At 49.1% G+C, this 140,717-nt stretch overlaps 3 protein-coding genes and 1 long non-coding RNA gene across 22 annotated transcripts in view; 2 read left to right on the top strand and 2 right to left on the bottom strand.

Moving 5' to 3' along the window:
• The first annotated feature begins 2,065 nt into the window (after positions 1–2,065).
• Positions 2,066–8,314, top strand: RAB17 (RAB17, member RAS oncogene family). The gene is made up of 6 exons (XM_010407870.4): positions 2,066–2,147; positions 5,477–5,636; positions 6,586–6,737; positions 6,987–7,112; positions 7,321–7,414; positions 7,799–8,314. The coding sequence occupies exons 2-6, from the start codon at positions 5,480–5,482 to the stop codon at positions 7,909–7,911; spliced, it is 642 nt and encodes a 213-aa protein (XP_010406172.1). The 5' UTR covers positions 2,066–2,147; positions 5,477–5,479; the 3' UTR covers positions 7,912–8,314.
• Positions 8,315–12,419: 4,105 nt separating this feature from the next.
• On the bottom strand, positions 12,420–39,659 carry MLPH (melanophilin). Of its 7 annotated transcripts, XM_010407871.4 has the most exons (17): positions 39,168–39,657; positions 35,036–35,257; positions 33,746–33,882; positions 32,277–32,315; positions 31,555–31,649; positions 30,725–30,853; positions 28,946–29,132; positions 27,572–27,732; positions 23,844–23,927; positions 21,852–22,043; positions 19,372–19,557; positions 17,370–17,525; positions 17,170–17,262; positions 16,897–16,962; positions 16,682–16,739; positions 15,010–15,107; positions 12,420–14,682 (listed from the first exon to the last, which is right to left on the bottom strand). In XM_010407871.4, the coding sequence occupies exons 1-17, from the start codon at positions 39,275–39,277 to the stop codon at positions 14,656–14,658; spliced, it is 2,040 nt and encodes a 679-aa protein (XP_010406173.3). In that variant the 5' UTR covers positions 39,278–39,657; the 3' UTR covers positions 12,420–14,655. The 7 variants fall into 7 exon arrangements, with proteins under 7 accessions (XP_010406173.3, XP_019146544.3, XP_019146543.3 ...); XM_019290999.3 differs by lacking the exon at positions 30,725–30,853 and having other exon boundaries at positions 39,168–39,658; XM_019290998.3 differs by lacking the exon at positions 23,844–23,927 and having other exon boundaries at positions 39,168–39,658.
• A 15,624-nt stretch (positions 39,660–55,283) lies between these two features.
• On the top strand, positions 55,284–113,554 carry COL6A3 (collagen type VI alpha 3 chain). 13 transcript variants are annotated; one of them, XM_010407874.4, is made up of 46 exons: positions 55,284–55,671; positions 64,227–64,375; positions 65,292–65,909; positions 69,639–70,241; positions 74,252–74,854; positions 77,079–77,678; positions 78,917–79,483; positions 82,162–82,782; positions 83,898–84,497; positions 85,072–85,674; positions 86,069–86,671; positions 88,333–88,679; positions 89,147–89,225; positions 89,576–89,721; positions 90,935–91,027; positions 91,425–91,478; positions 92,407–92,478; positions 93,387–93,413; positions 93,534–93,578; positions 93,685–93,738; positions 93,904–93,966; positions 94,345–94,410; positions 95,107–95,160; positions 95,923–95,958; positions 96,464–96,526; positions 96,808–96,870; positions 97,558–97,620; positions 98,078–98,140; positions 98,327–98,377; positions 98,500–98,535; positions 98,633–98,695; positions 98,831–98,893; positions 99,529–99,561; positions 99,650–99,686; positions 99,795–99,806; positions 99,962–100,455; positions 101,047–101,146; positions 101,638–102,336; positions 103,411–103,519; positions 104,241–104,515; positions 105,825–106,079; positions 107,639–107,713; positions 109,656–109,835; positions 109,951–110,004; positions 112,839–113,009; positions 113,152–113,554. In XM_010407874.4, exons 2-46 carry the CDS (start codon positions 64,288–64,290, stop codon positions 113,190–113,192), a joined length of 9,642 nt encoding a protein of 3,213 aa, XP_010406176.1. In that variant the 5' UTR covers positions 55,284–55,671; positions 64,227–64,287; the 3' UTR covers positions 113,193–113,554. The 13 variants fall into 13 exon arrangements, with proteins under 13 accessions (XP_010406176.1, XP_019146498.1, XP_019146497.1 ...); XM_019290953.3 differs by having other exon boundaries at positions 109,954–110,004; XM_019290952.3 differs by having other exon boundaries at positions 82,165–82,782.
• An 8,608-nt stretch (positions 113,555–122,162) lies between these two features.
• The window catches only part of LOC109145760, a 19,920-nt gene continuing 1,365 nt past the window's right edge, over positions 122,163–140,717 (bottom strand). The window contains exon 3 of the long non-coding RNA XR_002047422.3: positions 122,163–122,377. This is a non-coding gene — a long non-coding RNA (uncharacterized LOC109145760). The remainder of the gene's footprint in view (positions 122,378–140,717) is intronic.

A 140,717-nucleotide genomic window follows, 5' to 3' on the forward strand; every position in this document is an offset into this window, starting at 1 on the left:
AGGCAAGCAGACAGAGATACACGGGAAAAACTTCTGGCTCCCTGGCACTGCAAAGGTGCTTATCAGAGACGTTCTCATTCCAGTTGTTTGGAGAACAAAGAACAAGAGAAGCTTGGCTGTCCAGACACACTTCTGGCAGGAGACCTCGGTCCATCTCTCATGGACTGGTTGTCTGTTTGGCCGCCCAGTTCAGAAATGAGACTGGGCAGCTGCAACCTCGCGGTCGTAAATGGTAGATGAGCTGTGCCCTCTAGTGGGGGGAGCTGCAGAAGAGCCTTCCAGGGGAGGCTGTCCCAGCCCACACAAGGGACACGCTCCCTGGGCTCTCCAGGCCTCCAGGGTATTTACACCAGCCAGGCCAAGGCACTTTGTTTGGGCACCTCACCCCCACCATCTTCTTTCAGAAAAGCCCTTCACAAAGGCCTCTGAGATGTGACACCTGCTCGGGCAGAGGAGGCTGGTATGAAAATAACAGAGCAGCACATCCTGGGAATGCAGCTTCTCTTAGCAGTGACAAAGCCAGCCCTTCATAAGGCTTCAAAGCCTCCCAGGCTTTTTTTCTACTAAAAATTTGGTGCTTAGTTTAGGTGCGTGATGCTACCAGAGCCTGTAGGTCCAAACCAGTGGGTAAAGTCATTGCTGTGGGCAAGGATTCCTGCTGCAGCAACCCCAGCCCAAGGTATCCATGCTCCCAGCCCTTCCAAAATCCTGAAACACCTTCCTACCCCCTTGCTATGCCAGTGCAACTGTGCACAGGGTCACAGAGACTCAAACTGAAGGACTGACTAATCCAAAGTCCTAGAAAAAAAAAAATAAGGCTTTAGATCAGCTCCTTTGGGAAACAAGTTGTAGGAGAAAGGGGTGGGACTACATTAAACTGCTTCTGGGCTGGAAAAATTACATATATTCATAGGATTGTTAGGAACTGTGTTCAAAGGATCCCGAAATCCAGCTCTAGCCTCTGCAGAGCTGATGGGAAGGACCTGGGAAGGTAAACTATGCATGGCTTTTCGTCACTGAAATGGGAAGTAATTGAACTGCAGTGCTTAGGCCTTGGAAGTCACAAGACACATTTTTCATTTCAAAACTAGGATGATATTGTTTTTAAGCTTTCTTGTAGGACTTCTGCTTTTCACCCTGTTCTCTATAACCATTAAGATTAGATTTTGCTAAGTCTGTTTCACTTCCAGATATCTTACTTGAAGGAAAGACACTGACTATGACAAGAAGAGTGACAGAAACACAGAATTATCTTCGTTCAGATGTTTAATTATCAGATCATCCCATTCTCATTCCAGACCCGTTATCCCAATGCAATATAACATGCTGTGATTTCTCTCTCAAGATATTAAAGCTTTAACAAGAGCAGCCTTCCTCAAAACACTGAAGCCCCAGCTGCCTGGGGTAACCAGATATTACCTTAATTAACAGGCAGTAAAATGCTCCGGTTTTGCTCACTTTGTACCTGCCAAGCTCAGGAGCAGCTGTCTTGCAGCTGAAGCATTTTGCCAGACAAGCGGGCACGTCTTCTGCCACAGAAGAAATCCCCTTTGCAATCCCAAGCCCGGGATATCTGAGCCTGTACCTGGCACAAGACCAAAGCCAGGCCTAATGTTCGTCAGCAGAAACCGCCATGTTATAAAAATCCGGAGAAGGACAGATCCCGGATATGCCATGGCCCCGGCCACACCCAGCCCTCCCTGGTCCTCAAACCTTGACGGGTCCGAGGTGCTTTCACCCCCGTTTCCTTGGTAGCTGGGCTGCTCTTGGATCCCAAGACATGGGGAAAGCCCCACCTACCCATTCATCCGTCTGTCTGTCCGCCCATCCATCCACCCACCGCCAAACCCCAGCGTGGGAGGTGGGGAGGGAAGGACGGAGGGAGGGATGGAGGGGTGCTGGGGGCATGGCCACTGTGACAACAGCCTCGCGCCGTCCTGTCTGGCTGCCAGACCTTAGACCTGGTGTCAGGTCTAAGGTTCACTGATCTCGGGCTGCCTCTCACCTTTGACACCGCTCCCGCAGCCGGCGCTTTCGCTTTTAGCTGCTCCCGACACGGAGAGGCTCGAACACACGGATGGGGCCGTCATCCTGTCACCCCTGACACACGGACCGGAACCCTGGGAGGACAGCAAGGCTTCGGGAAGGTAAAGGCATCCTCTGCTCAGGAATTCCTCACCAGGCAGGCCCCCAGCCCCGACCCGCTCTCTCCAAGGTGCCTTTCCCAGGCAAGCTCCGGAAAGACTCATCCTCACGGGAGCAGCCTCACGTCCAAGGCACGAAGGGTGCACGAAGGGTGCACGAAGGGTGGCACGGTCCTCAGTGAATCCCTGCCCAAGAGAAGAGGTTTTAGGAAGCCCTCTGCCCTGCCCCCATCCTCCCAGAGCTGTTGTGAAGGTCTCAGCAGAGCTCCCGGTCTCTCCCACAGCCCAGGGCGGTCCCGTTTATTGCTGCCTTACTTCCCTGCGTGGTTAATGATCCTTATTCCCTTCCCCTCCGCTTTGAGGGGAGCTGTTTGTTCTGAGAAATCATCACAGTGTAAATCTAATATTTACACATTAAGTCCTTGCAGTTGGGATTTTTGCGTCCCGTGGTAACCCTGGCTTAAGTGAACTTTCCGAGTGGCCGTGCTCCTACTTAAGCCGGAGCTTAAGCAGGTAGGAGGAGGCTCCCAAAAACAGAGGAGAGCTTTGAGCTGAATGATAGAAGTTAACTGGGGAGGTAGGTGCATGACAACTACCTCGTGTGTGTGGGGGGGAAATTAAGTATTTAAATCTGAAGGGACCTAAGTATCACGTCCAAAACCTGCAGACTTACACAGTTAGGTGTTGAAGTCCTGTAATTTTTCTGAGGTGGTTATTAATTGTTGTTCTGGATCACTGTTGCACCTCTGTGGAGACTCAGCAAATGCTTTAATGGTTTTAGGACCTAGAAAAGCTTAGACACCAGTTAGACATCATTACACTTAAACAACATTAATTTCCCAGGCAGCTAAACAGAGTTTTAAATAAGACTTGTCATTGACTCCATCCCCAAAGGTATGCATGACTTTTCTTTTTTTACTGCTTTCCTTTGGAAATAAAAGGCTTATCCCCAACGATAAACACACCAAGATCCCTCCAGCCCAGGTTAAAGATGCTGAACACAGTTTCCTGGGTGCAGCAATGTTTAATCCTCTGTTAGGAAGTGAGAAACGATTGGTGGTGTGGCTGTTTGGGAACTCACCTTCAATGTAAGTGTAGAATCAAGCAAGCCTGTCCCTAATATCTGCTGTTAGACACAACTGCCACAAAATATAAGCTGTATCTGGAGACTAAATCTACCAGCAGGATTTTTACAGCTGACTGAAGATAAATTGGTTTATTTTCTCTGACTATACTGGATATGAACAGGTTGAGCTTTCCCTGCCCCTCAGTGTGGCCTCTTGGCACAAGGAGAGGACCTGCATCACCTCAGCTGTTCCCCAGGCTGCTCTCCAAATTGATCACAGGAGATATCTGGATGCTTTTCCCATAGCCCCTTATCTAGCAAGGGGCAGGGTTTTACTTTGTACTCTCCTTTTCCAATAAAAAAAAGAGGGCAACCCCACCACCATTTCCCCCTAAATCCTGTTTTCCATTGAATGGGAACAAAGCCACTTGTTTTGCTTCCTTGCCATCCTCCTCAGGTGGGAAGGGAGACTCACCCTCTGCCTCTTAACATGGGGAAAAAATAGTTTCAAGTGAGCTTTGGCAAAGCTCATTGCAGTAAATCTCAGGTGAGTTTTGTTCCAGCATCAACCCAACTTTCTAAGGTTGAACAGAGAGCAGCAGAGGGAAATGATGAGAATCTGTGTTTAATATAGACAATCCTGGGTGGTTTTCAAGTAGCTTCTTGCTTCCTTAGAGAGTTTTATGGCTTATCACTGACAATAACTGCCCAGAATGGATGGCAGCCTTATTTCCAGCCTACAAAGAGGCAAATGTATGCAATCAATACTGTAAGGAGCACATTTCTGCTGTGCCGCAGGGCTTATCTTTTTCCTGCTTGAAAAATATGTCTAACTAGGTGTTCTGCACAAACTGTGATCCTGCTCTTCATCACAGGGCTGCATGAGCTGGGGGAGGTGATGTTACCTGTGTTTTTTAAGGGGATTAGAGCCCATCTCACCCAGCAGAAAAACTACTTGGATGTAAAGACACAGGCCTGGGTTCAGCCAAGGAACACTCTTAATGGCAGCCTTAATGAAGAGTTAAAGGTCTGGAGCCTGCCAGATTGCAGAGGGAGGACAGGCAAAATAAGGGAGACACGTGGGATGAGCAGCTCACAGGAACAAGGGGCTTTTGTCAGGGCAGGGAGCTGCAGAGAGCAGGGAGCTCCATTGCTGGTGCTGCTGTAGGTGTCTTTGTAAAGGTACTTCTTGCTCGCCAGCCAAGTTCCACAGCCAGATTCCTGAGGTCCTGAGGTAGAAATTGCGCCAAATCTTCCTTATAAATCTTGCAGATCCCTGCTGTCTGCCTGACCAGGGCTTTCTCCCACATGGAGAGAAGCCCCCCATTCCAGCAGTGCTCACCCTGGCATCCTGCTCGGTCCAACACCCCATGAACTTTCCTCTCTCCTTTATAACTGCTCACATGAGCAGAGTGTTTTCGGAGGAGGAGCTCTGCAAGGAGGAACCAGGGCAAAGCAAGGCAGAGTGTTATTTGCTGCCCTGCACTGGCAGTCCCCACCAGCAGCGGGGCAGTGGCACTTCCTTGACCTCAGGGCTGGGAGGAGGGGATGCACGGGCCACCCAGGAGGGCTCCCGCCAACCAGCCTCTGCCCAGGGCACAGCCAAGGCTCTGCAGCAGCTCTCTTCGGGTCAGGTTTGAGGCAATCACTGTCACTGGGTCTGTGTTTCCCTGCCATCCCTGGGCACGGAGTGGCCCCAGCCACACCCTAGGGTGACATGGGGGTGGCACTCCAGGGGCTTGGTTTGCCTGGGGGTCTTTACCCTGGGTGCAGGAGCATTTGCCATCTGATTTGTGTGCTGCTGCTCCTCAGGGCTGCTCAGGCCAGGGCTTCTCACTCCTGAAGCTCTCCTGATAAAACTTCTAACCAGGATAAATGTGAGACATCAGCCTGAGCTCTTCACCGGAACTCTGGGGAAGGAGGTGTGCTGGAGAGCAAAGCACAGCCAGAAGGAGTTTCCCTCTGCCAGGAAATTCCTCCAGCTTGTCCCCTTAAAGGAGATGCACCAGTCTCCTTGCCTTCATCCAAGGAGGCTTCTGGCATCCAGTTTCTTCCTAAACATCTCCACCTTCTGGTCATAACTGACAGTGGCGGATGCTTTGACGCATTAAATTTGCAATTAATGATATTAAGGATTTTTTTCCAGCCTGTTTCGAAGTTAAGCCCCACCTGCCCTGCTGCTGCTGTGCTGGAGCTGCTGCAGGCGGCTCAGCTGATCCTGGGGCCACTTGCGGATGTGCCTTGAACAGAGTTGGTTTCCTTGCAGGACATGGCACTGACGGTGACACCGGGCACGTCCCCGGAGGGGCCTCGTCCCTCCTACATGTACAAGGTGGTCCTGCTGGGCAGCATGTCCGTGGGGAAGTCCAGCCTGGCCTACAGATACGTGAAAAACGACTTCAGGGAGCTGCTGCCAACCGTGGGATGTGAGTGAGCGGCTCCAACAGCTCGAAGGCGCTGGGCCAGAGGCCAGGCCTGATGCACTTCCCTGCAGCAGGGTGGGATGCAGGAGAACTGCTTGGTCTATCTTGCAGTAGCACAGACCCACTCTGGAACATGATGCAGATTTGCCCAAAAGCCAGAACCTCGCTCTTCACATCTCTGCCGCCCCTTTCCTCAGCACCAGGCCACAAGAAAAGCCGCATCACACAAGTCTGGCTTAGTGCTGCTTTTTAGAAGCAGGCGAGCAGCAGAATGAGTGAACCCTGGGATTCAAACTGTGCAGCTCACCTCTTTGCATGCTGTGCTGCCCTCCCAGCTATTCAGGCACCCCAGGAGGGTCTTTTAGAACAGTTTGCATTAAAGATCACCTAGTTTCAATCCCCCCTGCCTAAGTCCTATAGCCCCTAGACATTATATAAGTTAATTTCACGTGACGCACCTGGGTTTTGCCTTAAGAAGGCACAGCAGGCACGGAGGCTCTGATCCCACCTGTACTGAAGAGCCAGCTGGTGGAGCAGAGCAAAGTGGAACTTCTCCTCTTGTCCCTCTGCCTTGTCCCTGGCTGGTCCACAAGCAGCCATCTGCTCCTCAGGAGCAGGGATGGAGGCTCTCCTCCAGTGGGAGCCCTTTCCGTGGATATTCCCATTCAGAGCTCTGGCCCACCAGCCGGGTGGAGCTGTCTCTCTATCTGGGGGCTCTTCTGCAAGGCTCAGAGTTATCCAACATCAAACCTGGTGTCATCCACCCGAATCTGCTGCCAGGAAGGGCCACGTCAGCCCAGTGCCAGTGATCACAAGAAGTACCCCCTCCCCCCCGGATTCTGTGCATTAGAACATCATCACTGACCCTTGGGATGGGTTTGGCCTCAGGTCAGGGGACCTGAGCTCCCTGCTCTTGCTCCAAGTGAACACACACCCTGCATCTTGCCTGCAGGCTCCTTCTTCACACAGACACTCAACCTGGACGAGGCCACTGTCAAGTTTGAGATCTGGGACACGGCAGGCCAGGAGAAGTACCAGAGTGTCTGTCACCTGTACTACCGGGATGCCCATGCTGCCCTCCTCGTTTATGACATTGCTAAGAAGGTAAGGCCCCTGGCAGGACCATGCCACCACCCAGGGCTGATTTCTGCTGCCATGCACCCCATCCAAGGGTGATTTGTCCCTAAATGTGTTTGAGGGCTGGTGATTTGTTTCCCTGAGAAGGGCAATCAGAACCTCCCCACCACATCTCTTTCACCCTCTTTGGTTTAGTGCCACCCAACCAGCTTGGTCTGAAACAAAGGGATTAAATCAAAACCAGATCACTGGGTGGTTTTGTCTCCATCTCTCCAGCAAACATTCAGCAGAGCAAAGGTGTGGCTGGAGGAGCTGGAAAAGAAATTCCTTCCCGATGAAATTGTGATTGCTTTGGTGGGCAACAAGACAGACCTTGCTGCTGAGCGAGAGGTCACCACCGAGGTGAGTGCCTGGGGTTCCCTCATCACTCCTCACAGAAAGCATTGGGATACATCCAAGGAAAATTTCCAAGGAAAGCCAAGAGTTTAAGAGGTTTTCAGACACCTCCAAAGTCCCCATACAATTACTGAGCCACCATCAAACACCACCATGAAACAGAACGAGCAGCCCCAGAGGGGGCAGGGGAATAACTCTGCTTGTCTCCACTTAGGAGGGGGAAGAGTTTGCACGAACAAAAGGCCTCCTGTTCATGGAGACATCTGCAAAATCCAACCATCAAGTGAATGATATCTTCATGTGCGTAGGTGAGTTTTGGGATGGCTCTGGGTGAGACCAGAGGCAGGTGAACCACGGTCCCAAGCCCCTGAAAAGCTCACCCCCTTCATTGCTCCTACTTGTCACTGAGATGTTCCTCCCAGCCAGTCCAGCCTGCACCACCAGCCTGCGCCACCCCTTAAGGCAGAAGGATGGACAGATCCATCCCAGGATATTCCAGTGTCAGAGATGGCTTTCAGGCCTTCTCCCAGAGCCACGATTTTATTTTGCATTGTTATCCAATCGAGGCACAGTGGTGTACCCAGCTCAGCTGCTCTGGGAACTGTGGGATGGTCCCCTGGGGTGGGACACGGGGTGCATCCCAGCCTCTGGCAGGAGAAAAGAGCCCTTACTTGCCTTGTGTTTCCTCCTAGTCCAAGAGCTCCTGAGGAGGGAAAAAGAGAAGGCATCCAAGCCATCCCCACATGGCAGGTCGACCGTCGACCTGAGGGCGAGCGGGGCGAGGACGAGGTGCTGCCGGAGCTGAGGATGGGACACTCCACACTCAGCAGGGCTGGGCTCGGCCTCCACGAGGCGCAGCGACAAAGCACGGGAGGACTCAGAACTGCAGGGACAGCTCAGCCTGACCACCCTCCCTCTCAAAGCCAGTTCAGAGCCCATCCTGGTGCATGGGGCCTCTTCAACCCTTTAGCACCATCTTCAGCCAGGAGATGAAGCACAGGGGTTTCTTCTCCCCAGCTCCCGGTTTCCAGAGAAGAGCACGAGCTGCCAGTAACACTGCCACCAACCCTGACTGGTGACATTCCCCCCACCCCCAGATGTCACCTCCTCCATCTCCCTTTCCATCTGAGAAGGGAGGGTTTGATTTCCCAAGGCAGAGATCCTGGTGGTTTTACATCCAGGCTGCAAATAAAGAGAATATTGCCCTAGAGGTTTGTTGGGTTTTTTCCCTGTCCTGCATGTCCACCTCGGGAACCACAGGGAGCCTGGAGGTGGCAGGGACCAGAGCCAGTGCTCTCCTCACCCCATCCACCCCATTACAGGGGTCACAGCCCATCCTTGGGAGCAGTCACCAAGCCAGAATGGGGCCAAGGCCAACATGTGGCATCACAGTGCCCTGTGTCTTGCTGGGCCTCCCCTTTACACATAATGAGTCCATTGTGGGAACTCACCATGGATGGCAGAGGACAAAATCCCACCTGTGCTCTCTCCAAAGGCAGCACCACTCTCCCTGTCTGCAGGGCAGTAACCTCTGAGTTTTTGGGGCATGGCAGCGTGGTGGATAGAGCATCATGTGCTCCCCAAGAGTTTCTGATCCCAGCTCCATGAAATGGGGTGGCTGTTTCTGGCCCCAGCTCATGGAAACGAAGGTGTTGGAGGCACCCCTGGGAGCTGACACGCTGTGGGACCCCAGGGGATAGACCTGGGAAAAGGGTCCTCTGGGCTTATTTTTGGGGTGTTTTTTGGGGTGTGAGGGGATAAACATGAGAGGGAAGTGCTTCATGCTGCACACACTGCCAGAGCAGGCAGAAAACCATGGCGACCATGCAAATTTGGGGGTGACACGCCCATGCCGCGTTTTGGAACAGAGAGGCTGGGACACGGGTGAGAGGAGAAGGGTTTTTATTGTCAGCTCCAGTTCAGGGGCTCAGCTCCTGCCGGGGCGGGTGGGGGTGCGGGTGGGGGGCTGCGCAGCCTCGCTGCTGCCCGGCCCCGCCGGGGTGGGTGCCCCTGGCCAGGGCTTGTCGCCTCCCAAAGCGCCCCACCGGCCGGATCCCGCGGCCCGTGTACCACGAGGGGTCGATGTCCGGGTCTGCGAGGGAAAAGCCGAGGATCCGTCAGGGGCTTGGAGGATACGGAAGGGGATGGGGCATTGCACCCATGAGTGGGGGGGTGGCGAACACCAGGGGAGCAGGGAAGGGGGATGAGGAGGATCAAAGCTGTTGCAAAGGCTGTTTCAAAGCAGACCTGTGCTCCTGCACAGCGGCAGCACCTCTTCACCCCCCAAATGCAGAGTCTGGGGGTGCAGAGGGGGCTGGAGGCAGGGGGTTGGCTGGGGAGAGTCCCTTACTCATGTTCTCCTTACTCCTGATTTCCATGGAGCGCTCAAGAATCCGGCCGTGGGTGGCAGGCAGGGTCAGGCAGACGAGCAGCAGCCACAGGAGGCAGGTGACCCCTAGCTTCATCCCCAGCACTTTCTGGCCGCTCTGAAGTCCCCTGAGCCCCGCTGCAGACTCCGATGTGGCTGCAGGAGAGAAGGGATTTGGCTGTTGATGTGTGTCCCCACCACAGCATCCCTGGGCCAGCAGCAAAGGGCTTGGGGACAGCTGCGTCAGAACCCGGGGCTGATGCCTCTGGGGAAAATGTCACCTCCAAACATGAGCTGCACAGAGCTCGTGTTCACTAACATAAGTTTTGATCCTAGCCTAGTGCCTTAGGTCAGGCCTGATCTTCTCTGGGACCCCCAGTACACCTGTGGTACCCCACAGCCTGGGAATGGGGTCCATCACCAAAATGCAGGGCTGGCTGCACCAAGCAGAGGTTGCAGAGCTGCAGATAGGTTTTGCTGCTGGATGCTGGATGGATGGATGAATGGGTGGATGGATGGATGGATGGATGGATGATGACCACCTCTGTACCCTTGGAATCCACCCCTGGATGCGGCTGCTGAAATGATAACCTGGGAACCCCCCGTGCCACACTTCACAGCACTGAGGTAGTGAAGCAAGCAGGACTGTGCAGGGCGGGCTGAGTGATGGGCTGGATTTTTGCAGCCTCCTGAAACGAGGGAATGGGGCAAGGGACCAAAGAGAGAGAGCTGGGCGAGGCAGGACACGGCGGGGGTGCTCCATTTCCAGGGACTTTTGCAAAGGAAAAGTTTGCAACATGCTGAGCAGGAGACAGACCAGGCTCCCGGGAGCTCAGGTTTGCTGTGGCCACCAACTTTTGGCACCCCCCCAGCCGGCTGGACAGACGCGAGGACGGACACACGGAGGCAAAGCAGCGCTCGGGAGTTACCCAGCAACAAGAGCATCACGCGAGGGAGGGAGAGAAAAGCGTCGCTCCCGGCCGCGGGGCTGCACTTACCGAGGCGAGACGAGCAGAGGTGCCCGGCTGCCGTCCTGCTGAGCCAGGTGGCGGCTGTCTGAGCCGGAGTCCCCTCCGCTCGCTGCTTTTATGGCCGGTTTCGTGCTGATGTCAGAGGCGAGCATCGGCGAGGACCGAGCCGGGGCATCTCCCCTCCCCGCTGCCCCCTCTCATCAAATCAGCACAGGGATTCTCATGACTCAGAAGGGACCAGCATTTTATCTTACGCTGGCTGCGGGAGATAGTTTGGGAATATGTTAATCCCTGTCCTGGATGCAGGGTTATTTCGGACAAGGGGAAGTTTTCTGCTCCGTCACCCACCCGGCGCCCGCTGCCGGGGTCGGTGTGTGCTGCTGCCCCGAACGCTGGAGAGGACAGTGCAACTCCACCGCAGGATTTACACTGGTACCACCTCCCTTTTCCCTTCAATCCCCACAAAAAAAAACCCAAAAAAACAAAAAAAAAACCAAAACAAAACAAAACCTGCTTTAGGGAAAGCAGAACGTTCAGAGATGAGAGGAAGGCAAGGTGCTGGCGCACACGGGCTGGCAGGCCTGTGGTCCGGGCATGAGGGCTTCAAATCCCCACCCCCCGGTCCGCCCCTCCCATTTCAAATGGATTTTTAAGATTTCTGATGTTTATTCTGCTGGATGTGACACTGGAGGAGCCAGTTTGGGACTCCAGCACGAGGGTCAGGTGATGTCCAAACAGAGACAAAACTGGGACTAGAGACATCCCAAAACAGGGACACCTCTGTGGTGGCAGGTTTGTGAAGACACCGTGACTAACAGGGTGTGGGCAGGGGGAAGGTCTCTGTCTGCCACCCCCATGTGGGGCTGGCTTTGCCCTGGGGCAGAGCTCGATCTCCTGCAGTGCCCAGCTCCAGTGCCTGAGCACAGCCAGTGCTGGGGAGAGGTGGCAGGAACAGGATGTGACACAGGGGGATTGCCACAGACAGGGAAAGGGCTGAAGAGAGGAGAACCTGCCCCACCTTGGGATTCAGCTGTGGAAATCCCCACCCCGGGCTCAGCAGGCCTCTCTCTACCCCAGGGTTGCTGCTAATATTTGATATAGTTTCAAAGCAATGCCTTGATGCTGTGGGCTTGTGTTTCTTGTGGCTTCAGCTGCCAGACCGGATTCAGGGTTTCCATGCAAGCTGGAGCAGTGCATTTATTTCAGGATCCGCCACTCCACCACCCTGTGCATCCCCTTTGCCCACCCGGCTTCCCCACTGGGCACCACTGACCCACAGTCCTCACACCTGTGGCTCTGCGGCCAGTTTCTGACCTGTCATGTGGCCCTCCTGATCTGCACCTTCTGCCCCCATTTGGCTTCAGTGTTGCTGATTCAGCTCCTGTCTGCTCCACCTGGCCAGTTTTAAAGCAAGAAGTGCACAGGTTGGTTAAAGAAATGGATGCACATGGAGCTGCTGGAGCAAGTCCAGAGGAGGCCATGAGGATGCTCTGAGGGCTGGAGTCCCTCTGCTCTGGAGCCAAGCTGGGAAAGCTGGGGGTGTTCACCTGGAGAAGAGAAAGCTCTGGTGACACCTTAGATCCCCTTCCAGTGCCTGTAGGGCCTCCAGGAGAGCTGGAGAGGGACTTTGAACAAGGCCCTGGAGTGACAGGACACAGGGAATGGCTTCCCATTGCCAGAGGGCAGGGTTAGATGGGATATTGGGAAGGAATTCTTCCCTGTGAGGGTGGGCAGGCCCTGGCACAGGGTGCCCAGAGCAGCTGTGGCTGCCCCTGGATCCCTGGGAGTGTCCAAGGCCAGGCTGGATGGGGCTTGGAACAACCTGGCCTAGTGGAAGGCATCCCTGCCCATGGCAGGGAGTGGGAGGAGATGGGCTTTAAGGTCCTTTCCAACCCAAACCATTCTGGGATTCTATGGGAAGAGAAAGGAGCCTTCACTCAAGTGTGCTGAGAAACAGACACTGGGAAAGGGGTGGGCGGTTCTGGACACAAAATTGGCTTTATTGCATGATTTAGTGTACATTTATTATAATCTCTACACAGGCAAATGGGTCAGGAAACCAGCAAAGAACAACGTGGGTGGCTACTGAACAACACCTTGGTCTGCACTGCTGAGGTTCCCCGTGAGGGTCCCTGCACAGGGGCAGGTGTGGAAGGACTTTGAGTCATGGCTGAAACCAGACAAGCAAGAGATGGGGTTGGAGTGAAGGCTGAACCCTGAGAAGGGTGAGTGCAAACCCCTCGGATGATCTGGTGGAGCTCCCTTCTGCCAGCCAAGGAGCTGCCATCCCAGCACAGCCACTAGCTGGATCCAGTGAAGCCACAGTGTCCGGGAGAGTTTCTGCAACAGCAGAGGTTTGCACTTATCCTTTTGAGCTTCAGGCCAGAAGGACTTAATTTTAAATTAAGAAACTGGTTTTGCTTCCAGCTGGGAAGCCCAGACTATGGATTTACAATACTCTCTGGGATGACCACAGGACTAATTCCTAGGCAGTTAGCAGCCTCTACTACTACCAAAGCCAAACGAATGTGCTGCTTGCATGAGAATTCACCCTACTGCTTGTAATTAAAGTGGTTTTAACCCAGATGCACAGGAATTGCCTAAAATGATCCAGCCTGGGTGGCCATGGAGGGAAAACTGTCAGCACAGGTCTGACATCCCTGCTCCAGCTGCGAGTGATCCTCCCCACTTCGCCCACCGGGCAGGGAGGGAAGGAGGGAGGAAAGTGGGGGCTACACAGGACAGGGACTGAGCAAAAAACCTCTTCCAAAGTGACCTGCAAGAGAAAGCAATCCTCTTCCCATCCTGATGCTCTGGTCACAGATATGGGGCCAGTACTGATCCACTGGGCTTAGTGGATGTGGAGAATTGAATGTTGGGGGAAAACAAACATCTTGGGGGATCTGGGGGAGGCTGATGCCAGGGGTCCAGGGCCGCTGCAGCCCCCGAGGGTCATCACAGCCCCTCCAAAGCACGGGATGGGCCTAAGAGGCTCTACAATGCCATCACCAGGGACAGGGGACATGCTCATCCACAAAGTGCACCTTGGCAGGGGCTGACCCCTCTGTGGAGCAGAAGAGCACCTACACTCTGCTTGCTGGGGTTCTGTGTCTTGCTGATACAGCCTCACATGGAGCAGAGACATTGGTCTGCCATGGCAGAGCACCAGGCAGCATGGGGAGAGCTGGGAATGGCTCAGCAAGCCAGGCAGCCCTTCCCAGCACCCAGGGGCAGCAGCAACAGCCCAGGGCAGCACGTACATCTTGGAGCTGGGACCTCACAGCCACCACCCTCTGTGCTCACCTGCACACTCGATTTCCTCTTTGCCTTTTCCACAGACTTCACTGTCAGCCCTGCAGCAGACAGAGCTGCAATTCGGGATTCAATATCCGATATCTTTCAAGAGCTGGAAAAGCAAACCAATCCCCAGCAAGCCCTCCAGCCTTTCCTCCCACTTTTCTTGCCACTGCTTCCCTCAAGCCTTGCCTCACTCCCATCCCCAGATGGCCACAGCTGCTCCAGGCACATGGCAGAAGCCTCAGTGGGTGTTTGCATGGCTTGGGGCAAAGACCAAGTGCTCACTGGAAGGGAACCAGCACTGCTCTCATCCTGCTTTGCCGCTCAGGGAAGGAAAGCAAAGCTCCAAAGGACATGGCAGGGAGCTGGGAGCAGCATCAGGATGCAAATGCCACCACTGGGATTCCTGGGTCCCTCTTCTTCCTGGGGTACCCCAAGGACATTCCACACTCACTGTCAGCTCCTGTCCCTGCTCACCAGCAGCCTGGGAGAGAGCAGGGACAGGCACTGACAGCGTTTGCCAAGTGAGGGCTGTGTCCCTGGCCCGGTCCCTGTGCTCAATGTCACACTGACATCCAGCTCCCTCTGAGGAGCTCCCTCCTGCTCTGCACCTCTCTGGGCCCCTAGGTTGACCCAGTACCAAAGCACTGCCCCAATCCAAGGTCTCATTCCAGCATTGTCCCATGAGAGCCCCTGGCCACGTGTCTACACCCCAGTGCTTTGCTCCTCTTTCCATCAACTCCCAGCAAGGCCTCCTGCCCATGGCCTCTGGCCTCCTTTCTGTCCAGGGTTTCAGGGAGAGAGAGGGTCAGAAGAAGGAGGAGAAAGTGCTGCAGGGAAGGCGGTGAGAGGCTTTGCTTTGCTGAGGTCTTGTATCTTCACTGAAATGCAGCAGCAGGAAGGTCCCCTCTCCTCAGGACAGGTGGGTCATCACAGGCTTCTGCAGGGCATAAGAAGGAGGAATCTCAGCCCACCACCGTGTCTGTGCCACCCTGAGCCACCCCAGCACGCTCCTTGTCCCTTCTAGCTGCTGCTGCTGCTGCAGGGAGCGAGGCCCTGCCCCATCCCACGGACCACGCAGGCAGCGGGAATTCAAAGACGTTCATCTTTTCTGGGGCTCGTCACATCCCAGACCTCAGGGGGTGACGCCCAGGCATTCCTGCCCTCACCAGACAGCATGGTGAGACCAACACTGAGAGCTCCACCAGCTTGGGGAGAGCATGGGAAGGGACAGGTCCCCCTGGAAGCCACTGGGCTGGGTCCGTACCGCAAAGAGCCGCTCCACCCTCCTGTTCTTCCCGTTGGGGTTCCTCTGCGTCAGGGAGCCGCGGTACACGGAGTTGCGGTCAAAGGAGTCGTCAAAGCCTGCAGTGAGGGAAGAGAGATGGGCAGCAGCACCTCACCCACCTCACCAGAGGTTTCAGAGACCCACCAAGTCACTTGGGATTTACTAATCCCCTGCTGGCTGTGGGTTTGGATGCACCCCGGCACTCCCCTCTCTGGGAGGGTGATGGGAAGCACTTTGGTAACATGGAAACAAGAGCTGCTGCTGCTGCTCAGGTTTCCAGAGCACTGCGTGAGCTGGGTCAGCCTGGCAGCAGTCGACTGCCAGGGCCTCTGCTCTGGAAAGCTCCGTGGCACAGAAAAAGCCCAGTCTGGGAGAAGCTCTCACTGCCCCAGCCTACGACACTCTCTTGACCTGTTAAGCCATCTCCTCTCCTCTGCCACCAGCTCCCATCTGCTGCACCTTTTCAGGCCCAACTTTCCAAGTCACTGACCTGCCAGGCAGGCAGTCAGGAGACCAAATCACCCCCTGGCCCAGCCCCGGCACAGGGGATTAGGTTTGCCTGGTGACGTCTGTCCCCACTGCACATCCCTCTATCTCCTGGCAGGGCTGACGTGTCCCACGGGCTGCCTTTATCTGCCTGCCCTTCGCAGGAAGGAGAGCAGATGACTCCTCCTCAGGGTGAGGACAAGGGACCTTGCCACCTACCAGCCCCAGCCCGGGAAACAGCACTGTTAATTGTCTGTGTGATGGGGGAAATGCCGTTCTACCTCTGCATTAAATGATCTTCCCCCCCTTCCTCTTCCATTATCTGGAAGGAGAGCCACTCTTTCTGCCTTCAAGCTTGTGAGGAGAGATAAGAGAGAAACAGAAAAGTAATTTCCTAATGGGTCTCGCTGCTATTGGTCAGGATGAAACATTTCCAGTGATTGTCCCCCTGCCACATGAACTGCTGTGCCAAGTTTCAAGTCACCAGGTGCTTTGAAGCTTTCCCAAGCTGCTGTTTGTCCATAGCTGGGCCCTGGAGGGCTTCTTGCTCCCCAGCAGAGACCAGTGGCAGAGTCAGGTGGGCAGCAGGGTTGAGATTGATAGAGTCATGGAGTGGTTTGGGTCAAAAGGAATTTGAAATCCCCTCTTGTTCCACATGCCTGCCATGGGCAGGGACACCTTCCACTATCCCAAGTTGCTCCAAGCCCCATCCAACCTGGAACGCTTCCAGGGGTGGGGCATGTCATCCAGGGAAAGATACCTTCCCCAAGATGGCCAAGCAAGGGAGAAATTGCTGTCAGGAGAGAGGATGGGCTTAGGTGAGGCTTTGAGACCTAACAGCCCAAGGGATGCCACAGACAAAGGAATGCAGGTGTGTCTCCCTGGGCTCTGGGGTGGCTGCAGAGAAGCCCTGGTTCTTGGAGGACTGAGCCACCTCGGCCTGATCTCTGCTCTCCCATCACTGTCCCCAGTCCTGCCAGTTGCTGCCTCCTTTCCCAGTTATCCACCACAGGTTTCCCTGTGGCTGTCCTACCAGCAGGCCGTAAGCACAGGGAATCCACAGCTGGATGCAGAGAGAGAGAGAGAGAGAGGATCAGCATCCCCCAAAGCCCAGCCCAGCCACGCACAGGTCCCCATCTCCCACAGGCAGGGCTGTGGTCCTTACTGGTGATTTCCAGGGGACTGTTGAACTTCCTCCTGAACCTCTGCAGTCCGGGCATTGCCTGCAAGAGAAGGGGAGCAGCCTGCTGTGGGGAAGGGACACGAGGGCAGAGGTCCCCACTGAGGCCACTGCTTTGAAGGCAGCCCCGTGGAGACCGCGGTTGTCTCCAGGCTTGGCGCTGTGCCACGTGCACAGCCTGTGATTAAACACACACTCACTTTAATGTCATCCACAGACTCCCCAGGACTGCTGCTGGCAGGACCAGGAGAATGGAGACAGGCAGCCTGTGGACAGAGGAAGGCAGAGGTGTCTCTGGGGGTGCAGAAGGAGGCAGACAGCTTGGTCTGCCATGGCAGAGCACCAGGCAGCATGGGGAGAGCTGGGAATGGCTCAGCAAGCCAGGCAGCCCTTCCCAGGGGCAGCAGCAACAGCCCAGGGCAGCACGTACATCTTGGAGCTGGGACCTCACAGCCACCACCCTCTGTGCTCACCTGCACACTCGATTTCCTCTTTGCCTTTTCCACAGACTTCACTGTCAGCCCTGCAGCAGACAGAGCTGCAATTCGGGATTCAATATCCGATATCTTTAGAAGGAGGAGAAAAGACACACAGATGGTGGTTGGAGGGTCTATCAGTGGCTTTGTTTGCCATCACTGGCTGGGCAAAGCATCTCTCAGAGCCAGGGCCTCACCTCGCTCTCTGCCTGCTGCACCTGAGCAGCCGCTGAGGCCACTTTGTCCTCCAGCTCCGACAGCTCCGAGTCTGTAGTGCCGCTGTGCTGAGCCCCTTCCTCAAGCTCCTTCAGGGTCTTCTCAAGCTGGTAGGTCTTTCCAGCAGTCAGGTACACCTGAAATACAGCAAAAGGAAAAACCACATTGAAGAATTAACCTTCCTGGAGTTCTCCTCTCCTGGTGTGACTGCAGCCCCAGATGCAGCAGCTCCTGCCACTCTTTTTTGACTGCCCTCTTGCCTTGCAGTACAGACAGTACCAGTCAGCTGTGACATGGCTTTTCATCTCATTTTGTCCCTTCCCTGGCCTTTTTGAGAGCAATTACCAACAGTGTGAAGTGGTAAGAGGCTCAGTGGGAACACAGGAAGGACCAAAACTCAGTAACCTGCTCGAGAAGCAGCAGAGTCTTGGTGCCGTGTGCTCAGAGGGAGAGAGGTACCCGCAAACCAGCTCACACTGCTGTGTCCTGTGAGGGCAGAGCTGGGAAGGAGACAAACTGACTTTCCAAATCTGCTCAATCTGTTTTAAGGGTGTCTGTGGTGCTGGGAGCAGGGTCAGCCTGCACCACCCTCCCTTTGCTGCCTGGAGAAGAAGGGTAAAAGGATCTATCCCAAAGAAAACTCTGCTTTTACTGCCACTTGTCTCCTCCCAGGTTACTGCAAGGACACAGGTCCAAGCACTGCAGTTTGGGAGACATTAACACATCAGTATGCAATCACATCAGACGTTCAGATGTGGCCACTGTTCTGCTGACCGGTCCCAAAATCTCAGTACTGCTACTGCAATTGCTGCTCCTTCAGCCCTCTCAGCTTTCCCTGGGCTAGGCATTGTGCAAAACTGCCTGGCAGGAGCCCTCTCCGTGCACTGATCTACAGTTCATCCACCCAAATCCCAGCACCACACTCCCAGAGGTCCCACCCATCCCCGTGCAAATCCTAAGGCCATGCACCACCCAACCTGTGAGTCACAGGGATTTGTTGTTGGCCCATCAGACTCTCCCAGTGCCCTCCAAGGTGGGTGGCATGCCTTGGAGAGGAGAACATAGTGGCCAGCCTGCTGTGACTCAGCCAGGATCCCCGAGGGAATGGCAGGATGACACACATCTCCCAGGGCCAGTATCTACCCACCCCTGTCCCGAGCTGACAGCGGCAGCTGCAGCACTAAGCCCAAAGCACACATCCTTCCCAGCCCTTTCACCTCTTCTGGGAGAGGGGGAACCCCAAAACCTTCATGCATCCAACCCTCTTCCCCTGGGATGCTGTATTTGGCCAGAAAGCATCCAGGTGTTGCAGCTCCCTGCTTTTATTTATAAGCTTTCCCCAGTGAGAGATGAGCCACAGAAAAAACCCTGCTCCCCATTGCAGGACGTTTCCTACAGCAAAACCTGACCACCCAGATGGAGATGCAGCTCTTCTTTGAACTGTTTCTTTAGAGCTTGGTCCAGGGCCCTGTGGATGCAATCCATTTCCACAGGGAATCAGTTCCTCTGGGTTTATAGTGCTTTAAAAAGTCGTCAGTGCTCCAGGGTCACACAAACCTTGCAGGGCGTTATGAACTTGTCACCTGCACGAGCCCATCAGCCCCAGGCACAAGCAGCCTTAGTGAAGAGGTGGGTCATGTTTGCAAAGCCCTTGATGAAACACAGTGCTGGGGAGGAACTGAAGGAAGTGGGACACAAGTTTTGCTGGAGCAGGGACTGCTCAAGTCCGGCAAAGTGATGCTACAGCAGGGTGGAGACCACGCTCATCACCCAGGGTAAGCAGGAACCAAGGAAAGGGAAACCACAAGACCGAGCATCTGCTGTTGCTGTTGTACCATCCTCTAAGACCAGACTCTTTAATCCCTCTGCTGACCATCCTTTCAGTGCTGACCTACCCATTAACAAGATATTTTGGGGAGGATTCCTTTGTGTTCCCACCCCCCCCCCCCCCCCCCGCTGCCCAGAAGCTCTGGGGAGCCTTACATTTTCCTCAAGCTCCCGGTAGGCTTCGGCCACCTCTTTCCCATCTGCCAGGCCTGGAAGCTGCCCCGCAGGGAGGGTACAGGCCTGGCTCTCTCCATGCAACGACTCCCACACCGCTTCCTCCGTGGCGTTTATGGCTCTCAGCACTTTGGCCGTGATCTCACTCAAAGCCTGAGCCGACTGCCTCTGCGAGAGCCAAAGCGGAGGGAGGGAGGGAAGGAGGGAGGGGGGAAAAAATATGGATGTTATTTTAATGTGGTGTATAAAGCAACAGAAGCCAGGGGTGAGAGGGACACCAGACCTCCAGGAGCTGTGGAAAGAGGGAGGAGTGGTAATTAACAGGCTTACGCTGCTCCTGGAGGGCTCTCCACCAGAGGATGCGCGGCTACGGCAGAGCTTTGATCTCAGCCCATGCTTTCTGCGGGATGGCTGTGACAAAAGAAGTCATCTCATAAGGCCCGGAAAAGAGGTTATGGGGGGATGCTTCACTCACTGGAAGCACCTGGCCACCTGAGGGCCACTCGGTTACTCAGCAGTTAAGATCTAATTGCAGCATATTGCTTCACACCTCAGCGGGCCTGAGCAGAGATGCAAACAACTCCTCGAGTTTGTGGCAAAAGAATAAAAACAACCGGACCCCATAAAATGATTGTATTGCCACACTGCCAGAACTTGGGGCTAATGTCCTCTCTCCCCACCCCAAGGAGAACTGACTGGCAATAACGCCCCTAAGTGCTACCCTTGGCTTGATGAGGTGCTAAACACATGTAAAAATGGGCTGAAGAAACTCATCATCTCTCTCCCAGCTGATAATTCCCTAGAAACCAAGGAGGTGGGGGTGACATATGTTCTGCTTGTGTTTACAACTGCATGTATTTCCAGGCAAGCTGTCCTGCAGAGAACCAGCTAACTCAATCCAGATGATATTTTTATCATTTTATGGTGCCTTCATGGTACAGCAGTTTTCTCACATTTTCCATTAGGATCGTGTGCTTCCATCACAGTGCTCCCCAAATAGGAAGATTTCTTCCTGACTGGAGGAGCCTCATATTAAAAATCCCTCAGAATCACACAAAATCCAAACCTGGATCTGTTGTAAGTATAAGGAAAGTTGGTGTTAAACGTCATCCACGCTGACAGCCTTTAACCAAGGCTGGTCCAGCTACTGCAGGCATTTCTAACTCAATACTCCTCCCTGCTTCATAGCTGGGTTTGGGGGCAAAGAAAGTAGCAAATCTGGAGGATCCAGGCTTCATTTCATAAGAAACAAGAATCTTACACTGATACCACACGAACCTGTTCAGGGTTTGAGCCTCTGTCTGCTGCAGATCAGCAGCTCACACAGGAATTAAGTCACCTTGGCTCGGTGAGTTGCCACTTATCTGGACTTAATTAGAAATGGTTATTAAGATGATGCAGATTGTTTAATCCACGAGAAGTTGTTAAGTCTGGCTGCAGGAGTCAACTGAAAGCAGCTTTCAGGAAAAAGGAGGCAGTAAAGGATGCTGTGGGTAAGGATATACTGCTGATCCAGTGGCAGTGAGAGCACAGCAAACAGTACCCAAACCCACCAGGTTTTGTGTTGGGAGGCTGAGGAACAAATGAACATTAAAGATTAAAGGGAGACCTCGTGGCACCATGAAAGTCACCAGAACCTTGGATGAATGGAGCTTTGCAGGAGAGGAGAGGGGCAGCGTGGTGCCCGCTTCCTTCCCTTGCCAGCCGTGGATGTGTCGGAGCAATGGCACACATCCCCCTTCCACAGCCAAGGCAGGAGGGAGGGGATGGACAAACCAGCCATCAGAGACCCAGCAGGGAATGCTGACCTCTCCCTTTGTGCTAATGGATCACCTTGAAGGTGCTGCACAACTGGAGACACACTGCAGAGGTGCTGTGATCTGTCCTCCTCCCCCTGATCCCTGTCCCCATGGGTCACCCGCCACTGAGTAGGGACAGGAGCCAACACAGTGCTGGAAGTGCAGGAGATGCTGATCCAGCAGAGTGGGAGTGGGATCAGGGATTTAGGGAATCAGGAGCACTAACAGCTGTGGAAAAGACATTTCAGACTGTAGCAGGTGCCTGACAAATGCTGCCGGCACTAAATCATCACTGAACTCTTCTCCCACCCCAGGACTCTTCTCCATAGTGACTTCCAGATCCTGGGACAACAAGACAAGTAGATGTGGAGGTTGTGCACCTCTCCGTGACAGGCAGTAGCCTGCAAGAACTCTAAGAGGCTTTACTTTTGACTCCTGGGTAAGATTTGGGAGAGCCGACAAGGAGAAAGGTCCTGATCTAACACCCTGGGACTTCCCTATCCCTTGACATTGTTAAAGCAGACACAGCCCTGGGAGGCATCCAGCTGGAGGTGTGGGACAGAAGAAGAGTCACGTTTTCATGGTGTAAAATCATAAACCACTGAGAGCAGAAGGAATCATGGGTGCAGCCTGGAATGGTGTGGCTGGTAGGACACAGATTACCTTTCGAACGTCTCTGGCCATGTCATCACTGGAGGAACTCATCTCTGGTTTCTTTGCTCTCTTCTTTTCTTCACGCTCCTCCTCGTCAGAAGAGACTTCCTTATCGCTGATGTTGCTGGCTAACTCCTCCAGCTTCCTCTTCAACTCCTCCTCCTCAGCATCGGGATCAGTGTGGGACTCTGGGGCCGGAGACTGAAGGAGCAGAAGAAGGGAGTGGTGTGAGAGCCTCCTGTGCTGGACAACAGGACATGCCCGGGTCTGGACACACTCACCAAGCAGAGGAGCTCGAGGAGTGTGACCCCTTTGCAAAGGGGCCTTTGAGCCCCAGCAGCCAAACCACCCCAGGGAACAGCAGAGCCCAGCGAGCTGCACTCCAGCTCCTCACTGAGGAACACAGACCCTTGACCTAAGGAACTTCCATTCCCATTTTCCCCATGCACAGAACTTGGTTGGTTTTCCCTGTGGAAAATTGCCTTTCCCCCATCCTTGAAAAGGGGTGCATGAGGGATTTGGGGGCCAAAAATCACCACATTTTCCTTAGGAACCACGGCGTGGCTGGTGGCTCTGAGGGCAGAGATCACAGCGACCCAGAGACAAGGTCCACCAGGGAGAGGGAAGCAGCCATGGGAATTGCCACTCCCTGAGGTAACTTTTGGAACCTCTGGGTAATCTCATTTGCGATGAGAAACCACACAGCAAATTTCCCTGTAGGATAGATGGCACATTGCCACCCACCCCCTTTGTTAGGTGCAATTCATGGCAGCTGGGGAAGAATCCTATTAAATTCCCAGGCGCTGGAAGAGATCTCCAGAAGTTCCTGAACTCGCTGACCTTTGCATTAAGGTGGGAATACAATTACCTGCGTCATACCTGGTGGGGTTTTGTCTGAGCTGTTTTTAACAGCTTCCAATAGCAGCATCTGCAGCAGGCAATCTTTTTCCCAGACAACCTATCCCAGGGCTCTGCTATCCTTTCTGCTGGAAAGCTTTGTTTCATAGTTAACCTCAGCCTGTCCCACAGCTGTTTAGACCCACTGCCTGTGCTCTGATTTGCCCTGGATATGGGAATAAATTGTGGGAACCTGACACTATGCACACCTCTTACTCCCTTGGTCAGGATTACTGATGGAAACACTGAATGATTACGAATGTGGCCGTCCCCCACTGTGAATTTTAGAAAAAAGAGGAGAAATTGCATTGTTTCATCTGTGCCTGGGGGCCTTCCCTGAAATTATCACTGTCCATTCTACTGAGCCACCAGCTGCCAGAGAGGTGATGGGTTCACATGCAGGAAAAGAGTGCATAGTCTAAAATTAAAAACCCAAAAATCAATGTTAAGCGGTCTAAGTATTCACAGATTCTACACTGATGCTCAGCTCTAACCTAATTTAGCTGTTTTCTTCCAAGTTTGGTGGCATGGCAAAATGAGGGGAGCTCAGAAGAGATACAGAAATGCTCGTTGACTCAGATCTCACAGTCACAATAACCAGTTCCCTTCCTCACAGCTACTAATTGAGTGTCCCATGATTTCAAATGAGCTGTCACAGCTCTGCAGATACAGACACCACCTAACAAAACTCCTGAAATTAGCACTTCATGAAGTATCAGCCTGAAACCCAATTTTCCTTAGGCAGAAGGGGCAAGGAAGGCACTGGTTTGCACAGGGTCTAAATGGGTTAAATTTGCTGCTGTTTCTGTCCTGCCATGCAGTGTTTTCTAAGGTGCTCCATCACCTGGAACTGGAGAACAGCCTGCAAGGCCAAAACAGAGGAGTAAACTCAAACAGCCCAAGTCATTGTGGCGCTTAGGGACAGGGTTTAGTGATGGATTTGGCAGGTGAATGGCTGGACTCAGTGACCTCTTCCAGCCTAAACATTTCTATAGTTTTGCCTATCCCTGCAATGCTGGCTGCTTCAGAGAAGCCTCTCCAGTGGCCAGGGGAAGGGGCCAGCACAGCCCATGCTCCATCCCTGCAGGATTCCTGCCCGGTTACCTCGTCAGAGCGCGTCAGGATTTTTTCCTCCAAGCGGTTCAGCATGCGTTCGATTGCAGACATGCGAGTGTTGAGCTCATGGATCTACAGGAAACGGGAGAGAGAGAGAAAGGGAGAGAGGGAAAAGGAGTAGAGAACAGACCAGCCACCACTGCCAGGACAGTGAGGAAACAGTGCAACCAGCAGAGGAAAGCAAGCAGCAGGACACTGCCACTGTGGGCAGAGTTAAAAGATGCTAAAAAATAATATCTTTTAAGTAATGTCTTTAAAATGTCAGTAAGCTCCAGGAGGTGCAGAGCAACCTCAAATCTGGAAAATTCCAAGCAACACCGAACCCCCAGCACGTGACAATTCCCGCCACAGCATCTGGAGCTTTGATGCAGTGAGTGTAAAACCCCATCACCAATAAAAGCACCAGCCTGTAGTAAAGCTGCCCATCTCACCATCATTCCCCTGCTGCCCCACATTCGAGTCAACATCCATTTTCACTTCCTACTAACGTGCTTTTCAGGCTGTAACCACCCCATCACACTCCTGCCAACACAGTGGTGGAAAGGAAGAGGGAAGAGGGCAAGAATTTCCCATGAAAAACCCAAGTAGCAAAACCAAACCTGAAAGTTTTCCCCACCACTTTGAAATTTTCTGACTTCTCTGTGCACTGATTTACCCAGATGCTTGCCCCTCTCTTCTCCCTCACTCTTCTGACTAAAAATGGGGCATGGAGAGAAGGGCAGAGAAATTAAAGACAGACAAAATCCTGAAAGTCAAAGAGAAATTACTTTCTGTGCTCAAGAACCAAGACAAACCTTTGTGGTGAGGGTGGATTTGGATTAAACACTAGGAAGAAATTCTTCCCTGTGAGGGTGGGGAGGCCCTGGCACAGGTTGTCCAGAGAAGCTGTGGCTGCCCCATCCCTGGAAGTGTCCAAGGCCAGGCTGGACAGGGCTTGGAGCAACCTGGGAAAATGGAAGGTGTCCCTGCCCATGGCAGGGGGGTGGAAGGAGATATTTTTCAGATCCATTTAAACCAAAACATCTCTATGATCTATGGTCACTGAAAGCATTGAAGGAAGCTTTTTTTTTTCCCTTTAGAAATTGAAGTTTTTCTTTCTTTGGAAAAAAAAAGTCTCTCTCCTTTGATCCAAACAAATAAAACACAAATGATGAGAAATATTGCCCGTTTTATGACACTACCAGTGCATCACTGCTGCTCTGAGTGGCTGCTGCCCATTCAAAGGGGAACAAGCAGCAAAAGCAGTAAGCAAAGGTGATAACAAAGAGATGTGAGGGGTGGGCTTTGTTTTGATAACATTTCCATCCTCTCACTTAGTTTTTGTGCTAGCTAGCGTTTGATTAATTAGACCCTCACAACAGCTATGGATGATTGCATCTGCTTAAGGGAAAATGAATATAAAAACCTGGCACTATGGAGAGCAGAGCTGTCACTACCGCCCTGAACTGAAAGCATCTCCAAGCAGCATTAAACCCTCCGGTAGGAAGCACTTCAGTCCATTGCTAAGTGGTTTTTCAGTCCTGTTTTAAGGCCTGGGTCTTGAATGCTCCCAGAGACAATAAGAAGCCTCTGATGGCCCATCAGCCTCAGAGATGGTGACAAACCAGGAGTCACCACTGCCCTATCTCCATAAGGAAAAGGCTGGGAGAGATCAGAGCCTAAAGCACAGGCTGCTGTTGATATTGATGGATATCTACCGGGATAGCAGCTGAAGAGCTTCATTCTCCTTCCCCCCATCAAGACTGGCTTTAATGCAGGGTGGGCACCCCATTAGGGCACATCCCCATCAGGGACTGGATCACCCTGCACCTCTCTCAGTGTGACAAAGGCTGGCAAACCGTGCTCTGCATTAAAACGTTTATGGGGAATAAACTTAAAAGCACAGCCCGTAACATCAGGTAGGGGAAACTACCCTTGCTGCTGTTACTCTATGCAAGCCTCTACCAGAAGCTTTATGTAAAGAAGAGGAGCCAGACAGCATCAAAGCTTTGGGAATCCAGAACCACTGATCTCTCTTGAGGTACAGCAGGATGGCTTCTGGGGAGAAACTTGGTAAATTGGAGCTATTCCCTGTGGCTTGGTCCTGTTCCTACCTGGCTTCTAAAAATCTAAAGACAAAGACATGCACAGGTACCAATTCAGGGCTTCTTTTTGTGTCCCATAGGTATAAGTGCTTTTTTTAATAGATTTTTTTTTTTTTTTGAGTTTTGTTCTAGAACCTTCAGCTCCTGGAGTCACAGGACTCGGAAACAGCCCCTGCTTTTGTAACTGGAGAAACTTATCTTCTTGTGTTTGGGACTGAACACTGTACCCTCTCCAGAGCTAGAGCAAAAGTGGTTTTGACATCACCACATTTTGACAGACTTGCCCCTAAGGTAGTTTTAGGGGAAGAGAGTTTTCATCTGTGTGGTCAAAGAGCTGAGTTCTCCACCTCCTGAAACCTTCAGATGCCAACGAGGTGTCTGCCAGGACAACACTGCAGGCGAAGCTGGGCTATGGGATTCAATATAGGGTTAACAAACAGATTCTGCACCCCTGGGTGAGGAGCAGCCTGGGTGGGAGGATGGTTGCTGGCTGTAAACACATCAGCAGCACAAAGGGCAGGGAGGATGGGGAGCTATTTAAACTAATGAGCAACGCTGCCATAAGAGCAAATGGGGGTAAAGTGGGAGTGGGAAGATGCCTCGTAACCATTAGGGTGACAAGGCTCCACACCAGCCTTCCTACAGGTGTGAGGGAGCAAACCACAGCCTGACGTGGGAGCTTGCCCAGCTCCTGGAGGAAGTCATGGGAGGCGTTGGTAGGAATTGGGGCCCATTTCCCCACTGCAAAGCATGGTGCACATTTCATGCCTAACCTAGCGTGGCCTCATTAAGGACACCCAGTCCAGGGTTCTCCCATTTACTGCTGGCTGAAGAAGGAATGGTATTTACTAATTAAAACATGGGCCCACAGATGTAAATGGCAGAGAGAAGCTTTCCCTACCCAGGCACATGAAGTGTGGTGCTTAGGGATGGTTGTGGTCACAGATCTCACACTGATTACCCAAAGAGGGATCCAGGACATGCAAAATTACCAGCTGTGAGACTGGCAGCTGATTCTGCCCCTGTATCTGTAGCCAAACACCACCCTGCATTTTGCTGCTCAAGAGATCTGAGGAACCAGATCAGCTTTACCATCTCCACCACCCACCACTGGCAAAGGCAGCACTAGGAACAGCAGGTCCTTGCTTGGCAATTAAAACACAAGCTTAGACCCTGACTGACACCTTTTTTTAGGCTGTTCCCTCCATTACCATCACTCAGGAGAGGTATGTGACAGGTCATCCTGACCCAGTCTACTGAGGCAGGAACACACTGCAAAGGAAGAGAAGGATCTTGGTGCTTATTAAGTGTCTGTCTCCAAACCTCCACCTGATTATTAAGCAGTGGCACATTCAATTAAAGAAAGCCTTTTTGGAGACACAAGAACCCACAAGTAACTCAGATTAATAAGGACAAGCTGGAAAATGAGTGGCAATTAAAGCAGGTTTGTTATTGTGATGGCAGCAGGGGCAGAGGGAAGCACCAGCCAATGCCTGATTTTCTTTTTGCTGTGACTGGAAAAGTGCACCCCAGTCGGGCAGTGCTGCTTCTCTTCTCTGAACCACCCTGCACCTCAGAGGCAATGCGGGGGACTTGGCCACGGGCCTGGTGTCCCCAGAGGCTGTTTGATACCTGGTTTGAGGAGTGGCTGATGTTCTCCTGGGAGGAGGCTCTGTTCCGGCGTTTCACGTGCTGGGCTGGGTAGGCAGGGAACTGGGCTCCCTTCAGGTCCTCATCGGAGGTGTCCATATCTGCCGAGTACCGCGCCCGGGGCGGCTCATTCCAGGGCGTGCCTTTGGAGAGAGAAAGGTACAAAGCATTCACACCCGTGAGTTCCTTCCTGGCCATCGGCCCCATCCTTAAGACTAGCAAATAATGAGGCATTTCCCCAGATCAGACGTCTTTCCCTTTGGCAGGAGGTGCTTCTGCAAGCCACACCAAGTTCAAGGACGGCTACACGGACCAGGCTGCAGCTCCACACGCTGTGCCCACACAGCACCAAGCCCACACAGGGCACAAGGAGCACCATCCTTGCTCTCGTGCCCTGAACAGCCAGGCCCCTCACCAAAAACCACTACTGCCTTCCCAGTTTTGTGGGAGCCCAGGTTTGGATGCTGCCCTTTGTGCACTGCCCAGGTGCTGGAAGATGTTTAGGCTCAGGCTAGAGAGGTACCAGCCTAGGATGGAACGTTTAAAAAGAGTGGGAAAATCTCCTGTGTAAAGGAGAGTTTCAAATGAGACAAAAACAACGAGAGAAAATGGAATTAACCTGCCAGGGGACCTTGCTGCTGTGTTGCTCCAGCAGGACTTGGAGTGGGAATTTAAACAGCCATGTAAAGGTCTACCCAGCATTCCCAAATGTCCTGGAAATACAGCCAGGCCACTGGAAACACAGAAGAACATATTCTACATTTGCATATGCACAAGCCAGTAGCCAACCCTCCTGGCTCTGCCATCACTGCAGGGAAAACAGAGGTTGTAAAAGGCAAATTCTGCCTCTTAGAGGGCATTTACAGACTCACAAAACCATGGGTCATTTAGCCTACCCATGCACCCTGCCCAGCTACAAGATGCCACTTAAAACACTCCAGTTCTAGTCCAAGTCCCCCAAAAACTCAAAGCTTTCTGCAGCCACAACATCTTTCACTAAGGAGTTGAACTCAGCTGCCTGCAGCAGGAAACACATCCCATTGTTTCTAGCAGTGTCCATTTGATTGTATCTAGTTTCTACCCTGGAAATCACCAGTAGGCATGAAAAGGATGGACACCTTAGGAAGAACCCCTTTGGCTTTGTTGGGAATGAGATCAGCCCAACTAAATAACATCAGCAGACTCTTTCATAAGAAAAATCACTTTAGCAGATGGATAAATTGTGTTGACCCTCAAGCCTCTTAGTGGCTTTGAGGCTGTTCAGAAAAAAAACCCAAAGATGTTTTCCCTTTGGTGCAATGCTTGCAGCCACTTGTCCCAAGAGGATACAAGAGGAACCTGGACTGAGACACCTACCAGGCTTTGGGTTTCTTTCCAGGCTCCTTCTCCGTGCATTGACAGTGAGCCGAACCTCTGTGCTGAAGTGCTGCTCCGGAGCGCTCACCCCTGGCTCCTGCAGGACATGGTGGAACACCAGGTCTGCATCCGTGATCCTGGACTCCTGGGAGCCATCTTCAGCTGAGTTGGGGAAATCTGGGAACGACTGAGAGTTGAGGATGCTGCTGAGCAGCTGCCCATGGAGATTCCCCTTGTGTGACCCCACCTGCAGTGCTGCCTCCAGCTCAGGAGCCCCCAAAGTAAGAACGATGTGGAGCTGCGGCTGCCCCATCCCTGGAAGTGTCCAAGGCCACGTTGGGTGGGGCTTGGAGCAACCTGGAATAGTGGAAGGTGTCCCTGCTCATGGCAGGGAGTTGGAATGAGATGATCTTTACTCTCCCTCCAATCCAAACTGTTCCACGATTCTGCGACTCCTTGTCTCTCCCGACCTTCAGTAAGATCTCTCTTTATTCTTCAATATATGCATGGATTGACCTTTTAGAATGCCAACTATATTTATATAAAATATAGAAATTCCTAATAATCCCATTTAAAGGCTTTGCCTGGCTGCTGAACCCTGAGCAATACTTCCCATCACTGCCAGGGGGCACTGGTAATTTTTACAACCACAGAGTTCCCTCAGCCTGGCTGCAAAACCCTCTGATCTTCTAAAACACCTCCCCTTCTACTTATTCAAACAACCACCACCTTAAATGATCTGCAATCAGTAAATACAATTTGGATGGTCTTGACAGAGGCCAGCTCTCACACTGAATTCTGCTGCAAAAAGAGGGAAAAAAGAAAGGAAAAAAAAGGGGGATCTAATTATTTCCCCCAAATTCTAATAATTTTCTGCAGAATTGTGCAGCTTTATTTTTTTAATCTGTCGTTACAGACCTCAGCACATCCTATTTCTACCCAAGAATAGACCTTAATCAGAGCATTATTAAAAAGAAGGAGCTGTTCAATGTTTTAAAAGTGCATTTTCACCAGGAAAGGCAAATGAGAGCGACCCAAAAAGCTTGACCTGAAGCCTCCCAGGCTGGAAAACCTTTTGCCACACCCAGGGTCACCCCATCTGTGTTCCTCCCCAGAGCTGGAAGGCGGGGTTGGTCGACCCCTGGCCCTTGGTGGGATCACAGGGCATGGCTCACTGCACTGTCTGGATCTGTCTGAATCTTGCTCCTGGCCACTTCTGGATACTAAGGCACATCTAGTCTCCTATTTAGAAGTAACCAGCATTCCTGCAGTTTTTATCCTCCCTATGTTCCTCCCTCTGACTGGCCCTCACTCACAAGGGCTCTTGTGGGATTCATCTCAACCTCACAAAGGTTGTGCCCCATGGAGCTGCTGGCCACATGGCAAAGCCAGCCACAAACTGGATGGGAACACGGGAGAAGAACCTGATTTCATTTAATCCCTTGAGCACCGAACTTGCTGGAAACCAGGGTGTGTCCCATAGCCTTGGGACAACACAAGAAAACGATTGTCTGCAGAGAGCAAGGAAATCTGCAGGGACACGGCCAGAGGACCTCTTGCTGTCTCATCTTACCACTCATCCTCGCTCCAATCAGGTGTCCTGCTCCTGACTTGGCCTGAGGCAAAGGACTTCGATTGGAAGAAGAGATAGATGGGGAACAGGGATTGGCACCATTGCCTCCCAACACCAGCTGAAGGAGGTTCTGAGGCTGAAGGAGCAGTGGTAGCAAGGAGAAGGAGGAAGAAAGGAAAGGAACCCCCCTGGGAGTCTCCCAGTACCTGGAAAGCATCTGGGCTGCTGGCTGCCGGAGAGAGCTGCATAGACTGGCGGCGAGACTGAGCAGAGTAATCCGAGTCCAGTTCGAAATCAAAGGGATGCACAGACAGCAGCCGCTTTGTCTTGCACATCTTTAGCATAGAAAGTGCAAGAAAGGAAAATCCAGTGTAAGACACAGCTGACCTTGAGGAAAGGGGGAGGGAGGATCTTTCCTTAGTTTGCCTGAGTTTGCTCTGCTTTGTGCAGAGAGAATTTGGGCCTGATGCTGTCCTGCTTGAAGGGAGCCAGGTACAGAGTGTGCTGGTGCTAAAGGCAGGGAAAAGTGGTTTCCTGATTTCCACAGCCCCTGGCTCAGGACTGCTGCCCTAAGCAGAGAGTGAGAACCTCTCTCCTGGTTTATATAGGCACCATGGGAAAGCTGAGCCAGGTTGCAGCTCATGGATTGAGGAGATGCTTTCGAGTCCTGAAGCATCTCCCCATCCTCAGAGAAAGGATGCTGCAGGCAGTTCTCTCTAAATATTTGGGAAGCCATCAGTTAAAAAAAACTAAGACAGGTGGGTTCTCATTATTATACAGGTAGGAGCTGGGAGTTTTATATTAATTGGTGACATCCGTCGTGTTAGGAGTGGGTCTTTCTTCCAGAGCCCAAGTATTTATGATGTTACTGACATGGTTATTTTTACACAAACTGGGAGAGGAGCTTATCTCAGAGAAGAAAAACAGAGAGAAAGGTCCAGGTTTGAAAGTGGCACAGAAGGCCACGACCACCACCTCCCAAAGCAGGCCAGGGACACGAAGTGAGGCAGTGGGACCTCCAGAACCCAACACTTACTCTGCTGTAGCGCTCTGCTTCAGCTCCACGAAGGATGTTGTCTTCCTCATCGCTGTCATCCCCGGGGTCACAGCTGGAGAGCAGCTGGCACTCTCCTGGAGGGGACACAGGCAGCAGGTAAGTCCCCACCCTGGTGGTCACACCAGTGTACCTGCAGGTGAGGCCATGCTTCTTACATGGGGTGAAAAGGCCCAGATTAGAAGTCCCTCCCCGAATTTATTTTTGCAGACACCCACTTTTAGTATTTGCTCTTGCAAAGGCTTGACTGGCCTCTCATTGCTTCCCCTGCCAGATGTGCACCATCATAGATGTGGAAGTGAAGGGGCACCTGCACCTCTGAGGGCACCCCAAGGTCCACCTGGGTGACTCCAGTGCTTGAAGGCTCAGGAGCTGTTCCTGATTCCCATCAGCCAGCTCCTCTATTTATCAGTGACCCATTGCTTTGAGATAACGGGCGCTTGCAAACTTCAAGTTTGACATGTAACCAAAAGTCCTGTTTTATCCAAATCTACCCTTGGAGACCCCAGATGTACCACAATGCAGGAGTTGAGCACTATAGTCCATCTCCACTGCAGTGTAGGAATGTTTTCCCTGGTCTGACCACTCCAACTCTCTCTGGAAGTGCCCACAGCTGGGGGGGGGGGGGGGGGGTGAAGACAAAAAGACATTGGAAACCTTGCTTGAACTGCAAGCCCCCTGCTGCAATCTCCTTTTTTACTTACTGTTAATGTCTGGCAGGCTATAAACTCTGTCATGAAGACCTAAACAAAGAGAAAAATTGTGGGAAAAGTGAATAATCACATTTTCTCCCTGTTCCTGAGCAGAGAGCAAGCTTCAGAGCCATGGCTAACTGGAATTCTCATTCCCTAGCCATCACAAGAAGCAATGGTTAAAAAGGCTCTTTAGAGAGAACAAAATAGGCGTTTGGAGACAGGACTTGACTTTTAAAAGTCAAAGAGCTGCTTGCCACAACTTCCCCAGGCTGATGCAACATGCTTGGGAGCTGCAGGGAAAAGCACAGCCAACTGCAGATGGCCGGAGATACATCCCAGGAGATTCTTTCTTGCTCGAGGGTCAAGCCAATTCACTGGTGTTAATGAAGTAATAAACAACAAAATCATTTCCTTTTGAAAAAGGCATCAGAATCTCAATTTAAAGCAGCTCAAGGCGCTGTTACCCTCATGCTTGGTTGGGTTTTTGTGAGCTCTGATGCATTTTCGGTCCAAACAATGCATGGATTGTCTCTCAGTCCATTAATTTTTTTTTTTTTTTCTGCTATTTCTGCCATGAGTGGCCTGGCTAAAAGAGTGATTGGAGCAGTTGAATCAGGTCATGTCAATGGTATGTGTGCAAACTTTTCTGTGGCTCCTCAAGATGGGAATAAACTCCACATTGGCTTCCAAAGGAAATAGGCCAAGGTGTAGGAGCTCTATGAATGAAAACCAGGAGCTGGTTAGTAAATAATGCTGTATTAACATCATTGTGTATTTATGCACTCTTAGACCAATATCAGAAATATGGAAGGTCCATGAAGCTGTGAAGAAAAAGTTACGGTGATGGGTAGCTCACTAATTTTGGCAAAGTTTTGTCAGTGCCAGGGGATCATCAGGTTGGCTGCAAAAATCATTAGGTCATGGGGAAAAAAATGAGGGCTGGCTTTATCCTGCCGGTTAAACCAGGGTTAATTCCACAAGCTCTGTGATGAAAAGACCAAAATAAAGAAAAACAAGAGCTGCAACTTTTACGTACTTACAAACTGCAGGACATTGGACTTTTAAAATTAAACATGAGGTATTAGGGATTTTTTTCATTAAAAGGGTGGTCAAAGAAGTGGTGCAAGTGTTTGGAAGTGTTCAAAAAACATGGATCTGGCACCTGGGGACACGGTTTAGTGGTGGTCTTGGTAGTACTGGGTTGGACTGGATGATCTAGAGGCGTAATCCAACTTCAGTGATCTTACATTCTCAAGTCTGTGGTAAAAACTTAAGACTTCACAGTAGAAAAGCCATCAAGAACACCTGCTCTGTGTATGAATGAACAACCCTGAACCTCTGCTTCCTCCCCAAGATGTTTTGAACAGTCTTGGTACCCCACGACACTCAGAGCAGCGTCAACACCGCTGGTCCTCCCTTGGTTCATCCCAAGGTGGTGCAACACAGATTCCTCACGTGCAGCAGTGGCCATTCCTCACCCAGAAACGCAGAGTTGAGCCCCTGGCCTGGCTGCAGCCTGCCATAGAGGGACTGCAGCACTTTGGCACTTCCAAACCTCTTGAAGCGGGAGCGCACGTGTTCGTAGTACCACTCCAGGGAGCCGATCTTCACGATCCTGCCCAAAGAGAGGAGGCACACCCAGGTGAGCCACTCCAGCCACGCTCATGGTGAGCAGACCCTCACCCAAAGAACTGTATCTCAACAAAAACACGGCATGCTTTTGTCTAAAAGGATGCTGAGTTTGGGCAAGTCTTGTTGAGCTTCATCCCTGAGGCTTGCCTTTTCCTTCAGCCTCCCTCGAAGCAGACCAGTGAGGAGTGGTGTTCCCAAGAGTTGAAATGGGAACAGGAATTCTTTCACATACGTGTTGGTAACGTGGACAATGGGATTGAGCATTCCCTCAGTTTGCTGACACACCAAGCTGTGTGGTGCTGTCACACAGTGGAGGGAAGGAATGCCACCCAGAGGGGACCCTGACAGCCTGGAGAGGTGGGGCCATGAGAAACTCATGTGGTTCAACAAGGCCAAGTGCAAGGTCGTGCCCCTGGGTTGGGGAAATCCCAAGCAAATAAACAGGTTGGGTGGAGAATGGGTTTGGAACAGATCTGGGGAGGAGGACTTGGGGGTGCTGGTGGGTGAGAATGTTAACAAGAGCCAGAAATAAGCACTGGCACCGAGAAACCCCCTCATGTGCTGGGCTGATCCCACAGCATGGGCAGCAGGGGAGTGGGGGATTCTGCCCCTCTGCCCTGCTCAGGTGAGACCCCACCTCCAGAGCTGCCTCCAGCCCTAGGGTCCCAAACACAAGGACGTGGAGCTGCTGGAGCAAGTCCAGAGGATGCCATGAAGATGCTCTGAGAGCTGGAGCCCCTCTGCTCTGGAGCCAGGCTGGGAGAGCTGGGGGTGTTCATCTGGAGAAGAGAAAGCTCTGGTGACACCTTAGATCCCCTTTCAGTGCCTGAAGAGGCTCCAAGAAAGCTGGGAAAGGGCTTTGGACAAAGGTGTGGGTTGACAGAACAAGAGGGAGTGGCTGCCAAGAGTAAGATGGGATATAGGGAAGGAATTCTTCGCTGTGAGGGTGGTGAGGCCCTGGCACAGGGTGTCCAGGGAAGCTGTGACTGCCCCATCCCTGGAAGTATTCCAGGCCAGGCCAGGCCAGATGGGGCTTGGAGCAAGCTGGGCTAGTGGAAGGGCAGGGGTGTGGAACAAGGTGGACTTCAAGGTCCCTTCCAACCCAAACCATCCTGGGATTCCCTGAGGAGCGGTACCTGGAGAGGCGGCAGGGATCGCAGACCCAGCCCTGCTCCTTCTTGTTGTAGCGGCTGCAGTTCTTGCAGGTGTAGAAGTGGCAGTCCAGGCACTGCCGTTTGCTGTTCAGCAGGAACTTGAAGGGCTGCAGGCAGTGGACACAGTGAGTTTCATTGAGGTGGGACTGATTTGTCAGGAACTCTCTCTTGCTGCTCTCCTGGTCGATCTTGCATTTCAGCTCCCTGCAGAAAACAACCCAAAACGCAGGAACTTGAGCTTGTTACCATCTCACTGCAAACTCTCACATGGCAAAGCCCATCACGCCACAACCATTTCAGGAACGATTTTCCAGGGAACACTGCAAGTCTGCAGCTTGTGGAAACAGCTGTAGGGCAAATCTAATAAATAACATATCACGAGTTAAATAAGCTAACAACAAAGTGGGCTCCAGATTCAGGGCGGGTAACTGGAGTTTAATATTAATTTAATTTAATATTAGAATCTCAGAATATTCTGAGTTGGACAGGACCCACAAGGATCATTAGGAAAAAAAAAAAAGTGATTGTGCCAAAACCTGTCCTGTTTGTTTCACAGGCTGTTGATCATAAATGCCAGGAATCTTGGGAGAGCGGCTCTTCTTGAGCCCTCTGGCTGTATCCCAACCTGACACAATCTTCAAGCATGAAGTTCTGCAGGGAATTAAAATCTTTCTGGAATTCTTAGTTAAAAAAAAAAAAAAGAGAGAGAGAGAAGAAAAGAAATCTGGGATTAAAAAGGATTAAAAGGGGTTTTAATATAGTCCTCCAGTGCTAAAAATTTAGCAGAGAATTTTATTAAGTTATGTGCAACAAGGTTCTGGCTGTTCAGAGGATGCAGCAGGAGGAGATGCTTGTGACAATCCTGTGAAACCTTTTCAAGACCACCTTCTCCTGGCAGTGCATCCCTGCAGGCTTCCTTCACTATCCAGACCTGGCTGCCAGAGCAGCTCCCCATGGAAAACAGTGTCTGCATGAGTCTGAGCCCCCAGGAGCAGCGGGCAACAGCTGAGATGCCTGCCAAGCTGGTGGAGGCCCCTGCACTACCTGAAAGCTCTCTGTTTGCTCCCTGTGCCACGCACCACCTCAGGTATGTTTGCCTTTGGGGCCATGGCTGAGAGGAAAATGTTTGACTTGTAGGGAAGGTCCTAGAAAGTTGTTTTCTCTCTAGACAGGGTTAGGAAGCTGAGTAGAAGTCAGCTTGGGTTAAAACCTTCAGGCAATCAAGTCTGGAGGATGCTTCAGGATCACAATGTGGAGCACAAGGCACCAGTGATGTTCCCAGTGCCTGACTGACGCCAAGGTGACCACAACAGGAGCAGGAGTGACCACAGCAGGAGGCTGGCTGGCCCTGGGAGCAGTGGTGTGACTGGCAGTGGCAAGGACAGGCATGTCAATCAAGCTAATCTCTGTTTAACCTAATCAGTTTGCACATTAGGGCTCAGCTCTTGATTTTTTTTTTCTGAGGAAGAATTTTCTGGCCAGCTGGCTGCCAGCACACCACAAGACACATTTTTTGCTGTCACTCCTCTGTTCGTGGTCACGCAGGAGTGACACCAAGTTGCATTTACATCTGGGAGATGTAAAAAACAGTATAAAGACAGAAAACTGGGCACCTGGTTTGTATAATCAGCCGTTCACCATCATAGCAGTGCTTTGGGCAAATTTGTGCAAATGTCCCTGCAGTAAATTTAAGTCACTTCTGAAAAGAAACCCGCAAATAGAAAACCCTTGGGTTGGACTCAGTACTCCTTTTCCACTCCCGTGCTAAGGCTGCTGCCAGCAGGATCCAATCTTTTTTACTGGAACTGCTTTTTCTGGTTCCCAGAGACCGGTTGGATCCCTTCACCTCTCCTCCCTCACCCACCAGACCTGCCAAAGGAAGGACAAGTCTCAGCCAAACCAGTTTAAAACCCGCAGAAACCGCACGCCTCTTGTCTCCTCTTGCTGGCAGGAGCACCAGCCAGCCCCTTCCCTGTTCTGCTCGCAGCAGAATGAATAAATCTGCGATGCTGGGATGCCAGCTGCAGCAGGGTTGGACCTACAGAGCTCCAGGAGAGATGCAGGGAGCCATCCCCCAAAAATGGAGTTGTGGGCATGGATGTTTCAGGAAAGAATCAGGGAGAGACCCCACAAAATGGCCATTGTTTAATTTTTTGGGCAAAGCATTGCCCTCACATGCCTGTGCAGTTTGTGGCCAGCTGAAGCCTTTGTCCCTTGTTGGTGAATAGCTTCTGCCAGAAACAAAATACAGAGAAGCAGCAAAAAGGGAAGAAAAGGACCAAGCTGGGGAGGGGGTGGATGGGATGTTTCTTCAAGGCTGGCAGGTTGAGACAAGCCCGGTGAATAGAAAAGTAAATGAATAGAAAAGTAAATGAATAGAAAAGTAAATGGGGCTGGTCAGAGCACGGAGTTAATGGCTGCAGGGTCTCCCAGAATGTCACATCATGTCCCAGCTTGTTACAGGCAGAAAATGCTTGTGTAGCTCCATGTCCAGCACGCAGGAATGTGGCAGACTTTCCCACACTAGTGGTCTGGTCTGGAGCAGAAATTATTCAGAAATTACGGACAGGGCAGGATTAAACAAGAAAATCAAAGTAAAAAACCAGGGGAAATGATACTTAAGGGAAAGAGAGCAGCTGGGTAGGAGCATCTCAAGACCTTCCCCCATCCTATATCTCCCAGAGTATGGCACTCAATTTGGAAGCTTCCTGGGCATCAGAGAGGACCCAGATAAGCCAGTCTGGCGCCAAGGTCAAGTAGGGAAGGAATTCACCTCGCCCAATTCTTTGCTGCAGGACACAGCAATGTAGATCTCCACCTCCTCCCTCCAGGCTGAGCTCAGATGCATCACAAGGGAGACAGTCACCCTTTGCAGGGTGATAATTTTTTTAAATACCCCTGTCTGATCTCCTTCCTGCTCTTCAGAGCTACCAGCAGAGGAAGGCCGTAGATGATGATACTGAATTATCTCTGCCTCCCACGCAGGCTGGTTTTTCTTAGGCAAAAAAAAAAGTGATCAGGGGGATGAAAAATGTATGACTGAGAGTTTCTTGTAGCCAGTGGTGTAAACGGAGAGGCTCCCATGATGGTAAGGTTTTGGGAGATGCAGATATCCCAAACCAAGGATGGCTATCACTCCTCATCCATCCTTTTGGATCTGATAGAGGAACTAATGAGCTCCTGGTCTCCAGGCATTGTTGTGGTATCAGCACCGGCCCTGGCTCACAAAATTCAGAGCTAGGAGGGTCTCGGGGCTCAGTGGGAGTGCAGCACTGCCCAACCCAGTCTGAGAGCATGGACCACCCACCTGGGATAATGAGAACTTGGCCAGACCCTGAAGAAGGTCACTGCAGCTTCTTGAAATATGTTGAGACATTACTAAAGTTCAGTGTTTGATATAGTTAGTGAACAAAACCTAAACCCTTGTGATTTCTCATGCTCAAAATTTACTCTGACCTGACAGATCATTTTTTAAACAGCACTTTTGTCCAATGCCCTGTTTACAAAGACTTAGAAGTTCATAGAATTTGCTGCTCCACTGATTTTCAATCTTTTCCCAATCTGTGGATCCCTAAAACCTTCCCAGGACAGCCCAGCCCCCTGTATTCCATATTTAAGGCTACTAAAACAGGTTTACTAGTAGCAGTAGTAAACTACTCCTCTCAGCTATTTTTTCAGGATTCTTTAGGGATCTGTCGACTCCCAGGACCCACTGAACAACTCCTGCCCTAAACACACGAGACCCATCACATGAAGCAAAACCGAGGGAGCCAAATCCCATCCCCTGCTCCCAGGTGAGGTCTCCCCTTGAGAGCCCCGCCAGCCTCAAGCCTCACAGAGGCATTTCCTGGTATTTGTGCCCATAAAGTGCCGCGGTGTCACCGCTCCGCATCGCTGCCGATGGCACGGCGCCAGTTTCCACCTTTGCTGCCCGAATGCGTCACCTTGCCGCTGATAACGTAATCTATTAACCATGTTTGACTTTCACAGCCCGGTCTCCTGCCGTTCCTCCTCGCCCACAGCCTCCGCAGGTTGTTTTATCCCTACAGCCCACGGGGATCAGAAGTTCTGGCTTGCTTGCCCCCAACTCAGGCACCGGAGAGCAGATACTCACTCCAGCCGTTCCTCCTCTTTTTTCCGCAGATCAAAGTCCCGTTGAACCACTTCCCAAACATGCTTGGCTTCTTCATCGGTGAGCTTGGAGAGGTCCAGCTTCCTGCCCATCTCGTCCTGGCGAGAGTTGAAGCCGATCCCGTTACTCGCTACCCCGAGCGCTCGCTGTCCCGCACCCTGGGATGCCGCTGACGGAGAGGGAAGAGCTCAGCCCCACCTCCGCGGCTGCCCATATAACCGGGCAGGGGCAGAGCTGCGGGCAGGCCAGCCGGCTCCTGGCAGCACCACAGCCGCTCTGCCGGGCGAGCCTGCCCGCGGAGCCGACCGCCGAGCAGGGCTGGCACGGTGCCTATCGGCTGCAGGGACTCCTCGGCATCCGGGGAGGGCGGCCCTGCCTTGCCCCGGGGTCCTGCCCGCAGCTGCAGCCGCTCCAGACCTCGCCCGCCTGGCTGGGGCTACGGGAGATGTTTACTCTCTGCCTGCTTGATGCAGGGTGTGCGAATGAAAGGGAGCCTTCAAACGCCTCCCCGGGGAAGGCAGGCCACGGGCTTTGTAGGGAGCTGCGCATCCCCGGGAGGAGCTGTGCCTGCACACCCGGGAGGACCGGCTCCATCGCGGTGGCTCCTGCCCCACCAGGGTGCTCTGCTCCCCAGCTCGCTCTCCTGTGTCCGATCTCATTGCACAAATTTTGCCCCCACCAACGGCTTGTAAGGAAAACTTAAGCGCATCTGGCTTCCCCCCACACCAGAGACTGGCGTCCTGCATTGCTCTCACAGCGATTTGGGCAGCTGAGCTTTGCTCGTGGCGAACGGCTTAATTAAGACGCAGCACTCCTCTCGTTTGCCGTGAGCAAGAAAAGATGGTTTGACAGGATTTTAAGAGAAGCACTAAACACACCACATAGCCAAAGAGATATAAACTGCAGTATGTATCTGACTACCAAGGCTGTTCTCTTGCTCAGTAAAACACTCCCTCTGTGTCTAGGGATATTAAAGTAAGCCCATTTCTCATCTTCATCAGAGCAAATGTTGATGGTACTCACATTTTTTTTTTCCCCTGACAGGAATGTAAACAGGGAGCAAGATGGCAAGGCCGACGAGGAAAACTATTCTGCCTGGTGGGACTAAGATCCCTGCTGCTCACCCAGGGGTACAGGGAATTATCCACCCTGGTAACTCACTTGAAACAAAGATTAGATTAAACTCTATGAACACAGCCAGAAAAGCATTTTGAATCCAAATTTAGATGGATTTTGTGCAGGAAAGGTGATGACTACAGATGCAATGTTCGAGCCTGGATATCGGGAATGCATGATCTTCTCTGGAAGCCAGAAATTGATTTCCAGCTCCTCGTCCAGCAGAGGTCCCGACAAAAGCAATCAGTTTATTGGCAGGAGCCAGATATCAGTCGGGCAGGTCCTTATGTAAGCGTGTTTGAGAGCCCTTGCGCCCCACTGCATCCGAACAGGGAGCGGTCAATAGCTACTAATTAACATCACAACGAGACCCTGTTCCAGGGCCTCCCGCTACAACCACGCCAGGAGCTCCAACCGCCCCAGATCCCAATACATTCTCCTCCAAAAGGATAAAGAGGTTGCGTTGAATCAGGAAGATGTGGCCTGCTATGCAGTGAAAACGTGAAAAATGCGAGTGTTCAGCAGTGCCACTAACCCCCTGAAAAGGGCTGGCTTAGCTCGAAAATCACCTCAAGGGAAATGTCCCGGGTGCAGGAATAAATTCAAAGTATTCCGTTGGCAAAGTATTGCCTGGGAACCGAGTCTCTTTAGAAAAACTCTCCTCCCTCAGCTCACTGGTGTGTATAACAGCAAAGATAGAGTTCTTTTCTCTTTTTTTCCTCTTTCAAAGCAGTTTGTTGGATTTTGTAGCAGGTCAGACCCAGCCATCACCAGCTTCCAGCAATTGTCTGCCTTAAGGAAGACAATTAAACCTGCCGGCCCACAGCTCCCTCCCCTATCATACAACCACGAATAAAGGCTCCCAAATTTTACAAACCCATGCGAAAGAAAAGAAAACCCACACACCCAGAACCACTCAGGCAGACACTACCACATGGAAGTCTTCAAAAAATGTGTGGATGTGGCACTTGGGGAGATGGCTTTGTGGTGGAGCTGGCAGTGTCACGTTAATGGCTGGACTCAGAAGCCTTTTCCATCCTTTATGATTCCAGGCTGTAGGGCCAGATGATGTTATATGTCTGCCTAAGTCCACCAGCCCCTGCAGTGACCACACATGTGTGGGGTGGAAATCAGGAGCAGGGATGTAAAGGAAAAGTTATGTGTTTCCTATTAGCTGGAGGCTCAAATGGACCTGTATTGCAGTTGAATTGGGGACCTGGTGGCAAAATGGGAGAGGGAAGTGTCATAAGCTAAGCCTCTCCCGGGAAACCAGGCATAGATGGATCTCAGGCTCCATTTCTGATTTTCACTGTTGCCAGATGAGAAAAGAATGGGTTTCTGGGGTATCTTTAAGAGAAACATGCACTTCTAGCTGCAGGGCCACTCTTTTAAAAATAACAGTCACATGAGCTGTTATCTTTGCTGTTCTTGGTAATCATTTGTAAGACAACTGTGAACTGATATATTGAACATGTGGCCTGGACCTTCTCCAGCCATTCATTTCACAATGTTTTAACTGATAACTAGAAGTAAATCCATAATCAGAGTCCAACAAAACTGATGCGTGAAGACAGCATCCAGTTTGCTGGATAGTTTGCTTCTGAAGACAGCAAACACCACCTCAGTGAAACCACCCAACACTCTCACTCCCTCATCCTCATTTTCTTCCTGATGAAGGGGTCCCTGTGTCAGGAAAATGAATCCACAAACACCAGAGGTTGATGTCCAAAAAGGAGACAGAGGAGTCCTGTTACTTTATTCGAATCAAGGGAGAGGCTATGGGGCATTTCCCCTGGAGTCTCTCAAATTTTTGGAGGGCGCAGCATCCTATTTATCCTAATTTCCTGACCACATTTCCCTCTCTCTTTCCCCATTGGCTGAGGTACTTGAGAGGTACAGACTTCCCAAAACACCTAATACCTAAGACTCCCTTCTAATATATACTCCCTTTATTTTAATTCTTATGGAATTTGTGGCTCTTCCCATTGTTCCTTTCATCTCTCAATATCCAATTTCATTTATCAGCAGACCTATAGTTCATTTGTAAAGACAAATCTCTTTCTTTCCATTCATCAAGCAGTGGAATAATTCCCATTGTTTTATCTCTCAGTACTAGTTTTATCTACCAGCAGGCCCACAGCTTGTTTGTAAACACAAGTCCCTCATTCCTTTCACCTGCCAAGGGGCAAAACCCCAATAATTTCTCCAGTACCCAATTTTCCAAACAGCTGCCTTAAGCACTGCAGAGGGAAGATGTGCTGAAATAATGTTTGGGGGAGGTCGGTTGATTTACAGTGGCTTCAGCTCCAGCTTTGCTTCTCACTCCACCACCACTGATGGGTGTTTTTGCTCCCATAGACACAGGGCCATCCCAAGCACCTGGATAAGCTACAGGAGTTTCCAAAAGCCAGATGGAGTCACACCAGGAGCATCCATCAGCAGCTCCAGCCCATTTCAAAGCCACAGGCAGAGAGGTCACAGGATCCTTATTCACAGGAGCATAACAAAAGCAGGAGCTGCAACAAACACGTTGCTGCTGACCCCAGGAATTTCCTGGGTGCCTCTGCCTCTTCCCCCACCCTCCTGCAATCATCTCCAAGTCATGAGATCTCTCGCTGGGATGGCGTTCCTTCTCCCTTCAGTTTCTTGGCAGCTTTACAAAGACACCTTATCACCACCATCACACTGGAGAAGAACAAGGAGGACAGGGAAGGAGCGTACAATGCCACTGCTATTTCTGTATGTGACTCACGAGGGATTGCCATGGGTTTCATCTATTAATACAGCAACTAAATTATGTTATGGCATGACCACATCTCATTTGGAATGACCCCAACAGCCTCACTTAGAGAAAATAACCATTCAACTTTAATTATCACGGATAACGATGCTCTTACATCTGTAGCAATTAGGAAACTATCACTGAGAACTTGAAAACAAAGTTTATGGAGTATCATTTATGGGGTGGAAGCTGTAAGGACATTTTTTCTAACCAATGTGAACATTACAGAGCCCTCTCAGCCCCCACAGGCCCCATAGCCATCACAGACCTCACAGATCCCATAGCCCTCACAGCACTGACTGCCCCACAAAGCCCCCACACCCTAGAGAGACATTAGAGCCCTCAAAGCCCACATACCCCAAACAGACCTCAACGATCCGACAGCCCTCACATCCCTAACATATCCCATAACCCACACAGAAACCCCATAACCCTTAACAAATCCCAGAGCTGTCACATCCCTCATATAACTGATAGCCCTTATAGACCCTGTAGCCTACACTGACCCTACAGCCCTTAGTGTCCCCATAGCCCTCACAACCCCATAGCCCCCATACCCAAATGATGGGAAAAAGGGGGTAATATCCCCCAATTTAAACCCTAAAAAGTGAGGGATAATAGGGATTTCCTCTCAATTTAAACCTTAAGATAATGAAAATTGGGAGAGGGGGGGAGGGTTGTCCTCGATTCAAACCCATCACACGGCGTAAAAAAGATTTTTCCCTTCCACTTAAAATGGAAAATGGGGATTCCTGGTCAATTAATCGATACCCCTAAAAACACAGAAAAGGCAGGTTTTCCTTCAATTGATAACCTTAAAATCACAGGTGAATGGGTCTTCCCCTCAATTTAAATACAGACAGCAATGGAAAAGGAGGTTTTGCCCTCAATATAAACCCCTTTCCCCTCCACCCCCTGCCTTTGTTCTGGGGTCACTGGGATGCATTGAGGAGAAACTGGAGAGAAACCTGGGACGTACTGGTGAAGGATAGGGAAGATGAAATCAAAAGGAGAAAGGAAAAAGGTCTTCCCAGCACCCCCACATGCTGCCCCACTCATCACCCTCAGCAGCCACACCTGGGGCTGCCCCACCCCTCAGCACAAAGGGTGGTGGTTTTAAACTGAAGGGTTGAGGTCGATAGAGATATAAACAATGGGAAAAGTTTTTCTACGATAAGGGTGGGGAGGCCCTGGCACAGGGTGCCCAGAGAAGCTGTGGCTGCCCCATCCCTGGGAGTGTCCAAGGCCAGGTTGCACTGGGCTTGGAGCACCCTGGGATAGTGGAACGGGTCCCTACCCATGGCAGGGGGTGGAGTGAGATGAGTTCCGAAGTCCTTTCCACTCAATGTATTATATAAAAACCCCATAGACGCCCATTGGAGGGGTGTGTGGGGGTAAGAACAGACTTTAAATCTCTCTCTTTGAGATCCCCTGCCCGGGGCTGTTGCGGTGGGGCCGGGCGGGCTCTGGGACCCGGGGTGTGACACCACTCGTCCCTTCCCCTTCCAGCCGCGCTCCGGAGCAGGGACTGTCTCCAGGATGCTTTTTTGTTCGGTTGGGTTTTTTTCTTGTGGGCGCACTGAGCTGTCTCTTTTATTTATTTGCTTTTGGCGGGGGAAATAAATAACGACAAAGAATCCCTCTCCAAAGAGAAACCCGAAGGCGCGGACGGGATGAGCGGAGCGGCCGTGGGTGGCACCCAGGCGGGTGTCCTAGCTCCAGCCCTGTTGTCCCACTTCCTCTGCGCCCTCCTGGGAACGCAGGTGAGCACAGGGAGCGGGGAGGGTCCGGCACGGCTGCTTCCAGACTTCTTTCCCTTCTAGCCGCCCTGGTTTGCTGCATTCCCAAGGGCTGGAGCGACACCAAGCTTCGGTGGAAGGTGCTGCACGGCAGCTCGGCTTTGCGAGCCTTCGTCCTGACCGTGCTGGGGCTGCTGGCTGTTTCGCTTTCCCTTTTCTAGCCCTTTTATCCTCATCTCTCCCGCTCTTTTTTCTTTCATTTTCCCACCCTTTTTTCTTTTCATTTTCCCCTCACCATTTCTGCCATTATTCCTCCCCTTTTCCCGCCCTTTTCCTCTCTCGCACTTCCCGCCCTTTTTCACCTCACATTTTCAGTCATTTTCCCCGCCCATTTCATCTACCTTTTCCTGCCCCTTCCCCATCATATTTCCTGCTCTTTTTGGTCTCCCTTCCCCCCTCAACTTTCCCACTCTTTCCCCCTCATCTTCTCCCTCATTTAAATCCTGCGGCTGCCCTGCCCCATGTCACCCTCACTGGCCGCACCTGGGGCTACCCTGCCCCTCATCACTCTTGGCCTCACAGACCGCACAACCTTCCAAACCTCTATAGCCCTCACAGCCCCCCAAACCTCTATAGCCCTTACAACCCCGGTAGACCTCAGAGCACTTATAGCCCCTCTATGGAAGGCTTAAAATTGCCATTTTCTCCTGCCTTTCCCTTCTGTTGATAGAGAAGGAAAATCACAACTGCTGTCCCATGACTCAGGTGGTGGAGCTCAGCCAGGGCTGGCCTCTAACAGAGGGAAAAACCCAAATCTCCTCCTCTCTCTCTCTCTGGTATTCCTTATCCTAGCTGAATACCAAATTGGCTTTTCTATGAGGAGTTTCAGGTCATTTGTGTAAAAATAACTCATGTTGTTAAATCCCAAAGAAGATTTGACCCCCTTTAGCCATAGATCTGCTCCTGGGCTCCACCAAACACAGCTGGGGGAAGCCACTGCCTTCGAGGCACTCCTCGATACAGGACCTCATATCTCTATTGCCACACAGGTCAGTTTAAAGCCACAAAATGAACCCAAAATCTCCCAAAACATCACAAGAAGTCAGCAGGCCTTGGGAGATGCTGGACACAGTGATGGTCCCTGAACATCCCTGAGCTTGTTGCATTCCATGAGGAAGCTTATCCAGCTGCCAGGATGATGCCGTAGGGAAAGCCACTCCCCTGCCACATACCCTGCTCCTGCACTCCCACTGTTAAGGCATCAGGCACATCAGACCTGCAGACATCCCTGCTGCCTGCTCCAAGATTTGAGTCTCAGTGGGAAATTTGTTCCTGTACGGCAGCTTTTCATTCAGCCCACAGGTATCTAATTTGATCCAGGCACTTGCAGAACAGCAAGCTGGTGAAACTCAATGCCCAGATGTTTTCTGAGGAGGCCTGCACTCCTCTGTGGCACGGAGAGGAGGATGTCAGTGGCAGAAGGATGTGGATCAATGCAGAACTCAGTGAGAACGTGCTGCTGTCAGCACGAGCGACGTGCATGCGGTACTCTGGGCGTCACCGCACGCTCCTGCTCCACCAGACCCTCTCTGCTGCAGCACACAGGGGGAGGTCGAATTACAGAGCTCAGGCTTTGCATCCACAAAAATCCTTCAGTGTCAGCTCCACAGCAGGTTGCTTGCTCTTTGCCCCAATACTCTCCCTAGAACTGGGGCACCAGCTGGTGTTTTTATGCCCATTAGGAGGGAGGTGAAGAGGGAGTGGGATGCTCTGTGTTGTGGCACCTTGGTTCACCATGACACAAAGACTGGACACAGCAAGGTCTTCTCTTTGATCTGGGCATCATTTAAGTGCCCTGCCAGAGCTCACCTTCTGGTGTGTGCGCCCAAGTTGAGGGGGGAATGGCAATTTGGAAAAGCTGAGGGATTGCCTAGGGTCTCAGTGCTGCAGCCTGGGCTGTACCTTTGCAGGATGCAGCCTTTTCCATGATGCATTTCAGGTGGATAAAGCTTCCCTAAGAACGAAAAAAGGATCACATTCACCCAATGAATTGCATGAGTATTTTCTGGCTGGTGATAGCCTCACCTGGAATCAGCACAGCAAGGAAGGTTTGGGATAGGCAGAGCAGGAGGCAGAGTGCCTCTTGGAGCCACAGGCAAGGATGTGCTTCTGTTAGAGGCACTTTTCTCGTGTGGTTCTGGGTTTCCATCCCAGGTAGGGTAATGCGTCCCTGGAGCCTTGTGTTTGAGGGCGGTGAACTTGCTTAGCCTCTACCTCCATATCCAGCTCACATTAGGAGTGGTTTTGGGACAGCTGGCGACTTCCTGGCATTTCTCTTTCCCTGAATAGTAGCTCACCGAACACCTCTCCTTGTTGCTGATACCTCTGCCTTTTCCTTGGGAACAAAACAAAAGCAGGGAAGATCCATCCATGGTGTCTGCCACCACCTCCCTGCCAAAACTGCTCCTGTGCTGACGGCAGGTGGCAAGAGAAGACCCATCCTCTGTGCAAGATGCTGCTGGCACAAGACCCCACAAAACAGGTCACTGGTGGCTAGGCTGGATGCAAGTCCTTCTAATTCTAAAGGACAGTAAGTCTGATGGATTGATGAATCAGACCTGCCATGCCAGATAGCAAAACCCCAAATTTCGAAAGAGTTAGATTGCTCTGAAGGCAGAGAGGGAGCCTAATGCAGAGTAACTGTGAAAGAAAAGCTGGTGTCTGTGGATGGTGCTTGTTGGCCACTTGCCATCCCTCTCCTTGCAGCTTGGAGGGCCAGAGACCCCTGAGTGTCAGATAAAACAGGAAAAACTACACACAGATTAGAGCAAGACAATCCAAGCTTTGGGACCCATCCCTACAGAGGAAGAGCAGCTCATGGGTACACTGCCTCTGTTTTCATGCATCCCGTGTGGGTAAATCTGGGCTTTGAGCTGGAGCATTGATGCCTTAGGTTTTAACTTTTATATTTTTCAAATTCTGTACTGCTTGGTGTGTGACTCTGAAGTTTCTTGTAGCCTGTTAACTTCTGCTCTCTCATGCCAGGCAGACATAACAAAGCCTCTCCAGGCCTGCTCTCCAAGGACACTCAGACTGTCCTAGGCCCAAAAGTATAAATCAAAGAGCCACTAAGGAGGGGGAAAGCTGAGGGGAAAACTGAAGCTTTAATTGGAGAATTAACCCTGCTTTGCAAGTGAACCAAACCTATAAAAGAGTGAAGAACTCGTGACCTGTTGTCCATCTTGGGGTCCATTTTGAGAATAGCTTCAGGTTCCCCAGGGGGTACCTTTGAAGGCCTTTCAAATAAATACCTCTTTTAATCCTTTACTCCTGTCTAGTCTCTGTTTCTAGGATGTCTCTTGAGGCATCAGCATCAGTTATCTTGGATACAGGGCCTTGTCCTGGCACGGGGCTGGGGAGCAGCAGTTTGCCAAAGGGACAGGATCGTGGAGGTTCCATGTATTTGGAGGGGGTTGAACTAGACAGCCTACAGCTGGACTTGCTCACAAGAGGATAAAACACTCCCCGTGGAAGCAGATCAGGCTCCATACTCCAAAAACTGGAGTATGAGCTTTGCAGAGCAGGTTCAGATGAAAGGGACACCCTTGGGGTGACAGTGCAGAGTGCCTGGTCACAGTTTGGGAGCAAGGCATTAGGACAGGCCATCACCCGCTGTGAACTCATCCTCTGCATGCACTTCCTCCCTAGGCGTGGTGATGTGCCAACCCAGAGGGAAGGGGACAGCATTCCCCTAAATGTTATTTATGGATCTCAGGGAGCCAGAAATCTCCACCAGGCTTTGCTGGCACTCAGGCTCCTTCTACCTGAGCTTTACTCCCATAGATGCTCAGTCCCATAAAGATCATCCCTGTTCCAGCTTGCTTGTAGGTGACAGGTGACTTGCTGCCACACTGGGATTTTTTAGGGACAAGCGCGCTGCTGTTCCACCTTGGGGAAATGATGTGATTTTTCACGTGTCCCTGCTGGAGAATGAATGAATGAGCCGTTTGAGAGACGATACTCTGTAAGGCTGGCAAGGCCGCTGGCTCCAGGTTTTATATGGAGTGCTGAAGACTATTTTTCCACTCCTTCTGCCATGAGTGGTTGGAAAGGGTGGTAAACAGCAACTGTAACCATGCAAAGCCATCCCCACCTCTTCCTGTTCCAGCACAGGTTGATCTTTCACATCCAGGGACATCCCCAGCCCAGGGGCTGCAGCAGGATCCTGGTACTGTGAGAGCTGCAGGTGCTGGTTGCCAAAAGGGATGCCTAAATGTGGGGAAAAGTTCATTAGAGGTTTCCCATTAACTGGGAGATATATATATTGTATATATATATATATACAATACCAACCTCCCGAGTCCATTTGCTTGCCGAAACTGAGCTACGGGACAAAAAGACTCAACTTCTTTGGCTCTGTAAAACCAGGCTGGCTTCCTTAGCAAAAAAAACCCAAACAAACAACAAATCCGCTTGCCAAGCAAACTGGCAAAACAACATTATTTTCCCCAGGAAAGTAATTTCCTAAGGCTTTTTTTTTTTACCCCTTTTACCCCAATTTTAATCAGGAGGTTACGTCTGGTCACTCGTGCAGCTTTACCAGATTAATTTGGTTTGTTTTTCACATTTGAAAATAACTTCAATACCGTATTAAGGTCTCTCACTTTCTTCCTAGTTTGTATTTGATTGCGTGGGAATAACCTGGCAGTGCCGAGGAACTGATGTTTGCTTTAAGAAAAATTCTCCAGCAGAGCTCTCATGCAGCAAAATCCATCACTCTGAAAATTGCCTAGACCAGCTTCAAGTGAGTTTCTTTCTAGATGGACTCGGGCAAAACCCTTGGCTTTTTAGCTTCCAAAGTTTTTACCGCCTTGCTAGAAACTCGGCATCTCCAGATGTATCAAACGTCTCAAGGCAAACATCTCAAGCACAAGTTGTTCCATATGCTCGGTATAAATTGTGAACAAGCCCCTCAGGAATAAATACTTACCGACCACATACGTGCTGTTTCCTGGGATATTTTGGACATTAACTCCAAACAAAACAGCCACGACGTGGAGATGATGTTTATATAAGCTCCCCCGTCAACCGACGGGAAGTTTATAAGGGAGAGAGCAAGATGATGCGGCCTGGATCCCTGTGCCCACCCAGGGGGACTCCCACGGCTTCAGGGAGACCTTAGAGCACCTTCCAGTGTCTACAGGGGCTCCAAGAGAGCTGGAGGACTTATAATAGAGGCATAGAAGGACTTATAATAGAGCACAGGGTGAGAGGAAATGGGTTTCCACTGCCAGAGGGCAGGGTTAGATGGGATATTGGGAAGAAATTGTTCCCTGTGAGGGTGCCCAGAGAAGCTGTGGCTGCCCCATCCCTGGGAGTGTCCAAGGCCAAGTTGGATGGGGCTTGGAGCAACCTGGGCTGGTGGAAGGTGTCCCTGCCCATGGCAGAATGTGGAACTGGACCAGCTTTAAGGTCCCTTCCAACCCAAACCCTTTAGTGACTGGAAAGAGATGGAGAATGGATTCAACTCTCCTCAAATCCCTGTGCTCACATTGAGCAGAAAGTAGGGATTTTTCGTCCCCTTAATTCAAAGCTCAAGCCAGGAGAGTGGCCCAATTTTCACAGCTGAATTAAGCCTGTTCAACTTAGCCCCAAAGATTAAAAAGAAGCAGCATTTTGGACAGACTCCCTGTCAGGAAATCACAGCCAGGGCTGATTCAGGACCTGGTGCCCCAGGGGAGAAGCAGCAACCCTGGCACAGTTGGGGTGTGGGCCATGGTGCCCACAGGTCATTTCAGACCTGCTGCTCCCCAACTTCCATCTCACCCTACTCACAGGCCAGAAAAGTCATGGAATATTCTATCATGTAAAAAAACACGTAGGCAAGATAAAAAATGTATTTTCTTATTTCTTTAATAGGGAACCCTAACAAGAACATCCCCCCAGGGCCTGGGATGTGTGGCACACCAACACAGAGCTCTGCATTTCCTGGGCTCTCCTCTCCCTTTTGCCATGACACACGATTTTTCCTCTTCACCACAGGTGCACAATGACCACAGGTTTCCAAGGAACTGCTTACAGCAAACCCCCAGGTCTATTTTTCCCCTCTGTATCTTCCCAACTAACACAACACTCATTCATGGGTATGAATAATTCCTTACAATTCCTCTTTGACTACGAATAATTCCCTATAATTCCTCTTCAGCTCGTCTGCCGTTACATCATCCTGTCCGTGTGGGCAGCAAGTATTTCTGGCTTCTCTGTTCTTCTGACTCCAGCTCTTTTCAAGCCACCTCACCTCTCTCCCTGTAATTAGTAACAGGCTTTTCCATCACAAAAGTTGGAAGTTTCATTGAACTGTTGAAATCCAGCCCATTCCAAACAGTTTTTTGTGCTGCACAAGTTGCCACAGGACATTGAGGCCAAGACTTGGAAAGATTTTTTCATCCCCCTGTGCAAGGCATCACCTGGAATGCTCTAAAACAAGAAAACAGGAGTAACCCAAAGCAAAGGCTGGCAAGGTCTGTGTTGGCCAAAACACATCTCATGCTCCCTGAGCTATCTTTTACTCTGAAAAAGAGCTGAGTTATCTTTCCTGGAAGCTGAGCATCACAGTTCACATTACAGTTTACTGATCTACAGGCTGTGCATTGTGTTCGAGGGGAAAATATCCACATTATTTACATACTTGAGAGTAGTTTGTTTCCTGTAATCACAGAAGCAGGAAATCCCTTCAAGCAGAAGGGCTTCTTGCAGGATGTAGTTGGTCAGAGCTCCAAGTTTCACCTTTTGAATTATGATCTCTTTTACAAGGCATGGATTAAGTGTGTATATATACACTCAGATAAGGCACACAGCCTGAGGTGGGCTTGTTTTAGTTGCTGAGATTTTTTTAAGAGAGGGAAAAGCATCACAGAATCATAAAATCACAGAATGGTTTGGGTTGGGAGGGACTTTAAAGTTCAACTCCCTGCCATGGACAGGGACACTTTCCACTAGACCACGTTGCTCCAAGGCCCATCTAATCCAGCCTTGAACACTTCCAGGGATGTAAGATGGGAGATTTTGCAGAGATGTTTTAAATTCTTGGCCGGGGCTGCAGGATGGGAAGGGCAGAGCCAAATGTCTCTTATCTTTTCTTAATTCCCACTCTGACCTGCCCATCTAGAGATGCTCTTGCCCCTTTCCCTGGCTGTTCCAAAGTCATTTGATGAGGCAAAAATACATCAAGAAATATTTGCACAAAGGCAGACAGACAAACAGAAAGCATAGGAGGAAAGCAGAACCAAGAAAACTTCAGGAAAATATTTCCTGGACCACTTCCTAAGCGGGGTGCTGGGGAGGCATTTGGATAAAAGCAATAGCAAATCCTTTGGAACTAATGAAAACCATCTACTGCAGGCAAAATTAAAATGCAATCTGCAGCCCTGCCCTTGTCCCAGCAGAGCTGCTCTTTGCCTTGATTTCCAAGCAGGAAAAAGAGTTTGTTCCCACCCTCTTGTGAGGGGTGGGACCCTGCAGCCCTGATCCGCTGTGCAGATGCTCAGCTGGTGATGGGAAAGTAATGGAGCAACCCTTGGTTTTGGTGGTACTCCCTAACTTCAGAGCAAGAAGCATCTCTGAATTGCAGGAACAGCTTTTATTTGAGGGGAAAAAAATGGCTTTGGGTTTGGCAGATGCCCAAGGAGTCCCTGGAGGAAAAGCCAGCAGATGGTGCTCAAGGATGGAGCCAAGGCGGGATGCTCCTGAGTGTCACCATGTGTCAGGGACCCGGAACCAGCCACCCTGTGCCTTGCCTGAATCACACGGGAGAAATCCACAGAAGTTCCCCAAGTCAGGGTAGAAACGGCCCAGCTGAGGCACATTAGAAAAGAACTGCAAAATTTAACCGCTCTCTGCCAGTTTCACTGGATTTTTTTAAGCTGGGACCCTTATTCTGGGGCTGGGAGGACATCAAAGTCACCTTTTCATCCTGGAAACGATGTAGCACACAGGGCTTTTTATTTTTTGTCGTGGGTAGAAAGAGAATTCCTCAAAACCCTCTTCCTGACTCATAGCATTAATCACGTCTAGTTATTAATGCACCAGGGAGGAAATATTGCTAAACTTAGCCCTAGCTGCCTCTAGAAATTACCAGTGTGATGTGATCCCGTCTTTTACTAATTACCAGAAGGTCTGTTTGGTGTCTGGGGGTGGAAAGTAGTCTGTCCCTGCAGATGTCACCCTCTCCCCAGGGGTGTCACTCAGCCCCAGAATGTCACAGCAGCCTCAGCCCAGGTTCCCGTGATGGATGGGGGTCGCTTTGCTGGGAGCCACCAACACAAACAAGAGGGAACTGCTAAAGGAAGGATTGTAAAAGATTGTGAGTGAAAGAGGGAAAAAGATAACCCCACCCTCAAATGCCCTGAGCATCCTGTCTGGCTGCTCCCCCACTATGTGTCAGTGATAAAACCCCTTTTTGGAAAGGAAAATCTTCCAGCTTGGTTATTACAGCCACAAAGGCAGTCAGATGGGAATTGAAGAGCTCTTGCAGCCTCATTTAATTACTGGAGCACTTGGTAAAAGTCACTTCAATATTAAAACCATGTTAAGACAAAGAAAAAAAAAAAAAGAAGAAATGCTAACAGCAAGAAAAAAATCAATCTAACTCCCAAGTTAAACATGTTCTCAATTGAGCTGTGATAGGCACATAACACAGGTCACACACGTTTTACCAGTGTTGTTACATTATTTATCTGGAATTCTCTGACTTGGCTGTTTTTCACTACTGTTCTGGGGGGTGCATGGAGCTTTCCTGTGGTTTGTTCTTTTGGTTTTTTGGGGTTTTTTTTTCAGTCAATTAAAAGTGTTTCCCTGAACTTCACTGCTGCACAGAAAACTCTGGTTTTCAAGGCGGGTCTGAAGTAAAGGCATCACAGATCCCAGCTGCTGTTGAACTGATATGACCAGACCGTACTGGTGGATATAATTCTTCATTACAAAAGAAACTAGCCTCAAGTTCTTGCTTTACTGAATCTCAGAGTAGCCTGGGCTGGAGGGACCTTGAAGACCACCTTGTTCTATCCCCCTGCCGTGGGCAGGGACACCTTCCACTAGACCTGGTTGCTCCAAGCCCTGTCCAACCTGGCCTGGAACACTTCCAGGGATGGGGCATCCCAGTTGAACTGGAAAGGCCTTTGGTTTGGATGCTTCTGCCCACATTACGTTCCTCCATCATATGTATTTTACCTTTTAGCAGCTGTCCCTCACCCTGCGTGAAAATATAAATAAAAAAATAAATAAAAGCTCTTTGTTGTGGCTTTCCAGCCGTTCCCGTTTCCACCATCCCCTGTTCAGTGTCCACTGACATCCAGCGAGGAGCTGCAGCTCCCTTTTGCCAGGCTCACTTATTATTTGGGAACTCCCTGCCTGTAAGCTCCAGCTTGACAGATTTTGGAGGGAGGACACAGCACCCTGCTTGCTTTTGGGCATGAGGCTGGGGAGTTTCACTCTGGGTCCCACTGTGTCTTCAGTCTCTGCCAGTGCCAAGCCAAGCATGATTTCTAAAAGGAGTTATTGCCTCAGTCCAAGGGCTCAGCACTTTCCTGAAGCATTCCAGCTATTTCTTTATGTGGCTGGTCTTTCAAACAGCACAAACCCAAGAGCAAACATCATTAATCCCCCTTTGAAAAGAAAAGAACTTGACTATTTGATTCCAGGGACACCATCTCCACTCCAGCCTTATATGGAACCAAACAAGAGCAAGAGATAAGAGTTAAAGTTTCCGTACCAGTGTTTATTGCAAAACACAACCCGGTCCAGCCTGAAATGTTTAACTTTGGTCAGTGATCTGCTGTTGCTCAAGGCACAGGAATAAAATTAGCCCCAAATTTATGAGGCTCTGCCTAATAAAAGGTTAAAGTATTCTTTCACTTCACGTATGTTTAAAAAAAATTTAAAAATCACCAGTCAGGAACTTGCAGACTGTATTTGTTGCCTTTTAAACTTTTCCTTTAAGTCTATATGACTTTTTAAATACTTATTCTTATGCTAAGGCGTTAACTTTTATTTATAAGTTACGGATAACATAAATCCCCCACTTCTGCCTCCCCATCTGGGTGGGTATAAAAACCTGCTGTTACATTTTAATGGGAGAGAGCATAGAGAAGAGACTCTCTCCCCCTGCGCTGATGCTGTAACTGTTCAGGGAGAGAGGCTGAGCTTCCCGCAGCCTCGAGCATCTCCGAACGGCGCTGCTCCGGAGCCCTGCGTAACTTGGTATGGCCCTTGGCACATCCCGACTCCTGCAAACATCCAAGACCAACCCTTCCCGACCAAAAGACATAGTTAAATCAGCTTCCTCCAATTCCACACTCTTTCCTTATTTTATTTCATTTTATTTATTTTATTTTATTTTCTGTTTCTCACCAACAAGGGAGCAGCGCTTTGGACGCGGCACGGCCAGCGCGGAGAGGGGAAGCCACACAGCGCGGAGGCGTCCCCCGAGGCGGGGGGGGAACTGCGTGTGATGAGCAGCTCTGACCTCAGCCCCGGGAAACGCCAGCACCAACCATCTGGATCCCATTTGCAACGCCGGCTCTCCCGCCTCCCCGGCATTCCCGAGCCAGCTGCCTCCTCCGGCCTCGCTCAGACCCACGGCGGCCGTGGCGCAGGGACCAGCGCCCCGGCAGTCCCCTCGTCCCACCAGTGCCCCACCATTCCCTCATCCCGCCAGTGCCTGCACCCCGCTGAGCAAGGCAAGAGGGCACTGGGAAGGCTGAGCAGCACTGCACGCCATGAAGCAAGGGTGAGAGGCGCTTTGGAGCAGAAAATCCTGGAATAAGCAACTCTTCTGGAGGTTCACTCAGGGGTAAGTGTTGCTTCCTGTGTGGGAGCCTTCAGCCTAAGCTCTGCAGCTGCTAAGCCGTGGCTGCCCTCCTTGGTGGGGTGGTAGTATTTGGGGGTTTTTCAAGGAATTCTGGACAAAACCCATCCCTAGGTTTGCATTAGTCTTGGAAAAGCAGAGCGATGCTGCCGGCTGGTTCACATCCGGAGCTCCTCCCGGAGCTGATGCACCGCAGGTGTGTGGGAACACTCCTGTCCTCTGCAGGGGCCCTAAACCCTTTCAAAAGCACTGACCAGAGTATTTCCCCTGCTACCTCAGGATGGGTTTTGCGTTTGTTGTCTTGGAATCACTGCAGCAGCAGCTTGGTGGGATAGGAGTAGGATGACACGGGAAGCAATGCCCCAAGAAGGGCATGTGGAGGCTTGGGAAGATGTACCAGCACAAAGAGGTGGGGACACCAATGGGACCCTGCAAGGAGTGTGCTGAGGGGCTGTCTCAGTGCTCCGTTCCTGCTCCCAGGGCTGGGGGGTTTGGATAGCCACCCTCACTCCTCTTGCCCCAAGGTGAGGTAGAATGAACCTGGCAGAGGTGCTTAGCCATGCTCAGGTCCTGCTGCCAGGCACGTCCCCACTGCTCCAGGGTGGGCCAGCATGTGGCTCCAAGGGTAATCCTCATCCTCTTGTGGTCATCCACAGAGAGGGAAATTAGCCAAACAGCAGCTCTTCCCCTGAGGGAAAGGGCTCTCCAGCCGTGCATGGAGCCACCGTCCCTCTCCATGGCTCTCATCTGCTCTCCCTCCTGCCTTCCCGAGCCCTTTCCCCCCAGAGCCCCAGTTGCCCTCAGCCTCTTGGGACTTGCTGAGGGGGCGGCTATGATTAATCTGGAGACACCCTGCCACCATTCCACTGGGCTCAGCAAAGCCCTCGCTTCCCAAGTGGAGATGGGGCGAGAAACGGTTGTGGCCAAACTGGTTTCCTGACCAAGCAAAAGGGCCAAAACTGGCTGGAGTGGGGGTAGCCAAAGCTGCTCTGGTTCCAGTGGGTGAAATGGGAAACTCTCAGTTTGTTTCTGGTTGCTGTGAGGATCCATGTGCACTCTTGGGGGAGGAATCCTGCGTTTTTCAAAATTCTGGCTTTACTCTGTTTCTTGCTGGTTTAAGGAAAAAAGAATCAGTATTTGTGGTTGGGTAATTACAGTGCTTATGTAGTGCTGCTTCTGGGGCAAATACCCAGTTTAGGAGGTTTGCAGTGAGATGTCTCCAGACTGAGGCTGTTGTGGGGAGCTGGAGAATTCCTCCAAGGTCATGTAAGAATGCAGTGGCAGAGGAGAGACTCAGCTCCACATCTCCCTGGCACCATACCTTGAGTCAGAGATCAGGGAAACAGGCTTTTCATCCCCAAACTTACTCTGTCTTTGCAGAGAGGCTAACCACGACCAGGGCTGTGACAGTGTTTAAGACAGGAGTGCAGGGCTGCGTGCTTGCTGCCATCGTTCATTCATTCCCTTTCCAGTTTCCAGCACCCACCCCAGTCCCCTTTCTGGTTTTTCAAACATCTCTACGATTTTCCATTCAAACGCAGTAACTTTCCCTGATTGCAGGGTGAGCTAAACCAGCCCCCGCTTTATTCCCACAAGTCAAGGAGGGGGAAAAATTTAAAAAAAAATGATGTTCCTCTCCTACTTTTGCTACGTGCCTGTCCAGGAACAGGAGGGAAGGGAACATCTTATTCCTTCCATCAGTACAAACTGTGGTAACTGCACAGCCTTGCCAGCCTTGGATTGTATTCCCCATTGGATTTCCAGCAAAGGGGTGAGCCTGCCCTGCGCTGGGCGTGCACGGCGCCGGGTGGCATTGCGTGCCTGCTCCCCGCCGTGAATCACAGCCAGCCTTACCTCTCCATATGCCCATCACTTTTTCCACCTTTTTAAGTGATCTGTGTTCCACATTAAGGAGCCGATCTGTTTGGGTGGAGAGGCTGCGGGAGGCTCCGGTTACTATACATAAAGAGTCATTGATCTTTGAGGGAGTTTCCTTTTTTTTTTTTTTTTTTTTTTAGCAAATACTCCCTTTCCTCTTATTAACGACTCTATTTTAGTCTCAGTCTTTGGATGGAGAAAACAACCAGATTTTAAGCCAACAGCATGCTTAGAAGGACAGAAATGAATATGTGATTCATATTGAATTCTAGCACCCAGCGTACTTGCCTGGGTAGGATATGGAAGCACCGTAACTCTGTTGCTTTGCTGAACACTGGTTTTCAAAAATCTGAGCTCCAGTGGTTTGCAAAAGCAGGGAGATTTTTTCCCACCCTTTCAGGCTTGATTTTTTTTAATGTTCAGGTCTGCCTTTATAGGAACAAATGTTTTCAGGGGCAACCCTCAACCCCACAAGCCTCACCTTCCCAGTAGCACTTGACAGCAACATTTACGCTTCAAAAGAGCTGAGAAAAATTTAAATGTCTCCACCTGGAGCCATGAATAAATCCAGGATCTGTCCTATTCAGCTCATCCTGAGTCTCTACAAACAGCTTTGTTTCTCCCGAGGGCTGTGGAGCCAGGAGAGATTCAGTGTTCTGTGATGAGGAGGTGGCCAGGCATGGGACACTAATGTCCCTTGAAAAGGTGACCAAGCTTTTTTTGCATGGAAGAATCATGGCATTCCGCCTCAAAATCACGCCGGGAATGGCTTTTGGCTAACATTTCCCCCCAGCTCAGGGAAATTAAAGGGGGAATTCATCCAGGCGAGAGAGGAGCATGCCTCACCTCCAGAGGGCAATCTGTGCCTCCCTGGCTCCACATCAGGATTTGGGGAGCTGATTCTCCCAGCTGCTCGCTCCACAGCCATGACTGCAATCATATCCCGCTGCTGGGGATGCAAGTAGTTGTTCTGGGTGCCTGGTGTCCACTTCCAAGCCGCTGGCAGAGCTTACAACTGCCGCCTCCCACAGCTGTGGATACAGCAGAGAGCAGCCAAGCCAAGGGAATTTGAGGCTGAGCAGTCTTGTTGGGAAACAGGATGATGATGGACAAGGGAAAATCCCCACAAAGCAAATGCAGGTGAAGGCAGAAGCCTCTTTGTTTTGACTCTGACATCCCCATGAGACAGACTTCTCATGGAGGAGCCTAGAGGATGCTCACAGCACCCTGCACCAGCTATGGGATGATGCTTTGCTCTCCCTGGCCCCCTTTTGGAAAAGGTCCCCCTTTTGGAAAAGGTCCCCCTTTTGGGACCCAGCTGCTAATCCACCTCTTTCTCCCAGTACAACATGATCCACCCCACATGCACAAGGGAATTTAAGGGCTGCAGTTGCTTCTCATGTTTTTAGTCAATGTATTTTTTGAGGATGCTCCATGGCTGGACAGGAAAATTGGACCGACCAGATGTTCTGTGGTCTGGAGCAGCAAGGTATCCCAAAGATCCCTGGTTGTGCCAGCTGGGAAAGCTGCACAAGGCCAAGCCCAAACCCCGGCCAGTTGTCCCCAGAAAATGTGCCAGTCATGGCTCTGCCTACCATGCTTGCCATGCTCTGCTCCTTCCCGGAGGCTGCTCAACTTTCCAGCAGGAGTGTGTCACAGAAACGGGGAGATATGGGAACAAATACCATAAATACAATCACAGAATGGTTTGAGTTGGAAGGGACATTAAAAACCATTTTGTTCCAGCCCCCTACAATACCTCCAGGGATGGGGCAGCCACAGCTTCTCTGGGCACCCTGTGCCAGGGCCTCACCACCCTCACAGGGAAGAATTTCTTCCCATTATCCCATCTATTTTATTTTGACTACACTCTAGTGAAGAAAACCACCCCCAACACACCCAAGCAAACAACTGCTTAGAAAGTGAATTTGAAACATCCACTCAAAGGGAAAAAAAAAAAAAGTAAAATGTCAAATTTTATGCACAGAGAAGTATGCAATATATGCAAAAAATAGCTGCTGGGGAAAATATTTAAGGAAATCACTTCATTGTGTCGGGGTAGAAATGATTGCTTTTTGAGAGCAGTATTGGGAACAGATGTATTTCTTCTGATGAAATACTGTAATATTAAGAGGTCGGCACACACTGTATAAACTCTAGACAGACATAAAACTTTCAGATTATTGAAGGCTACAGGAGTTAATCTTTTAGCACATGAATCATGAAGAAATTGGCTCCCTGGGTTTTGGTGCTAACTTAAGAGTTCAGGAAAACGCTTTCTTTTCCTAAAGGCACTCAGCAGTCAGGTTTTTCAACATAATTTTCCAGCTTGAAGTGGATATAGCAAAAGCTTCACCAGAGCTTTCACTCCACAGGACTGCAAGGAACTTTTCATTTAAAAAATGAAATAAATCCACAGTTAAATTACCTTGTTGAAAATACATTCTTGAAAACCCAGCAATACCAGAGAATAAAGGTGCAAAACAAACACTTACCATAACCAAGTATTAATATTTATTAGCATGAGTTAACATCTCTGGTTTTATCATCCATCCCCTGCAAGCTGGTGCCACCTCCGGCTTCTGTGACCAGTGGTAATTTGGGACACAAAGCAAGAACACATTGAGCAACGGAAATTACTTCTTGTGCCTCACTGAGGCAAGCCAAGCAATAAAAATCACATCATTTACTGTCTTAAACCCACTTTTCGCACGGAGCCAGAGACTTGGCTCAGTCAAAACAGATCTGAGTAGAGTTTTGGGTGAATTCCCCATGCCAAAGAAAAAAAAAATTACCCCCACCCACCCAACCCCCACCACATTACCTTTACAAAATAAGTTGCTGTCCTTGCTGTATCTTCTTCTTCTCAAGGGCCATCTCCTACAGGAAAATCATCTCCTTGCCCACCCCTTTCTGCAAGCACCCTTCCTCATTAGCTAATGAGTGTCATGAAGAGGGGGCTATAAGAGAAAACCCTGCTCCGGAACAGCTCTTGTTAAAGGCTCTTCTTTTCCTTAAATTGTCCATTTCTAAGAGATATCCATCACCATATCCTGCAAGACTTTGCTGCCTTTTTCCTCCTGGTGACTAATCCTGGCTCCTATGACTTTAGGATGGTTTTGTGTGATGCTAAAACTCATCTCTTGTTGATGGACAAGTCCCTCTGCTTGCACAGAACTATAAATACCATGATGGAGGTCACAGAGAAAGCTGGAAATAGATCTGGAGGCCTCCTAAAGGATAAAATGGGGAAGGAGAGGAAATGGGCTGCCCAGGGAGTGGTGGAGTGCCCATCCCTGGGGGTGTCCAAGGAATGACTGGATCTGGCACTCAGTGCTCTGGGCTGGGTGACAAGGTGGGAATCGGTCCCCAGGTTGGACTTGATCTTGGAGGTCTTTTCCAGCAATTCTGTGACTCTGGAAAATCTCAGCTTCCCACTGCTATGGGAGATCATGGGTGATCCTGTGGGTGGGAGAGAGTCCATAGCCACAGGGAGTTTCACTTTTCCCTTCGGCTACATTTTGTGGCTGTAAACAAGCTCTGAGCAGCTGCTCAATGTAAAAACCAAAAAAGCCCCTAAATGTTTGCTTCAGTTCTGTCACTTTTTAGCCAGCAAGACATCAATTTTCACTGGCTTATCTTGATGCTCTGCTCATCCCCAGCTGTTGTGACTGAAGAGGAATTGGCTGCCAGCAGCTCATAAACAGGATGGTAACATAACTTCCTGTGTTTTGGGAAAGAAATATAAGCAGTTTTACAGCACACATTACTTTAGTGGGATGGTTTTCCTTAGCATGCATTTTATTTCACGTTTTTCATTCATTGCTAGCAGCCTTTTCACTCTGTGGCATCCCACCCTTAAGGTGAAGGGGGCTTCCAAAGTTTGTAGATGCTCTTGGTTGAAAGAAAAGACCAAAGTGAAAGGGCCTGCAAAAGCTTACAAAGCTTTGTTAATAAATTATACACTTGGCATGGAATTTGATATGTTAGTCCCTGATCTCCCAGAATAAGCACGTGACAGTGGCTTTTGGTTAAAGGATAGAGTGAAAGGGAAGAGAGAGAGGGTGATGGATTCAAGAGGGAGAGATAGAAAGAAAGGCAGAAAGAGACATCACCATTCCTGACTCCAGCATTGATCCAGCTGATGGCGTGTCCAGGGTCCTGGGGCACACCTGGGTGCACCTGGGTTTTGTGGAGGTACCTTTTATAGATAAATTTTTCCTGCCCTGGAGATAAATTTTCACTTCCTATGCAAATTATTTAATAAGTTTTTTCTAGATTTTTCTGGAAATGGGTCAGAGGGCTCTGAGAGGTTTTGGTCCTCCCCTACAGCACATTCCTGCTTTTCAACATGATCCCTGTGCTGTGCTTATCTCCCCTAGCCAGAATAAGGATGTTTGTCCCATAAAATGCTGCCCTACCTCCACGTGGCTCCTTCTCCAGCCACATCCTGTCCATTCCCTGAGTGTGTTATTGCCAACAATCCTTGCTTGTTATTACCAACAATCCTTGGTTGGCTCCGCAGCTATCGGGGTTTGAGACACACACATCTTGAATCATAGAACCATGGAATATCATGAGCTGGAAGGAAGCCACAAGGATCATCAAAATCCAGCTCCTGGCCCTGCACAGGACACCCCAACAATCCCACCCTTTGCCTGAGAGTGTTTTCCAGTGCTTTAGGCTCTTCTAGGCTTCTATACAATCCCAATGGATGCTGCAAATGAATCCCACTCAAAAACTTGCAGCTCTTCCACAAGCCTCTTCCCAGAGGGAAGACTCTCCCATGGGGTTGGGTGGGTGGTTGTCATGAGCTCTGTGCTTTTTGCAGAGCTCAGCTGTGGGACCTACAGACTTTTCTGTATTTGTGTGCTCAGGGGACGAATCCCCTTCATGTGTCCTTTGGGTAAAACTATTTTTTCTGGGAGCAAGCTGCCCATCAGGGACACGGTCCAACCGAGCAGGTTTGCTCCTGCTGGAGGCACTGGGAGGTTTGGCTTGCACTGGAACAGCCAGGGGGATGGATGGGTGCCAGCTCACAAAGGTGATGGTTTAGTCTCTTTAGGAATGACAGTGATACCTCTGGGCTGCAGCAGCTGCCTCTATAAATGCAGGGGTTGCCAATAAAAGGGAAGACTTTGCCATGTCTTGATTAACATTGTGTGCTAGCTGCTGGCTCTGGCGGCCTGTTCAATGTCTCTCCACCTGGTATTATTATTATTATTATTATTATTCACAAATGTTGTGGGGGGAAAGGCAGAGGAGAGCTTTTGCCAGACTCATGCTATAAGACATTTGTAAATTCCATCTGGAGCACATGGAAGACCAAATGTTGCAAATCTCTTCTCCCAAGAAAGACCAGACCCCAGCCCAGCTTTGACATGCTGGGAGCCCAGAGGAAGTGTCAGGATCGCACTGGGTTTCAGAAAACCAGTTGGAAGTTGTCCCCTTCTTTCCACAGAGCTGCCCTCTGATATCCCTGAGGAATGTCTCTTCAGTGGAACTGGGTTAGCTGCTTATTTCCAAATTTTCCTGTATTCCCAACTCTTGGCTCTGTTTCCAGCCATGCCAGTCATGGCCATCAGGATAATTACCACAGTTTTTCTAAAAAAAAAAAAGAGTTACTCTTCCCCCTAGCCCTCTTAGGTTCTTGTATTGGTCATAACTGTCTGTATTGATGGAATTGGCAAGGATGGTAGTAAGAAAATTGAATTCCTTTTTTTTTTCTTTTATGATGACCTGGTTAACAGTTTGATGTAGTGGAGTCACTTTTGGCTGATTTGAGTAATCGAGCTCCTTTGGGGAATGAAAGGTATTAAATCACTGTGTTCCCTTTTGGAGGATATTTTCCCAGTTAAGCAAGCCTTGCTGGTTTCTGCTATTTAGGCTTGGAAATGAAGATTAAATAATAAATTGGTCATCTCTACGACAACAGAAACACAGCCTTCGTGGCGGAGGTGTTTTTTCAGAAGGCTTGCCAGGTGGATCATAGATAAGAAACTTGCTTAATTTAGATTTTTGGCTCCAACAGATAAAATATTATTCTTGGTGCCTTTCCAAAATATGATCAGCCAGCGCAGGCTATTCTACAACTGGGGCTCTGAGCTTGGGGGAGTCCAAGGGCTTTTTGCTGCGCAGCCAGATCATGTGGCTCACTTGGGTCTGGAGTGCTTAAATTTCCATTTGTGTATTTGGGATAGCTGAAAAGGTGAGCTGAGGCAAAGGGTGAAGTTCAGGGCAATTATTGTGATGTTTGGAAGAAATAAAGTGAGAAGAGGCAACAGCAAGAGGAACGATGTTGGCCAAGATGTATCAGCTGGTCATCCATGGGTGGGGAGGGCAGGTGAGAGGCCACAGTGTGTCTTGGTAGTAGAAACCTAAGCATTTTCCTATCTATTACGTATTGCCTGGGACAGCACAGGCAAAACAAAATCATCCAATTCCACAGAGGTGATTAAAGGTCAATTATGTGAATGAGGATTCCTCTTCCAAAGGGATGGCTGTATGAAGCAGACTCTGCCCAGCAGCAAAGAATTTTTTTTCCTGCCAAAGTGCCACAAAAGCCTTGTAAACCCACACAGTTTGACTTTTCCACCTCATGCCTCATCTGTGCCTGGCCAGCACTGCCGCTATTTCTCACTCTCCCTGTTTTTCTCCCTTAGGTCTCACTTCAGGTGCTTTGAAACAAAGAGAATTAAAGGAAAACTCAGATAAAAGAGCAAAATGAGGAAACATCGACATTTGCCCCTCGTGGCAATGTTTTGCCTCCTGCTCTCAGGCTTTGGCTCGGTTGGTGCCCAGCAGCAAGCAGGTAAGCCCGGGTTGCTTCACCTGCCTTTGGCCCTGTACAACCACTCATTCTCACTGTTTGGTGTTTAACATGCATGTCTGTGGATGTTGTGGATGGATGACCCTCTGCTCCTCAGCTCCCACCTTGCTGAGGGTCCTTGGGACGCAGGCCTTGGCCAACACTCACGGTGCCTCCCCGAGCACGTCACTGGCCAGTGCCGTGCCTTGGAGGATGCTCTGCAGGGCACTGGGGTGTGGGACCTTCACTCAGGGTGGTCCTGAGACGGTCTTCTCCTGGGCAGAGCTGTTCTGCCCTCCCTGCATGTGTAGGAGGGCTTCTAGCAGTGAGAAGAGCACTGCCACTGACCTGCAGAAAGGCTTTTTAAAAAGTGGTGCTGGCGCCTTTGGGACCAGAGCTGGTGGGTCACTAAGTGGGTATTAACAGCAGGAAAAATAGGGAAAACTCAAGACAGCACCCAGGCTGCTTAAACCAAGCTGTCCTTCCTTCCCTGAGCACTGCCATGGAGTCCGCAAAGCCCTGAGCCAGCAAAAACCATGCAAGAGGCATGGGCAGCTGGAAACAGCAAGCCTGAATTCACAGGTGAAGCTGCCGGTGTCTCTCTCTGGCTCAGGGCTGGTGTCCAAACCACGGGTGAGGGTGTAGGAGGGGAGAAGCACCTCGGCTCCCCCTCTCTGGGCAGGGAAGGTGGCATGCTGTCTCCTCCTATCCCCCAGCACCACGGTGCCAGGGCTCTGGTGGCTGCCTGGTTGTTCACCAGTTCCTCTCGTTTTGCTGCGGGCCACAAGGGGAAGCTGAGCTTCACTTTCACCATGCCAAGGAGGCTGTTGGTTGTTTGGGTGAGGAGGAGGAGGAGAAGAAGGAGGCATGCTTGTGCTGACTGATAAAAAATCCTAAACCCCCATCTGTTTTTTTAAAGCTGTCAAAACCGTTGCCGTGGCTGATATAATATTTCTAGTGGATTCCTCCTGGAGCGTTGGGAAGGAACACTTCCAACTCGTTCGAGAGTTTCTGTATGATGTTGTAAAAGCTTTAGATGTGGGAGGAAATGATTTTCGCTTTGCCCTGGTCCAGTTCAGCGGAAACCCGCACACAGAGTTCCAGTTAAATACCTACCTCTCCACCCGGGACGTCCTGTCCCATATTGCCAACATGACTTACGTGGGGGGAGGCATCGAGCCTGGAAAAGGATTAGAGTACCTAATCGAGAAGCACCTCACTAAAGCTGCTGGAAGCAGAGCCAGTGAAGGCGTGCCCCAGGTTATTATAGTGCTAACAGACGGACGGCCCCGGGATGATGTGGCTCTGCCCTCATCTGTCCTTAACTCGGCCCGTATAAACCTGTTTGCGGTCAGCGTTCAGGACCCAGTGGAAGGGGAGTTACAGGAAGTAGCAAGCGAACCCCTCGATACGCACCGCTTCAACCTAGAGAATTTTACCACTCTCCACGGCATAGTTGGAGACTTAGTGGCGAGTGTCCGCTCCTCCATGACTCCAGAAAGGGCTGGAGCCAAAGGACTGGTTAAAGACATCACAGGTAATGGCTGACTGGTGGTATCTGCTGGCGTTGTGCTGTTTGGCATTGCCACTCTGTAGGGGCAAGACTGAGATGGACGTTCAGAGGTTTAAAAACAAAGGTTTGAAGCACGTGGCCCCGTGTTTGCAGCTGCTGAGGTGCTGTTGTTTGCAGACTGAGCCAGGGCTGACAGGAGTCAGGGCAGGAATCCTTGAATGGGCAAGTGGCACCTTGTGGCCATCCTTTGGCACATATGGCATGGAAATTTAAGGTTAGGGAGCTCGGCAGAGTTAGTAAATTGCCCTGTCCTGTTCACTCCCAAGGTGGGGAAACAGGGGATGAACACACCAGACCTGATGGTGACCCTGACCAAAAATCCTCTGGAGACCAAGAAGGTGGCTGCTGGTTGCGGAGACACCGTGATGGATGTCCCCTTAGAACCAGGTTGGGGGACAGGGAGATAGGCAGTGTGCCGTTCCAGAAAGTCACATTCTTCACTGAAAACAAGCAAAACGGGCTGGGTGGGGGATTTCTCTGCTGAAAGCTCACCCCTGAGCTGTCCCTTAGCCTCTCTTCTCATGCACCTGGAGAAGGTGTGTGGTTGGAGAGTCTTCTCTGAGAGCCCACTGCTTCCACCTGCTGGAGCACCGGACCCTTCCCATAACTGAAACCTCCCTGAAACCACATTGGCTTCAGCAGACCTACACTGACTACAAGACAGGGCCCAATTTCCCTGGGAAAAAAAAAAAAGACAGTCTTCCTCCGTCCCTTCTCTGTTTATGAAATTCCTGCATGGTAAGGGCCTTCTGAGCAGCTTTTTTGTTGTTTCTCAAAACAGAAGTCCTGGGGATCAAACCTTTCTTTTTATTCCTGAGACTCCATCTGAAGGTCAAGAGCTTGTGGGGCGACATAAGGCCACAGCAGTGTCATGGGGCAGTGTGACATTAATCTCCCTGTGTTGTCTTGCCTGATTAACCCTCACGCCAGTCCCACTGGGTGCTCTCCATCACTGCATGACACCAAGCAACACCAAAAGGCCGTGCTCATGTGTGTTTTTGTCGTGCAAAGCGCTTGCCAGGGCAAATATCCAGGTCACAGGAAAGCCACAGGGGAGTAGCTGCCCCACAAACATGACAAAAGGCTCACCAGTGCTAAGGAAATGACACCAGTATATGTGGAAAATGAATGTTAACACCCAGCCTGCTGACAGCACTCCAGTGGCTGTTGGGCATCTTAGCCATGAAGGACCCCGGTGCTTCCCTGCTGAAATCAATTGAGGAATTGGTCTCTGGAAGCTGGCTGTCCTCCTCTGGGCCATGCCAGCAGGTAACCCCATTGAATGGAAACATCTGGAATCACAGACATTCCTTTAAAAGCTTTAAAGCCAAATTCCTACTTCGTGTATATCATGCATTTCCAAGTTTGTTTCTGCTTAAAGGTATTTTTTGCAAGCATTTCCTTCCCATCCTATAGCACAAATTTAAGTTAATTCTACTATTGCAGTGTTGTCCCTGTGTGACTTGCATGGGTGATATACAGAGTATTGGTAAACACTGGAAAAGATGTTACAGGTCCTAAACCTTGGACGATAACAGTGTGCAAAACATGGTACAAATATCTGCATAAGAGTTTAAGAAGTCATTTATTCAGCTGATAACTACATGTGGCATTAAGATGTATAAAAGTGCCATGGATGCTATGTTAGAAACAAGCCCTAATATGAAATGGAACTGTAAAAAAGCCCCAGTCCTGTAAAGGATTCCAGTAAAGGGAACCAAAACTATTGGTCTGTGGCAGTCCCTGGAGCTGACTCACGTAAGTACGACAGTCAGCCCCAAGTTTGCCCTGAAGCATTTGTTAAATCTGAGCTGTCTGTCTCATCTGACCCTCTTTGCTTAGTTGTGTAACCAGCATGCTTTTATTTGTTCTCCACACCAGCTTGTTCCATAAATGTGCACTGATGTACAAGGTTTTTTTACGGTGATGACAAATTATCCAACACATCTGTTTCATATCTATTTTCTCTTTGGTGGGAGCAAGTCATTAGTGCCTGGAATCTTGTTCCTCCAAAAAGATATCCAGGATATCTAAAGCAGCCCTGGGTTAAACCACTGTGAGATTTCCCTTTCATTTTTATGATGAAGTAGAACGTGTACATCCCTACTGAAAACGGCTCAGTAAAACCAAGCCTAAGCACCCCTAAATTTTGCCTTGATGGAAGAATAAATTCTGGAGCTCCTTGAAATTCTGAACCCTGGTGATGTTCTCTGAGCCAACACTGGCCATTGAGTTGGTCCAGGGGAGCAATGGTGACCTGGAGACCTTCTCCTTTGTTGCTGGAATTGCAGCATTATTTGAGTCTCCTGGTGTATGAAAACATGTACTAGAAAAACAACTAAATTGGCAAGAAATAAACAAATTACTGGCAGTGCTGGTTAATAGCAAAGACCTCGGGTTTATTCCTGGCCTTGCTAAACCACACGCCAGCTTTGCTGCTGGTTTCACCTTCGGCTTTTAAAAGTTGAGAGCTGACTGAGAGAGATTTCCAAATGTCGCTTGTCGGTCATTTGCAAATAGTCTGAAATTTGAGTTCTTAATGAGAGGGGAGAGTAATAGCATGGAAACATCCGAGCATGCTTTGGGGTCTTTTCCCCCCTCTTTTTTGCATGCATGAACTCTCGGTGATGTCGATGGTAAAATTAGTTGAGCAAAAGGAGTTAGAGCAGACACCAGGGCATTTTGGGTCTGCTTTGGTAAGTCTCAGAGCAAAAATACTTCCCCTCAACTCCATGTTCATGCCGTGTACAAGCTTTGTTTGGTGGGTATGTTGTCAGCAAATGCTTGTGATCATCTGGGTATGGCCACAACAACTAGAGTTGGATAATTGCGTCATGACTGATTTCATCACCCTTTTTTAACCTGATTCTGCATTCCTTGATTGAATATCCAGAATCCATATGAAAAATACAGACCAGACCCCTCTGCCAATAATCAACCCATCTTTGTGCAAAATATTTAAAGTGACACAACTTCTGTGTGGCCTGGGTTGAGAATTGTGTGGGTCAGACTCCTAGACAAATAACAGGTGGATGCTGGCAGCTGGTCAAAGAGGTACAGTGCAAGAAAAATAACTAAAAACTTTAAAATTGTTTCTAACAAATGTATTTCAAATAATACTTCTTCATGGTGGGAGAAGCCCATATATTCAGCCTCTGTGTTTAACCAGCAAAAGAGCAGAATTGTGACAGAGAAGCTGAAACTTCCCCTGCATCCAGTAAATGTTTCTCCCAAAAAATAAAAGGCTGCAATGATAAAAACCTCCTCATCCTCTACCTTCAGCATGAATTGCCACCAAAATCCACCTTTTTCTTTTGGCTCTGTTTAAATATTTGGACAGTACTGGCCAATGATGGAATGGATCTAGATTTCCAAAAACTGTATTTTGCCAAGGTTTCTCCTTGCATGCCAATAATGCTGACCCCCATGTTACTACAGCCATTGGCTTGTGTTCTGTCCACTCAAACCCTCCCTTGATGGGTTGTGGATGCTACTGGGCAGGGCCTGAGAGCTCATATTCAATCAGAATGCAGAACTAAGAGGAAAAAGTCACCTCCTCAGTGATCACATTATTTTATTTTCTCATTTTCGTGTTTCTCACTGGTTTTCCAAGAAACATGTCAGAACACTGTTACAACTGCATGTAATCACTCATTTTAATGCTTTCACCTTTTGCATTTCTTTTTTTTAAAGCTCAAGAGTCTGCTGACCTTATTTTCCTTATTGACGGATCAAACAACATCGGAGGTGTCAATTTTCCAGCCATACGCGATTTCCTTGTAAATTTGATTGAAATCCTCAGAGTTGGAGCTCAGCAGATACACATTGGGGTGGTGCAGTATAGTGATCAACCCAGAACCGAGTTCGCTTTGAACAGCTACTCCACAAAAGCGGATGTCCTGGATGCCGTGAAGGCACTCAGCTTCCGTGGGGGCGAGGAAGCGAACACCGGTGCGGCACTGGAGTTTGTGGTGGAGAACCTCTTCACCCAGGCGGGAGGCAGCAGGATAGAGGAAGCGGTGCCTCAGATTTTAGTGCTGATAAGTGGTGGAGAGTCTAGTGATGATATCCGAGAGGGCTTGTTAGCGGTGAAGCAAGCTGGTATATTTTCGTTTAGCATTGGGGTCCTGAATGCTGACAGTGCAGAGCTGCAGCAGATTGCTACTGATGGAAGCTTCGCCTATACTGCCCTGGATATCCGTAACCTTGATGCTCTTCGAGAATTATTACTGCCCAACATTGTTGGAGTGGCCCAAAGACTCATTTTGTTAGCGGCCCCAACCATTGTGACTGAAGGTATGTATGCCCTTCAAGACCCTTGCATTTCGGTGAGTTGATGAACGATTGAGCTTTTGCACGATTTACAAGCATATTTAAAGCTTTAATTATTTTCAATTTTTTTTTTTTTTTTTCCAACTCGTCTCTCTGGTCTGGTTATGGAGAAACGATGTTTCTGTGCAGAAACTCATTGGCCCAGTGGGTTATCTCTCAAAAACCGTGAGGTCTTGTTGCAATAACTGGCATGACAAGGGGTGTTTTAAAAGACAGCAGAGTATAAAATAAAAAGAGTATAGAAAAGCTCATATAATCCTTTTTGGGATATCTAAACACCCTGGGAGTAAACACTGCAGCACTGCCAGTTGTAAAAACATTTATGCTGTGTAAGCTTACATTTTATGTCATTTGGAAGTGTCATGACCATAAAATGTGGCTGAGGAAGGTAACAGGAATGCTAAATGGATCCCTACATACCAGAGTTGAAATCAATTGCTTGCTAAAACAGTAAAATTCCACAACTCACTGAAGCTCTGGGCTGCCCTTGGTAAAAGGCGGACATTCCTGTGTTGTTGAACTTAAAGGCAGAACAGCCCTTAGTTCTTCTGAAGTCAAATCCCCACCCGTGATCAATCAGCTAAAGAAGATGTTTACAGCTTTCCACGAGGCCACAGGAATTAAAAATGCAGGTGTTAATGTTCCACTTAGGTCACTTTTTCACCCTTAAGTTCCCCTGACATTATTTCTGGGCTAGCATCAGCTTGGGTGCAGTAGAATACTGAATATCTGGATTTATGGGGCAAATAGGTGATTTATGAAAGATACAATATGTCATATTGCAGAGACCCCTGGAAGGGGCCAGCCTGGAGCTGCTGCACTTAATTAACAGGATGCTTAATGCTAACAGCACTTTTGGGATCCCGTTGTCAGTCTGGAGTTCTGTACACACTGTTCTTCATGGTGTATGTTGACATATAAAACTGCATTCCAGATGTCTTTGCTGATCCATGCCTAAACATGATTGCTATCCTGTGGCTTAAATCAAAGGGACGAATTTGCCTTAAAGATCATTTTATGACCTTGCCTTGATTATTCCAAGAAAGAACATTAAGAACTTTTTCTTGTAGCACCCCACAAGAACCATATTTAGCCAGTTAATACGAAGTCAGCATGTGTAGCTAAAATATATATGCTGGGATCCGTGCAACTCAGTGGAGAACCTCTCTTTCCTCCTGTCTGACTTTTTACAGTTTAAATGGCAAGATTAAAAAATTTCGGTACATTTGTTTCATCTGCATTTGCATATTTCTCACTTGAAGTGCCAGCTCATTTGTGGAAGGTGCTACATCAGCCTGTGCAGTTACATACAGATGGATGTGCTAAATGGGGAAGTGGATATTTTCAAAGGAGCTTTAGGGAATTTCCTACCTCTGGCACCCATGGAAATAAATTTTGACTGGTTTTCTTGATTCACATCAACAGCTTGGAATGCTGCAGTGCAAAGCAGTTTGGGAGACGCCGCAGCCCAAAAGGGATGCCAAACCCTGAGGTGCCAAGTGCTCCTATGAAATACTGAAGACATCTAGCTTCACTTTAGCTCTCCAGCTGTTCATCCTGGGATGAAGGGGTGTTCCAAAGTGCCTTTCTGCTCCTTCACCTACTGGGGGAGCCTGGATGATTAAGTTAGATTAGGTGCTTCACCAGACAGCTGACACGGCAACGAGGATGGAACTATGCAGGGCTGGGTGACACTGACACCCTTCAACATTTCCAGCTTTGAGAGTCAAAGATACAATGCTTTGATCCCAAATCCTTTGAAATTCTTGGGAGACTTGCCATCAGCTTTACAGGGCTTTGGATTAAACCCTATGAGATGTGCACAGCCCTGCTTAAAGGCTTTTGCACTAATTGTGTCCATGCAAACCGGCACTGTGGGCTGTTTCTTCCTGTGTGTTTTGGGTTTGGTTCTTGCATTCCTCTGCGCAAAAAAACTGCGGGATTTGAGAGATGCAACAGGAATGAGAAGCAGAGGGAACTCTTCCTTCCCAGCCTCCCTCATCTTTCCAAAGCCCCTTTGATATTTCCTCCAAAAGTCGAAAGTTTCCAGGGTCTCCACTTTTGGGTTTCTAGCTGCTGACAAGCTAAGGATGTGCTTTGGACATTTCTCCTGGGTGATAACAAAGCATCAATGTCAGCCCTAGCTATCCATTTGGAAAGTTTCCTGTTTCCAGCCCTCTCCTCCTTGGAATAACTAAGGAGGAAAAAAAACCTGGCTGGAGGGATGAATGCTGGAAATCATAGCTCTGGGAAAGGGATCATTTACACAAACTCTTGTTGCTTTGTGCGTAGCTCTGCTCTGACAGCCTGGGCAGCCGACTGCAGTCCACTGGCAGCTCACTTGAGGTTATGGCTTGGAGAGGGCACCATCACCTTTGCTTTGTGCATGTCCTCCTCATTTTATGCCTGGCAGCACCATGGCATGCAGTTTTAAACTTCCATTTTCTACAATTGGTCCTTAATGAAACTATTTCCAGCACAACTCGATGAGAGGTGTTTGCAAAGGCTCACACTTGCTGGTGCAGGCAGGTCTTTCAGGGTCTGAGGGCAGAGGGGCAGATGAGTCACAGATGTCATCCCCTGCTCCAGGTCACCCCTTGGGGCAGCTCGGTCTCATGGCACTCACCCATAGTGAGAAACCTGACAGCACCCAGCCTTTGGGAGCACCACTATCCATGGCCAGCTGGTGTCTGGCCAAGGAGGACTGCAGCCAAAGTTTTGTTCTTTGTTGAAATCCAAAGCAAACAGCCTCCACACAGAGGAGCCCTGATGGGCTGGGGGCTGCTCTTCTCCGTCCAGGCAGGGCAAGGCAGTGTTTGCTACCGCTTGCCCTGAGGGGTGTGAGATCCCCACGATGCCGGCTGTCCTCTCCCCAGGCTGTGCATTGGGTGTGGCAGTGAGCCTGGGAGGTGATGGACCTTCCTCCTTGAATCCTGAACCCATCTCAGGAGCTCTTAGGTGGGCGGGTGATTCAAGGATACACCAAGTCTGACATAACACAATGATCTGTAGTGCTCAAGCATAACTTGGAAGCAACACAAGGTTTCCTCTCTCATGTCAATGGCATGAAATTGGGGAGGTGATGATGTGAGAGGATTTGTCTAAAAGATGGTATTAAGATTAGGCACCATGATAATCATGTATAATGCTGTTATCACAATCATATTGGTCTTGTTACTATTTACCTTTTAAAAAATATATTTGCTGTACTAAATATGACGATGCTTTGGTTCCAATGCAATACAACAGGGGTTTTTTCCTGCCTAACTATCTTTAAACTTAGCCAGGGCACTGGAAAGCTAATTGTGCTCTTCCTGTGTCCTGTGCCATCATCAATAATAAAGTTTCAGAAGTTACAGCACAGGGAACCTGTTTGTTAAAGACAAGGCCACTAGAATATAATCCAGCCTATCCATGACTGGGTCAGCTGTGCGAAGAAAAACCATAACTTGGTTTTGTTAGATAAGAAATAAGATTTAGGATGCGAAGACCCAAAATCCAGGTATGTTGAGTAGGTGGAGACTAGTCTTTCCTTGTGTCTTTGCTCTCAGGTACCTCATACTTGTCACACCAAACCACCACCATTCAAGTGGTTCCTCTGCAGATTGAAGGAGCATCACCTGCTTATTTTATCTCATGTGCTTGTTGAGTGCCAAGATTTCTCCTTACTGCCTTTCATTCTTGCTTTGACATGTACATGCATTTTAATATTCAAGTGTGTAAAAATCACAGTTTTTGCGACTCTTTAACTCTTCGGTGTTTTAGAAAGGGGAGACAGTCAGATTTATTATTAGCTCTCTGCTAGACCCTAAAAAATAATTCTGTTCGGAAAGCAAGACCTTTTTAAAGGCATTGAGAGTAACAGTACTCCAAGCAAAAAGCAAACAAGAGGTCTTAAACATTGCTGAGCTGTTGACATAGAATTGATGCAGAGTGTTTTGAAGGCTAACATGATGTTCATGTGTTACTTGCAGTTATTGAAGTGAACAAGAAGGATATAGTCTTCCTGATAGATGGTTCAACTGCTTTGGGGGCTGCCCCCTTTAACGCAATTCGTGATTTCGTTGCCAAAATTGTCCAAAGGCTGGAGGTTGGACCTGACCTGATCCAAGTGGCGGTGGCACAGTACGCAGACACTGTGAAGCCAGAGTTTTATTTTAACACCCACCAGACCAGAAAGGATGTGATGGCCAATGTGAGGAAGATGAAGCTCATGGGTGGCACGACACTCAACACTGGCTCAGCGCTGGACTTTGTGAGGAACAACTTCTTCACCAGTGCTGCTGGGTGCAGGATAGAGGAAGGGGTGCTCCCCATGCTGGTGCTCATCACTGGGGGTAAGTCCAGGGATGCTGTTGACCAAGCCGCGGCAGAGATGAAAAGGAACCGGATAGTGACCCTTGCCATTGGGTCGAGAAACGCCGACCTGACAGAGCTTCAAGAAATTGCTCATGAAAGAGATTTTGTGTTCAACCCAAACGACTTCCGCCTTCAGTTCATGCAAGCCATTCTTCCTGAAGTGCTGTCACCTATCCGGACACTCTCTGGAGGAGTGCTTGTCCAAGAGCCATCACCAGGTAATTAATGGCCTTTTTCTAATTGAGGAATGTGGTTTATATTTTCTTATTCTATGACGTGTAGAGATAATGGGGAAAAATGCATCAAATGCATGTCCTAGCATGGTTAAATGTGAGTGCATGAACAGGCCAGTGAACTTGGTAGTGTGATTGTTGTTACAGCTTTATCATTCCTTCCTGGAGATTTTTGTCCTGCTCTGATTTTGCAACCGACATTTAAAGGTCTGGATGTGGAAGATGTGCTTTACTAGTTAGGTACCTAAATTGTTCAGTGGAGGCTTTTACTCTTCTTAGGGTTTGTGTAGTCTATGAATGGGACACCTGTGAATGTTACAATCTCTTCCTCAGTTTGGGAATCATCCGTAGTGCGTGTTTGCTCAGGAAAGTAGGGGTTTCTTTGGAGTGTAAAGAACATAAGCGCATTTGTTTGGGGAGATATTCAGAGCTGACACTGTTGGACTGAAACTCATCCTTTAAGGACATGTTTAGTTTTCTTATGATTTACTCAGCCCAAGCCCTAAGAGGCATACAAGGACATTTCAGTGTTGATTTTTATTTAATTTGTTTGGAAGATGATACAAAGCTCCATGGAACCAGTGGACTCTTTTTAGTTGTCCTTGCCATTGATATCAGTAGAATTTGCAAGCAACCATCCGATAGGGTCGTGTCTTTTGAGGAAGTTCCCCCTGCATTTCAAGAGATGTTCCAGGTGCACAGAGATTTTATAGCAAATTTCTCAGGATTTCTTCACAATAGAGGTGCTTGAGGTTAAATCTGTGTTGCACTAGATCTTATTTGAACCTTGTATTTCTGTCTCATGGCATATAAACTTTAGAAAACCAGGATTTCTTCCAGCTCCCAGTAAGATCAATAGTGAGGTTCCCATTGGCTTAAATGGTTGTTGAACTGTGTCCATATTTTTTTCTAGTTTCTCACGTAATTTAAAACTATAAACTGCAGTAGAAAAGAAACCTGAAAGAATTAAAGCATGTGTCTGAGTTACATGAAAAGAAGACATTTTGAAATCGGTTTGCCAATACTTGTCCTTAATGAAGATGAATATCACAGGACTTGTCATTTAATAAGCTTTGTTTCAGAGTGTGTTTCCGGCTAATACAATTTTGCATGGCTATACACCAAACCTAACGCGTTTATTTTTCAATGTAAATTAAAAATGTTCCTGTGTTTTCTTGTTCTTTAAAGGTCATTTGTGCAGCTTCTCTATTTTTCCAGTCTTTTTTTTTTGTGCTCACAACTATTGACACCCATAATAAGCAAGTGATCGTATCCTACCCCTACAAATTTTTCTTGGTAGTAACAAAACTGATTTTGACACTGAGCAGTTGTATTTTAACTGGATATTGTATCACCCTGGGCCTTGAATGGCACTTTTCTGGGAAAAATTAATAATACAGAAAGCCAAGACAATCTGTAAAATCTGAGAGCAATCTCTTTATTCCAAAGAGTCCTTTTTTCCTTTTTGTTCTGAATAGCTCAATATTTATATATTTTATATACAGAACAGCATGCTTACAGGGACAAGGCAAGCTAGAGAATGGATGAATCTAGCCAGAAATACTTTAAACAGAAAGATAATGTGCAGAATTAACAATGGGCATAAATAAATTCTTGAACAACTCATTTGGAGGAAGGCATATAAGGGGATGTCTTGGATGACAACAGTTCTCCGAGATTTTATTTAAAATCTTGGCATTTTGGTCTATGATCTGGATATGTTTAGAGCTAAAAAAAAAGCACAGGGTGATGATGATGACCCTGTGGTGTCTTTAGGGTGTAGACCTGTGTCCTGGAGCTCAGACGCTTGGAGATAGCCCAGGAAAGACTTAACCTTAAAAAAAGAAACCAAGAGCTGGCTGCTTACTGCCAAAAGTGAGAAATTTCTCCCCCTTCAACAGCCCACAAAGTGGATGTCTGTAACAACAGACACTAAAGTGCAGAGCTCAAGAAGGCAGGTGTCCTTAGGCAGCTGTTGAGCCTGACATTTAAAAGAGTTGATAACCCTTCCCTGCTCAATCCAGTAATGTCCAGCAAGGTCCTTGTTATTTCTGTGCTGATCACACTCTTGCTCCTCTCTCTCTCTCCCTCTTTCCCCCCTAACACGGTTCACATGCGTGTACGGCGTATCCTGCATGCACACATGATAAAAGAGTTTCCATTTTTGTTTTCTGTGATGTCTCATGTTGTTTTCTGTGCTCTACTGCAGTTCAAGTAACCAAAAGGGATATCATCTTTCTTTTGGATGGATCACTCAACGTTGGAAATGCCAACTTCCCCTTTGTGCGGGACTTTGTTGCCACCCTAGTTAACTACCTTGATGTCGGCAGTGACAAAATCCGAGTTGGCTTAGTGCAATTTAGCGACACTCCCAAAACCGAGTTCTCCCTGTACTCCTACCAAACCAAATCAGACATAATCCAGCGTTTGGGGCAGCTGAGGCCCAAGGGGGGGTCAGTGCTGAACACTGGCTCCGCACTGAACTTTGTGCTCTCGAATCATTTCACGGAGGCTGGTGGGAGCAGAATAAATGAACAAGTGCCCCAGGTCCTAGTCCTGGTGATGGCAGGGAGCTCTGCCGATCCCTTCCTCCAAGTTTCCAATGAATTAGCTCGGGCCGGAGTGCTGACTTTTGCTGTTGGCGTTAGGAATGCGGATAAGGCAGAACTTGAACAGATTGCCTTTAATCCAAGAATGGTGTATTTTATGGATGATTTCAGTGCTCTGGCAGCTTTACCCCAGGAGTTAAATAAGCCTATAACAACATATGTTAGTGGAGGTGTGGAAGAGGTTCCACTCGCCCCAACAGGTAATACCTACCTTCCTGCATGCTGACTGCATGAAGTTAATCTTGTTTAAGTGAATTTCTTGTTTCTGATGTACACCTTGACATATGTCCAAGCCCTGAGTCATCCAAGTGGTTATGGCTGTGCTTAACTTGATGATCTTTAAGGTCCCTTCCAAACCAAACCATTCTATGATTCTGTGAATCCATGGCTTGACACTGGCAGCTCTTAATTTTGTTCAAGTCATGGCTACCACACTTTAAAAGCACAGTTTTAAATCTTTTGGTAGGTCAGGACCAAAGGAGGACCTGAGTGAGTCTGCGCCCACCAGCCACTGACTCTAGTGTTCCCTTTCTGTTCCCATAATAGGGCCACAACCTGTAAATGCATCATGTGCACTAAATCAGGCAATGGGAGCGTGAGATTTTGACCACAAGAAGTGGTGTGGGAAGGTTAAAGTCATGCCAAAGAGCACAGAGGAGCAGAGGTCTAGCCAGGAACAGGTGGACAAATCTATCCCCAGAACCACTTGGTCAAAGTGGTGTCATCAGGCTGCCAGAGAGGCTGGATCTGACTCCAGAAATTCGAAGTTATCCTCCAATATTAAACCCAAAAGCTGTTGGCAAGTTTAATGCTTTTTAAACAGGTATTTGCTCACAAATTCCATTATTGTGGCTATGTGCCCATGAAGACATAAGAACTGCCAGGATGGGCTACTATGGAAAGGAGACCATTAAGATTAATACAATGGTACAAGAGGCTTGGGTTTGCCTTGGGTATTCAATGAGATCAAAAGGGCATAAAATGGAAAGAGGTAAAAGGCTTTTATGGATTTAGATGCTCCTTGTGATGCAAGTGGGAGAAGACACAGAAAATGCTTTGTGTACCTGTGCATGAACTGTCTATTTGTTGCCTACTGAGCCTTTAAATAGAAAAAAAACCCAACCAACCCTCCACTGCTGCTTTACTTCATGCCTGTATTGTCAACATATTGCTAGACCTTAAACATCACTGAATCAGCCAATTTCTGATTATGATTGATCTGATGTGAATTTATAGAGTCTTAGGATAGGCATGTCCTTGCTTCCCCTTCTTCCTCAGATGCTGTATAATCCTGCAGACTTTGAATACTTTGGTAAATGAGAATATTGAAAGATTGAAACCCAGCTAATTTGTAGACAATTTTCTAGGATGACATAGAAGAAAAATGCTTTCATTTCTTTTTTTTCCCCCCCTCTTTTCATTTGTGAATTTATTCTAGAAAGCAAGAAAGATGTTTTATTCCTGATTGATGGCTCAGCCAACCTCTTGGGCAGCTTTCCTGCCGTCCGGGATTTTGTACACAAAGTAATTTCTGACCTGAATGTGGGTCCCGATGCCACGCGAGTCGCTGTAGCTCAGTTCAGTGACACCATCCAAGTTGAATTTGATTTTGCTGAATACCCATCAAAGCAAGACATGCTTGTCAAAGTGAAAAGGATGAAGATTAAAACTGGGAAGCAACTGAACATTGGAGCTGCACTTGATGAAGCTATACGGAGGCTGTTTGTGAAGGAAGCTGGAAGCAGGATCGAAGAAGGGGTTCCTCAGTTTTTGGTCCTCCTTGTTGCTGGAAGATCAACCGACGATGTGGAGGAGCCATCAGATGTTCTGAAGCAAGCTGGAGTTGTAACCTTTGGTATCAAAGCCAAAAATGCCGACCCCGTACAGCTGGAAAGGATTGTTTACGCCCCGCAGTTCCTTCTGAATGTTGAATCCCTCCAACGGATTTCAGAGCTTCAGCCAAGCATAGTCAACCTGTTGAGAACAGTCCAGCTTCAGCCAACAGGTACAGGGAGCCTCGGGGTTTCCAAGAGGCTGAAAGACATGACTTACATGCCCCACTCAATTGGTAACTGGAGCACTTGGGTCTGGTGATGTTTAAAATGATTATGTAGAAACTGCTGTTGTACTTGGAGTTTCCTCTGCTCACACTCTGATCCAGCAAAGCATTAAGTTCCAAACCAAATTTTAATGATAAGTAGGGAAAATGCCTTTGTTCAAAGAGCAAAGAGCTGCAAGAGCTGCAGCTGGTGCTGTTTCCAGTGTGTAGAACATGGGACAAACCTGAACCAACAGGGAGTTGTTGCCCTAGAGATGTTGCATTAATTGATGTGCAATGCTGGGCAAGGGCTAAAAGAAGCAAATACTGGCTTGTCTCAATTTCTCTTTCCATCTTCTCTTCTCTGAAGGAGTGGAATCCAGCACACTGGATTCACTCGTCCTCTGTTATCTCTTCCAGGATATAATGGCAGTTTCTATATTTTCTACATACACACCAATAAATCAGATGCTCTTGACTCAGTTACCATTCAAACTCAGTAGATGAGACGGATTAATTGAAGAATAATTTTTTAAAAATCGTCAAAAGAATCACATGGCCACAATAATAAATTCGCACTGCAGTACTGGAAATTATTCATGTCTAGCCGTGTGGTTTCCTGAGGCAGCCCTAATTGGAGCATTAGCTCGACTCCCAACAGGAGGTGGAAACAAGGAAAAGTGTAATAACATCCATATCATCTCTCCATAAAGGGGCAGATGGACTTAGAATCATAGAAACATAAAAACAAAATAGGGCTGGAAAGACTCTCAGGGTGCCATCTGCTACATGCCCTTGTCCCCAACAAGATCTTTTTGCCCAGAACTAGATGACATTGGTCTAATCTGTTCTGGAAACCCTCTGGGGGAGACTTCCCAGATTCCACAACCAATCCGTTCATTGCTTTCCCTTCATGTTACACTTCTGTCTCCCTAGTCACAGTCCAAGCCTTTTACATCTCCTTCAACCTGAGAAGAACACAAGATGTCAGCTTGCTCCTGAATTTGGTGTGGCAGCCTTTTGTCTATTTTAGGCTTGACATGTAGGTCTGGTCTCAGTCCTCCCGTCACCAGCTGTGTACTCAGCTCATTCAGTCCTTCCTTGTAGGTCGTGTAGGTTTTCTTCTTCATTTTCACCCTCGACTCTCCAACATCAGCCTGCCCAAATGACCAGAGCATGACAACGGCATCCCCTGTCATCTCTTACCCCATCTTTTCCATGCAGATTCATGACCCCTCCCATATTTGTGCAGCTTCTGTCTCAATCAAGACTTGTGCAATTAGTGTTCTTGAATTCCATCCTCTCTTTTAAAACCATTTCTGTCTTGCCCAGACCACTTGGAATCCCTTTGACCACCAAGGATTATTAGTAATTGTGCTATTTCCTCACGGATAGCTGCATCCACCCAGTTTTCCTAGTATTCTTGGCTAAAGGAGAGCCACTCCACAAGAGCACCCATATTGTTTTCTTCTTTATCTGCTACCCAGGCACTTAATTAATTAATAGGACTTTTCCCTTGTTCCTGAAAATTAGAGGAGGTATGAAACTGGGATACACCAGGCAATGTCTGCTCCCTCTTCCCACCTCCATTAATATTCCTGTCCTATGCATCAACCCACCAGGTTTCCAACAATCCTCTTAAGAAATAAATTTGATCTGAAGCCTGCATTTAGAATTCAATTTGCTAACTCTTTACATGGCTAAGCATTCATAAGTAGATAATTAATACTTTCTTCAGAGGGGTGGATCATGCTCCTGTTTGTCCCCCTAGACCTCACTCTAAACAAGCCAACAGCACTTTTTGGGATGTCATCCAGCAGTTGCTGTTTTTGAGAGGCAGTGATGTTTTCTGCTTGGCCAAGCCAAAGCTTTGCAATTCTGTTGGTCAGTAGCATAACATGTCAAAGTTCTCTGATCTTTGACACTTCACGGTCTTGATTTTGAGGTTTTTTGTTTGTTTCTTTGTGGTTTTTTGTTAGATTTTTTTTTTGAAGAAGAATAGTTTGGTCACAATTAGCATGTTTTTTCCTGCCTGAAGATAGTACAGAAAAAACCCCAAAGATCAGTATCTAGCATTTTAGAAGAACATTTCAGCATTTTCAGCTAGATGTCCTTTTCTGCAACTTCCTAATTTCTTTCCAGAAGTATTTATTCGTAAGTTCACTGATGAGTCAGAAAAGCTTTCTCTCCCTCTTTTCACTGCTTCCCTGTGAGCACTCCCTGTACGCTATTTCATCCAGAAACTCATTGTTTCCTGGGAACAAAAGATCCCAGACTCCAGTTGCATACTGCAAAGCCACACGTCAGCTTCCCTGTTGGCTTCTCCCAGCTGTTGGCTTCTCCCAGTCTCAGGTAGAGATGGCACCCAGAAGTCCCTTGGCACCCTATTTCCTATGGGTCTATGATTCTATGACTCGGTGGGTAAGGCATGGAATGCGCTGCACTCCGGTTTCCACCGACTTCCACCCATCTGCCTCCTCACCAGGGATTGCATCCGATGGCAAAGGAACTGAACCACCTTTCCTGACACCTCGCTTTCCCCTCTCTGAGCTTTGTACTCCTTCGGTTCAATGTATGAGGAGACTATTAGTCACTGCAAAAGAGAATCTCACTTTTCCCCCCCTTCCCTTACTTGTCTCAAACAGTAGTTGAGAGAGGTGAGAAGAAGGATGTGGTGTTTCTGATCGATGGCTCGGATGGTGTCAGAAGAGGTTTCCCTCTCCTGAAGACGTTTGTCCAAAGAGTTGTCGAGAGCCTGGACATTGGCCGTGACAGGGTGCGTGTGGCTGTCGCACAGTACAGCAACACCATACAGCCTGAGTTCTTGCTCGACACCCACGAGGACAAAGCAGATCTCATCAGCGCCATCCAGCAGCTGAAGCTCATGGGAGGGTCTCCTCTGAACACTGGGGCAGCCCTCGACTATCTCATCAAGAATGTATTCACAGTGTCAAGTGGCAGCAGGATAGCGGAGGGCGTCCCGCAGTTCCTGATCCTGCTGACTGCTGACCGGTCCCAGGACGATGTCAGGAGGCCCTCAGTGGTCCTGAAGACGAGTGGCACGGTGCCCTTCGGCATTGGGATCGGAAATGCCGACCTCACAGAGCTGCAGACCATTTCCTTCCTCCCAGATTTTGCTATCTCTGTGCCCGACTTCAGCCAGCTGGATTCGGTGCAGCAGGTCGTCTCCAACAGAGTCATCCGGCTGACCAAGCAAGAGATAGAGTCTCTTGCCCCTGACCTGGTTTTTACATCACCCAGCCCAGGTGAGAAGATGTTTGTGTCTGCACCGAGAGCCAGTGGCAAAACATGATGTTTAGTAACATCATGGCTGCAACACAAACTGAGAAAAGCAAAGATGGTCACGGCTAAGGCTACAAGTCTGTCTTGGTCTCCTTGTTGGTGCACTCAGGGTTGGTAGGAGCTGTGCAATTAAGCTGAGCCACCTTTAAGCCCAGCCCCTCAAGGTGGTCCATCCACATGGAAGACCCACGAAGTGAATGCTATGCTTTAATCTTATTTTAAGTGGATGGATTTTAAGTCCATGTTGTTCCTTCTGGAATGGAAATTGTGTCACTTAGATGCTACAGGGACACCTTCACACCGCTAATAATCAAGGTCAGCTTTCTGCTAAATGTAAGACATGCTGATTTTTCCTAGTTCTGCCGCCCTCATTCACTGGGGAAAGGGAAATTTGAAGCAGGCATCAGGAGAAGGATCAGATCTTACATTTCTGGCCTCCCTTGGAATGAAATCCAGCCAGCGTATGCCTGGGATGAAGAGCATCCGCCCCGGATCAGTCCCTTAGAAATTAAATGTCCTACTCTGTTCCTTCACTTCTAAGCCAGACCACTTTCCTCCATCCCCATTTATCAGTGTGAAATTCTGTGATAATTCAGGCTCTGACCTGAATTATCACTGCAGAAAACACTTTATTAGGAATCAAAAAGTCATCCTGGAAAGGCAGAAGCTGAGAGAATAATAGGATAGAATCTTTCCTAGAGGGCAAAGCCAAAGAAAGAGGGGTGGTTCTGAATGTAAAGCAACCTGCCCTGAGTAAGGACTATCACCAGGTTGTGCTTTCTTGAGTGGAGATTCCACAAGGAATTATTATTCCAGGTGTCCCCTTGCTCCCTCTTACTTCCTTTGTTCTGGAAGTTGCTGTTCTTGCACCCCCTAGGATGTGCCTATCATACTGGTCATGTCTCTGGGTTGAACCCAGAGCTCCCTGCTGGGGCTCCCAGGAGTTATCCCAGGCAGAGAGACAAGGAGTACCCTCCCCATGGCTAGGGGCATGGGTCAGTGACGTAGATGATGAGCTTAGCTGCTCTCCATAAGTAATTCCTGGTGCTTCTTCTGACCACTGCCTTCCCTCCTGCAGCGGGTGTGAAGAGGGACATCGTGTTCCTGGTTGATGGCTCCCGCTACGCCGCCCAGGAGTTCTACCTCATCCGTGACCTCATCGGGAGGATCGTGAACAACCTGGACGTGGGCATCGACACCACCAGGATTTCGGTGGTCCAGTTCAGTGAGCACCCCCATGTGGAGTTCCTGCTCAACACCCACTCCACCAAGGACGAGGTGCAGAATGCCGTGAGGCAGCTGCGGTCCAAGGGCGGCCAGCTGGTGAACGTGGGGGAGGCCCTGGAGTTTGTGGCCAAGACCATCTTCACCCGGCCCTCCGGGAGCCGCATAGAGGAGGGCGTCCCGCAGTTCTTGGTCATCCTCTCCTCCCGCAGGTCCGACGATGACTTTGAATATCCATCCCTCCAAGTCAAGCAAGTGGGGGTGGCACCTATGATGATAGCAAAGAATGTGGATACTGATGAGATGATACAGATTTCCCTTAGTCCTGAATATATATTCCAAGTCTCCAGCTTCCAGGAACTGCCCAGCCTTGAGCAGAAGCTGCTGACTCCAATTGAAACCCTGACTGTGGACCAAATCAGGCGGCTGCTGGGAGATGTGCAACCTCCCATAGGTAAGGCACTGGCTCTCTCTGGGTTGCTACTCAAGCAAATGTTGCCCAAAAAGACCTTCTCTTTAAGTCAAGGTTTTCCTTAGTTAAAACCAAAGTTGTAGCACTTGTACAATTTTGGAAGGAAACCTTTAGATAGGTGGCAATTCTACCCAAGTACCTAAATACATTATAACTTAAGATTTTCAAGTCAAGTACTTAAATATGACACCTGTTTGGGTCAATTTCAATTCAAATACACAATGTATAAAATTGCCTATTCCCACTCAGCAGCTTTCTAGGAAACAGGCATAAATCTGGGGCAAAATAAAGCTGGAAACAGTGACAAATCCAGATAAGAGTATTAATGAATGAAACAGATAAGGTTCTGAGTAATGCATACTTCAAGCACTAGACAGACACACATTCCCACTTGCACACAAGCCCTTTTGGAGAGGCTCCCCAAAGTACCATTCCTAAAGTTTGCCAAAATATGCCACGTGGTTTTGCCTCACACGAAAGCAGCACAGAAATCCTCCAGCAAAGCTCAAGCAAAGGCTTGGCACACCAATAATTTCCTCTTCTCGCTTCCCCACAGATGTTTCTGGAGATGAAAAGGACATAGTCTTCCTCATTGACAGCTCTGACAGTGTCAGGCCGGATGGGCTTGCTCATATTCGGGATTTCATCAGCAGAATTGTCCAGCAGCTGGAAGTGGGGCCAAACAAAGTGCGTATTGGGGTGGTTCAGTTTAGCAATGGTGTCTTCCCTGAGTTCTACCTGAAGACCCACAAGTCCAAAAACGCTGTCCTGGAAGCCATCCGCCGCTTGAGGCTTAGAGGTGGGTCACCCCTGAATGCTGGCAAAGCCCTGGACTTCGTGGTGAAGAACTACTTCATCAAGTCTGCGGGGAGCAGGATAGAAGATGGAGTGCCCCAGCACCTGGTCGTCATCCTTGGAGACCGGTCCCAGGATGATGTAAACAGACCTGCCAGAGTGATCACTTCCACAAACATCAAACCTCTGGGTGTTGGAGCCAGGAATGTGGACAGGGACCAGCTGCAGATCATTACCAACGATCCTGGGCGCGTGCTTGTGGTACAGGACTTCACAGGACTCTCGACCTTAGAACAGAGGGTGCAGAATATTCTTGATGAGCTCCCGATACCTACAACAGACTCACCTGGACCATTCCTACCTGGTAAGGCTGCTATTCATCCTGAAGACTTTTCTGAGCAGAGCATAGATGGTATTTGTATAAAGTGAAAATGATTCCGTAATAACACCTTTTGATTCCCAAACCTTTGGTTGCATTGATTAAAAGAACTCCTTGAAGTTGTTGAGTTAGGAAAAAAATATAATTAAATTTGAAAGGAGATGAGGGTGCCTATCAAAAGTAATGCTGTGTGAAGCGTTACACAAAAATATTCTTGTATGGATGTAAAATCCTGCCAAAGGTCAATGAAACTGAAATGGTAGAAAGGAGAGAGAAATTTCATTTGCAAAGTGCTACTTCACAAAGCCCTGAGCAGCTTACATGTTATAGATGCTGCAAACAATTACTAACAACTGTGTTTTCTTTGTAATCTGTTCAGTAGGTAAAAAGCAGGCTGATATTGTGTTTTTGCTGGATGGCTCCATCAATCTGGGGAGAGATAACTTCCAAGAAGTTCTCCAGTTTGTCTACTCTGTGGTGGATGCCATTTACAGGGATGGCGACTCTATCCAGGTAGGACTGGCCCAGTACAACTCAGATGTCACCGATGAGTTTTTCCTCAAGGACCACTCCACCAAAGCTCAGATTTTAGATGCTATCAGCAAAGTCATCTACAAAGGCGGGCGGGTGGCGAACACCGGTGCGGCCATCAAGCACATCCAGGAGAGACACTTTGTGAAGGAGGCCGGCAGCCGGATTGACCAGAGGGTGCCCCAGATCGCCTTCATCGTCACAGGTGGGAAGTCTACAGATGATGCGCCAAGGGCCTCCTTGGAAATCACGCAGAAAGGCGTCAAGGTGTTCGCAGTCGGTGTGAGAAACATCGACCTGAAGGAAGTCAGCCAGGTGGCCAGTGAGAGCGCCATGAGTTTCAGAGTATCCACAGCCCAGGAGCTGTCAGAGCTGAATGAGCAGGTCCTGGTCACGCTGGAAGCTGCCATGGAGGAGAGATTGTGCCCAGGAACAACAGATGTGACAAGAGGTAAGGACAATTCCTTCATAACATGCTCGTTCTCAAGGGTGGCTTTTAATATCCAGCGTGTTTGATGGACTTGTCTGCCCTACTGTTGTGCTTTGCCTATAGCCTGAGGTGCAGCATGGGCTCATTCCTCCTCCAGGAGTCTGATGAGGGCTGCAAACTTTTGGTACAAGAGCTGCCAGTCCATGGCCTTCAGCGTGTGAACGACTGGTGTAACATCACCACAGAGGTGATGTTCCATGGTGGAATTCATTTCAGATGTGACAGCCAGGCAGTAAATCACCAGCCTCCTACACTGCATTTAGCCTTTGAACTAAATCCCACTTTGGACTTTCTCACAGGGAGATGATACCAGTATCATCTTGACAGACCAACTTCTTTAGTGCCAAAATGAGAAGTGATGGCCCTTTTTTCCCCTCCCTGTGTCTATTACAAGCCAGTTGGAATTTTTGGCCATTCAAGCATGCCATGGTGTGCTGGAAACCATAGAATCACAGAATTCTAGAATAGTTTGAGTAGGAAGAGACCCCAAAGATCATCTCATTCCAACCTCCCTGCCATGAAACACCTTCCACTAGACCAGATTGCTCCAAGCCCAGTCCAACCTGGCCTGGAACACCTCCAGGGATGGGGCAGTCACAGTTTCTCTGGGTACCCTGTGCCAGGGCCTGCCCACCCTCACAGGGAAGAATTTCTTCCCAATATCCCATCCAACCCTGCTCTCTGGCAGTGGGAAGCCATTCCTCCTGCTGTCACTCCAGGCCCTTGAACAAAGCCTATGTCCGCTCTCTTGTAATCCCTTTACGCACTGGAGGGGGAAAACAGAATTTCCCTTGCCAGATCATCCAGGATGCCCACCTGATCTCATGACAGGTATATGAGGAAAAACCAGGGCACGAGTGGTTGTAGTTCAAGATAAAATTTCCTTAAGAAGGAATCCCATGATTTGGCTACTTCAGAAGCCAAGCTGGGGAATTGTGGTGAGTAAGTGAGCTGGTATTGCTGTCGGATCAGACTCCCAGCAGGTGGTTTTGCTTACTACATTACAGCCAGTCCTACTCCCAGCACGACTGACCATGGCTCAGCCCTCTGACTTAGAGCAGAGGCATCTCCTGAACCTCTGGAGAAGCAGAAGGAGAGGCACAACAGTCCTGAGCTGAACAGCAGCTCCAGCTGAAAAGAAGAACTGAGTGCTAGGAAAAGCAAACCACTGCTGGTGGTATTAACTTATCCCAAGTGTGGTTAAGATATTAACCAAGCAGTGTGGCTAATATCAAACAGAATTCAAACACCTCCCTGTGATTCTGTGGGTGTCACTTCAAGCACAGGCAGAAGGTGAAGACTGTGCAAGTACTGACAGGTTTCCATGTGCTGGAGAGAGAGGAGCAGTCTTAGCTGCCTGACGAAAGTGTAAATTTCTCTTGGACTTGATTTAGGCAGCTCCTTCCAATGCTAAAATTAAAAAAATAAAATTAATAAAATGCAGGTTTTCCAAGGTTATCACTGCTATGGTGGAAGGAAACAGAAGACACTTGTGCAGCAAGTGGTGTCAGCTCTTGATGCAGTGTCTTCACTAACGACTGAAAGAGTAATTAGAAAAGCCATTACTCAAAAAATCACATTGCTCCATGAGGCTCTTCTCTCTTTCTTCATTCCCCACTCAGATTGTGACTTAGACGTGATAATTGGCTTCGATGTCAGTGATGTTGGGCCCGGTCAAAGCATATTCAGCTCCCAGCGAGGTCTGGAGTCGAGAGTGGAGTCTGTGCTGAACAGGCTAACGCAGATGCAGAAGATCAGCTGCACTGGCAACCAGGCACCCAATGTCAGAGTGGCCATCATGGCCCAGGCCCAGGGGGGACCTGTGGAGGGGCTGGACTTCTCCGAGTACCGGCCCGAGCTCTTGGAGAGGTTCCTGGACATGCGGACCCGCGGGCCCTATTACCTCAGGGCAGATACACTGAGGTCCTACCTGAGCAAATTCCGATCCTCGCCCTCTGGCAGCACCAAGGTGAGTCAAGGCCAAGGCCTCTGGGGTGGTGTTGGCCAGCAAAGCTGATTTCTAAAGTACTTTAGTTGGTAAAGAAACTCTAAATTCACAATAATTAAAAAAAAAAATTAAATTAATTGAATATTTTCACCATAAATTTAGTCACTTAAGCCCTACTTGTTTGCTGCACTCTCCCTGCATTGTCAAGGTCCTGTCCTGACAATTGATGAGCATCACTGCAGCCAGTTCTCACAATCACTGCTTAGCTGCAAGTTATTGCTCTCCAGGTATTTCCTACGTAACACCTGCATGAAACAAGGTACAGGAACCTGGCACAGGAATGCAGAGCTTCATGGTCTGGAAAAAGTGTAAAGTTCCCTCACCTCCTCTCAGATGAAGCATTGGAAAAAGGCCCTTCAGGTTGCACAATGATTGTGTTTCATACCTGAAATATTCTGGGTCCTGACAGAAATTTGTTTCTCTCCCAGGTCATAATCCATTTTACTGATGGTGTAGATGAGCCGATAAATCAGCTGGAGGCTGCTTCATCTACTTTACACTCAGAAGGTAATTTTTTTGCTCTTCCAGGCAGTGATTATAGTCCATGTTAACATGTAGCCCATTTTGCCACCATTTCTCCTAAATCCATCTGTTTTTGATAGTAAAGGATAAGGATTTTGTGAGTTCTACATGCACTTGCTGTTTTTCACTGCCTTCCTGTGGCGTTTAGCTGCCTGCTGCCACCTAAGCGTGTGGGCAACTAGCACTGGATGTCTCTGAAGATGCTTGTTCTCTATTGAAAAGGCTCTATTTGCAATCAAAGATGTGGATAACAATGTGTCATCACAGAGGAGGGTGTGCAGGCCCTCCAGAGCACCTCTCCCCATCACAAAACCCCTTCTGCTTCTCCCTGCCAGGAGTCAACGCTCTCATCTTTGTCGGGCTGGACCGAGTGACCAACTTTGACAGACTGATGCAGCTGGAGTTTGGCCGTGGGTTCACCTACAACAGACCACTCAGAGTTAATCTGCTGGACTTGGATTTTGAGCTGGCAGAGCAGCTTGTAAGTAACTTGGCACAGGCAGTGCTGCCTTGTAATGCTGGAGGAAAGCCCACGGCTGGATCTCCTGCAGGGCTGAGCCGTGGCTGGATTACACCCTCTTGGCTCTGCTCCTCTCCCCTCCCTGCCTCACGTCAGCTCTTTTCACAGATGCCACAGCAAATAAAGTTCAGAGCAGATCGTGGTCTCATCCCACTCCTGAAGAAACCCTACTCCAGCCAAGGCATTAGGTCAAATGGGGTGGGATAAGATGCCATCAAAAGCTGCCGTGCCAAAAACCCGCCCTCTGCCTGTGTTTACACTGTTGGTTTTTTTAACCTTACAGTAATGCCCTGTCGTGCCTGGTCAGTGCTAAACCTCTTGTAGAAGCACTGCTTTCGAGGTTTCTTTCCCTGATCTCATACACTGTATTTTAGACATGCTTTTAACAGACGGAGTTACCCTTTAAAGTCCCTTCCAGCCCAACCCATTCCATGATTCTTTCTTCTTCATAGATTTACTTCTTTCCCAATGCTTAGTCCCTCTCGAGTGTTGAGTCAATTTGCTGTCAACCTCAGTATGTCCAGTTCCCCCCAACTTCTCAGCTGCTACCAGCACGACTGAGCTCCTTTTCCAGTAGATTTAATAAGATTGGGCTTAACCACTGGTCCCTGTGGTAACCTTGCTGGGCCCTTCTTTGCAAATCAAAGTGTAGCCACTTGCAAGTGAGCCTTAGGTTTTGGGATCAGAGTTGGTCCTCAGCCCCTCCCCAAGTAATTCAGCCTAGGAAAATCCTTCCAAAATGTAAATGCGCAAAGCTGGCTGGAAATGTTTGCAGCCAGCAATGTACTTGGCAAAGAAAGTGATTTTTTTTTCTCTTCTTTCTGTTGGATGATGTAAAACCAAGCTGTGATTTCTCTGAGTCCGTATCATTCTTTTAACATTTTTTTTTCCTCCTTTACTGTGTGCTTGAGCATCATTCTCAGCCTGTGGGTTGCTGGTGAGCTGCTCACTGCAGTGATTTTCTCATGGCTTGCTCCACAGCCTGGGTTTGTTTCTTTAGAGATATTTCTCTCTTCAGTGACAGGCACTCCTCTGGGGACTGATGTCCTACTAAATGCACTCTACGAATTCTGCCCCATGCAGTTTCTGTTTAAACCCTTCCCTCTGATGTCCAAAATCAGGTGTTGGGGCTCTGGCAGCTTTCTAACACTTTTGTTTCCCATTTTCCCTGCAGGACAACATCGCAGAGAGGACGTGCTGCAAGGTGCCCTGCAAGTGCTCAGGACAGAGAGGGGACAGAGGTGTGCCAGGCCCTATAGGACCAAAGGTAGGTCACTTCAACTGGGGATGAAGGGTCCCTGTGCACGGCAACCTGGTGGTGATGTGCAGGTCGAGTAGCTGCAGTGGGTGATGTTAATGAGGAGATCATCTCCACTTACTCCCCCCATTTGAAAACTGACCCTGGGACACACGGAGCAATTGAGGGCTGCTCTTTTCCCCTTTCCCCACAGCCTTAGCACTGCAAAACATCAAGAGGGGAGGGATAAGTGGCTGGAAGGACAGGGGTGAAGCCTCCTGGGAAACAATTTAGGGACATCAAAAGGAGATTATATCTCTCATTAACATGGATGACCAAGCAGCTGCTTTGTGCTTATCTAGGGAAACCTTGAATATCAGTCACAGAACTACGAAGGAAATACACAATTTTCTTTGTTGTCTTCTAGGGTGTCACAGGAGATCTTGGCTACGGAGGCTACCCTGGTGATGAAGGAGGACCGGTGAGTGACTGCCCCTGTTCAAATGGGGACCTCACCATAGTGAAGTGTTTGGAGGCTTTTCCACTAAATGAAAAGCCTCTGAACTTTTTTCTGCTGGGAATGTGGATGTGGGTTAGAAGAGACAGCAGAACTCTGAGTTTCCCACACCTGACAGGCTGAGTTGCTGGTCCCAGCTGCTCTGAGAGAAAGTCAGTAAGGAGCTTCTTGAGAGTTGGAGAAGGATGATGGGGGGAATAACTCCCATTATTTGACGTGACCCATGTCTGTGCTGTTCCCCAAGGCAAATAAAATCCTCAGCTTCATCAAAGCTGCAGCCTATGCCAAAGTTATCCATGCCACCTGCAGCTGAAAGGTTTGAGTTAGTCCAAAACTGAAACCAAGAGTGATGTTCCTATCCATCACACAGCAGACAACGTGAATCCCATGAATTCCTACTAACACTTTTTATCCAAACTCTGCGTGAATCCCACGTCAGCCCTGGAATAAACATCCCTCCATGCATCACTCCCAAGGGGCGAGGCTAAGGCCAAGGGGCTGACGGTGCTCATGGCTTTTCCAACAGCACAGGAAGGGGCCAAAGGCTGCTGTGAGACTGCATGCCAGGCAATGTTTTCCCGGGGCTTGAAGGTCAGGGTGGGATTAGCCATCTGTGCAGAGCTCTGAGGGCTTTGTCTTGTCATTTTAATTTTGAAAGAGAAGATTCACAAAGCTCTTTCACAGCTGAGGGACTGGGAAAGATGTTTCTCTCTTGACAATGAACGCATGCAGTTGGTCTCTACATGAGAAAGGTGGTGGGCAAGAGAAGGTGGGGTGGCCAGGCAAAACCTGCTGCTCCTGTGCCTCCAAGCCACCTCCTGTGGCAGTTAGCCACAGAAATAGGCTTAGCAGGCAAACACTGATTGTTGTTTCTTTCCCCCCCATGCACCAGGGTGAGCGTGGACCACCGGGTATGAATGGGACGCAAGGTTTCCAGGGATGCCCCGGGCACAGAGGAACAAAGGTACATGTGGAACAAGCCTGCACAGAGCAGACCCAGAGCCCAGTGGGTGGGAGTCCCCCAAAGGCAACTCCTGCTGGTTTAGGAGGTCACACAACCTCTGCCACATGCCCTTGAGTGGTTGTGTCCACCTGGCCAAGCACCAGGGCTTTCAGAGGATGTTGGGGCTTTAGTGTTGCTATGAAGAGCAAAAAGGCAGCCCAGAGACCCAGGCTCAATCCAAGGCTGATCTGTCTTCTGCAGTCTGGCTCGGGGGAAAGGATTTGGGAAGAGATGGATATGCATTTCTTGGCACAGGGCCGGGACAGTGAGTGGGTGGAACTCTGCTGTTGGGGAAGAGGGAGACAAGTGAGCCATGGCTGTGGCTTTAAAGAGGAACCTTGAGCTAATGGGCCAGGACAGCAGCTGCACCCCAAGCCAGAAAAGGTGGTGAAACATATAATATTTATGGGAAATAGTGAAATTAAGGGGATGTTTCCTACCATTTGCTCTGACCACATGATTCTCTGGCAGGCAGAAGAGAAATGCATGAACCAAGCCCATTAGTTGCAGCTGAGATACTGAGTCTCGTTAAAAATCTGCTCAGCCTTGGATAAAGGCACTGGGACTGACTCTGGATTAACATAAAAATGGGTGCAGGGAGAAACAAAAGTCAGTGGAGAAAGAGTTGTGGCTAAGGAGTGAGATATTTTATTGGATCAGCTGAATTAACCCCCATGCCCCACATATTTTATCTTGGTACAAGTGTTGGGGAGGCAGCTGGAGACAAACACCAGCGTAAGGGAAATCAGGGGAAGTTCTGCCCTGGTTGTGGCTCTGGGTCTGCCACCAAGCCCAGCCCTCCTTCTCCACTTCTTCCCAAGGCAGTGAGCTGGACTGAAGTGGAGTAACTCCCTTTTCTATCTCCTTAGGGTTCTCGGGGATTCCCAGGAGAGAAGGTATGGAGTTATTCCCTCATGCCACAGCAGTGAGCATGACTGTGTGGCAGATCAATATTGCCCCCCCCCCCCTTCTCCCTTCCTCTTAGTGAGCATTTGCCCCTTGCCTCCCTTCCACAGGGTGAACTGGGAGAAATGGGTCTGGATGGCATTGATGGAGAAGAGGTCAGTTGTTTTAATTGCTTTTCTCTTAATAACTCAATGCTTCAGTGAAGTACCTAAAAAGCACCCTGGAAGTGGCAAATATTCTAAAATACTTTTCTTTCTTTAGGGAGACAAGGGGTTGCCCGGCTCTTCTGGAGAGAAGGGATATTCTGGCAGGAGGGTAGGTTTTAATCTCTTTTACAGTGGAGCTAAATGATGGGGCAGAGGTGGATTTGAACCAGGGGAGGGTGGAAGGCCATCGTGCTCTCCTCAGGGCTGAGGGCTGGGCAGAGATGCTTTTGACAGACAAGGGCTGCTCTTCCTAACTCTCCATCTCTTCCCACAGGGAGATAAGGGAGTTAAGGGTGAACGAGGAGAACGAGGTGACCGTGGGCTCCGTGGAGATCCGGTAAGTACTGCTAAGGCATCTTCTTGATTTTCTACCCACTTTCCACTGATCTTGGGGTCATCACAGAGGGTGGCTCTGGCCTATTAAATGCTGCTTGACAGTGGCAGGTCCCATGACAGAGCAAGGACTTGGAGGTGACATGCAGGTACCATATCAACCACTGTTTCACCATGTTAAAATTCCCCTTCCTTGTCTTCTTCAGTATTATTTCTCAGTTGAAAAGCTGTGTCTGTCTGAAAACAGCAGCAACACTTCATCTAATTCAGTCAAAAGAGGAAAAAAAGAAAAGTTGGTTCTCAGCTCTAGCAGAGTAGTTTATGAGATTTGATTTTCATGTCCCACTTACACAGATGTTTCTCATTGCTCTGTTGCTTTCAGGGAGATTCAGGAGCTGATAATACTCAACGGGGCTCCAGAGGACAAAAGGGTGAAATTGGACCAATGGTAACATTTCTTTGTTGTCTTGTGTTGTTTTTTGGTTTTTACAACAGAATGGGACAGAGAAAGGGAGAAAAAAGGATGCTGCCAAAAAGATACAAGTTTCTTAAACTCATTGTGCCTTGTCAGATGGAATATTTTTTTCCACTAGAAAATGTTGTTGGTTTGCAACCAAAACTTTCTCTGGGAAGATGTCACTTTAGAAGATGTTTTGTGTAAAAAGCACTGTTAAAAAAATGTTTATTATTATTTTACAATGGCTTTTGGGATGTTGCCTCTGAAAATAACTTCGTACTTGGAAATAGCCTTCGTATGTTCTCACGGGTCATATACAAAAGCAGAGAACTGATTAGATTATACCAAATCTGAACCTCCTATTCACCTGAAACCTTGGCAAGAAAAAAAAAAACAACCCCACACACTCCTGACAAAATTTCAAAACCCATCTGTTTTCATATCAGTTCACAACAAAAAAGTGCATCCTAAACTGTCAGAAGGCATTCCCCAAAGATTAGGAATGTTGACTTGTGCTGGCTCAGAAACTTGGTGGAAAGTCTCTGTGAGTTGTTAGAAGGATTTCCACCGAAGCAGATCTATGAATTTGTGTGAAAGCATGAAAAGAGCCATTTTTTGAGAACTGAATCTGTTTTCCCACTGCCTCCTCATCTCAGGGCTCTCACCTGAGTTCTGTTTTTCCCTTAGGGAGATCCAGGACCTGCAGGGCTGGAGGGCCAAGATGGTGGAGTCGGGAGGAAGGTGAGTTGCCAGACCTCCAGCCAGCAAGGCCCAAGCTTAGATTGACAGTAACTTTTCCCCTCCTTCCTTTCCATGTGGTTTTTTTTTTTTTTCACAAACATCAGGAATTCAACCTCAAAACCCAACAAGCCACTCCAAAAAAAGAAAAAAAATCTCAGAACGAAAATGCCTCATGGCTTCCTGACTTGTAGTAGAGACTTAAAAGTCAAATTTATTCCCACGCAAATAACTCAGTGCTTGGATCAGTGGAGTTACACCTGATTCATATATAAGGCCAGGCTGGATGGTGCTTGGAACAACCTGGTCTAGTGGAAGATGTCCTTGAAGGTGTCCTTGCCCATGGCAGGGGTTTGGAATTAGATGGTCTTGAAGGTTCCTTCCAACCCAAACCAGTCTGTGATTCCATGATGTGCATCTGCATTTGGCTGCTGGTTTTGGAAAGGCAAAAACCAAACTGGAGTTGGGATGTCTGGATGTGTTCCCTGATGCATGGCCTTCCTATCCCAGGGATGGTGACATACTCCTGGCATACATGAGAGAGCAGCTCACCTACATGGGGGATGTGAGGAGGAAGAAAACATGCCTAAGTCTGATTTAAAAGAGAGGGCCATGTGGATTTCCCTCTCCCTTTCCCCCTAGTAGTTTAAACCATCCAAATGTAATTTTGGACTATGAGAAGGATTGATACATGGATCTAAAAGCAATAGGGAAAGGTGTGCTTACATGTTAGAGTAACAAGCCTCATTGTTCCTTCGTTTGCAGGGAATGGCAGGACGAAGAGGGCCCATAGGAGTTAAGGTAGGTGGTGATGGGACAACAGTTGAGGCTCCTGCCACACCACAGGCCAGGCAGCCTCAGCACCCAGAGAGATGTGCCAAGAGAAGGGATGTGCAGGCTTTGCTTCTTCCTCTCTCCTCCAAATTTCCCTCCTCCTCCTCAGGCTCATCTCCCTGTGTGCTTCTTGCTGGGCTCGGAGCAGAACCAGCTATCCACACGCCTGCCTGTCTTCTACAGCATTCCCTGGTTGGATTTTTATCCCCATGTGCTGCTGGAGCAGTGTAACCGGGCCAAAGCACGATGGTTGATGCCCATCAATTGCAGGAGGCAAATTGCCCCCACCATCGCTGTGCTTCTTCTCTGCTTTCACCGTATCTAGAAAATAAACAAGGAAAAAACCCAACTGAAAATCTGTTCTTCCCTGCTCTTTGTGCAGCTGTGGATACCCTGATCTCTCCTTTGCCCTCCCATGGTGCTGACCATGTCCTCCCATGCTAACCTGCACTGTCCTGTTTTGTACTTCCAGGGCACCAAGGGCTCGCCTGGTCAAGCAGGGCCAGCTGGAGAACAAGGCATGCGAGGGCCACAGGTCAGTGAGTTCACAGCAGAGAAAAAGCTTTGCCTCATGGTGCTGTGGTGTTACTTCATCACAGCCACTTCCTCAAAGAGTGTCATCCTCAAGGACTGTTGGGATTTGGGTATTTTTGGATGTGCTGTGGGCTGGCTGTCCCACCTGCCACTGCATTCCCACTGGCCAAGGTGTGACGTGTTTGCGAAGCATCCCTCAGACACCGCAGCGTTTGCTTCCCCTTGGATCTTGGTGTGCTTCTGCCCATGTGTGCTGACAGCTTCTCTTTTCTCCCCACACAGGGTCCACCTGGCCAGGTTGGCACGCCAGGCATCAGAGGAGAGCAGGGTGTCCCTGGACCCAGGGTAATCCTTCTGCTGCTTGACCCATTGACCCAATTATACCGTTGTTGAACTAATAAGATTCCAATGTGTCTTCCCATTCCCCTCTCTTAGGGCTCCAACTCTGCTTCACTTTCTTTTAACACACTCTTCCAGCATGATTCTCCTCTCAACTTATGCTTAAGACTTCTTGATCAAGAGTTACAGAAGAGAAAGAGCTAAAAGCAACCACAGAGGGGTCAGGACTTCAGTGTTTGGCCCATTATTGCAATTTTAACTAAAGAGGATCCCTGAGTGACTGGTGGGGCACCTCTGATGTTTCATCCTCTGAAGCCAGAGCATGACCATCTCACATGCCTGCTGGGGCCACCTCATGTATTTATTTCTCCCTCCTGCTGTGTTCCTCAGCCAGACCCATCAACATGAAGCCATATTGCATTTCCCCAACCCCTGCATGAGTTTCCCCCTCCTGCTTTCCCATGGGTGTTCTCTTAGGGACAGTACAAATTGCTGCTGACACTTGCATTGAACTGAGCTGGACCTCCAGCTCTTCCCAAACATGAAGCAGACTTCTGAATTTCCTGAGGTGTTTTGAGAGACACCAGCCCTAGTAGTCAATACATGATTTCTACGGTTACCCAATTCCCTAGTTTCTGGCACCCAGGTTTTCTTGACACATTGCCAACATGCCTCTCTGCATTTCCATTCCAGGCTGGGAGTGGACCTCCAGGACCTGCAGGAGAACGTGGCAGGATTGGTCCCCTGGGAAGGAAGGTATGTCTTCAGGAGCACTGGGCATCAGCAACTAAAGCTGCATTGAAAAGCTTCTGGATTTTGCATGGGCTTCAAGAAATCCTTGAGATGAACCTCTTGGACTTGCACAGTGTGGAGAGAAGCAACTCTCTGTGCTCTGGTTCTCTAATTAGGCTCCCATTTCAGTGAACAGAAAGGCAAAAGTAACTGAGCAACTGAGATTCTCAAGCAACTTTCCTGGGCAGATTCTCAGAAAATGCCCACGTGGGAAGGTTTTATCTTTCCTGAAATCACCGAAGGTCCCACTAAAGATCATGCACTTGGCAGCATTTCAGGCTGTGTAGGTCCAGTCATGCCTTTCAGCCACAAGGAGGGCTGCAGACTGCTCTGTGCAAAGAAACCAGTGTTGATGGGGTGGGGAACGCTCAGAGTTGCCTGGAGTTTCAGCACATGCTTTAACAGATGCTCCTCTTTGTAGGGTGAACCTGGAAATCCTGGACTCAAAGGACCGAATGGACAGCCAGGCCCACGAGGAGAGATGGTGAGTGTGGCCAAGCCCTCACACCTCTGTGGACGCTTAAGGAACTTTAAGGAACATTTTAGAGTTTCACAAAGGCCTGTGGCTTCAGTGGGTTCTTTCTATTGATGCTGCAGGACCTGTGGGGTTTAAGTTGTTTATATATGACATATAATTTACAAATCAATGACTTTGGCTTTCCAATTTTAGGGTGATGATGGACGAGATGGAATTGGTGGCCCGGGTCCTAAAGGCAGGAAGGTAGGTGTCTGCTCATCATTCCCACCTCCTTAACAAGGACAGGGAAGCAGCCAAGATCTCCAGTGCAGAGGGATAAGGGCATTTTCTAGAACGTATTCAAATTAACCTTTCTGTTGTTTCAGGGAGAACGCGGCTTCATAGGTTATGCAGGGCCAAAGGTAGGTGCAGCCCATGAGCTGTGCATTCATTTTTCCAAGCAATTTTCCATGGGCCTGTGCAGGTTTAGAGCTGCTGTTTGTGGTTTTCTCCTTCTAGGGTGGACCTGGTGACCGTGGTGTCGCTGGAGGCCCCGGCCCCAAAGGAAACAGAGGTCGCAGAGTAAGTTGGACCATGGCACAATTTTTCCTTTCTGCATGAATGCCCTGGAGGATGGACATATTTTTTCCTCCAAGTGCTCCTGGGAGTCCTCCCACAGATGTTCATGGAGAGGACTTCTCTGTTCTCTCTTTCTAGGGAAATGCAGGACAACCTGGGATACCTGGTCAGAAAGGAGAGATTGGATATCCTGGGCCATCTGTAAGTGTTCATTGCACTGCTGATTGGCTTCGTGTTGTGGTCCCTATGGGTGCAAGGGGTTGAAAAATAAGCCCGTCACTGTCTGCTGCTGATTTCAAGTGGGGGAAATTCCTCTTTATTTGTCTTGGATGTGTCTCTATAAATTTCTAAGTAGCTGTTTATCACTGACAAATATTTACTCCTCCTCAAACAGAAGGAAAAAGCCAAGAGACATGCTCTTACCAGGCATTAGGATTTCCCCATTGCAATATGGCCCTTAAAACTCCTTCTAGGAGATCCCCAGCTCTTTATCATTTACCATCCCACACAGGATATGGTCCATGACCAAATCTGGCTGGTATAAGGCACCCTAGCTCTTCATGTGAACCTGGAGCATTGTAACTTACAGAATGGTCTGGGTTGGAAGGGACCTTAAAGACCATCTAGTTCCAACCCCCCTTTTGGGTTTGGCTTCAGCTAGGTTTACTCCTCACACAGAAAAGCCCTTCCCCCTGTTGCTGGAAACACAGCTGAGAACAGACAGGCTTTCGCTTGGCTCTTGGCATGACCCATGGTACAGTAGTTATTCCGAGAGTGTTCGTGGGGCACCCTGGAGATACACATTGCACTCAAGTTCTCTTCATTCTTTGAAACAGGGCCTTAAAGGCGAGAAAGGAGAATCCAGAGATGTAAGTGTGGCATAATTTCTTTCTTGTTTTGAAACACCCTCGGGTTGGCTGTGTGACACATCTCTTTCCCCCCCTTTATTTCCTAAAGCAATGTGCGCTGGTGCGAAACATCAAAGACAAATGCCGTGAGTACCTCAGTGCTTTGCTAAGCGCCTCCCTCTACCCTTATTTGCCCATCATGTTACAAGAATAGCACTGACCAAGCTGGTTTTTTCTCTCCATCTTTTCCACAGCTTGCTGCTATGGTAAGTCTCATTGAGTCCCTTAAACCCCAGGGTGGCTGCGTGTCACGATTGTCACTCTCCCCACATATGAACGATTCACCCTGGCTGAGGACGCTGTCCTTGAATCCTGAGAGCTGTTTAAGGCATGACTTATTTCCAATGCACATTCCCAATAGGTCCCAAGGAGTGCCCTGTCTTCCCAACTGAGCTGGCCTTTGCTATTGACACCTCCTCGGGCGTCGTGAGGGAGGTTTTCAACAGGATGAAGCAAACCGTGCTCAGAGTGGTCAACAACTTAACCATCGCCGAGAGCAACTGTCCCCGGGGGGCACGGGTGGCTCTGGTCACCTACAACAACGAGGTCACCACCGAGATCCGCTTTGCTGATGCCAGGAAGAAATCCAGCCTCCTCCAGCAGATCCAAAACTTTCAGGCAACCCTGACCACGAAGCCACGCAGCCTAGAAACTGCCATGTCCTTCGTGGCCAGGAATACCTTCAAGCGTGCCCGCAGTGGCTTCCTGATGAGGAAGGTGGCTGTCTTCTTCAGCAACGGGGACACGAGAGCATCCCCACAGCTCAATGATGCCGTGCTGAAGCTCTATGATGCCGGGGTCGTGCCCGTGTTCCTCACCAGCAGGCAGGATGCGGTTCTTGCCAGAGCTCTGGAGGTTGGGGCCCTTCACCCTTTCTTTGTTTTCTGCTCATGACCTTGGTCTGGTTTGATGGTGTTGGATGCCACAGGCAATGCTTGGCTTCCACAGGCCTCTCAAGTGTGGAACAGAGCATTGCTGGCAAAACTCATCCATCCATTAGGAGAAAAACCCTAATTCCATAATCACCATGGCACAGGCTGGGAAATGCTAGTGAGACTCTCATGAGTCACTCTTTTCCCAGGCCATGGCTCCAGGGTTCCAGGTGGGGGATGAAACAGAAGGAAGAGTTTGACAGAAAGGCAAAGGGTGGGAAGGTGGGAGTACATTAGCTTTGATGGCAGAGGGAGAGTGGACAGGCAGAGATTGAAAGCCACGAAAAAGCCCCAGATGAACTCACTGAGCACTGGTTCAAGCAGTCCCTGTTCTTGGAGTTTATGACTCTAAACTGACATCGGGGACATGAGGCTCCTCCAAAAGGGATCCACCGAGAGCATTGCGCTGAGCAGAGAATCCCTCAGAGTTGTGGATTGCCCTCCCCTCCTTTGAGCTGAGAATAACAGAAGGCAGTATTACCGACTCCGTGTTTTTCTGTTTCCTTCTCACCAGATCAACAACACAGCGGTTGGTCATGCCATTGTTCTTCCAACCAGCGGCAGTCAGCTGAATGAAACCATTCAGAGGCTCTTGACTTGTCACATTTGTTTGGGTAAAGCATCCAATTTCTCCTCTAGACAGTTCCAAATCCTTCTGGTCATGCAGCAGTCAGTCATAGGAAGGGAAACCCAGTTGGGAGTCAGCCCTTTTGTTGATGAATACAAGGCATTCTCGGGTTGAGCAGAAAACATTGGCATTGTGAACGAGGCTCGCTGGGTGTTCTCTACTTTGTAAAGAGAAGCTCCTTTTTTGTCTGGTTGCTGCTTTCACAGCCCAAATACTGACAGTTAAGTGCTCTAAAAGATGGCCTTCTGCCACTTATGACAGAGTGCTTCAGGGATCCCCTTGGACAAAGGAGCAGATAAAAAAATACTGAACACATAACTGAATGTGTTGTGGGATGAAATGACTTTGGCATCAAGCAATGGACCAGCGAATGTCCAGGCCTTGATGGTATTTCATGTGATGCAAGAGATGTTCACAGTGATGAGGGAGGGTTGTGTCCAGGTCCTGCAGGTGAAACCCACTGTATTTCTTCCCCAGATGTGTGTGACCCCCATCCCAGCTGCGGTATAGGTGGCCAGAGACCTGCATTCAGAGACAGAAGGGCAGCCCCCACAGATGTGGACACGGACATAGCCTTTATCCTGGACAGCTCTGAGTCCACCACCCCTCTGCAGTTCAGTGAGATGAGGAAGTACATTTCCCACCTTGTAACTAACCTGGAAATCAGCTCAGAGCCAAAAGTATCCCAGCACCATGCCAGAGTGGCCGTTCTCCAGCAAGCACCTTACGAATACGAAACCAACTCAAGCTTCCCACCAGTAAAAACTGAGTTCTCACTAACTGATTATGCATCCAAAGAGAAGATCATTAATTACCTCCACAACCAAATGACCCAGCTCCATGGCACGAGGGCTCTAGGAAGTGCAATTGAACACACAATCGCTCATGTTTTTGAAAGTGCGCCAAACCCTCGGGACCTAAAAGTCATAGTTCTGATGATGACAGGAAAAGTGAACAAAAAAGAATTGGAGCACCTGCAGAGGGTTGTCATCAATGCAAAATGCAAAGGGTACTTCTTTGTTATCTTGGGCATCGGCAGGAAGGTGAATGCCAAGAATATCTACAGCCTTGCCAGCGAGCCAAACGATGTGTTCTTCAAGCTGGTCGATAAGCCAGGAGAGCTCCATGAAGAGCCCTTGCTGCGTTTTGGGACACTGCTGCCATCCTTTATCAGAAGTAAGTGTAACATCCTGCAGCCAAAGTGTCATGGAAGGGGCAACACGTGGCCTCAGAGGGGTTAATCTGAAAGGCTTTGGGCAGCAGCACCCACTGAACTTAGACTCTTTTTCTATGGTTTGTACTGTTTGGTGCAATTTGGGCTGCTCATATTTACCTACCTGAGTATGTCTGGGTTTTGTTCACTTTGGCCTCCCATCCCATTCCATGTTGATCCACCAAGCAGTTTGCACTTCAGTGTGCTTTGCCTTGGTCTCCATGGGCTCACCTGTGGGTTCTGATCTCATCCTGCCTGGCTTGCCTCTCACATAGGTCCTGCTGAGGCCCTTTGCAGCCTGCTAGAGCTCCCTTGGAGCTCCTTGAACACACAGAAAATCTTTCCTCCCAACTTCAGCATAAACATCATGTCCAGCAGGCCCTTGGCTGGCTCAGGCTGAGATCTGCAGTTGCTGTATGCAAATTGAAGGACCAGATGGACAGGATTGTTTGTTCAGGGATAAATAATGCTGCTGTGTTTGGGATATGCTGACTGTGCCTCAAAAATTTACATCTCATCTTAGCTAGAGACCCCAGGCTGGACCTCCAGCTGCCAGAGCTCCTAAACACACTCGCCCAGCAAGGATAAGAAATGGACCTCTTCTAGGAAAGCTAGTTTTCAGCAAAAATTCCTGAAAATCAGATTAAGGGGCTGATACAGCACAGATTCAGGAATGTCTTGCACTAAATAGGAAGCAAACATCTGGAAATAAATGTTTAGGTTATCTCAGTTTTCTTTTTCCATTTACTGCTTACAGCAGTCCTGGAAACTTCTAACTCTTGAAAAAAACCATTACCTGTGTGGTTGGAAGTACCTTGTTACAAGAAATGTGTACTCAGGCAAACAGCCCTCTTGTAGTTAAGGCCCTCGTGTTTGTGAACTGGAATAACAAATCTCCCATCCCAGTAACCAAACAGTAGCAAGAAGAGAAAAGTTGGTTGCTTTTTTTTTTAATTAAAAAGAAATACATGTAATGTGTTGGTGGTGGGTATCGACCATCCCCAACTCCAGTGTTTAATGTCTCTCTCTGTCTCCAGGTGAATTTGCTTTCTACTTGTCTCCAGAGATAAGGAAACAGTGTGAGTGGTTCCAGAATGGTCAGCAAGCCCAGAGCCAGCACCCCGTGCTCACTGGGCAGAAAGCAGTGTGAGTAATGCTTTGGAAAGAAAAAGCAACTTCAATGCAAGCAAGCAGGATTATCTTTTCATTAATATAATTTTAGTAATGTTTTAATTAATTTTACTAGTTCCCTCAGTGCTGTGTCAAAAGAGCAACAGAGACATCTTATAAGCTAACGTATAATTGTAAATTTGGGGTAAATGTCATATTTATATAGGTATAAAAATATGAAGGAGGTACATGCTGAGTTTGATCATGTAGGTCAGGATTTCCAGAAATTACTATTAATTTGGGGCTTTCTACTCAAAACATTATTTTCAGAGGCTGGGCTGCCCTGGATTATCTGTGATCCATGACAGAATCCATACTAATATTTTCAGAAGAGAAGTGAAAGCTTGTGTCACCAAGACTCACTGGTGGCCCAGAGCTGTCATGGCTTTAGAAGGTCAAGCCCCTTGAAGTCAGGCATGCTGCAGATCTCTCTGTTGAATTCACTCTTATCACAGAATCACAGAACAGTTTGGGTTGGAGGGAACTTTAAAGCCCAACTTGTTCCGACCCCCTGCCTGGGCAGGGACAACTTCCACTAGACACAGGGTTGCTCCAAGCACTTTTCACTGCTTGGATTTAAGCACTTTTCACTCTTCACTGTGGGCAAATCTAAAGCTGGCAAAGACTCTTGACCCCAGGTGGGTTCTTGCCAATGGTTTCTACATCAGCTCCTTTCTGCTTCCAAAATTCTGCTCAGGTTTGTGGCTCCCAACGCCACCATCACCCAGACCTTCACTGCCAGCACCACGGTCAGCGCAACCATCAAGCCAGTGGCGAGTACCCATGCCAGAACCACTCCTGCCAGCACCACAACCCAGGCCAGAGCCACCGAGACCACCCCGGCCAGCTCTGTGGTCCGGGGGAATGCCACTGCCCAGGGAGCAGCCGGTGCCACTGCCCATGCCAAAGCCAGTGGCCGGGCCGCCACCAACGCCACAGCCACCGCGGCCGGTGGCAGGAGGAGACACAGCGGTATGTGAACAGCTCTCCCCATGTGGGCAGTGCCTCCCTCTAGGCTGAACCACAGCAGGTTGTGGCTCTTCTTGCCCCCTGAGAGGATTATTCCTGTAGGAAATGTCACCCGGAGGCCAAATTTTGGTTTTAGGTGTAAACCTGGAAATCTGTGCTGGGGTGTTGTCACTTTGTGTTAAGAATTTTGTGCAAAAATGGGTGAGGGACAGGTGGCCCCTAGGCAAAACACAAGCAGGAACAATCCGTCCAGCTACAGAGAACTTCTCTTTCTAGTGTGGTTCATTTGTTTCCATTATTTCCTCATAGCATCACGCCTTGGCCAAGTTTTGCTATTTATGGTGATTCATATAATGGCATTGTTGGAACTCTCAGATAATAGGAATAGCTGGTTCACCAATGGATCAGTGTGGAGACCTATTTGGGAATGCCAAGCCTCTTTCATACAAGCACAGTTCATACAAAGGAGGTTTCCCAGGTATTTTTGCAAGGGGGTGCAGGCAGATCTGCACTAGCTGAGCAAGGATCAAAGAATGTGTCCAAGCACAGGGATGCTCATCCAGTGACCGATGGCAAGTCCCTGCATAAATAATAAGTAAAAAGCAATAAATAAAAGCAATCAGCTTTTGCAAGGCTAATGCTTTCATCAGCTTGAGGGGAATAAACTTTTCTGGGTGTTTCTTGCTCCACCAGTGCTTTAAGCAGTGTTTATAAAGGTCTCATCCAGTACTCTGCCAGAGCAGGAAAACCTTTCCATAATAACTTCTTTGACCTGTTAAGGTTATGTTATCATCCCCAGAAGTGTTCAAGACCAGGTTGGATGGTGCTTGGAACAACCTGGTCTAGTGGAAGGCGTCCCTGCCCACGGTGGGGGGTTGGAACGAGATGGTCTTTAAGGTCCCTTCCAACCCAAACCAGTCTGTGATTTTATGTTCACTCTTAAGCAGGCTTGGCTTGAAGGTCTTCAGCAGCTCAGTGAATCTGCTGCACCCTAGAGAAGGATCTGACTGAGCACATTTACAGCTGTTGGGAAAGTGCTGGGAATTTCAAGCTGTGAGAATCTTGTTTAAAAAAAAAAAATGTTTTGATTTGCTAGATTGCAACAGATTATTAAATATAAATAAACCACTTGGTGAAATCATCTGGTCTATGGAAAACAAAGCCTCCCCTGCAGTGGCATCTGAGACAGCCAAGTCCCAGCTTGGCTTGCACTTGCCATGGAAAGAAGATTCTGCATCACTGAGACACTTTTTCCTTGAGATCTTTCCCTCTTCATTCACTGCTTGGTGTCCCTTTTGATTCTGCCCTGCAGCAAAGACCCACGACATCCAGATCACAGATGTCACCGAGAGCAGTGCCAGGCTGCGCTGGGCCAGCCCCGAGCCACACAACACCTTTGATGTCACTGTCACTTTGGCCCATGACCACTCCCTTGTGCAGAGGCAAAACCTGACTGGCACCGAACACGTCATCCGAGGGCTCAGGAGTGGGCAAAAATACATCGTCGTCATCACTGGCTACCAGAAATCACAGCCCAAAGTAACCTACACAGGGTCATTCAGCACAAGTAAGTGACTCTTGAAAGCCTTTGGACATTCATTTTTTTTCATTAAGCAGACACAAAAAGTGGGAAGGACAAGAAAAGGGATCAGGAATCAGTTGGTACCAACAGTCTGGCTGTGCTCAGTTGTGTCACTTCATGTCTGCCACCCTCTGGATCAGCAGACGTGGCAGATGTGTTTCTTTGAAAAATGGGAGTTGCACTTCAGTGGAGTTAAAATGCACACAGAATGTGGGATAATTAAAGGCAGTCCCAGAGTGGGGTTTGTTACATGCTGCAGGTTTTGTACATTGATGCAAAAGGTCTTGGTGGGGGTCTAGCCTGCACTACTGCAATTATTAATGAGTCAAACTGGTAAACTCAGTCCAGCCCAATTTCAAAATAAGCAAGAAAAGCTGCTTCTCTGATCACCATTTCCATAGCTACCGGTCTGCTTCCCATACTATCCAGAAAGAAACGCAAAGAAGACATGAAACAGAGTCCCTTGGGCATCCAAGCTCCATGTGTGCAGATCCAATGTGAGCCTCCCCAAACCCTCTGGCATGGCCAAAAGTTGCTGTCTAAGACACAGCCAATTTTTTTTAATGCAGTTGGCACAGAGGTGACTTGGCCTCGTGGTGTGAAGTTTGCGCTGGTCCTGCCAGTGCCGTGTCTGGCTTCCTCTGGCACGTCCGAGACAATTGAGAGAGCCTTTCCTCTGGCTTCAGTGGGTTTGGACCAGTCTCTTACCTTCACAAGCAATAAACATGCCCACAAAAATGTTGAGAAAAGACATCAGTGGGTAGAAGTAATATTTGCATGTGCTAAATTGGAGCTCCCAATGCCCAGGGAAGCTGCTTTTCCCATAGAATAAATCTTGAATGGGAACAAACTGAGTAGGCAGTGGTGACAAGCTGTGACCTGGACACTGAGTAGGATTGTCCCCCTTTTCCACACCCAAACTGTACACTAAAGAAAAGCAAATCCAGCCTTTCCTGTGGCTGCAGCCCCCTCCTGCCCTCCAGCCCCATGGAGTTTTTTCACCCGTAACAATCCTCACCGTAGCTCCTAGAAGGATGTGAGGTGTGATGGAAGGAGTGTAGTCCAAGAGAGCCCTTTAGGGAACAAGAGAGTACGGATTCATCATGGATTGGCTCCCCTGGGGGGTGCCATTTTTATTCTGCCATCTCTAAGGCCAGGAGATCAAAGCTAAACTGGCTCCAGAGAGGCCACACCCAGTTCCTGAGCCCCTGCCCTGTCGATGCTGTGGGGTGAGTGGGGGCATCCAAAGCAGTCACATGGGGCCCTGAGGATGCTCCTCTGTCGTGACCCCCAAGGACGAGCCCAAGCAGAGCCACTGGCTGGAGACGGAAGGTGATCCTGTCCTGGAGCAGCCGGGCAGTTGGGGATTACTCATCCTGTCAGCTGCCTCCAATAAACATTTCTCAGATGTGTGTGCTCGGCTAAACAGATCCAGATGTGGCTCCTGCACTGGAGCTGGGGCCAGGGAGTTTGTTTATGACTGCATTGAGGGTGCTGCTGCTGATGCCCTTCCCTTTGACTGACCCTCTGGTTGTCCTCCACAGAGACCCCGGCGCAGCCCCAGGTGTCCCTGGCCAACATGATGCTCAACACCGAGCCACTGGAGGGGCCTGAGAGTGGTGAGTGCGGGCCATGGGGGGAGTGCTGGGCCAGGGGCTCTCACAGTCTCACCAAGATCAAAGGATCTGCAAGTCCTTGGCTTTGCAAAGCCAACTGATCATGGCCTTGATGACATCCTTGGCCACATGGGTTGGAGCCCTGCATTGGAGTCTCTGCCCCATGAGGGATCCAGAACCCCTGAAGTTGCTCTGGTCTTCCTGGGAAACTCCAACCAGGTGCTGTTTCCATGATAAGGATGGGAGATGAGTCATGACCCAAGCACTGGCCACTCTTCAGGGACAAGCTGTGCCCCATGTCCTCCCAACGTGCCTAGACGTAGGTGTGGATGTAGAACATCACCCGATGCTTCCTCGTTCCCTCTCTCTCCATTTGGGGCAAATCCCAGGTCTTGGCTCCTTGGTTTAACACACAGCTCCCAACAAGTGCTTGGCCAGGCTGGACAGGGCTTGGAGCACCCTGTTCTAGTGGGAGGCCCTACTCTGTGTTTGACCCCATGTTAACAACCCATAATCACCGTAGCTGTTCATACATTTCATCGCTTTGGGTGACATCAAGGTCATCACATCGGTGCTGTCACACTCAGTGGTACCACCAGTGTCACAACCCCTCCTCCAAGGACCTGAAAGGGCTCTCGGCCTTCATCAAGCAGCACAGCCACAGCAGGCACACCAAAAATGGATCTGTCATCCAAAACTCATCCCTGGATCGTTGTTCCCATGTTTTCCTTTAAACGTTTTGCTTGCACTGTGGCTCATTTTCTTCACAAAGTGGTCTGAGAGCACAGGGAAATGCTGCCACTCAGTGTGTTCAGCCAGGAGCTGTGGAGCTGCCGTTGAGCTCTGGCTGCTGGTGTTGAGTGGGATGAGCATGGATCTCATTCATGCCTGGCTGGTGGCACCACTGGAGCTTTTCGCAGCGGAGGGGCCAAGGGCTTGTGCTGGACTGACTCATTTCTCCTTCCTGCATGACCCATCGTCCTTCCCTTCCCATGTGCTCCTGCTCATCTGGCCCCTCTCCCTGGCACTGACGTCCCCTCAGCAGCCTTGTTCCCGCCAGGTGACAAGCACCCCGTGGCTTTGTTTAACCCCTTGTTTAACCCCTTGGCGCCGGCCCTTGGGAACCCAGGTGTGCAGGCTCCTCCTGCTCCAAGGACAATGGATGTGCTGTGTGCTTGCTCTGCACTTCCACACAGACCTCTCCATCTCAGCTCCTCTTGATGACCCACTTGCGGCAAATGCCTCTGCCTGAGGATTTATGGCAGCCAGCAATCTTGGGGGAGCATTCCTCAGGGATGCTAATCCAAAGGTTTTCAACAGGATAAAGACACTAAAGAGAGCAGGGGATTGGGGATGGGTTTAGCTGAGCCTCCTCTAGTTCATGGGAGAGACCCATGCGTAAATCTTCCGAGAGACCTTGGAGAAAAGCCCACATTCTGCCCTCCTTATATAGGTAAAATAGCATGGATGGCCCAGCATAGCTAATAAAAACCCAGGGATTTGGACCTAAATTATCCTTTTTGGGGCAGGAAAGGGACATAGTTTTAAATCTTCATTTAGCCTTCACATACACCAGGTGCAACTTGCTTTTAGAGATAAATGCACTTAAGGATTAGAAGTTACTGCCAAGACAAATAGCTTTGAAAATAGAGGGGAGGGGGATTTGTGTGAGGGCTCAGTCCTGAGTGCACCAGTGGGGGAGCAAGGGTTCCCACTATGTTGCTCCAAGGATTTGGGGTTTGGATCTGTGACAAAACCAAGAGCAAGGAGAGGTAAGCTGGAGGCTGGGGAAGGTTTGCATCCAGCAAGACAAAACTGAAGAGAGGGAACTGCTACCAGTCCTGAACCAGGCCTTATTTTCCTTTTTTTTTCTTTTCAATCTCTTTGCTTTTTCAGCTTTTAACCCTCTCAGAGTTACTTAACCTTTGCACCTTTTGCCATGCAGATTGGCCAGACCCTTGCTTGCTGGACTTTGACATGGGCATGCAGTGCAAGGACTATCAGATTGTGTGGTTCTTTGACTCCAAACACAAGTTCTGCAGCCAGGGTTGGTATGGTGGCTGTGGAGGTAATGCCAATAGATTTGAGACCGAAGCTGAGTGCAATAACAAATGCTTAAAGCCATGTAAGTACCCCATGAGGATTCACCCTTTCACATTTTATCCTATTGTCAAATGATGTTTGGATCAGAGAGAAAACACGGTTTAAAATCCAAACCCATGCGCTTTTTCCTCCTCCAGCAGCAGCTGAGAAAGCCATGCAGCAGCCACCCCTTGAGAAAAGATTATCATCAGGTAACACCCCCACAACAAAAATTAATCATCACAAACCAAGCAAACCCATTCTTTCACCTTGACCATTTCACAGCATGCATCCAAGCCTGTCCAACCACCGATCAAAAGTAGTACAGACTCAGTTTTCACTTGCTCCTTCACACAACCACGCCCTTCCATCTGCTTTGCATGAGCAAGTCACTTTGCATGTGTGTTGTCCCACCAGGACGTGCTGTGTTGGCACAACCTGAGTGGCAAAACTCACTGGATTTCATCAGAGACCGGTGGTTGCTGAGCTGGAGTGTGGCACGGTCCCAGACCAGTTTGTGTTATATCTGTGTGACCACAAAGTGCCACCACTCTGCTGAAATGCAGAGAATTCCCAACATTTCACTGCCTGCAACCAAAACACCTGATGGAAAGTGGCTCCGTGGGGCTCGGGTATTGCATGGAGATGTTTTTCTTCATCACCAAAAGATAAAAGTCAAGGCTGAGGGAGGAGCCTGCAGGAAAATGGCAATGCCCTCCTCTCCTCAAGGAGTTTCTGAGGTTTAGGGGTTGTGTTTGCAAACCTCTTCAAGACCTGGGAAGGGTGAAGTAGCTTGAAATCACATCTGTTGGTTCAGCAAGGGGTTGGGATGGGAACAGAGCCCAGCAAATCTTCCTTATCAGAGCAGCCTCCCCCTCCCAGAGGGGTTTCAGGGCCCTTTGTGGAGCTGGGAGGGAAACCAAGGAGTGAAGACAGCTCTGGTACCTAAAGGGAGGGTCATGACAGGGTCTGAAAAGGCAAATTACAGACCCTTCCACCCCATTTGACTTTCTTAGGTTTATTTTAGGATCCTTAAATCATGCTTGGGAATTTTTGTCACTGGCAGCCCTGTAGAGATGTGGAGGCAAGGAGGAGGCGGCCACCAGCAGCCACAGAGATGTCAGGGGTGGCAAAAGGGGATTTCAAGGTGCTTTGGGGATGCAAATGGGCATCATGGATCCTCTGGCCGCAGTTTGAGGATTTAGCAGCTGGAGGAAGCAGTGCAGGAACCTGTAGCTTCACTCCAGAGCAGTATTCCACCCTCAGAGAGCAGGGAACCCTCCCTGATGAGGTTTTCTCCAGAGGGCACGTGTTTCTGCTAGCCCTGTCCTACATGCTAGCCCCTTCTGATCATTGTCACATGCCTTGATGGTATTTCCAGCAACTGTTGCTGAGGCTAAAGTGACATTTCATCAACTTGGCACCGCTCTGCCCTGGGCACAGAGCCAAGAAAAGCAGCCGAGGGGCCCTGGAGGGATGCTCAGGTCCCTGCCCACCACTCTCTGCTCGCTTTATTCCCTTTTCATTTTCTGCAAAGCCAGAGCTTGAACCCCCATGGAAAATAGACACAGGACTTCAGTCAGCTCAGCTTTTAAGGTGCTGGGTGGTGGCTCAGGCTCTGGGTTCAGCCCATAGCAGGTGCAACACTGAGAAATGAGTTGAGCTCCCAAACCTTAAGGCACTTTGGGTGCAAAAATATGCACCAGACCCACTTCCCATTTGAAGCCTTTTAAATGCTGTGATCCCCTTTAATTATTGACTTCTTATATATATTTTTCATGTGTAGATGTGGAACTCGAGGCATGGTTTAGTGGGGAGCTTGGCAGTGCGGGGGTAGTGGTTGGGCTCAAGGGTCTTAGAGGGCTTTTCCAACTTTAATGATTCTATGGTTCTATTTTTTTATTGTTATTCATGTTTCGACCATGACAAAAGTAATTGTTAAGCATAACTGAGGAGCCCAGGCACATTTTCTCCACGGGATGAATTAAAATCCCAGCTCTCCCCATCTTTTGAACCTGCCACAGCTTAAAACACTTTTTAACTCCCTAGGTCTTGCTCTCCATCAATTCTTGGAAATTTTTGGATAAGCTTTTGTTTAATTTCAGACTGAAAGAGGGGAAAATTAGGTTATATTTGCAAAAGAAATTCTTCTGTTTTGATTAGTTTTTGGATTTGATTCCTGTGCAGGTTTGGGGTAGAGTCATTCCTGTGTTCACATCTGCTGGATTTCAGTGTTTTGGAAGGTGGGGGAGAAGGGACATGGACTTTGGAAAAAGAAAATCTGAATATAAAAAAGGCAAAGAGATTGCCTAAGGCATGGGGAACCTTTTGGTAGGAGCCCAAAAGCAAAGCTGAACTTCAAGGTCAATACTGATTTCTGACTCCCCCTTCTCTGTGCTGAGCAGAGGTGACACGAGCTCCTTCTGCACCCCTGAGTGAAGGGAGGTTTGTGACCCGATGGTAAATCAGTGACTGATATCAGATACTTTTTAATTCTATTTTTGTAAAGTTATTTGGCATTTTCATTTTGCCACATCCAAGTGCTTTGTTGTTTTATTCCCCACTCACCCAGCAAGGGATGAAAGTTGCCCTGAGCAATGTGTGGTAGATCCAGGAGCACCTTCACATGGAAGATTTCTCTTGTCAGAGGAAGTCAGCCATTTTAGTGGGAAAATGATGGTGCCAGTACTTCTTCCCTTGCAGCCCAGCCAGTCCTCTCTCAGTTCTGAGACCTGCCAACTCATTTCCTACAGATCCAAGGGATTTGCAGACAACCACTGCCATGCAACGCTCCCCCTTCATCGCTCCTGGGTGCATGGCAGCAACACAGAAGAGGACTTGTGCACCAGGGCTGGTGACCTCCAGGGAAAGAGCTTCTCTTTGCAAAGAAAGGGATGGGATTTAGGCACAGGAGATGTGCACAGTCTGTGCCGTGGATGCCCTTTCTCAGCTTGCATTCCAGCCCTGCCCTGCAGATACACTCAGAAAAGGCTGTGCTTCACCCAGGAGTGCTACTGACCGCTGTTGCTCCTGCTTTTTTCCACAGTCATGGATATCTGCCGGCTGCAGAAGGACGAGGGCACCTGCAGGAACTTTGTGCTGAAGTGGTACTACGACCCCGAGACCAAGAGCTGCGCCCGCTTCTGGTACGGCGGCTGTGGCGGCAACGAGAACAGGTTCAACACGCAGAAAGAATGTGAAAAACTCTGCATCCCTGGTAAGAGGCACTCAGCCAAATCCCTGGCATTCCCACACTGCAGCATGGGGTTGGACTCCTCAGCAAGCCCTGGCAATTACCTCATTTATCTTCCCTCAATATCTTGCATCAAAAGCTTATTTGTTCCCTCTTTGTCCACCAGGTACCATCAACCCCGGCGTGGTGACGACGATAGGGACATAGAGCCAGGGGCTGGCCAACACTTACCTCTGAGACAGCATCACCTTTGCCACCTTGTCCCTATAGAAGCTAAGGGTATAGACGACCTTGCACTGTAATATTTCATGCTTTTAACTCCCAAGCAAACCCCGAGGAGAGGGTTTTGCTGCATGACCTATCAATATGGTGCTAAACTGTTTGTGGACTGAGTGCTACATGTGCCCGGGTTATATTGTATAGCTTCAACGTTGCCAAATATTTACCTAAGTGCAGATTGTTATTGTCTCTCAACATGTCTCTAAATTAGCCTTATTTTCCCCCAATTCTGGCAATCTGCCTATCTAAAGTGCCATGAAAATGAGTCAAAAAAAAAAAAAAAAAAAGAGTCATAATAATTTCACTGCAACTTGTTACCTGCTTGCTTTTATCTTTCTCATAACTGAGCATAACTTTACAGGGGAAGCCTTTGTGTAAGAGGGCGGCTGATTCTGACAAACAAGTGGTTCCATTTTCACTCTTCCTATTTTTTTTTTTTTCCCCCTTTTGCTGGATTAGATCTCAGACTAGATCTTTGTATGCATTTGTACCACACGTGGCCAACTGAACTAGCAAGGAAAAGGAAGCAAAGTTTCCAAATGCAAATGCACTGCTGGGACCAAGGCCTCAGTTAACAAATCTTTAAATTGTGGTGTAGGGTGCCTCTGGCATTCTTCTGATGTTGTATGTTTTATAAAATACAAAGCAAAGCAATCTGGGGAGGGGGGAGCAGCGGGAGGGAGGGGGATTTTATTTTTATTGTGGATTCCGTGTCAGGAAGTCTATACAAAGAACTTTTAAATAAAGTCTAATGGAGGTTTTGAGAAACTCGTGGGTTTGTCTTTGTTAAAGCCACCGTGGGTATCAGTGGAGTCATTTTCCAGGGTCTGGAGAGCAATTATTTTGGGGGGGGGGGGGAATCCCACTGTGCCTCAAAGAGAGGATAAATGTGGCATGGGTATTCGGGGGGACCGCGCTGAGAGGCTGCTGGCAACCTGGAGATTTCCAGCTTGGAAAAAGGTGGAGACAGAGATGTCTTGGTTGTGAAATCTCCATCCTGAAGGAATTTAAACTCAGCTGGACATGGCATGGAGCAACTTGGCCTCAGCCAGCCCTGGGTGTCCCTTCCAACCTGTGTGAATCAATGACCCCATAAGTATTTTCATCTGTCTCCTTCACTTTCCATAGCCATGATTTTTACCCTTCCTGTCCATCTCTGAGCTCACCCAAGGAAGCTAAAATTCCCAGAAACAACGCACATTTCCCTGCCCCTTCAAAAATCCCTGCTGAAAGCACAAAGCAGATGGAAGTGGCCAGGGCACAGTACAGCTCTGGGCTGTGGGGCTGATGTCCTCAACGTCCCTGGGCCTCTGCTGCTGTCCACAGGCAGGGCTTGATAACTCTTCCCATGGCCTGCTGGAGGTGCCTGGAAGGAAGAATGGAGCCTTGCAGGCACATGCCATGGAGAGGGCAGCTGGAACACCAAAAGCAGGGGGAGGGCATTGACTTCTGGAGAAGCAGGTTGCGTTGGTTAAATCTTGGAAAGGAGACCCTTGCAATTCAGGGCTTATCTCCAGGTGCTCTTCCATGGGTCAGGGTGGGACTGGCACGAGGAGAAGACAACCTGGTGCTGTCCTGCTGCTTTCTGAAGCCCTTCACGTGCATCCCCAGGGGCCACAACAGGAGATGTTGCACGTGTGCTGGACACACAACAATGATGCCTTTGGAAGCAGCTCCCAGGAGGAGGACTTGCCCTCCAAAACACTTGCAAGACCAAATGAAGCTGGTCTGACACCTCAGGCTCCCTGCTCAGTGCTGCACATGATCCACAGGGTTCCAAGGGCCTCACCCTGACTTGTCCAGGGCACAAGAAGAGCTCGCAGGGCTGCTCTGGGCTTTGTCCTCGTGGGGATTTACAGTCCAGGCATCCTATTCCTGGCACAAGGAGCAGCCCAGATCCCAAAACTTCCCGCCAGCACCGAGCCACTTGCGTGGGGACAGGGGACAGCTCGGCTGGGGATGAGCCAAGCCGTGGCAGCTGAGCTGGGGAAGCTGCGCTGTTTATTTGGCACCTTCCCCGAGCAGACCGCAAGGGCTTCATTTAAAAAGAGGGGAATGGGTAAATGTTATTTATTTATTTATTTATTTATTTATTCTTTTAACTGGCTCTTGCAGTGGCGCCGAGGGACACAGGAGCCTGCCCGGCACCTCGCCGTGCACCGGGCATGGCCAAGCCCCCCCGTTTTGCTCTCACGGGGTTTAAAAGCTGCACTTAGGTTAAAGTGATCCTTCCCTCCGTCCTCCCACCCCTCTGCAGCACGGGAAAGGTTTTCCCAATGCCTGCGCCGCCTCCGTTTCCCAGGAAAGCTGCTTTCCACGGCCCCTGCAGCCCTCCAGGATGCCAGGGCGCATCCCGGGGTTTCACAGCGCGCCGGGGGGAGAAGGAAGCTCGGGAAGGGGCCCCTCATCCCCTCCCATCCCCGGGGCGTTGCAGGCGCCTCCCGAGCCTTTTAAGGAAGCGCGTTACGCCCCGGGCCCCCGGCCAGCGGCCACGAGGGGCTGCACATGGAAGTCATCTGCAGCTGGGAGCACATCTGCCAGCGTGGCTGCGGGACCAGACCCGGAGTAAAAATAGCCCAGCCTGGCCCGAGCCACGCGCTCCGCTCCCGGCTGCCAGTGGGGAGCCCCGAGATCCACGCCCTGGTGCTTTTGGGGTGACCTCAGACCCCCCTTTAAGCAGGATTTCTTCTGTAGACATCACCTCCTGCATCAAAAATGCCACTGGCCTGGCTTCAAAAGGTACCGCCTCAGTCTTACACCCCTGCCTGGGGGGGGGACAGCAATGCCATGAAAGCCAGACTCCAGCCTAGAATTTCCCCTCAAGCTGAGGGCACACTGTGAAGTAAAAGAGTGTCACTGGAATTGCTCTAAATCTCTGGAGTTTTCCAGGATCGGGTCAGGGAAACCATCACAGGGCTGATGTAGGTTGAGGTGACCCTGCCTCAGAGACCTGCATAAAGTCCAAGTGAACCTTGAATTTAATGCTTTGTCTTTGAATCTGAGTGCTCATTCTGTCCCAATCAAAGAACCACAGAATGGTTTGGGTTGGAAGGGACCTTAAAGCCCATCTCATCCCATGGGCAGGGACACCTTCCACTGTCCCAGGCTGCTCCAAGCCCCGTCCAGCCTGGCCTTGGACGCTCCCAGGGATCCAGGGGCAGCCACAGCTTCTCTGGGCAACCTGTGCCAGGGCCTCCCCACCCTCACAGGGAGAAGTTTCTTCCTAATATCCAATCTAAACCCACTCTCAGTTTAAATTCATCCCCCCTTATCCTGTCACTACATCTTTCTCATATTCTCCTTCCAGGACCTGAAGGGAGATGGGTGAGCTACAATCAGCAGAGCCACCAGCCCTTATTTTACCAGGGACCTTCCTGATGGAGTATTCCACAGTCAGGCTGCCCAGAAGGAGCCACAAATGCTACACCCCCTCCTGCACCCACACCTCCTCCTTAAAGAGTGCTAGTGGAGTCCCTGGGAGAAACTATTACGAATAGTCACTCTCAAGTCTCACTTTCTCCAGTTGAAATCCAGAGAGGTTTGGATGACCCTGCTGCCTGTGGAGGCCAGGGAGCTACGACCCTGCGGGTGAGAACTCCAGGGTTCAAAACCAGAGCACAGGCAGAACCTCTTATGGTACCAGTGGGGTCATAAAAATGACGAGCAGGATGTGTCCTAGACTTAAACGTTGAAGCCAGGCCCTTAAATTTAGGACAGCATCAGCATTTAATGCTTGGTTAGGCTCCCTCAATGCTGCAGCTTTGCATTTAATCACAGCCTTCTTGGGAGACCTTTACAAGGAGAGGCAAAGTGGCTCTGACACATTTTATTAGCCAGTATTAAATTTATTACATCAGTAAAAGCAGCCAGTCTAGAAGCCTATAGATGCTCACAGGTACCTGCCCAGACCCTTCCTAGGTTTTCCAGCAATGCCCTACACAGCCAGTGTTGACATTGCAAGGTCAGGAGTTCAAGGAAAATGATGTCTTCCATGCCTGGCATCCCTGGAAATTAGGACTGTATCCATGCAGAGATGCAGATAAACTTGGAACAGCTGAGCCTGCAGCAAAGGATCTTCAGATAAAGGGGACAGAAGAGTGGCCAGCAGTCTTCTGCTTGCGGGATGGAAATACTGCAACTCCCAATCCCAAAATCATTAAACCTTGGAGTAAGATGGAGATGATAAGGTAAAATAAGGGGATCTGGAAGATCCTAGATTTTCTCGGTGCTCAGTTGCTTTCTGCCTATGTTTTATAGCCCCATAAGCTCCTCGGGGCAGGGTGGTTGCTCCTGGGGAGCAGCACCTGACAGGGAGCTCACTGCAAGCAAGCGCCATTCCCGTGCGCTGAGCTGAGCTGAGCTGAGCATCCTGGGTGGCTTTAAATCCCAAAACTCTAACCCATGATAACTTTAAACTTCCCAGGCCTTGCCCAGAGGCTGGGGATCACTCAAAATGGCAGCAGGCAGCTCTCTGGAAGCGCAGCCTTCCCAAAAGCAAACCCCAGGGCTCAGTGGGACGTGGCGGGATAAACAGCCCCAGCGAGAGCCGGGAGTGCGCTCCAGCTGCGGGATGATTTATGGGACAGCAGGAGCACGGCTTTTTTTTTTTTTTTTTTTTTTTCTTTTGTCAAACAGAGTAGATCCGAACCAGATGTGTAACCTTTATCTCCATTGCTGCGGAGAGAGACGGGGGAGCAGACAGGGGAGAGGGAAAGACGTTTGAGTTTCCATGAGCGGCCGCTCCGCTGCCTCCCTCCAAAGCCAGCCCATGAAGAAAAATGAGCCCCGGCAGCCAGGAAACTTCGCTGTGCTGAACTCTGTGTTTTGTTTCTCCCTCCGTTGCCACGGCGACCACGCCGAAGCAAAAGCGCGGCCGGCTGCGATGACCTCACCGTGCTGCTCCATAAAACCTGATATTACAAAGATACAACCCGGGCAGGGGGTTGAGGATGAGCCTTTTGCTGTGCTCCCCGGGGCTGGGAGGGCAGCAGGTTCAGACACCCATCTTTTGGGATGCAGCAAGATGCAAGGGGGAGGGATGTGGGAGAGTGATGGGTGCTGCCTGGTGATCCCAGAGCCACCTGTGAGGAAAAGCTTTTGGGAAGGCTGTGCTGAGGGAAACCCATGAAATGGGGAGTGCTGTGTCCAGCTCTGGGATCCCCAGGACAGGAAGGACATGGAGCTGTTGGAGCCAGTCCAGAGGAGGCCACAGAGATGATCAGAGGGATGGAGCAGCTCTGCTCTGAGGAAAGGCTGGGAGAATTGGGATTGCTCAGCCTGAAGAAGGCTTTGGAGTGACCTAATTGTGGCCTTCCAGTGCCTGAAGGGAGCCTACAAGAAATAAGGAGAGACTCTTTACAAGGGTAAACAGTGGAGTGACAGGACAAGGGGGAATGGCTTCAAATTGACATGAATGAATTCAAACTGAAAGAGATTAGATTTAGATTAGATATTAGGAAGAAATTCTTCCCTGTGAGGGTGGGCAGGCCCTGGCACAGGGTGCCCAGAGAAGCTGGGGCTGCCCCTGGATCCCTGGAAGTGTCCAAGGCCAGGTTGGACGGGGCTTGGAGCAACCTGGAATAGCGGAAGGTATCCCTGCCCATGGCAGGGGGTGGAATGGGATGATCTTTAGGGTCCCTTCCAACCCAAACAATTCTGGGATTCTATAATTCTGTGATTTCCAGACTCGTAGCTCCATGCCTTGCAGCCAGGGAAGCACTCTAGGAATAACATCCAGCCTCACTCACCAAAAATTAGCTTCCAAACCTGGGATGAAAGCACCTCAATGTGTTGCTGGGGATCTCTGAGATGGGAGTGTCGTAGTGGGCGAAGGCCAAATAAGCCACTGCTCTTGAGAAAAGGCAGAAATTATTTGAGTGTGTGTGAGTTAATATATATATTTTATATTTATAGCTTACAAATGGGCTCTGCAAGAGCGTGCTCAATGAACTGAAGTGGAATTGAAAGGCCTGAAAAAAAGAAAAAAAAGGGTTGCTAGGGACAGAATCAGTAGTTTGTTATTTCTAAAATACTCCTCTGGCTTTCCAGCAGTGATTAATTCGGCAGACGGGGAGGTTGAGTTGGAGGTTAATGAAAAAAAATGAGCATTGCATTCGATTGACTGGAATATTGCAGAGGCCATAACACGGCCTCTGGAAATAAAGTGGAGCACTGTGGCTGCTCCTCTCTAGTGTTTGGAATCCAGGCTCCCCTGCAGCTTCCCTGCGCCAGCCCTCAGGACCTCCTTCCATTTACTGATGGGAAGTCTGGGGCGGCAGGATTACCACTCACTGTCCAGCAGCTGAAAGTTTAAACCAGTGCCATTTGGAAAGGCAAATTCAATACCCTCACTCACTGCTCACACCTTTATCCCTGGGATTCTGGTGATTTTGGGGGCAGGAATGGTTTTCCAAGTAAAAAGTTTTAAAAGAGGAGTTTTGCAGCAGGAGGGTTACATACAGCGAGCCCGGCCTTCCCCACAGCTCCACAGATCTCATGGCATCACATTTTGCCCCAGTTCATGTGGTTTTTTTAAAGCTGCTAGAAATGAGAAATTATTTTGGAAAAGCCAAAATCCTGCCCTGGGTGCTGGGGTCCCTGCACGGCATGCTGGGTGAAACATCCAGATCCCTGGATTCCCAGTGTTTGGAGTTAAGCAGGGGTGGATTTTGGATTAAACACCTGACAGTTTGACACACAGCAAAAAGTTGGAGATCCAGCAGCCTTTACCAAAACAACCACTCAAAATCCCCACCTGCAATGTAATTCTCCTTCTTTTCTCTGTGCTTTCTCATCTTCCATCCCTTTTCCCTGGGTTTAAAAAGCAGCTCAGCTCTGCAATGGATGCAGGTGGTTGCAGACTGTCAGGGGCATGACATTTAATGCTATTTCTCCCCCAGGATGGAAGCAGCCATGGGAGGAAGGCAGAAGGGCACCTCCAGAGCAACCTGGAAGCTGCACCCCCTCTTCCTACCTTCAAAGCCTCCAGGTTGTAGGTGTCAATCTGGGATTAAAAGCAGCAAGATGGGCAATGGGAAACCTAAAATGGAAATGTTACCTTGAAAAACCACAGTGGACAAACCCACCAGGTGTCTGAGAACAGCCACAGCTCATCACACAGGGGCATGACACAGACTAAGCAAGGAGAATTAGAATTCTCTGCCCATTTGAGAACTATTTCTTGAAGTTGGCCAAGTCAGAGCATCCTCCCAATGCACCCCAAAGAGCCCCTTTTTGCCCCCCCTTCCCAGCAGGACAGGGCAGGTGAGCTGGGTTTAACACCCAAGTGCAAAAGCCTTGTTAAGTGCTAGAAAAATACCAGCAGTTTGGAAGTGCTTCATGAGATCTGGAGCGTTTGGGAGTAAAGCCAGCTCCATCCTGGAAGGGGGAGGCAAGAAAGGAAGCCAGGTGTGATGGCTGTGCAGGGCATGGGCCTGCAGGGATGGGGCTAATCCCAGATTAAACAGCCTGATGAGGAGATTGAGGTCAGACCTCACCGGGGGCTGCAGCTCCTCCTGAGGGGCAGCTCCGATCTCTGTTCCCTGTAGCAGGGACAGGACCCAGGGAACAGCTGGAGCTGTGTCAGGGGAGGGTCAGGCTGGAGATCAGGAAAAGGCTCTTCCCCAGAGGGTGCTGGGCACTGCCCAGGCTCCCCAGGGAATGGGCACGGCCCCGAGGCTGCCAGAGCTCCAGGAGCGTTTGGACAGCGCTGCCAGGGATGCCCAGACTGGGACTGGTGGGGTGTCTGTGCAGGGCCAGGGGCTGGACTCCATGATCCCTGTGGGTCCTTTCAACTCTGGATATTCCATGATTTGATGATTCTGACTTGAGGGTTACCTCCCAATTTTAGCATTTTCCCCCCCAGTCTGACCCAAGCCCCATCTGCCCCCTTTTCCTGCCCCAGCTGCCTTGCGGTGTGGGCATAGGGAAAGGGATGGTGACCCTTTCAGCCAGGGCTTGCAGCTCCCCATCTCCTTGGGAACCAGCAACCACCACCTGCACACCTGCACTTAACACCCCAGAAGGCCTTTTTCCACTTTTCCATAGCTTTTTTAACCCCATTCGACCCCTGTCCATTCAAAGCCCCAGTTCTGCCCCAGGCATTTGAGCATCGCTGAATTGGGAAGACTGAAAATTGCTCGTCCTTTCCACCCCTCCTCTCCTGCCGCTGCAAGAGGCAGCAGCTGGAACTCTGCCTCCCTTTTTTAATCTTATTTTTGGGAATAAAAAGGCAGTTTTGCTTGCAGTCTGGAGCCAAGCTCCTTGCAAAAGAGCAGGCTGTACTCTGGTCAGCCCCGTGCATTGTCCCTACAGCTGTGTCCCATCCCGGGAACATCTGATGCTGGTGGTCACGTAAGGATGGGGAGGGGAACATTCCCACTTGCACATTTTCTTTGACAGCCTGTGGCAGGGAATGCTTTTCCAAGGGAGCTGTGCTGATCCCTGGGTGCCCATGAGGCAGCGTGGGCTCAAACCTTTTCCCAGATGGGTTTCCCTATGCAGGGGCAGCTCATCCTGACTCACAGGATCACAGCAGGGTTTGGGGTGGAAGGGACCTTAAGGATCATCTAATTCCATTCTAACTTCCCTTGCTACATGCCCCACAACTGTGCATCCCACCAAACTCCTCAGGGCATGCCAGAGGAGGATGTGATGAATTTCCCAGCCTCAGCAGCAGCTTGGGAGGAGCCCACTGCCAAAATCCACCACCTCCCCAGGAGTTTTCATCATGCCTTCACTCCCTTGGCATTTCCAGCAGGCAGGGAGAGCTCCAAGCCACATTTCCAAGCTCTCAACCTGCCAGAGGCACAGAGTAGCTACAAAAAGTTGGCACAGCTGTGAATGTTTGAGCCTTCCCTCAGTTCCGGGGTACCACAGGCTGAAAAACCCCTTGGCAGGTGCAGAGTACGGAGGGTGAGCAGAAAGGATTTATTTCTGTGGAAAATGCACTTCCTAAATGGCTGCCTCCTCCTTCCCTTCATGTCCATCCACACCAGAAATCTCAGGAATTTCCACAGCAGCGCTCTCAGGAAATCTCTGCATTTCTCCCAGACGTTGTCAACGATGGGACATCGATTGCACAAGAAAGGTCTGAGAGCTGGGGAAGGTTGAGTCTAGAAAAAAAGAAGCAAAAATCCTGAACAACAACTCTGCTTGGAAAAAGCAGTCAGAAGTTTGAAGCACATCCAGACCACCGCTCTGGAAATGAGGCTGAAAAGTCTTGTGATATCAGGCTCTCTCAGGGGGTCGCTGCTATTTCCCAGCTGTAAAGCCCTGGGAATGTTGCTAGCAGCCCATGCTGGACTTTGGAAGAGCTGGAAAGACAGGCTGCAAATCATAGAATCAGTAAGGTTGGAAAAAGTCATGAAGGTTGGAAAAGAACTCCAAGATCATCAAGTCCAACCTTGATCCCCACCTTGCCACCAGCCCAGAGCACTGAGTGCCACGTCCAGGCATTCCTTGGACACCTCCAGGGATGGAGACTCCACCACCTCCCTGGGCAGCCCCTTCCAATGCCTGACCACCCTTTCCATGGAGAAATTCCTCCTGATGTCCAACCTGACCCTCCCTGGCACAGCTTGAGGCCATTTCCTCTTGTCCTGTCCCTCGTTCCCTGAGAGAAGAGGCCAACCCTCACCTGGCTCCACCCTCCTGCCGGGGATTTGCAGGCTGGCAATGAGCTTCCCATTGAGTGGCACGCTCAGAACTGGGAAGCACAAACCACAAATATTTTGCACAGGTCATGGATTTGCCCTGAAGGTCCAACAGGCGCCTTCACTGCAGTTTCACCCCCTCTGGCCTCAGCAGAGAGCCCCAGTGGGAACTTCTGCTCCCAGACACAACTGGCACCTCTGAATTTCAAGCAGGGCATGTTTGAGGAGATAAATATTTGCATTTTTGAAACAGGCACACACTTACTCCAAGGAGCATCGCTGGAAGTTTCTGGATATGCTGGAAAGCCACTTGTAAATGGATTGGGATGGTTATCCCAAACGAGACACCACAATCCCTTTGCTTTTCCCTTGCTCTCCTCCATCCAGGAGCTGGGACTGACCCCAAGCTCAGACTGCAGCCGGCTTTTGCCATCCCTTGCCAGAGCCACCAGCACAAACAGCACTTGGATGCCGGGATCAGCCCCCACAGATCCCAAATGTGGCCAGCTCTGGGCTGAGCAGCGTCTCCCTGCCTCCCACGCAGATCCGGGATCCAGCCGGGAGCTGCATGAGCTCATGGCTGGGGTGTCGCCAGCCCGGCCCGGGAGGGAAGGGACAGAGAGGGAAAGCAGCATGAGAAAGTGGAAGATTGGAGAGGAAAAAAAAGGAAGGAAAAAAAGAGAGAGAAAAGGAAAAAAAGGAAATGTATATGTATTTAAATAAGGCATATAAAGGGAAAGGGGAAAAGGAAAGAGGAAACATAAAAAAAGGGGAAAGGGGAAATGTATATGGATATAAAAATAAATAAAAGGGAAAAGAGAAAGGAAAAAAGGAAAAGGGAAAGAGAAAAGGGAAAGGGAAAGGGAGAAGGAAAAAGAGAAAGAAAAGGGAAAGGGAGAAGGGGAAAGGGAAAAGGAAAAGGAAAAATGAAAAAGAAAAAGGAAAAAAAAGAAAAAAGAGAGGAAAAAAAGAAGAAGACAACAGGAAAAAGGAGGAAGATAAAATAGGAAAAAAATTTTAAAGAAAAAGAAAAAAAGAAAGAAATACTTTGAGGCCAAGTCCACACAGATCAACAGCAACTCCCAGAGGGGACAAGGAGAGGGATGGGGACCAGGGCAAAAGGAGCCTGTTCTCTGCTGAAAACAGTTCCCTTGCCAACCCCACAAATTGGGGGAAAAATCATTTTAACTCCATGCCTTTTGAGCCCCTATGAAATGCTTTGAGCCCTGTGTGTATGGAACACATGGATGAGCAGGGAAATCTCCGGAGCCAAGGGGCAGGAAGGGGACTTTCTGGATTTCAGGGATCTCTCTGCTCACCGGTGGGGGGGCAACAAGAGCAGCACCAGCTCAGGCAATGAAGGATGCAAGGAAATCACCCATCAGTGGAGAGCCAAGTGTTTTTAGAGACCCTTCGTGGCTGGGCTTCCCTCTGGGCTGGTTAAGACAAGGGGATGATTTGTGGCCATGAATCCCTGCGTGAGATTTGGAAGAGGTCCCTTGTTGACGTTACGGCTGCTGTCCCTGCTCTGGGGGGAAAAAAGAGACTTTTGTCAACAGCCCCAACAAGTTTAATCCCCCTGAGATCACCATTGTCTGCTCTGGTTCCTGCACAGTAGGGACGGCATCATGGAGCAGGATTCCAGGGGAACGCCTAGGGGACAGCTCATCCCCTACCTCTCCACATCACAGCCAGGCCATCCAGGGAAAAACACCATTACATTTTCCACAAAAATTCTACAAATTCGGCAGAAATGTGCTTCAGATGAGCTCAATTCCCAAAACCCCACCGACCCTACCTTGGTACTCCAGTACTCCTCACCCCACCTCAGGATAAACCTCAACCATCCTCTGGGAATTGTGAAAGCACCTGCAAGACAGGATTTTATCCGTACTCTCCCTGTGGGAGCCAACTCAGAGGACACCCATGGAGGGGGGTTGTACACCCAGAGCCAGCAAACAAAACTGGTGATGCCAGCTCAGGGGGACTGAGAAAAACCCAACCCTTGGGTAGCTACAGCCCAGCCATGCTGTGATTTTTCTGGAATGATTTTATGAGCGAGGCAAGGTGGATAAGGAGACCTTCCTCCCAAGACCCAGTCCCGCTAATATCTTGAAAAATGTGAGAGGAGTGAGGCTCAAGCATGTGTGGAGCTCGTTCCCATTGGAGTGGGAATCAGAGATGTGCTGTGGGGAGCTTGGGATGGAGCAGGGGGCCACTTCTCCATGCATCCCCCACGGGGATGTGATCGACCCTAAAGTGGGAGGCTGGCATTGGGATGGGGCTTTTCCATCCTTCTTCCCTTGACTTTGCAGCTTTCTCCCCACACTTTTTAAACTCAGTGTTCCCACACCATCCCAGTCCTTACCCAAGCTGCTGAACGAGCTTTGATTCCCTTGCAACCCTACCAACGTGGCTAATCCTCAGGAAACAAGCCAGTAACTCCTCCAGCACTCCGAGCCCTTGGCTCTGCTGTTTTCCAGAAACTCAGGGGTTGGTACCAGCTGATCCAAGGCAGAAATTTGAGTAATTTCCTCCAATTAGTGTCTTTTTCCTTTACTTCACTGCCACAATTTTCTGCAGAGAGCTTTTCTGCAGCATATGGTGTCTTGTGTTTTACAGGGACGGCCAAACACCTTCCTGAAACAGCCCAAGCTGGGCTTAAAGAAACTCAGCACTTTCTAGTAATACTTAATCTAATAATACCTTAATATGGGAAAAACTTCAGGCTTTAATTTAACTTTGCACCCTCTGATTCCCTGCGGCCTTTACCGTAGGAGAAAACTGCTTGTCCGGAATTCCTCCTCCGTCTCCCAGCGGCACGGGGCTGGCTCAAAGCATGTCCTCAAATGCTTTGCTCTTTGGCTGCTTTCCCTGTCATTTTTTCAGATGAAACACTATTTTGCAGCAAATCAAAGCCAGGCATGAGAGCCCGACTTTCCTGGCAGCCGCTTGGGGTGTGAAGCTGGCAGGTAACTGCACTCTGCTGGGCTGTGCTGGATGAAACACCCCTGTCCCACTTCTGATCCCACCCAGAGCTGAAAGCCAGGATCAGCCCTCCCCTAGCAGACAGGAAAAAGCAAGTTTTTCCATGAAACAGCTTAAAAGCAAGCAAATCAGTGAAAGTCTGACTGCCACGCTTCTCACGGGGGCAGGAAAATTCCCAAACCATGAGGAGAGGGAGGAGATGCCGAGCTGGCAGCAAGGTTTCCCGCTCCCTTCGCCATCATGGCCACAGATAATAAGAATCGGGTAATCCCCAGGGATGTGTTACCAAGGCCGGACTGATGAGTGAAGGAGCCAAACATGACTCACTCGGGGATGGCACGTCTTGGAAACTGTCACTGTAGGTGTAAATGTCACCCTGATACAGACCTCTCTCCCCCCCCTTGCAAAAGATCCTGTTTCACACCACTGCAAAACTGAGTTTGCGTTCTCTGGTGGCTGGAACAGACTGACTCAGCTCAGCTTTAATGTTGCCAGGTGTGTAACAGCACAACAGTCCTGCAAAGGTCTTTAAAATTCATTAATTTAACATTCATTAATTTAAGATTCATTAAAATCCTGCTCCTGTCCAGAGCCATGTGGGTGCTGCTCAGTTCCATGCTCTGTGGGCTGACAACTAAAGCAGGGCTGACAAAATCCTGTGTGAGAGCCAAAGTCTCTCTCCTGACTCCTTATCATCCCGCTTTCCCATATATCCAGCAGCTGCCTCTTCACTTTCACTATCATCCAACAGCTGCAAGGATAAGAAGAAATGGATTTCCATGGGAGCCTGATCATATTCTGGCAACCATCAGGGTAAAACAGAAAGCCCCCAGGGAGGGGTGATGGTCAAGGAGGTCGTTGGCTGGAGCAGACTGCGTGCGCTGCCAGAGCAGGGGGTGGACACGAGCACGATGTCCCCAGGCCACTAGAGGGGACAGTGATGTCACACAGGGCAGCCACCCCCCGTAAAAGAGGAGCCCTTGAACACGGCACAAAGGGATCTGTGTGTTTTTGTAGCTGGTCCCCATCCTGGTACCAGCCTGGAGTGAAGTTTGCAAAGGAAAAGATTTAATTGTTTAATTCAGGTCTTTAATGTTCTGGAAATGAATGTGGGCTGCTGAATGGAATGGAATTAAAACATGGATGCAAATGAGAGGGACAAAGTTAGGTGAGCCTTCTGATTTCTGTGCTGGCTGAATGCTTCTCCCTAGGGATGCCGTTCACTGGCTTTTACCAGTTTATCTCCAGTGAAGATAATGATGACAGTGCTCAATGTCAAGGCTTTTGTGTTTCCCTTTGCCTTCCTCCTGCCACAGGACATCACAACCCTTGCTCATGCTGGTGGTGGAGCATCAGTCTCTTGTGCTCAGAGAGAGGACAAAAAAAGAGGGAATCATAAAATACCCTGAGCTGGAAGGGACCCACCAGGATCACTGAGTCCAACCCCTGGCCCTGCACAGACAGCCCAGCAATCCCACCCTGTGCATCCCTGGGAGCGTTGTCCAAACACTCCTGGAGCTCTGCCAGCCTTGGGGAGCCTGTTCAGAGGTGTAAAAATCCCTGCCTTGTCTTTGCAGCCCTCCACCATCCCAGTGCAGTCCTTGTTTTAGAGCACCACTCCCTTCTGTACAAGATGCTCTTATAGCACTTCACTGCTCAGCTGCTTTTCTCACTTATTTTTCTGCTGAGATTATGTTATTAGGTGGTTTATTTGCCTGGCACAAAATACTCACACAAAGAAAAAACCAACGCAAGCCAAAACTAGTTTTTCTATTTCTATATTTACTTTTTGGCCACATGCTTCCAAAATAACAGTTTTGGACACCTTTGGTGGGGTCTGTTTGCTGTTACAGGTTTGTGCAGCCCCGAGTGCACACAGGGACGCCCTGCCCAGCGGCTGGCAGGGCCACAGGGCCAACAAATCTCTGCCAGCAAGGAGGAACAGATGGCACAGCTTGATCGTGGTGAGGGACACAACTCCCTCAAATGAAGGGCAGCTGGGTGGATTCCAAAAGGGAAACCCAAGGGGTAGGAGATGGGTGGTGAGAGGCACGGATGGTGCTGCTGATGGCGCAGTGACCATCTAAGCATGGCAAGAAACCTTCCCCCAGTTCAGCCTCCTCGTCTAAGGGATTGGCAGCAGGCAGAAAGCTGTCCAGGGAGTGGGGTGACACAGATTTTCTGGGTCCCTATTTGGGACCACACTACTAACCTAAGAAGAGGTGGTGCTTGGTGTCTTTCTGGCTTGTTTTGCCTTTTCTTTCAGCAAATCCCAGAGCTTTCTGCAGTGTTTGCTGTGGCCTGAGCTGAGTGCAGCTGGAGCCAAGCCACTGGAAGAAGCAGAGATGGGACTTAGTTTAACATGGAAGTGCCAGGGTGGTGTTTTTAGAAGCCTTCCACTGGTTTTTAGGGAAACAGGGACAAGAGGCAGGTCCTGGGCCAGTGTCAAGGGATACTGGCACATTCCTCCAGCTACTTCAAGAGGTCTCTGGAAGAGCTCAGGGGAGCTCAGCCCCAGGAAGGCCAGCATGTGGTACTTACAAGCAAGGTCAGGTTTGTCTCAGTGCCTTGGCATTCCCCAGCATCACCAGGGAGAAGGGACAGAGGGATATTTCTAATAAGCACTGACTGCAGGTTTTTGGAGCAGGGACTCTAGAGTCACTAAACAATGCAGAGGTGAGGTACCTACTTCGTTATGTCCATGATTTCACTATCAATATCAGCCTTTTCTTAATTTTTTCCTAATTTTCTTAACTTTCAGGTTGCTGCTGAAGTCTCCCACGCCTGCACTGTGCCAGACACCTAGCTGGGAGATCTTGGACCAGCAGTTTCCACTGGATCCAGCTTTTCTCCCTTTGCATTTACCCTTTTTCTTGCTGCAACCTCTGACCAGTACCGGGAAGGGCTGGATGGTTTTTGTCTCCCGAATTTTGCCTGAGGCTGCTCGTTTTCCTCCGATGTGCAAAAACCCCCTCCTGTTTCATATGAGAGGCCTCCGCATTTCCTTCAGCCCCTGAACCTCTCACATGATTGCACTGGCACAGAAACCAGAAAAGTTTAGTCACGGCCTCTGTCCACCCTGTGCCAAGGAGGACAGAAATGAAAACAACCCCATTCAAAGCCAGTAGAGGGACTGAATCCCAGCCCAGGGCTAACGAGCTAGGGGCATATTTAGCCCAGGAATCCCATTAGCCACACAGCCACCCTCTCAGTTAAATAAAAGGAATCTCCAGTTCTAAAATCCTGAAGTTTCAGGCCAGTGATCAAATCAGAAAACTGCACAAGTTGAGGACTTTCAAAAGAAGTTTGTGTTATTGAGTATTTCCCAGTTTTTCCAATTTCCTTGAGCTCTGCCTCAAGGAAATGGCAATGATCCTCCCTCCCTGCAGCAGCTGATGCTGCAGATCTTGTCTCCCTCTGGTCTCCTGCTCCAGTCTTGCCACTGCCCCTGGGAAGCTGTGCTTCCACCTCTGCCTCAGCTCTTAAAAAATAAAATGAGCCAAACCTCAGGGAAATCCTGATATTGCCTTAAAAATAGGGGTTTTTAAGAAAAATTGATATCATCTTTGTTCCATTTATTCCTGTGGGTGTTAGGGGTTTCATGCTGAAACTCATCTATGAATCCTTCCCCAGGAGGACTGGAAACTCCCCACAGGCTGGGATTTCAGGGCAGATCTCAGAGCTGTGTGTGAAAAGTGGGCAGCTTCACAATCCCAGTGACGGCTGCGGCTTTCGCTCTTGTTTTTCTTATTTCTGAAAGAAGAAACACAGCTTGAGAAAAACCCACAAAATATTTCTGCCTTGTTTTTAAAGCAGAAATTCCTAGTTTGACACACCTGAACTAGTCTCTGCTGCAGGTAAGGCTCAGAGGGGGCTGGAATGAAGTCCTGCCATGGAGCAAAGGCAGGCAAAATTCAAGCTTCCCAACACCTTCCCCATCCCTCCAGCTCCGTGCCCAGGTCATTGTGCTGGAAGGCAAGGCTGCAAATGTCCACTGCATGGACAGCTGTGGACTGGATCTGATTTTCATCAATTCTGTTAAAAACCACTGCTTTTTGAATACCTTTGAAGGTCTTGAAAATCTCCAGTGAGCCACATGGAGGGTCAGACTGTAGGAGATGTAAGAAGTGAGTGAGAGCTGGGAGGACATGAAATGCCAAGCTGAGCTAGACTGCAGGGGCAAGCAGTGGAACTCCACATGATGCATCACAAAAGAGGAGCTTTGCTCCAACAAGAGGTTCACAGAGACCATCAAGGATCTTTCGGGAAGAAAATGAGTGAGAGATAAAATGCTGGAGTGATAAGAGGGCAAGTCATGATTGGAGAGAACAAATGAATGTGGAGAGAAGTTCACTGTGAAGTAAGAGCTTGCATTGGTCAAAATCATGGGGAGACTCACATGGAAGGAGAAGCAATCCAAATCCCTAACCCTTAAATGGATAAAAATGCTTGCATACATTGGAAGTAACATCAGGACAGATGCTGTCCACAAGCTCTGGCCAGGCAGAGACTGCACGATTGATGAGCTGTGGGCAAGACACTCTGCTCTTTCAAGGACATCTGGAAGGCACTGGTGTCCAGAGGTACTGCTAAACAAACATGCCATCTGGCTAAATGACTCCTCTGGAAAAACCTTCAGGATACAATCCTGCTGTGGCCATTTAAGGGGGGAAAATAAAAAAAAGAGGCAAAAATTGTGGTAGCAGAAGATGAGCAGCACCTCAGGTCTCAGGAAGGTCACGCTGCCCAAAGCCTTGGGGCAGGGCTAAGTGGTGAGCGTAGTTGAAACTAAAATCAAAATAAACCTGCAACCTTAGAATCCCAAGCAGATGGATGGAATGATGGATCATTCCCAGGGTGATGAGTCCCATGGTGTATTTGGGTTTCCTCCACTGGCACCTACCAGTCATTTTTCCCACACTGCACAGATGGACCTTGACTGCTCCCTCCTTTCGAAGAACAGCTTTTGCTGCTTAACTGTGCAAATAAACCCCAAATACAGGAGTTTACAAGTTCCCATTTTAACTTCTTGTGCTAGCAACATGCCTGAAACATTCAAGCCCCAGGGAATCTAACCAGCAGAGGTTGGATCCCAGAGAACAGCAGCTTCTTTTCAAGGAAGTTACATTATTTAGGTTTAAAGTCATATCAGAGGGATTTTATAGGGTGCAAAGTGCCCCAGTGCTTGTCAAAGAGGGCTGTTCTCCTTCCCTTGGGCATTGTGGGGGCAAGGGACACTCAGCAGTCACCACCATCCCTTGCTGTTCTTGCCCCTGGTCCTCAGCCAGGAAGAGCATATGGGGATATTCCCATTTTAGGAAGTGAGCTGTTAGCTCACTTCTTCTGGCCAACTCTAGTTTGTGCAATTTGACACTGATGAGGGACAGAGCCCTTGCACAACACTCTCCACTGTCTCCAGCACTTTCAATTCTCAGCAGATCTCCCTGTCCCTTTGTTCTCAGTGATGGTTGCTTAGGGCACTTAGAAAGGCAGGATCCAAGGACTGATTCTAGTGGAAAGTGTCCCTGTCCAGGCCTTGAAACAAGATGATTTTTAAGGTCCCTTCCAACCCAAACCATTCTGTGACTCTGTAATTTCAGAACCCTCCTCTGAAAAAATATTGTGGAGATGTAAAATACTGCCTAGAAGCATTTCCTGACTGGTAAAGGATGTGGCTTTGCTCTGGGCTGCATCACAAACCAACCCTGTGTGGCACAGAGCTGGCAGGGCCATCCTAACTGGATTCCTCCAACCTCCTAACACTGGATGAGTTGGGCTGTCCCAAGGCCACCCACCAGCACTTGTCTCCAAAGAGGCACCTCTGAAGAGTGGCAGCACAGGACCTGTGGAGTGATGGGACCATCAGAGAAGTGCTGCTCTTCTTCCCCTCAACATGAAAGGAAAATTGCTTCCATCACCCGAAATACTCCAGCAGCGGATGTGGCTTCCAGGCCACCGGGACCACAGGGCTTGGGAAGATTTGTCCATCACTTAACACACTGCCCATAATAAGCTCCAGAGAGCCCGTGCTCTGCCCCAGGCATATCAGGAGGGAGGGATAAAGGGCTGGAAGCTCTGGGATCAGGCTGTTTGGAGGTAGGACATCCACACTTGGCCCGGAGCGCGCCCAGGGCAGGCGCTTTGATCTCTCTGTGAATGCATTAATGTGCAGAGCGGAAATATCTGGTGGTCAGCTGGGACAACATACAGCACAGCTGGGGACCCTGGAGGAATCTCAGGCTTTCTGAACTCCTCTGAACACTTCCTTCTTTTCCCCCCTCTCTCCATTTGCTTTTTTTCCTAAAAAGTGTTTCTTCTCCCAGGGAGAGATATCAAGTTCATGATGTAATAGCTTGTGGTGAGGGCTGTTCTTTAACTCAATGGGGATGTGCAGTCAGAGAAACGTGAAAAATCATGCAAAAAGTATCTTTAATAAAATCAGCCTACTCTCACTCAGCACAAAGAACTGATCTTTAAATCCAAACTCTGACTTCAGATACATTAACCCCAAATTTGCAAACACCATTTGTATGTGTCCAGATAATTGTGCCTGGCTTAAAACAAGAAGTTTCACATGTTTTACTCTATTTACTGCATTGCCAAAGAAATTCTTCACTGTGAGGGTGCTGGGGCCCTGGCACAGGATGCCCAGAGAAGCTGTGGCTGCCCCTGGATCCCTGGAAGTGTCCAAGGCCAGGTTGGACAGGCTGGGAGCAACCTGGGATAATGGAAGGTGTCCCTGCCCATGGCAGGGGGTGGGATGAGACAGGATTTAAGGTCCCTTCCCACCCAAACCATCTATAATTTTGGGATTCATTTTATGATTAAAGCACAAATCAGCTGCCCAGGAGCTGGGCTGACCACTACCAACCTGAAAAGAGAAACTAAGATATCACAGAGTCCTTCAAAGACCCTAGGAGTTCAATGCCCATCTAAGCTGCACATGCAGGACTGTGCAACTGATGGAAAGAGAAAGAAGCAGCCCCACAGAGTGAGTCAGTCTTTCTAAAGATAGGTGGGAGGAATGCATACTTGAGCCAGCCTGCCATTCCCTTGGGAAGACAAATCCCACTTTGCAATATTTTACATTTTATCCCAACAATACAGTAATTTCCAGGAAGCTTTTGCCCTTTTTTGCAACATCTGTAATGTCTTTGGGAAACTTCTGGAAGAAAGGGCCTCTTATCCACGTAGGCCATGAGTCATTTGGAGGAAAGGGAACCCCTTGGACGTGGGGATGTAACTGGTTCACAGGGCTGCTTGGAAATCTGGAAAAGCTGTAGGCAGCTGTGGGCATGGAAATCCATGCAGGGGCTGGGAACAGTGACCAGTTAGGTCCTGAGCCAAACCAGGGCAAGATTTTTGCCCAATGAGTCTGATGACCATGTCTGTGAGCCAAGGGGGGAATTAGACAGGAATGTCACCAGAATGACAGCCATGGAAGTTGCTGGCAAAAGGCACAAAGCCAAAGGAGTGGAAAGAAGGGAGAAACTCCCCACAGAGTCTATCCCACGGACTCCCTTCCCATCAGCAAGTGGACATTTAATGGGCTGTGGGCCAGCTTGGGTTTTCCAACCTACTCCTTTTCATCCCTTAAAGAATGCCACAGGTTTTCCCTTCATTCAAGCTTTCCTGACAGAAATCATAAGTTCAGGTTACGTGGGAACAGTGGGACTGAGGTTGCAGGGCACCCAGAATCTTGCACACAATACAGATTCTGCCAGGCTGAGGACTCACAGTGCCTGTGCCAAGGTATTTCAGTTACATTCAAGATTTGGGAGAGAGAGCCAGATTTTTTGGCTGAAGTTCTTGCATTTCTGGAGGCCTGAAAAACCTGCAAATGGCCTCTGTGAGGTCACTTCTGGACAGTGGGAGAAGGAAGTGGCAGGAAGCAGTGACTACCCTGGGTTTGTGGCTACATGAAAACAGTATTTTCCAAGAGATGAACACATCTCTCCATCACTGCTGGTGGTCCCCACCCCAAGCAGCCCAAGGCTATTGAATGACAAGAGGTGGAGAGACAAACCACAGGGCTGGGTGGGCCATCCGAAATGAGATTTTCAGCCATCCTTACCTCTGGTTCCTCGTCCTGGTGAAAACAAGGGTGTGACAGCACCAGGAAAGGATTCCCATGCCCAGGGATGTGTGTGTGACTCATGAATAAAGTGTCTGGGGCACAAGTTATCTGCAAGATGTGGTATTTTGCATGCTGGCAACACCTCAGTTATGTGAAGAAGAGGGTGGAAAGTCAGCTAAAAGCACTGGGCCATGTGCAGAAGAAAGCAGGAGCATTGATTTCTCTCTGGGGAGAAAGAAAACCCTAACAAAACCCAGCAGATCTCAGAAACAGAGGTTCCTTGGGTAAAGACAGCCCTGGCCAGCTGATATCCTGTGCAAACCCTTGCCTCCTCCTCAGATTAAATACCTCTGGCTCCTGTCAGAAATTATGTTTGAATCTAAGAAACACCAAAAAAAATCTAGGACTTAGGGTTTGGGGTTTAATTCTTTTGATGGAAAAGTGTATTTTAAAAAGTAAAATAGTTGTCCCCGGATACATCTGGGAGCACTGGAAAGATGTGGATAAGTGCCTTTATGCAATCCACTAGAATGAATTAGTTCTTTGTGGCTCAAAGAGCAATCTCCAAAGTTAAAACTGGTGTTTTTGTCAGGATAAATTCCTCTTGGCTTTGAATGGGAGCTCCAAAGAGACAGAGAGGTCTATTTACTCATGTCATTTGACCTCCTGTTTCTCCAGAGTTTTATTAACAGAACCCTGCTCCGATGGATTTCCTTTGAACAGCACATCAAAAGTGCTCTTAGTGGAGGAGTTAGAACTATATTTGGTTGCAGAGGAAACTGTTTTTCCTAGAAAGCTCAGGGAATGGTGAAAAAAACCCCAAAACCAAACAACACAAAAAATGGAACTGGCTTGGCCCAAATGTTTGGTAGTTGATACTTGAAGGAAGCAGCCCCTGGCAAGCTGAATGTTATCATGCTATCTTAAAGCAGATTATCCTAAGCCTGGGTAGCTGCAATGTGGGCAAAAGCTGGAGGATGGACTGCATTTCTCAATACAAGGAAAGGGCAAACCCTTTCCTGAGATCTTTCACTTCCGGATCTGCTTTGCATGTAGCATCTAACACCCCCGAAAAAGGCAAGACATCACAAAGCACAAAGACCAGCCTGAAATGTCCCCAGACTCCTGGATTTCCATGGGAATCTGGAATTTACCCTGGGGAAGCCCCAGGCCGGGTCTCCTTGAGTAAAGGAGTAGTTGTTTAAAAGGCAATTGGAGCACGTTGAAAGCTGCAAACCCCAACAAACGCTGCTGCAGGGTTGTCTGTCTCCAATCACTGAGTAGCTCCCTCTAATTCCTCACAGGGACTGTAGGATGTCTCCAGGGCAGGCAGGGCTTGCAGTCTCCACTTCGAGCCAGGCTCCACTGCACCAGATTCCTGCTTGGGCATTCCACAGCTATTCCAACCCCTAAACTCCTGTTGCAATCCGGCTGCCCAGTCCTTACCATTCCATCCAGTTTCACCCAGATGGAGTCAAAACTCTGCTGGCAGTGAAATCAGGCTTTCCTCTGGCTGAACTGGGGGAGAGGCCATGCATGTGGTGCAAAGATGCATTTATTTACCTGCGTTGGACCAAAATAAGCTGGTTTGAGCCCTTTACTACTCCCAAGCTGGGCTTGTAAGTTTGGAAGAGTCCTGGTAAGCTGCTAACTGTGAGCAAATTCAAAAATATGCATGTACTGTGAATCACTCTCATCTTCAGAAAGTAAGAATTTTGGATGGGGTGAAGCTGTTGAGAAAACAGTTTTATGCAGGATCATATCAATTAATTTCCTGTGATGCTACAGCTGAAGATAGCACAAGTTTCAAGAGAGGGAGGAAAAATTCTGTTTCCTCAAGGACAGAGCAAAGTTTTAAATAGGACAGAGTGGATGCTCCTGAAAGACATTTACAAGGCCTCTCCCTACAGAAGGTTGGGATCTGGGAAAAACACTGACAAGACAAAATGGAAAACACAGGTAGCACCTGCTGGACTTGCTGGGGTCCTGATGCTGTGTGGTAGTTCTGGGACCAGTGTTCATGGTTTCACCTCCCTTTGATTCCCTGCACCACCTCTGGAAAATAATGGCTGTCTCCATTCCCAAATTCCCAGGTTATAATAAGAGGATTAACAATATCCCTGTGACTCTGTATGGCAGCCAGCCTCAGAGTCAGTGAAATCCCCCTGGGTGAAGTCAGGTACATGTCATAACAAATATAAAATCAGTAACATTAAATTACTACAGGTTCTTATTGCCAGACCACTTGGATCATGAAATAGATTTATAAAGTGAAATAAATGCATCCTTATCCCTGCAAAAAGAACCACACTCATGTGGGCTGGGAGGTGTAATTTTTGTTCTCTGGAGAGCCCTAGTATTTTTCTATAAGCTCCTAGAAAGGCAAATTAAATTAAAATTGTGGAAATCATTCAGTGAATTGCTTTAAAAAACACCCAGAAATATCAGTACAGTTTGCTTTACTAAAGCTGACTTTTTTCTGATAGCATAAAAACTCTTCTTCTCAAAGGTGTAGAAAATAGTTAGGTGAACTAATGGCAAAACAATAGAGCAGATTATTAATATATTATAAAAATCACACAGTCTATAGCATACTGAAGTCAGATTCTAATGAAAGCATCTCCATTGAAAAGGGCAAAGCACCACAAAAAAAAAAAAAAGAAAAGAAAAGAAAAGAAAAGAAAAGAAAAGAAAAGAAAAGAAAAGAAAAGAAAAGAAAAGAAAAGAAAAGAAAAGAAATGTTTTGACAGTGTCAAAACAAAAACTGTTCTGTCAAAGCCTAGGAAACCCACGCCAGCCTAGAAAAACTCAGCCCCCTTTCCTGGCTGCAAATGAAACATGCAGACATTTTTATCACAATTCCTCCCACTTGAGCCAGATTCCTGATAAGTGATCCATGAATACTGATCCTGAGACAGATGTTGATGTGCAGTTGCAAAACTACACAAGCACATCCCAGCTCTCCTGCGAGCACCCACGGCTCCTTACAGGCCACAAAGGATTTGTGCTCAAGTGACAGCAGCACCAAGTGGCCTTGCCCCATGAAAGAGCTTCATTAAGGCTTCAGGGGTGATTAGATCCAGGAGGCCCTGGTGCTCCTGGTAGGATTTGCTTCCTGCTTGGAGACTCTTCCTAACCTCTGAAACACCCCTTCAAGGGATAGCGTGAGTGTCCCAAAGCAGACTCATTCCACTGGCCGCGGCTCAGCTTTGCAGAGAGCAAATGAAATCCAAAGCAAACCCTTGAGCATTTCATGGAAAGACTCCCAGTGGCTCCAGCAGGCTTTCATTTGGATTTCTGGGCTACAGCCCAAAACACCACGTTCTCCAGGTGGGTTTGAGTGCTAAGGAACGCCTCGGAGATCCTTGGCTGCAGGTGGAAGCGGTCCCAGCAAGGGGCTGGAAGGGACCCCTGCTTGGCACACCGAGGAGAAGGTGACTTAGAAAACGACATTGTTTTTGCAAATAGAGCTCATCTCCCCAAGTGCTCAACAGCTTGGAACAGCTGTGCAGCTTCCTAAAGGCAAAACCGCTGGAAGCCACCCCACTGGAATATTTCACAAACCCCTACACCCTGCTCTGTGCTCCTGCGTATGTGAGCATAATATCTGCTTGCTCTACACGTCGCAGGCTGCACAACTATTTTCTATTTCCTGGCAATCCTGGAAACCATTAATGACCTCAGAGTGTAACAGATGGTCTTGCCCTGCTTGAGAAAAAAACACAAAAGGAGAAAAATTTGCAACACCTGCTCAGAGCCCTCGGGCCAGCCCTGCTCGTGAGAGCCCAGCAGTCCAGAGGGACCCAGCTGCTCTGGGAACAGTGTGGGCTGGGACACAACCTTCAGGAGATCCCTCTCCGAGCAGAGACTGTCCTGTGGCTTTTTGTAAATGTGCCTGGCTAATCCGTGCTGGGATCTGGCAATTCAGAGTCAAATCCTGTCTCCTTGTCCCTGGTGCTGTGACAGGAAACCTAAAGGGTTTCCTGGCTGGTCCTGAGCAGAGAGAGGCAGACATGCTCATTCCCTCATTACAAAGGATATCGTGGCAGCAGCTACAGCCAGGAGCAGGCATGCTAGGAGATGGAACTGCCTCTGTTTTAGACAGCTGACAATGCAAACAGCTAAAGAGAAAAGTCCCATCCCCATTTAATTGCTGGGAAATTGAGGCAGAGAGGAGTTTAAAAGGTAGGCTTAAAGTTCTATGGAGAAATCTCTGGCAGACCATGATGTGAACTCACTGTCCTGAAAGAAACCCACATCCAATCCCATCCCATCCCATGTTATCTCTCTGACCTCCAGCATGACTCCTGTGCTGGATCCTCAGGATGCCAGCAATCCTGTGGAAACAGGATTTCTGGAGAAGAAATAAAGGGTGGGGTGAGATGAGATGAGACCGACTACGAGGGAATTGGGGATTATTATTATCATTATTATCATCATAGACTATTATCATCCAGACTTTTTTTTGGTCGCTCTCCATTTTCAGCTTTGCAGATGGAGGACAAACTATGGCTATCAGCACTGAAACTCCTCCCTGGCACTTTGACTGTTGCCCTGGCTCTGACCCCTCTTGGAAGCAGAGTTGGGAAGAGAGAGGAATCAGCAGCTGTGAACAGCACAGCCGTGCAGCTTCCTGAGCCTCTCTTCCTCTCTACAACTGAGACAGGATTTACAAGGACACAGTCATCCTTGGTCCTAACTTCTGCAGGAGCTGAGCTCCTTTTCACCTCATTAAAACCCTTCTTAGAAAGTCAGGTCATCCAAGAAGGCACCTAAAAGCAGCCAGAGGAGCCTTCAGCCCCCACATCTGACCAACACTCTTGTTTCTTGTTTCACATTTGCAACAGCCCCTTTATTTCTGTTTCTCATTTCTTTTGTAAGCAGTTTCTTGGGGGCAACAATCCATCTCTTTGACCTCGCCCACATAACCCTGGGGGCAGTGGGTGCTATCACTGCCCAAACAACTCCAGGAATTTCACAGCAGAGCTCTCCCAGACTCAGTCCTGCTAGTCGGGATTGTTGGTTGTTGGGATTGCCGTAACATTTTAAGGCCTCACCACAGAGCTCTTTTACCTCAGGGATGTCACATGGATTTAATCATCTCCCAGTAGCCACCCCCAGTTCTCCCAACAGCTGCGCAGAGAGGAAAATACCCACAGCCATGAGTCAAACAATAACAGTTCAAAACTCCCAAACTCTAATTTTCTCTGTCATTTGGGGCTTTTTCTCAAGTCTGCTGACTGCCTGGGACTCTTCCCACTGATCTAAAAGGTCAGGGATCGGCTAAATACAATTAGGCAGGGACTGCATCCCCACTAACTGCTGAAAAGCATCTGTCTGCAAGGTGAACATCTTGCTCACCACATGCCACAGGATTGATTCCTGCTCTCCCTTCTCCTCCCCACCTTTCAGACCACACTGCACAACACAGTCCTCTACCAGAGCAATAAATTTCTTTGGGAACTTTGGTTAAAAAAACCTTAGGGAAGGGTTTTGGTCATACTTAGGGTTTTTGGTTGGTTTTGTTTTGGGTTTTGTTTGTTTTTTTCCAATTGGAAAAGCCCTCTGACAGAATTCACCGTGATGCTCATGGCCCACTCGGAAAGCAGCCTGAGGGCCAAGGAGAAGAAAAAGATAAAAGTAAGAAGCTGGATCCAAGTGTCAGGTCCTGTGGAGCCTGAGATCTTGCACAGGGAGCCACAGGAAGGTCAGCTCTGCCTCTGGCAGTGATGGTAAAGAGCGTCCTCAGGAGAGGTGATTTCAGCTCCTGGCTCTGACACGGGCCTCCTGCCTGACTTGGCCAAGTCCATCTTTTCCCCCTTTATCCAGCATTTCCTTTGCTGTGCCTTGTCACTGTGTACCACAAGTTTTATGGAGGAAGGGTAAAGTTAGGCATGTGCTTTCAGGGCGTTGTTGGACCATGGCTGTGATTCCCAACAGCTGCTGGGTATGATCCCAATGTCTGCCTCACTGGGAAACTGCAAATGCCCCTTCAGCTCAAACAGGCTCCTGGCTCTGCTTAGGTTTTTTAAAACCAAATAATTACTAAAGACATGCCTCAGCTATTAGCGTATCATTTATCAACATATCACAAATAAAGAAGCTTTTTTTGCTCTTTTGGCGCCCTCTCCAAGAAACTCTACTAATTGTTGATGGCTACTTGGCCTATATTCTTGTGATGTGCTTTCTTGCTGTGTGTTTTCAAATGCAGTTTTCCCCCACTCCCCTCATGAAAAATCTTGTTTTGTCAGGAAAATAAAATGTGTTTTTATTAGAAAGGAATTTACCTACATCGGGGAAGAGGTTTTTTTCAGGTCTGGAATAAATTTTCTAGGTAGGGAAAAGGGAGCACAGCCCAGCATGTGCAGTGCTAACCTGGGGAGCAGCATAAATTTTGTTTTGTCCATCCAGTGACACTGAGCAGCACTTTAAGGAAGTCTTTCCAAACCCCACAAAGCATTGGGATTGACTCAGATATTGTCTCTAGAGTGCCATTCTCTGCCCCCATTTTCATCTGGGAGAAAAACAAGCCCTTTCCAGGAACATTTCTGAGTCCTATTACCATGGTACAAAAAAATCTGTTCTAAAAGCAAGACCCCATTTGGTGTTGATTAGCCTGAATCCTAACAGGCCAATCAAGGCACCATGGCCACTATGGTGAGCCAAAGGGTGCACCCAGAGAGCAGCTCTCAGCATTCCTTCAATGGGAGAAATGGCCATCATGCTGGGAATTGG

Source organism: Corvus cornix, chromosome 7 (assembly GCF_000738735.6).
Source record: "Corvus cornix cornix isolate S_Up_H32 chromosome 7, ASM73873v5, whole genome shotgun sequence".
Taxonomy (NCBI): Eukaryota; Metazoa; Chordata; class Aves; order Passeriformes; family Corvidae; genus Corvus; species Corvus cornix.

Coding starts and splice junctions, on each gene's coding strand:
- RAB17 (XM_010407870.4), top strand. CDS start 5,480: ATGGCACTGACGGTGACACCGGGCACGTCCCCGGAGGGGCCTCGTCCC. Junction 6,738..6,986: donor TTTATGACATTGCTAAGAAG/GTAAGGCCCCTG, acceptor CCATCTCTCCAG/CAAACATTCAGCAGAGCAAA. Junction 7,415..7,798: donor TGATATCTTCATGTGCGTAG/GTGAGTTTTGGG, acceptor GTTTCCTCCTAG/TCCAAGAGCTCCTGAGGAGG.
- MLPH (XM_010407871.4), bottom strand. CDS start 39,277: ATGGGCAGGAAGCTGGACCTCTCCAAGCTCACCGATGAAGAAGCCAAG. Junction 33,883..35,035: donor GATCCCTGCCGCCTCTCCAG/GTACCGCTCCTC, acceptor CTCTTTGGGCAG/GATCGTGAAGATCGGCTCCC. Junction 31,650..32,276: donor TAGCCTGCCAGACATTAACA/GTAAGTAAAAAA, acceptor TGTCCCCTCCAG/GAGAGTGCCAGCTGCTCTCC.
- COL6A3 (XM_010407874.4), top strand. CDS start 64,288: ATGAGGAAACATCGACATTTGCCCCTCGTGGCAATGTTTTGCCTCCTG. Junction 96,527..96,807: donor AAGGCATGCGAGGGCCACAG/GTCAGTGAGTTC, acceptor CTCCCCACACAG/GGTCCACCTGGCCAGGTTGG. Junction 99,562..99,649: donor AGAAAGGAGAATCCAGAGAT/GTAAGTGTGGCA, acceptor TATTTCCTAAAG/CAATGTGCGCTGGTGCGAAA.